The sequence below is a fragment of the Xenopus tropicalis genome, chromosome 8 (assembly GCF_000004195.4).
Source record: "Xenopus tropicalis strain Nigerian chromosome 8, UCB_Xtro_10.0, whole genome shotgun sequence".
NCBI classification, from domain to species: domain Eukaryota; kingdom Metazoa; phylum Chordata; class Amphibia; order Anura; family Pipidae; genus Xenopus; species Xenopus tropicalis.
In genome coordinates this window covers 43491772-43624171 of record NC_030684.2, presented here as the reverse complement: position 1 = coordinate 43624171, position 132400 = coordinate 43491772, and the positions used below count along the sequence as shown (strand labels likewise).

Sequence of the window (132400 nt, the reverse complement as noted above, 5' to 3'; positions counted from 1 at the left end):
CTGGACCTGTAGGTAGCATTGCCACCTGTTTTACTGGAAGGGCTGGTAAAATTAAAAAAATACATTTACACACAGAGCTTCTGGAAGCCCAATGTGCCCCCAAGTCGCCTTAATGCATCCCTTCTACAACATCAGTATAAATGCCCCCAGCGGCCCAGACCCGACACTTGCAGCGCTCCCTCTGCCCGACCGTTCCTCCCCTGACTCGTTAAATTTACGAGCTCGGGGCATACCTCCCAACATTTCATTAAGAGAAAGAGGGACAAAAATATGTGACGCGGGTAGTTGGTGAAATTTTTTTGGCCACGCCTGCTTTGTGACCACGCCCCCACATACCACACCCTCTTTACATGCCCCAGATGTGCCATTATAATCACTAAATAAAAAGAATAAAGGACATATTAACTTCAAAAGTGTCAGTATGACTACATTAAATTGATAAAGGGCATATTAACCCCAGACATCCCAGTAAAATTACTAAATGAAACTGATAAAGGGCATATCAACTTCAGACATGCCAACAGTTATGTGCATTTGCCAAAGTTATAAACAGGGCCAATTCCAGTGGTACATAAATCTATGTTATTTCCTTCTATTTTTTATCAGTTGAAAGCAAAACAATATTAATGTACCACTAGAAGTTCTAGCCGTATTAACAAGGCCTAAGGTTCCCAGACTTATAAGGGCCCCTTTTAAATGTCTGCTATATTTTACCTCTTCCCCTGCATGCTGTGCTCTGCCATACCTCCCAACATTTGAAAAATGAAAAGAGGACAATATTTTGACCACGCCCACTTTGTGGCCACGCCCCAATTGCCACACTCCATTTTTAAATTAGTTAAAATAGTGCCCACGATGGCCCAATAGACAGCACCCCCATACACAGTGCCCCCCCATACACAGTGCCCCCCCATACACAGAGCCCCCCATACACAGTAGCCCTCCTTACACAGAGCCCCCCATACACAGAGCCCCCCATACACAGAGCCCCCCATACACAGAGCCCCCCATACACAGTGCTCCCCCATACACAGTAGCCCTCCTTACAATAAGCCCCCCATACACAGTGCCCCCCCATACACAGTAGCCCTCCTTACACAGTGTCCCCCCATACAATGCCCCCCATACACAGTACCCCCCCATACACAGAGCCCCCCAATTGCCCCCATAGTGAGTACCTCCAATAGAAAATGCCCCCATACATAGCGGCCCCCATAGACTTCTTGCGGCTCCTGCTCCTTATTCGGCTCCTCGTACGGCGGCGACAGGACCTTTTATAACGTTGCGCCCGTGCGTATGTGTGACGTCACACGTACGCACGGGCACAACCTTATAAAAGGACCTGTCGCTGGCGTATGAAGAGCCAAATAAGGAGCAGGAGCCCAAGAAGAGACGGAGCCGGAGCGCTGCGCTACAGCCAGCGTGTCCCGCTGGCCTGGATAGTTTAATGAATGTTCTGCATTTCCGTAATGCGGGACATTCATTGAACAATCTGGGACAGCTGGACGCGCTGTAAAAACCGGGACTGTCCCGCGAAAAGCGGGACAGTTGAGGGGTATGCTCTGCCAGAGATTCCCAGAGAGATATATGTTACGGGGGGGAAAGGTGAAACTGCCCAGCACACAAATAAAGGCAGCAGCCTCTTCTGCCTGATAAAAGACAGAGCCCCCTCAGCCCCTGAAGGTGAGCATGAGAGGGATGCCGCCAATGCTAATAGTTAACCCTTGCCTGTCACAAATGCTCCACCCAGGACAATTAAACATCAAGCTTGAGGTAGCAGGGGAGATTCAAGAGTTAAGGGGGCAGGGCTTTAATCCCCAGAGCAGAGCAGGCACGGCAATCAATTAAATGGCAATGCTGAGAAGCGGGACATCTAACAGTGAATCCGGGACAGCGGGCAGTGCTATAAATATCGGGACTGTCCCGCTAAAAGCAGGACAGTTGGGAGGTATGCTCGGGGTAGGACCTCGGGCGCGCGGGGGGGGGGGGGGCCCTGCAAGGGGGGTTGGGGGGGGGTGGGGGGGGGGTTAGGGGACACCTGCAGGGCCCTTGGGGTGGGAGCCCCGGTGGGCCCTTCACCCCCCGGTCAGACCCTGAATGCAAGGTGTCCATACATGTTCTGTTGGTGAATGGTGCTAAACCCTGGTACCCAGTTAAGATTGCATTTCACTTCACAATACCTTAGTTTACAGCTAGTATTCTAGTATAATAATAAAAAAGAGTTAAAAAAAAATACATGTTATTTCTCCAGCAGAATCCTGCATTGAAATACGTTTTGTAAAAGAGATTTTTTTTTATATTTAATTTTGAAATATCACATGGGGCTATCCATAATCTTCATTTCCCAGGGTGCCATACCCATGTGACCTGTGCTCTGATAAACTTCAGTCGCTCTTTACTGCTGAGCTGCAAGTTGTAATAATATCACCCCCTCCCAGTAGCCAATCAGCAGAACAATGGGAAAGGAGCAAGATAGCAGCTCCCTGACACCTATATTGCTAAAAGTGGTAGGTGTCAGAATAGCACTCAGTAGTAAGAACTATAAGCCCGGCTTGGGACTCCTCCAGTTACATGGGAGTAGGAGAACAATAGGTTACCCTTAAAGCAGATCTGTTTAAGAATTGGTTCAAGAATAAAATTTTAAATGGTAGAGGGAATTATTTGCACAGTAAACTATGTAATTTTAGAAATGAAAAGTACACCATAAAAATCATGACAGAATCACTATAAGGTGGCCATACATGGACAGATTTCAGTTGTCCTCTAAACCTATCAGCAGCTTATTTGCCTGTATATGGGGACCCCCCCGACAGGCCTACCCAACTAATATCTGCTGAAAATTGTCCAGGTGTCAATCAGGCAGGTTTGATATAGTTGGATGACTTATTGATGCAGTCCTTGCTCTGACTTTTTGTATCCCGTACATTATAAAGGGATTGTTTGGCCCTAGGGCCAAACAATCACATTAGCACAAAATTGCCCACCCAAAGTGGGAATATCAGGGAAAAGATTTGCTTGTTTGGCCAAACATCTTACTGTGTATGGCCATCTTTAGTCTGTCTGACACAGTGATTCAATTACTGCAAATATTGTTTGAATGCTGTGTGCTGTCACTGCTAAAACAAATATTTGCAGTAACTGAATAACTACTAACTCCTTTTTCCTATGCTGGATATTGTTGTATAAGGGTGCCGCACACACATACTAGTGATTGGTCATCGATTCACCACCAACCAGGTCAACATTCAGTTCGGTCTAAAACCAGTTATGAACTCAATTTTAATTACTATTTTCTATTCTACTAGCCATTGCCATGGGGGTGGGGGAAATGGAGACTGAGATTTTTAGTGTGACCCACAGGATACTGCATGTTATGTAAAAACTTGTCTGATATTTATTAAGTGCAAAAAACCTGAAAAGTTGAATGTTAAACTTTGCCATCTAAAAGCTTGCAAATTTATATAAGGCTCTCCCCTGTTCCCCTAGCAGCATTGTCATTCTCCTGATTTTGGCGGTCTTACAAAGTCCTGTGGTGAATTTCGGGCACGTATGCACAGTAATCCATTTGGTGATGCCATTTGTGCAAGTGCAGGAAATATTTTTGGGTTTCTGAGGCGATTTTGCTCATGCACATGATGTCACTTCCAGAAGCACGTGCAAAAGTCTGTGACATCACTTCCAGGTATGTGGGGAAATTTTAGACAGAACGCGCACTTCAGTTCCCCAGGCGAGCTTAGCTGTGAGATTGACAGCTCTAAGAATGGGAGTTTTACTAGGCAACGTCAAACCATATTTTCGATTTGAGATTTTCCAGTTTTTTAAGTTTTATTCGAGTTTTTAAACTCACAAATTTGAGATATTTTAGTTTTTTTATTCAAACAAGTTTTCCATAACAATAAGCGAGCATTCACATTTTTTATTCAAATTAGAAAAACAATCTTGAACTGAACAAACTCAAAAACTGATAAATAAGCCCACAAATGTATAGATGATTTCTTCTCCATGGAATTTTATTCCTGTTATATCACTAGAAGGATACTGACCCTACATATCACAGATGGTGCACGTGTCCTTTATTTCATTTGTCATCCCTAGTTGTTTACTGAATGTTGGACATTTCCTTCCCAGTCAGAAATTCCTATTACAAATTTGGCATAAATTTCCTCTAAACCAGGGTTTACTTTAGTAGATTCACTCATTGTAGTGGGAATGTAATGGTACGTATTGTAATTGTTGTTCTGTACAAAACATCTTGGCTGGGGCAAGACTGTTCTTTTCTGTCTCCCTATGGAAAACATACATAGCCAAGATATTTGTCTTCATATATTTGTTACAAACACCCTAAAGTATTCACGGCTCTTATTATACAGTCATGTGCTTACAGTCTGAAAATAAAGCACAGAAAACACTGACCATATGTAATGTTAGAGTCCTACTAATATATATCTATATATTATACATGCTCTGGCCCTGGGGGATAAGGGTTTTATTTCCGTAATTTGGATCCCCATATATTGTCTTTTAAAAATAATTTAAAAATCAAACAAACCCACTAGGATGGTTTGCCTCAAATTATGGTTAATTATATTATAGTTAGGATCAAGTAACATGTACTGTTTTATTATTACAGAGGAAAAAGGAAATCATTTTTTAAAAAGTGATTTATTTGATTAAAATGGAGTGTATGGGAAATAGCCTTCCTGTAATTTGGAGCTTTCTGGATAATGGATTTCCGGATATCTATCTATCTATCTATCTATCTATCTATCTATCTATCTATCTATCTATCTATCATCTATACACACACGTGATTTCATTCATATATATATTTATATATATAAAACAACAGAAGGGACAAGCACTCTAATCTTGATCCACATTGTACTTTATTTTTTTATACTGTGAGAACCAACTTTAAACCCACAGAATATCCCAAAAACATTTGTAAAATTGTTTACACAGAAAACTTGGAATATTCACAATCAATCAGCATCATATAATTTGTTCTACCACTGTTTTTCTAATCCCACTTGAAAAAAAAATCACTTGTTCCTCATCCCTGACATCTACATCAACTCTTCGTGAAGCCTCCTTTGCCTTCAACACCTTCCACCATTTTTCATTAGTCTAAAATCATGAGTGGTCTCCTACATTTTATAGAGAAGATTCCTATAATGCATCGCTTCTTCCCAGACTTGGTGACTTGTTACTGCATGCACACATGTCCCTCTTTTGCACAAACAGGTGCGCTCCCGCTTCCAACAGAACCGGCAAGCGTCCGGTTGCTATGGCAAAGTTCTATATAAATAGCGCATGCAGCGGCGAGCCGGACCAGAGCAGAGTGGAGCTGGGAGCGGGAGTCTGGGATGTTTCTACACTGGTGTGTGCTGGCAGACGGGGGGTGCGATCGCTTGTGCTTTTGTGTGGGGATTGGAGAGCGGAGGGGGGGGGTGGGGGGATGTTTCTGCACTGGTGTGTGCCGGCAGGTGTGGGGAGCAGATAGGGGGGTGCGATTGCTTGTGCTTTTGTGTGGGGATTGGAGAGCGGGGCGGGGGAGGGCGGGGGCATGTTTCTGCAGTGATGTGTGCCGGCAGGTGCGGGGAGCAGATGGGGGGGTGCGATAGTTTGTGCTGTTGTGCGGGGATTGGAGAGTGGAGCGGGGGAGATGTTTCTGCACTGGTGGGTGTGTGCTGGCAGGTGCGGGGGGCGGGCTGTTGGTTTGTCAGCTGGTTTGGGGACGCATGTGCAGTAGAGATGGTGAGGGAAAGGGTATGGGCATCCCTTTTTAAAGATGGCAGCGCCGTTCACTTAAACAAGTATGTAGTTTGTAGTAAGTGTATCTCTGTAAATCTTTCAATAGGCAAGCCAGAAATAGAGTGTTTTTACACAGCAATAGTAGTACTATTTAATAGTGTGCTTAATAGACTTTGACTTTCCTTGTCCTTTAAGGGCCGTGGCAGAAGGGGTGCCGCGTATGCCACCCCACCGGCGATTTATATTTAAGCCAGTGGGATGGCATATCTGGGAGATTAGTCGCCCGCAACAAGGGAGATTTGTCGCGGGCGACTGATCTCCCTGTCTGCCATGGCCCTAAGGGCTCTGGCACACGGGGAGATTAGTCGCCCGCGACAAAACTCCCTGTTCGCGGGCAACTAATCTCCCCGAGTTGCCTTCACCTGCCATCCCACAGGCGAAAATGTAAGTCGCCGGTGGGATGGCACACGCGGCGGCGCGATTTCGTGCAAACCGCCGAAGTTGCCTCGCGAGGCTTTTTCTGCGATTTTATGGAGGCAACTCACTAACAGTACAGTTGATGTTTATGTATATTGGACATATGCAAGTAACCTGAACCAGTAGAAAGAAGGAGAGGATCCTAAAGCAATGTGAAACTCAGTGAATGTAGGCCTAAGGTTCTGAATGAATAGAATTACATTTCTGTGTTTCTAAATGGGCCCTATTGTGTGCTTAGTTATTTTTATACTTGTCCCCTTTTTCATACTGACAGTATGCAAACAACTTACGGGCTTAGTATAGAGACAGAAATGGGAACTGTGAGGTATATATGGCATAATGTGGTCATTGTGTGTTCTGTTCATACATCCCACGTGGCTGTTATGTCATTATCCAAACCTGCAATATTGGAGGAGGATTTTTTTTTTCCAAAGCATAAATGAGTTGATTTATTTATTTTTTATGCTTTAACCTGTTTTTTGTCATATAGAGCACTGGGATTGGGGGTGATTATCCCTTGTATCTTGCTCATTTTGTACCTTTGAAATCCTTTTTTTATTTAGAGCATTTGTCTAAGATGCCTATTTGAATTGGATAACATTTCCTATGGTAACAACGGAACAAGGTTTGCTTTTATTGGCCTTGTGTCAAGTTCTCAGCTGACTGATGTAATAGCACTTCCAAGAACAGCTGTTGGCATTATGCAGTTTGCTATGCATTGTATGCAATTCATTTCAAGTGTTTGACCTACTAACAATATGTGATGACATGCAAGTAAGGACATTACTACCATAAAAGAATGAGGCCAGTTTTTCCTTGAATTCACATGTCACAGAGATGCACTGTGCATGGGTGTGTATTGACTCTGTGTCAGATATGAAAACTTCCTAGATAGGTACCTTATAGAAAAAAACTACACACAATATATATTTAAAGCATTATAGCTACATTCATTTATTATACAGCTCAGTTTTGTAACTTCATATAAGCAGGCCCCATAATGAGATGGGGGTGTGGGTTGTGGAGGTGATTGTTACTTGGTAAGGACCCTTAATTGCCCACTACCCCTACCTCCTCCCTGCATCAGCACCATCCTATCTAATCAGGGGTGGAATGGGAGAGGGAAGTAATGGTGGTCCTTGGAGGGAAGACGTATCCCACTGTTACAGATATGGCATATCTGTAAATCTGGAATGCTTGGGACCTTGGGTTTCATGGATAAGGGGGTCTTTCCATAATTTATACAGAGAAAATGCAAAGCAGTGCAAAATGAGAAATTGCTCCTTTAAATAAGAAAATATGAAAACTGGTATGAAAAAGAGACATGACTGATTCCCTGGTCACCACTTTTATATGTCATTTAATATCAATGAACCATGGAAAGTGGTATTGCCATATTTCAGAGCTTTTTAGACTTTTTCTGTTAAAGTCCACCATGGAATGTCAGCCTTTGCTGAGGGCCCCCTTTTGCTCATAACAAGGTTACAGATAAAGGACTGCATTAGTGCATCAGTCATTTAATGCCAAACATTAGGGCTCATTTGCAAACTCAGATGCAGCATGGAAAGTGCAAAAAGACTGCAATCGGGCATTTTTTATTTGCACTTTTGCACTAGCTGCAGGCCTATGTGCAGGCCTATGTTTTGGAGTGCAGAGACCTTTGGCACCTTTCGCTAATACAGTGCTGACAATCAGCAATGCATTAGTAAGGGGCAGGTGGGGAGAGGCACGAGGGTGTCCTCCCCCACCGTCCCTATCTTGCGCTTCATTCTGAGGCTCAATGTAGGAGTGGAAGGAGTAGCAGCCCCATCACCATCCCTCTCTCCTGCTCCGCTCCTGGTAACTGGTCGCTCCATCTACCATGCCTTAAGACATAACACAAACCATAGATTTTTCATGGTGAACAAGAGGGTAAACTGCCTTTTTAATATACTTAATGAAATATTTACTTCCTTATTATGTAGAATGTATAAATATTTGGTGCTCAGCTGATTCAGGTATTGTAACCATAATACATAAAATAACAGTTAAAATTAGCTACATGATGGCATATATTTTAAATTACATTAATGCATTCTCTTTTTGTTTGTTTATGGATAAAGCTTTAGTGCAAACACCACCAGTTATATGAATCAAAGCCTATTTCTTAAACATATTTACATTTTAAAAGCAAAAAATGACTGCAGGGATAATAATGGGAAAGCATGGCTAAAATGCATTACTCTAATTAACCAGAGCAAGGGTTTATACAGACTCATATATCATAGGTAAACAAATGCTTAGAGTATATTGCTTAGAGTATATTTGCATTTTTATGCAGGTGTCATTATTAGAATGCATAGCTGCATAATCCTACACTGGAGACTTTTCATTTCTATCAGTTGTATCAGATCTTAGTTTGGGACTGGTCATAGCTGTTTCCACCCAAACACTCACCCCCCTCATATAACTATTTTCCAAATCCAACCTCATCATCCCCAAATCTACTATGTGGTGCATTACACTAGTGAAAAGTGGGGGTTTTCCATTTTGAGGGCAGTGCTCACCACATGGTGCAAGGTGCTCTACTCAACCCCTGGCAAGATTACCACTTAAGCACCGACTCACAGGAACAGGACGGGGAAAGAAAGCAGTGGGGATCGGTAATGGCTGGGAAATCGGACCCTTGCTTCCCATCCTTGTTGCCTAAAAACAAATCTCTTCTGTCAATGTTAACATGGTATTTCTAAAATGCCAACATATTCTGCAGTGCTGTACAATAAATAGGGGCATACATTGAACCTACAGGTTACATACAAAAATAAAGCGGATCGATACAAAGAGGGCCCTGTTCAAAGAGCTTACAGTCTAAAAAGACAAATGGGTATGTGACACGGGTGACTAATTATTAACATTGGAGACAAACATCACTGGTGGAGTTGCCAATAGTAACCAAGTCATTAGTTAGATGCTTATATGCTTGAACACCTGCATAAGGACTTGTGTGTTGATCCCTTCAAGCTGTAGGTTATTTATTGCATACTGTAGAGAATGATAAGGTCAGTGGCATAACTCCCCACAAATTTTGAGGTCAGTGTGTGCAAAGAATTTTGTGTGACAATACATAATTTTGTAATGATTCTAATCCACTCCACACTTTTTTTAAAAGTGAGCACATTAGAAAAATAATGGTTGCCCACACAGCAAAGATATGTGAATCTGATGAGCAGTTAGCACCTGTATCACTCCCTGAGCCAGACTTAAAGACCTGCCTTCAGAAGGAAGTTAAGAAATAATATATAGACCACTAAAGGGAAAACAGTAACACATTTAGGGCTAAGCCAAATAATATGTTGTTAGCCTGTGTGCAATTTAGCCTGAATCTAGTCAATGCTAACCTCACACGCAACCCCTAGAACCTAAATCTGAGACAGCAAACTTAAGTGACTGTGACAAAATAGCCCTTTCTAGAAGTCAATTGGCTACAAATTTCAGGTAATTTAAACCAGACTGTTCTGTATTAAAACAGAGTATGCAACCCAAGCATCGAGTGTGCTATATTGATATGGTCAAAAAATATTTGACCGTTATAAAACCATAGATGTCATGTGAGCAAATGGGAGACTTTGGTAGGAAAGAAATCACACACGTTCATCTAAAGTTATCAGCAACATCTTTAATATAAAGGTAAAAAACATAGAAGTGCATTAATGGATCTATATTAACATCTGACTGGCCAGTCACAAAACATCACATGACAAATATCATAGGCAGCATACAAAGATGTGAGAATGATATCCCAAAACACGAGTAGAATGGCCCTGTCTTTAATGAGATACCTAAATCTGATAATATTATTTTTTCCTTGCTTGATCTACAGGTAGCAGTTGTTTCTTATATAACTGAAATCACACAGACAGACATTTACAGTAAATATTTCTTAGAATAAGTAAAAAATTAGAATAAAAAAAACAGAACATACTAGAAAATCTATATTAACATATGCCGGAGGACCCTTAAAAGAGTCACATAATAAACTTGACTAAATTAAACCCATCAAAGCCATCAGCCTACTTGAACTGGGATGCTTATTCAATGTATTACTGTCCACAAAATATAATCAACAGTAATTGATTGAGTAACAGACTTTTGGGACAATTTATTATGTACGGCAAGGTACAAAAAACAGGTGCAAGGTGTTTTTTACACTTTGCCCCTGGCTTAAAGGTGATGTCCTTACGCACCACTATGCGCCAGGACTTGTGCTTCACTGATGAATACAGCACTGCCTGTGTTTGGCAGTGATGTATTCATGAGGGGTGGACATTGACAGCCATCATTTAGACACCTAAGGTAGGGAGTAGGCAGTATGCACAGGCTGTAAGGAAGCCTTGTACTTAGCAGCTCCCCTATGGCAGGCAGTAACAAGAAGGCTTGTATCAGCTTTGCCTTGTAAGGTTGCACCTTACACCAGATTTTCATATATTGCTAAAGGCGCAGTGTTGCAAAGTTTCTGGAAACAAATTCTTGGAGAATGAATACTAAGGAGCATAATAATTTGCCCCTTATTGCTCCAGGTCTTTGGTAAATTACCCCTTTTGTGTTTCTCCATTATGGTCATGGAACCATCAAGAAAACCAACAGAGCTGAAACAAACTAGAGCCCAAAGGGCAAAAGAGGTTATATGGCTTGGAAAGCCATCTCTTCAGCACTATCTCATCCATCAAATGTCTGAAGCCACCAAAAATACCCTTTTTAAAAATTTTAAATTTCTAAAAAGAAAAAGAAAAAAATCACAGCATTTCCTCCGAACATTGGCAAACAGACAAAACCCTTTCATTAAAAAAAAAGTCATCAAAAATGAAAAAAAGTAAGATATTCTGAGCGATCAGACTTTTCCTTTGCTGGATTATATCACAGAAGTTCTTGGTCACCAAAACTCAATTCTTCTTAAAAAGTTATGGATTTGGATTTTTGTCCAAGGATTATTCTTGTATTGCTTGATAGTTTTGTAGTGGTTGTATTGTCAATTGTATTTATGTATATATTCTATATGTTCCCTGTATACACCCATTAATTGTACATAGCCGTGGAATATGTTGTTGTTGTTCATTAATTTGTCGTTATATAATGAAATTGTAATAATAATACGTGAGGAAACGTGACTACAATGGGACCAAGACACATATACATACCAATAATTTTCTTGATCAAATAACCAACTGAAGCAAATAAAACTAATAATTATGCATAAAACATCAGTAAAGCATAGACCAGTCAACAAGTTCAATGCAGAGACATATCGTTACATATTCCAGTCAATACTGAAAGTGAGTCTGAGGTTCTGATGGTCAGATGGTGAGTCCTGCCTGTTTGTATTTGTGTCCCACCCCAGGCTCATCCAGTTAAAACTGTGAGACTATTACAACCTAAAAACAATCACAATAAGTTGGTGATTTTGCCACAATAAAATGCACCTCGACCATTTTCAGAGCACAAAAGTGGAAATGAAATGCATTTGAGCATTAAAATTGTAAGTTATTAAACATTTTTATTGTCTGTGTATCCAAGGTGCCCATCAAGATATTTCTTGTCTGGAGAAATAAACCTCTTACTGAACCTGACAATGCACAAAGCTTCAGCCCCTTCTCTCCATAATTTCATTATGATGCTGTTTTTTATCACATTTTTACCTAATAAACCTTTCTATGAGAAACCTCATGGTAAAACAAAAGTTTGAGCTTCTTGTCATCAGTTACTGATTAGTGATGAGCGAATCTGTCCTATTTTGCTTTGCCGGAAAATTTGCAAATCTTTCAAAACATTCGCAAAACGGCGAAAATGTCACGTGTCAAAAAAAAAAATGTTATCCGCAACATTTTGACGCACGACTATTCTTTTGATGTCCGCAACTATTTATTTTGACGCGCAACTATTCTTTTGACCCCCGCACCAATTTTTGGACATGCAGCAAATTTTTCAGCGGCAAATTTTTTCATCCATTTCGCGAAACAATCCGCCAATGGCAAAACGCGGAAATTCGCCGCTAATCCATTGCTGGCGAAACATTTCACCATCGCTACTACTGATCTCCCCACAAACGGAATAAAAGCAAAACGCATAGGAAGCAAGGGAAGGTCTGTATAACAGTAATAGGATATGTGCATCTGTCATATTCACTTTACATTTGCCAAGGCTAAAGCATTTTTTAATGTGAATTGCAGAAATACCCTTTTAACACTCAACATTACATTTGCATTTTCATCATTCAATGAAACAAGTGTTGGCATTTTCAACCTATATCAAAACCAGTGGCAAACCTAAATGATATCATGGGGCTCCAAGTCTGAAGGTGAATTATATGCTATTGTGACCTAGCACGGTAGCCTCAAGAAGAACGGGCAATTATGAATGAAGAATAGATGGAATAGGTATCTGTGTGTATAATATTATAAACAAATAATAACTAAGTATTACAGTTTTAAGTCAGGAGAGTTTCTATATTGTATTTTCTTGTACAGGTATGGGATCTGTTATTCAGAAACCTATTATCCAAGTTCCAAATTACAGAAAGGCCATCTCCAATAGATTATATTTTAATCAAATAATTCACATTTTTAATTTTTTCCCTTTTTCTTTGTAATAATACTGTAGGTCAGGGCTGTCCTACTGGCGGGCTGCATCTGGCAGAGTATGGCACACACAGGCATCATAGGGCAGGCAGAGTATGGCACACACAGGCAGAATAGAGCAGCCAGAGTATGGCACACACAGGCAGGGTAGGGCAGGCAGAGTATGGCACACACAGACAGGGTAGGGCAGGGAGAGTATGGCACACAAAGGCAGGGTAGGGCGGGCAGATTATGGCAGACACAGGCGGCATAGGGCAGGCAGAGTATGGCACACACAGGCAGCTTAGGGCATGCAGAGTATGGCATACACAGGCAGCATAGGGCAGGCAAAGTATGGCACACACAGGCAGCATAGGGCAAGCAGAGTATGGCACACACAGGCAGCATAGGGCAGGCAGAGTAAGGCACACACACAGGCAGTTTAGGGCAAGCAGAGTATGGCCCACAAAGGCAGCATAGGGCAGGCAGAGTATGGCACGCACAGGCAGCATAGGGCAAGCAGAGTATGGCACACACAGGCAGCATAGGGCAGGCAGAGTATGGCACACACAGGCAGCATAGGGCAGGCAGAGTATGGCACACACAGGCAGCATAGGGCAAGCAGAGTATGGCACACACAGATGGCATAGAGCAGGCAGAGTATGGCACACACAGACAGCTTAGGGCAAGCAGAGTATGGCACACACACTGCCTGCCCTATGCTGCTTGTGTGCCATACTCTGCTTGCCCTATGCTGCCTGTGTGTGCCATACTCTGCCTGCCCTATGCTGCCTGTGTGTGCGGCATACTTTGCTTGCCCTATTCTGTCTGTGTGTGCCATACTCTGCTTGCCCTATGCTGCCCGTGAGAGGTGAACCTGGCAGGGGTTTGGTTAGCATTTGGAATAGTCATTATACGGTCCCTAAGATGTGTAATTATATGCTGGTGGTTGCTGTGCTATCCACAGGGGAGGATATAGCATTTGGATTTAAGGGTGTGTCTTAATATAACACAATATAATTCTTTTGCATATGAATGAACGGTGATATCCCTACACCAACCATTTGGCTTTTTGCTGTGCTACCACTATTAATGTGGGTATGGTCTTTAAAGTTCTTGTAATAACATGGGTGTGGTTTGAAGTGGATACGGTTTAAAAAAGGGGAGTGGTCAAAACTGGCTTCCATTATCGGCCCTGCACCATGTAGACCAGAAAAATTCAGTCCACAGAAGTTGGACAGCACTGCTGTATATCAATACCTTGTACTGATTTTATGGCAAGGCATTCCTATTGGGTTTATTTAATGTTTAAATGATGTTTTAGTAGACTAAAGGTATGAAAAACCAAAATAAGGAAAGATGCCTTATCCAGAAACCCCCAGGTCCCAAGCAATCTCAATAACAGGTCCTAGACCTGTACTAAAAGTGAGGGTTTAGCAGTGAAAAAGGTTTAGGGAGGGAAGGAGAAGATGGGCAATTACAAACGTATTGGTAAATATATTGTTGTTAAATTTGTTATACTGGCCCTGGTTCTAGCTGGTGATTTACCAGCTAGGCTGGTCAAATACTGGCCAGATAGCAACCCTGGCAAAGAAAGGCACCGTTACTTACTACAGAGAATCCTTTTCACACCTCATTCACATTGTATGTCTTAGAGGGCAGTTTTGGACCAGTCACTTTTATTTTTTTGGCTTTAGTCTTACATATTTTGTGGGGCCCTTGAGGTCTAATTTATCTGGTGGGCCCCTGGTATCCCATTCTGACATTGCCCATGCCTGACAGTTTCTATGGCTACTCTTATGTTTAATGCATGTGGAGGCAGTGTAGCAACTGTACTAATGTATTAACTGTACTAATGGTAGAACAAAAAAAATAAGCAGACCATTAACATGGACAAAAATATATTTGATATGTTTAGTTATTTAAAGGGGACCTGTCACCCTAAGAAATAGCTCCAACTTATTTTCTATATTCTTAGTTAAGCAAAATAAACTTTACTTACTCTATATAGATAATATAAATCTTGTTTCCTTCCTCTATGCCTGAGGCATAGAGGCGGGGCAAGCAATATATGATTGACAGCTGGGATTTTTAAATGCTTTTATAATGGGTTTGGATGTGTTAATATAAAAATTAATTTGGGTTTCATGTTTAATTTGAAAAGGACTTTTATTATACAGCTTTTTATGCCTGGGTTACAGGTCCACTTTAAACAAATAAGAGTTAGGTACTCAGTTCAACCTACACCCAGATAAACTTGATGGCAAGGTAAATAATGCAAGGTAGTATCACCTCAAAAAAGACCCACAAATAAACTGGAGTAATTTAATCATTAAATGAACAGATTACCTAACATTGTGGATTGTGTCCCACAGATCCTGTCAATTTAAAGACAATATCACCTGTATAAAATAATTATACTCTAGAAGGTGGCCATACACGGGCAGATTTAAGCTGCTGATTCAAGTCCTTGAGACCAATTCAGCATCTTTTCTGCCCATGTTTAGGGACGCCTGATAGGCCTACGCAAACGAAATCTGTCCGAAAATTGTCCAGGTGTCAATCGGGCAGGGACTGCATCAGCTTATTGATGTCGGATCAGGGACCACATCAGGTTATTGATGTCGGATCAGGGACCACATCAGGTTATTGATGTCGGGCCAAATAATTAGATTACTTTGATATTGCCCATCTTAGGTGGGCATATCATGGAGAAAGATCTGCTCAATGGGCAACCTCGCCAAACGAGCAGATCTTTACTCTGCAGCACTGACAGTAGATGTATTGTAAGTCATTTGTGTGATACTTTTCTCTGTGTAGAATACAGCAGAATATACCTGAGCATTATTCATCTGCTGTGTGGTTGGAGTTGTAGTTTTTAGATATAGATGGAACTTCAAGTCTAAAATGTAGCTTATCCTTGCAGGGTATATCAAGACTGAATTGCTTTAAAATGACTCTGGCATGTGTTTTGGATATAATGGTTCCCATGTGTGACCATGAAAGAGACAATGGCAGATTAAATATGTGTAGTGAAACAATGGAACAGAAACATGCTCTATATGAAAAGCACATAGAAATTTGCTTTCTTTACAGACAAAAAGGTTCCATCACTGTTTAGCAATCATTCAGGCAACTGATTAAATGCAAAATACTAAAATAAAGGAATCACATACTGAGGGGCATATTTAATAGTTGCTCATCATTTTCAGAGGGGTCACCAAACAATTAGTGCCAAAAAAGGCCCTCAAATAATGGCAAAAATTCCAATTCAAATAATGGCAAAAATTCAAGGTATAAATGAGCCCTTTATTAAATATGCCCCTGTAAAGTTTCAGGTGACTTTGTAAATGATGCTCCTCCACAGACTTGCCATCATTATCTTTAGTGATGAGCGAATCATTTAAAAGATTTGCGAAGTGGCGAAAGATTTGCAAAACAGCAAAAATGTTGCACGTTAAAAAAAAATTGCGTGCAACATTTTTCTTGATGCTCATCATTTTTTTACCCTCACAACAATTTTTTGACGCACGGCAAATTTTTCTGCAGTGAATTTTGTCACCCGTGTTGCGAAAAAATCTGCAAATGACTAAACACAGAAATTCACTGCAAACCCATGCCTGCCGAATTATTTTGCACAGCACTAATTGTCTTAGTAACTCTTCCTTATAAGGCTAATGTCCCACAGAGTGGTTTAGTCACCCGAGATAGATCTCTGCTATCCCGGGTGACTAACCGCTCCAAAATGCCTTTTCACCTGCAACAATAGGAGTCACTGGTGGAAAGCTCTTCACAATGCTTCGGTTTTCCCAAGTCATGCAAAGTTGCCTGCAGGAGGAAACTTCACAGGACTTTGGAATACCGAAGCGATGCAATGGCCTTTCCACCGGCGACTCCTATTGTTACCGGTGGAAAGGCATATAGGAGCGGTTAGTTGCCCGCAATAGTAGAGATCTATTGCGTGCGCTTAAACCACTTTGTGGGACATCAGCCTTAAAGTCAGTAGTCACCACCATATTCCTCTATGGCTATGATAGCTTATTTATTAATTATTTAATCGCACTAGGATGTACTGTTTCTTCTGGTCGTGGCAAGTGTGTTCTCAGGCTGCTGGAGCTCTTGCCTTGAGACCTTGTATCTATCAGTACCTCAGTTGGAGTGTCTGTTTTTACCTGCGGCAGACACTGTTCTTCAACAGCCTGTGAATGTAGAAATAGGGCAGAACCCAGTGAGCAGTTTACAAATCCAACTCAGAAGGCATAAATCATAGTCAAGCACAGTCCCAAATATAAAACACAAGAAAAGACAAGAGAGCTCAGTGTTCCAGACAATGGACCTGTATTGATGATCACTTTGCAATGTGCAACACATACCTACACGTATCTACAATGCAAAAAGTTATTTTATTTGGAAAGCCAGGTGAAAAATCAGTGGAACATGAAATAGACAAGTAAATGATTTTCTCTGGGGCCCAAGGAGAGACATTTACACCTCCAGTCAAACCTCATTTGCTGCATCTGCTCACTTGTTGCCCGAGGCTTTTTAAAAGATGCCAAAATGCCCAGATTAAGTGCTAGGTTCTCATGGTCCTCTCCAGTGAGCACAGCATCTGTTACCTGCTATTGTTAGTGACTTTTTGTTCCCGTTCTGTTCAGGATTTGGCTTTCACTTCTGATTCTGTGTTGCTCAGGGCTATTTTTAGGTCCAGTCTTGCCTTATGAACCTGACCTCAAACCCCTCCCTTCTCTCAGTGGCTATCCTGATAATGGGTACCTGGCCCATCCCCCTCAGATCTACTGACAGATGTAGCCACGAGTATCAGCAGGCTAGGGTTTATTTTTTATTTACAATACAGGCTTTATACATTTTTATACATTACATATATATAAATTTTTATTTACCATACAGGTACCTGAAGACGCCTCCTTAGGTAAAGGCCCTTGGGTGACTATATGGTAACATTAGTGCCATCTTCCTTAACCTGGATGTTGTTTACTATGCTCCTGTTTCTCCCTCTGGCTACTATCCACTGCACTTCACCTAGTTATAAGCCTCGGGTAGGGTTGCCACTTCATTCCTTTAATACAACCCAGACTAATTTAATTGCCTTTTATGCTGGAGGTGAACAGGGGCCTCGATGCTGGTATGGGAGTGGATATCATCTACTTGACTTTGCTAAAGCATTTGATACAGTACAGCACAGAAAGTTAATGATACAATTTAGAAATATTGACCTATCACATAATATTTGTAATTGGATAGAAAACTGGCTGAAGGATAGAATACAAAGAGTGGTGGTAAATGGAACATTTTCTAATTGGACCAGTGTTGTTAGTGGAGTACCGCAGGGGTCAGTCCTTGGTCCTTTGCTTTTTAACTTGTTTATTAATGACCTGGAGGTGGGCATGCAAAGTACAAGTATAGGATCCCTTATACGGAAACCTGTTATCCAGAAAGCTCCGAATTACGGAAAGCATGTCTCCCATAGACTCCATTTTAATCAAATCAGTTTTTAAAATTGATTTCCTTTTTCTCTGTAATAATACAACAGTACCTTGTGCTTGATCCCAACTAAGATATAATTGATCCTTATTGGAGGCAAAACAATCCTATTGGGTTGAATTAATGTTTTATTGATTTTTTAGTAGACGGAAAGACCCCTTATCCGGAAAACCCTTGGTCCCGAGCATTCTGGATAATGGGACCTATACCTGTACTGTTTCTATTTTTGCTGAGAATACTAAATTGTGCAAAACTATAATTTCCATGCAGAGTGATTTGACAAAATTGCAAAACTGGGCAGCAAAATGGAAAATGAGGTTCAGTGTTGACAAGTGAAAAGTTATGCCCTTTGGTAGGTTTAATATACTGTAAATGCAAGGTATACACTAAATGGTAGTGTGTTGGGGGGGAGCCTTAATGGAGAAGGATCTGGGGATTTTTGTAGATAACAAGTTGTCTAATTCCAGGCAGTGTCATTCAGTGGCTACTAAAGCAAATAAAGTTCCGTCTTGCATTAAAAAGGGCATTGACTCAAGGGATGAAAACATAATTTTGCCTCTTTATAGGTCTCTGGTAAGGCCTCACCTTGAGTATGCAGTGCAGGTTTGGTAAACTATGAGGTTAGACTGTCAGGGTTGGGGTTGTTTTCTCTGGAGAAAAGGCACTTGCGAGGGGACATGATTACTCTGTACAAGTACATTAGAGGGGATTATTGGCAGATAGGGAATGATTAGCGCACCGAAGGCCACTCCTTTAGATTAGAGAAATTTAAGAAATGATTCCATAAATATCATTCATAAAATCAAATGTGTACATGATGTTCATTGATTCTCTGGTTCCAGTAAGCAGCAGATTTTGCCTTGCTAGCAGTGCAGCCAAACAAAACACTTGCGCACGACAGATCTCTAACTGCACATGTATAAAATTCCCTGTTGAACACCACATTTTGCTTTGTGCTTATCCAATTGCCCGGTCTTTTTCAGCATTTTTCTCTAATTGGTTTTTGCAGGTGTCCAACGTTAGCATCTGCTTTCTGCATACAAAGCGCAGCTCCGTGAAATCTGCCTTGTTCCACATGGAGCACCCAGATGTATTGTTAGCATTTCATTATTAGGGCAGTTTAATGGCTAATTAAAGAAAATGAATAACAATATAAGTATTTCTTATGTTTCTCTCTTTTCCCCCACACACAAACTCATACCTACACTCACACTTTTATATACACTGCACTGTTAAACAACAACAGAAAAAATGTAATTACAGCTAAAGCAGCGCTGAAAGTGATGCAACTGGTTCTGTGTTTAGGATTATTCCCTACAGGCCCTGTCTGGCACTTTGGATTCTGGCAAATGCCAGAGGGGCTGCTTTAAGAAGCCATAGACATTAAATATATATTGGGCTTGTGGGCTGCTGTTTGGGCCTCTGTGCACTTGAAATGCCAGGGCCTATTTTGAACCACAGTCCTGACCTACTTCCTTATTACCAATATTCCATAAAGGCTATAACCAATATTGGGCCACTGGGTTCACTGAAGGACCTGACCTCAAGGACCCCACTTCTACAGACCACCCCATCCCATCATGCACCACCTCACCTACCAAATCCAATGCCTCCTGCCAAACTGCCACAAACCCTGCCTTCTACGCCCACACTTGCCACACAGACCTGGAGCAGTGGGGCCCCAGGGATTTATCCCAGAATTCAAGTCTAACACCTTCTTAAATTATCATGGTTAATATGCTTCCCTTGCAAGTAAAATCACTGTTCAATAACTGCCTAACCCACAATTGCCTCAGGGTCAGCATAATTACAGTAATAGTCTATGATTGTGTATTACCCCAGGACTTTGCCACCTGCTAGAAATGGTGTGGTTGCCCCAATATTCCATACATTTCCTTTAAAGTTTAATGTATTTTACAGTTTAGCATTTTGTAAAGCAACACCACTACATTAGCAAAAAAAAGCCACATATTGCACTGTGTTGGTTAAAAGATAATTTCCTGCTGAAAATGGTTATTTTATTGTGCTTGCACGGAACAGTGCATTTTTAGGTACTTGCGTGACTTTCCCTGCTTATTTCTGGCAATAAAATAACATTCGTCTTGATTCATTTTAGGGAGACACTTAGAGCTCTTGTCTCACAAGACACACAGCCGGATCAGTTACCCTTTATATGATCTATTTCTTGTGTATTAGATATATATCCTTGAAGCCTCCCACTGCATCCCTCATTGCCTCCTCCTCCCAAGAAACCCATCCTGTGCTGACAGCAAAACCTCCTGTTAAAGTCTCTTGGCTTGAGTTGCATTTTTCGCTGCCAGCTTTTATTATTTGTACAAAGTAGCAGACAGGAATTATAGAACGATTTAAAACACCTGTCTGGCTATAATGTGTATTGACTAGTAAGGCAGTCACACAGACATTCTCTTACTGGATCAGCTAAACTTTGCATGTGCTCTGAGTAGTCAAAAGGCCAAAATGAATCTGTAGTTCCACTGATATTACCAAGGGAGGCCCATAGTTCCTGCTATTACTATTGCACCGGGGCTGCTTGCTGTGCACCTGGATAATGTAATGCTCTGCATTTTAATAGGTCCTGCCTGAAATACTCTATGATTCCATGATAGATTGAGCTGATCCTGAGAACTGGGGCTGTAAATTTTTACTTGGCTGTGAAAATTTTAAGGCTGGAGAAATCATCATTTTTAAAGAATGCAATGAATAAAGCCCATAATGTCGAAACATGTATCAGCGTCATTTCTTTTTTTGTCCCTTTTATAGATTTTTTCCTTTATATTGATGAGTCGATTTGTTTCTTACTGGAAATGAACGCATAAACCTATAAATGTAGAACTGTATAGCTCATTTTTGGCAAAATATAGCTTTTATTAAGAATCATTTACAGGTTGCTAACCCTATAAAATCTGCAGAACATTGCGTTATTTTCATTCTTTCTGTTGACATGGACATACAGCAGCCCTAGATCAGCAATAAAACTGGATTTATTTGTTCCTTTTCCTGGAACATCTGTATTTATCTCAGTTCATATTAACCTCAATGGGAAGCATTAAAAAATGCCAGTGTAATTGTCACTTAGAAGGTACCTACAGTAAATCTAAGGTTCATTTAAAGCAAGGATAACCACCCTGGCACTTTCAGATTTTCTTGGCTAACAGATTTGTTGTAAAATTCGAGTATTTGCAAATCTGCACTAGGATTTTGCCATGGATTTTGTTTCCCTAGGATATTCTCTCAATATAATGAATAATGAAGGTGTCTGAGTACCCCAGTGAGTTGCATTGGTGTATAATATGAAAGTTAAGCAAGAATCTATTTTGACTGCTATGTGTTGTTAGACTTTGCACAAGATATTACATAAGCCAACCCTTATTTCATTTAAATGTTTTTATACAAGTTTGGGATACAGCAATGGATTTTTATTATTTAATAACTAGATTAATTGCCTTATATCTTTTAAAGAAAATACAAACCCTCAAAGCAAATTAATGTTAAATTGCTCCTCTGAGCACTTTCAGGCTTTAAATTAACCCTTTTCCCCCTAGTTTTTAGGCTGTTAAAATAATGAATGTGAAACAACCAGTGGCGTGGTTGCGCGGAGCCTGGAGCGCAGGATCTACTTCCTCCATTACTGCATATAAATCTCTGCACTGTGCCAGCTCTCAGGTAGGAGTGGGGACAGGATCAGGCATTTTTATGTGAGCAGGTGTGAGGCCAAGTCAGGGCAGGGGGGTGGTAGGTGTCCCTCTTAAGATTTTTTGCAGGGGAGCCCGATGTGAAGTACCCTACTGGAAACGTCAGCACCACCCTCTGTGCATATTAGCTGACTGGATATACAGTAGTTGTTAGAAAAGGGCTAGTGTCTTTAGCTTATTAATCTCCTTCTTGACGACTGAACCCCAAAACTGCACAGCATACTCAAGGTGAGGCCTTACCAGAGACCTATAAAGAGGCAAAATTATAAGTAAGATTCACATTTCCATTCCAGTCTTGTGATATTACATTGCAAAGAACTGACCAGAGAAACCTCAAGTTCTTATCTGCTTACTACCTCATCTTCTAAGCAGACAACATTACAAGACTGGAATAGAAACATAAATCTAACTCAAGAGATGAAAACAAAATTTTGCCTCTTTATAGGTCTCTGGTAAGGCCTCACCTTGAGTATGCAGTGCAGTTTTGGGATTCAGTTGTCAAGGAGATTAATGAGCTGGAGAGAGTGCAGAGACACTAAATTCACCACGAGACATGGGGGACCAGGGGAGAGCCACCAAATTTAGGTAATGCCAGAAAAAATAGAGGATGATAGCTCTGAGTTTTGGGCTCCAGCCCTGAAAAACGATATTAATTAGCTGGAAAGAGTACACTGACTCCAACGAAACTAAAGGGGATAAAAGATTTAAACTATGAGGTTAGACTATCAAGGTTGGGGTTGTTTTCTCTGGAATGCAAGGGGATATGATTACTCTTTGCAGGAACATTAGGAGGACTTTATAGACAGATAATGGGGGATCTTTTTTCCCCATCAAAAGAAACCACCAGAGGCCCCACCCCTTTAGACTTGAGGACTGTTCTTCATTCTGCAGGAAGAAATTAAGATTTGCGTTAATGTGGCTAAAGGACATCAGTGCAAATAATACAATACTCCTATGGTCAAGTTCATCAAGAGGTGCAACCATTCACTGTGAAATTCTGTGCAATGCACCATAATCACTTGGATTGAGAGTGGCATGCACCCAAACATTAATACATTTCTATTTTAGTAAAATAGAAAGGCAGCAATGCAAGGAAACTTTTAATTTTTTATGGGAAGCAAAACATACAAAGCCAGTGAAGCATCTGTTACCTCTTAGCCCTTTTCTTGCTGAAAATGTGCTTACTATTAATAGAAAGAATTTACACAATATCAGTTTAGTAACCATCCCAGAACCCACAATTAATTCAAATGTATCTGGACCTGGTTCTTCTAGAGCAACTGCACTTCTTGCAGAAACAAATTTCCATCCATATCTGTTACTACTAATCTGCACCACTTAAAAAAAGGCATTCAGAACCTAGGTATTGTGCTTCATGATCTCTAAAGATGGGTGACCATTTGTCATTCTTTGGGAAGAAGGCAGCTTAGGTCATGGGCTGGTGGGAATATAAATGAGCTGCACAAAACTGCTTTGTCTAAAAGACAGGTAATTATAACCTACTTTCAGAGGTCAGGCCTCCTGCCTGTAAGTGATCACCCATTGAACAGAGAGCAAAGTTTGAAAAACACGGTGGATGGTGCCTATTTTTTGCAATTTGTACCCTGTCCCATGCATGATAAATTATACCTACTATCTTCAATATGTCAAGTACAAATTGCTAGTACAGAAAGTGAAAGTGTAAGAGGGGTAACCTTGCATTTAGTAACCCAGAGGTACTTTACATGCCTAATAGAGCCTTCAGCCTGTCTGCAGATCAAGTTTGAGGAGGATATATGACAGTGAATGATCAATAAGGTATATTAGTGAAAAAAGTTGTTCATTGGAAGAGGGGAACTACAAATAACTAAATTGTTTTGATAAGATCATCATCTAATGGGATTTAACTAGGCTACATATATATATGTGATATTCACATTAAAGCTCGGCTGCTTACACCTGTATTTCTTGTTCCAATGGGTGGGACAGTTCAATAACAATTTGGGGCTATTATGCTAACTGAAATGATATTAACTTTCTATCCTCTATAGGATATGTTGGCAGCACAGCAATGTATTTTTTGTTTCTGAAATCCCTGCTCTGTTAAATCCATATAATGATATTCATATATGAGAAAGGAGACATTGTTAGCAGCTTTTCCAGTTATTTGTTTTCCCAGCTGCTACCCATGGGGTAGTACCTCATAGCTGATGGGACAGAAGGGAACCTTCCTCATATCAGGTAATATCCCAGCCTGTCACTTCTCTTAAGTATTTGTTGACATCTAAAATGATTTGACTATGCTGATCAAAATACCTGTGAAGAAGCATGCATGGCATTGTAGGAATTGGAGTCTTGGCTGGAGGAGAGCTGGCTAAGAATAGACAGTTGAAACTTGTATTATGGAAATTTCAGAGTACTGAAAGTCATTTGAGGTAAATTGATAAGATTTATTTGACACGTACATGGGTTCTGAACAAAGCCAACACTCAGAACTGCACAGCAAAGACAGCACAGGGTTTATATAGACTTTGTGACATTACTATGTCACAAAGTCTATATAAACCCTGTGCTGTCTTTGCTCTGCAGTTCTGAAATGGCATAAGAAACATGTATATTTGTGGTTCCAATGCTTTTCTATGTCACCAAGACCAACATGCACTCCCACACACCATGCCACTCACCACCCACTGCTATTAGGAGGAAGTGGGTAATTCTCTCCCTATGAATAGAGTACACGTTTGTGCGACATAGACTCACAGAGTGACTGTCGTAAGTAAGAAGTGCAAGCAGTCACTCTGACCATAGGTCTTACTGGCCAGTGCTTGCTTGTTTGTGAACCTATAAGCAAGATCGCCTGCCTGTACCTTGAAGGTCCTAGCAAAGCCTGAACCTGAAGTAATCCCTTAGGGTGAATTCTCCACAATCTGCATGTGTGTTTGACATATTTTGAAGCTCCATTCAAGCTTTATTTATTGCTAAATATTTTACCAGAAAAATTCTAAATTAGACTCATTCAATTCTTTTTAGGGGATAGGGTGTGGGGTCAGGTTAGTGCAGAGTTAGGGGGCCCATCAATTTGATCTTTGCATAGGGCCCACCAAAGTATTAAAGCAACCTTGAGGCAGAGAACAACAATAGTCAATAAACCCGATATTGTGCTTATTTATTAAGCAATTGCCATGGACAATAAAAATGTAGACGTCTGCAAAGATTATCAATTGGTAACATTTTATTTCTTTACTGGGTTAAACAGGGAGCAGAGTGTGTCTGCCCAAAGTACAACAGAACAGAAAGCATTACAGGTACAGATAAGGACTATTGAAACACAGACAGTATTAGTATTATATTCTTTTTTTTTTTTAAATACAACTCAATTATAGCATTTTTTTTAAACCATCTCAGAAAATAAAAAGAGGATCTAGTGCAAAAAGGTTCTAGAACATTAAGCACAGTGTATAAAATGACATAAGAAGGAGGTCCTCCGATAGAGTAAACAGCAACCTCATCCTTATGGCAGACTTTGAAATCATAAGGAAACGAAGGAGGGGTATAAGAGGGAGATACTGGTCAGGACCGACACAGAGAAAAGGGGTCGAAGGTCAAAAAAGTAGAAAGAATATATTAGCCCCTCCCCAGCTGAATGGAGCAGCTCCACTGCATTAATATGCAGTGTATTTCCCTCCAACAGGCAATAGGGTTAAAGGCTAAATTCCGCATTGCGTTTTTTTTTTTCAAATGTTTTTCTTTTTATATTTTTTAAACTTCTCACTTTGTGAAAAGACATTTTTCCCCAAGTAGGATTTTTGATAGACAGCTAAAATCCTCACAACATCTTGAGAAGGGTTCAGGCACAAACAGCCTTTATAGACAGCGCCAGTGATGTGCATTATACCATGCCTGGGTGTGCTAACTGCACAGCTCAACTTTTATTCCCCACCCTCCTATCACATGATTCAACTGTTTCTGCTTCCATTCATTTTTGAGCGGAAACACGGCATTGGGACTCTGTACGCCCAATAAGATAGCCATGCTTTTTAACCAAGGATGTCAAATTTAAGGTCATATTGTAAACTGCAACTCCCATGATTCTCAGTCATGCTTTGAGAATTATAGCTCGGCAGAAGGCAGTTAACATCCGTTTGAACTCCCTTCATTTACTTATTATGATACTGAGTATTCCTGCACACTTGTAACCTCCCTCTCTTCCTGGTCAAGGGACCAACCATATATACAAAATATGGAACCTGTCTATAGCTATAGTAGGTTAAACATACCTCAGAGAACATTGCCATGATTATGGATTGTCAGTGCTTCTTTCAAGATCTTTTACCAGTTGGAAAACCACCTTTGGGTCAAATGGGTCTCAGTACTTAAGGTCAAGGTTGGCAATGATCTGAATCTCATGAAGCAGTTGCGTGTGCAGTCATACTCAGTTACACTCAGCAGGGCTCAAGGATGAAGGGAGTTCCTTGTTATAATGCACTTTACATATTTATACCTTCTGACCTCCCCCTGGCATGGCAAGGGGCTACGGATACACATGTGCAAAGCCACATTTACACCAAAATGACTTTGGTTTTCTTTAATATACTTTGTGCACTCTGGTGGCTCTAGCGGCCTTATTTTTTGCATACATAAAATATTTACATTGTAATGTTATCTGACAATACACAATGAATTTTCTCTTCATTAACCTCCTATAAGAGAGATAGACAACCATTCCATACAAGCATGACTACCATATCCCCTTTTGGTGCTTAGCTGGAGGGACATTGTTCCACATCTGGATCTCCAACGCTTTCCTATTCCTATTCCCAATTAACACGAGATGCTTGAGATCTCATAAGTCCTATTCGCAGCTTTGATGTAATTGGAAAACAAATACTACATCACATATAGGCCTCTCATTTACTTTCTTTGTTTTAGGAACTACAATTAACAGCAACTACGGCTGTAGGATATTGAATATTATAGTCCCACAACAACTGGAATACCACATATTCCTGACCCAGTATTTCTTGTCCATGAACTATTTTGGTCAAGTCTTTGTATTCTGCTCATTAATACATATGTAATTTAAAGTTAGAATGCTTGAAGAGGAGAAAATTTCCAAAAAAGCTGATTGTTTTAACTTTTCTTTAATGCTTTGTTTCAAGCCATAATTTATACAATGTTGATGAATGAACCTTAATACATTATAGAAAGCCTATTTTAGTGGTTTTATTCAATCGTTTTAGAATACGTTTTCTGGCAGCACATAAAATGGAGAACCTGAACACAAAAATGATCCTTTTGTAATGCAACTTGCTGCAAAACTCAACCTGTAATTTTTATTTTCCTTAAATAATTAATATCTCTACAAACAATAAAATGTGAGAGCCAAGTATATTGCGTGCCAAAGAACATTCCTGACCTGCAGATTTGCATTTGTATATATGATATGACTGGCCATGACTAAGGTTAGAGAATAGTGATGTAGCGAACATCGCCGAAAATGTTCGCGAACCCGTTCGCGGACTTTCGCCAAAACTCGCAAATATTTGCGAACTTTGCGAACCCCATAGACTTCAATGGGAAGGCGAACTTTAAAACCTAGAAAAGCCATTTCTGGCCAGAAAACTGATTTTAAAGTTGTTTAAAGGGTGCCACGACCTGGACAGTGGCATGCAGGAGGGGGATCAAGGGCAAAAACTTCTCTGAAAAATACTTTGTAAAAAAAACGCCAAAAAAACACGCCAATAAAAACCCGCAAGCTATTCCTATGTATTTGCATAGGTGATAAAACGAAGCGAAAAAACGCGGCGGAAAAACCAAGGCGAAAAAACGAGGCACCAAAAAAAAAACGCGGCGAACCCAAAGTGGCGAACATCGGCAAAAGTCCGCGTATTTGAGCAAACGCGAACACCCGATGTTCGCGCGAATTAGTTCGCCGGCGAACAGTTCGCTACATCTCTATTAGAGAAGAAAAGGCTGAAGGGGGTCCCAGAATCCTATGCCTGGCTGTTAGTGAGATGCTGTGTGTTGCAACACAGAAAGTCTCTTTGTATGTTTCCCACAAGGGACCCAATAGATGCTGGGGCCCAAATCAAATATATTTTCTGTCTTACCAGCCCTCTTGAGTAATTTTGCCACTGATAATTTCCGTTTTAAACTCTGGTAGTATATCTGCCCCAAACAATATGTATAAATGCCAGTACAGGAAGGAATGTCCTGAGCACACAATAAGTTATACATAACTACACTGAATAGACAGTGATAAAGATAAAGAGAACAAAGCTTATAAAAAGAATACATTTTCCATTTTGCTTTCATAGTTTATTTTTTTAAAAATGTTGAGACCTAGAACATAATAACTTGCATACCCCTTATCATCTTGGTTATTATCCAAATGCTTCGTATTTACCAAGGCAGAACCGCAGCAGTTTTGGGTGAATTGTCCCTTAGAAACTCCATAGAACAATCTTGATTGCCACTTGGTCCAAGAATTGTTGTAGCCTTGTCTATAAAATAGTAATTTTTTTTTTTTTTGGATGACAATGTTCTAACTACAAATTCTGGCCAATCAGCTTTGTGTTTAAATAAACATCAGCAGTCGAAACCCTGCATTGCAATAGAGGAGCAACAGTGTTTCGCGCGTGGACATATTTTTGTTAAACATTAATAAAAATTGCAAGCAGTGTGTAAAATAACGTTTTTGTGAATCCTTATGTAATGTAATACTGTTCACTAAACATTCATTCCCCCATTAATTACTTGGGAAAGGAGACATGGCCAAGGGAATTTTATTTTTTGCTAAGAAACACACTGGGCAAGATTCCTTTCCATGGGGAAAATAGCTAAACGTAATATCCCAAGACACGTGTGGAATTTTGAACAGTTCTGATACCTTTTTTTGGCTAACAATTATCATTTTCAATGAATGTATCACAACTACAACACCCTGTGGTTTAAAATTAAAAAGCCGGATGAACAGACCCTGCAAAAATTGAGTAGGCCAGAGGGAGAGTGAAAAGGATAACAGGCCAGTACTTTGGCTACCATAAATATATATTTTTTTTTTGCAGTATGGCCCAGGTGCTAGTTAAGCCCTTGTAACTGGCCAAATAAACCTGGAGGAGAGAGCGTTTTGGAATGTCCCTATTAAAGCAGTTCTTTCCAAACCTATACTCTATACCAACCAAAAGCAATCATTTCAAGAACTGCCCCCAAGAAGCATTTAGTTTTAGTTTACTGCCCAAGAAAAAATGGTATATGATATAAATAACCTTTCTGAACATTTATACATACGATCTCCCCACTGCTAAGCAGGATAGTCCAACCAGAGGCACCCAGGTTGCATTTAGGTATCTTTTAGTGTCCCTAAGTACAAGTTTGGAAAACACTGCTAAAGAGTGGAAGTGAAATACAGTTGCAACCTCCACTTAGCCCTTTTTGTAGGGAACTAATCCAGTGCCCATTTCCCAGATTTATTAAATGCATTTTCAAGCATATTATTTAGTGGTTTCTAGAATTTGTTGCTTGGCCAATGAGGAGCAATGACAATTTGAACATGATTGTGTGATCCAGGCTGGTTTGTATATAAAAACATCTTGCATGAAGTTCTAAGGTCCTAGCATAGAAGCCCACCGATAATCTTCATTCCTCTATTTTTTCTTCACATATTTGCTATACATACGAACACAAATACAACCACAAAAGTGACACATATTCCCCTTTCATTATTTTGTATTTAGTGAAGCCAAAATATTTTTTCTCGCTGTTACCTTTTAAGGGCAATACTATTTATCTAATTCTATCCAGACGACCAGTATCCAATATTCTAAGTATACAAGCACAGCAGTGCGTGATCGTTAGAAACAGGAGACGGCCTTTAATAAGCAGAAGCTTAACGGAATGCCAAGTCACTATTATTAGGTCTTTTAACGTATAGGAAACTCATGGAATTAGAAAATGCCAGTAAAATCAGAGATAATGGCAATATTTATATGCGTTTTACAAATATTCCTATTAAATAGCCCATGAAATGAGCCATATAATTAAAGTGTCTCCGTTTTACAGTAATAACTGTCTTCACCCTGAGATGCAGTTGGGTAAAAAGATATATACATGGAACTTTACCCTGTCAGCAACTAAAACTGGTAAAACCCAATGTACAAAATAAAAGGTATTTATTTCTATTAGTACTATTTTTTTTTTTCTTTAAACTGCCAGCAGGCATCTCCTACAATATGACCAAGTATGAAATAAAACCTAAATAGAATGTAAATTTCCTAATTATTGCTCATGTTAGTGTATTGTATGTTAGTATATTGAACTCCACCACCATTAAATATATTTCAACAGACTAAACAATCTATTTGTATCTAAAATCTCATGTACTGGAAAATACACCTAAGAAATCCTTTTATTTACTTCTCTCTCTCTCTCTCTATATATATATATATATATATATATTTGCAGTAAAAATATATACCAATTTATATAATTAGATACAGATATTAGACGTCACAGAGGAATCCCATTACCATATAAAGGCATATAAAGGACCACTGAAAAGGTTTCTAATATGCTTGTGTTCTGGGGAAGGGGTTGAATTATATCTTATAATAGATAGATTTCTATTATAGGGATGTACAGTACTGGGTGAAGGTGCAGGGCAAGGACTAGGAATTTAGGAATACAGGGTATTGCATGGCTGCTGATGCCATGCAGTGTTGCTCTGGGCAGTCAGTAGCATGTATAATATAAGTGCAAACAGCACACACATCAGCCATTGGACTGGAGAAGGTGGACAGAGTTTCTGGTACTGTTTTCAATATACAGAATAGAACATAGGCCAAACCAACCCTAAGCAGATAACATCATTTTTCAGAGGAACCTGTAGATGGAAGAAATGGACATTAGTTGCAGCAAGACTAGGTGGAGGGAGGCTGTATCAACAATTAAAGATATATTCATTATATGCCAATATTCAACAATTGTTGTAAGTTAAAGCTCTTGCTAAAAAGATATTAACATTATGTTAATACTCTCTGCAGGAATGAAGCCATTCCTGTGATGCTAGTCTGGAGTTATGCCCTTGGCACTAACTATCTTCTATGCAGGAGGGACTGATGGGAATTATGAACATTCTCTGTATAAAAGTGCAGCATCAGCATGCCAGCATTATATAAACAGAGGATGATAATAATACCTTATAGCTTTTATTATTAACAGTTACTTTTGTCGACCTACTACAATAAAATTCGGTGGATGTGTCTATTATGCAGGAAAGTTATATATGGCACATTGCAATAAAGAAAGGAGAATTAATGCTAACTATATATATATATATATATTTTTTTTTTTACCAAAAATAAAAGAATCTTTGGAATAAGGGTAAGAATCAATGGTTTCAGTTTTTTTTTAAATAACCTTCCTTGTGAAAGTTATTTTGGTATAATGGATGTGTTTGTTTTATGGGTTGGGCCTATAATTATTCCATGTTCAACAGGAAGAAACACTAACTCTAAGCAAACCCCTGGTGACAGGACCCTAGTTGGTTAATTGCTCAATAGGTTTTGTCTGCAAGGGAGGCCATAATTAGCAAAAAACGAGACAAGCCATTTAGGAATAATTAGATCCCTATTTTAGCAATTGCAATAGTCATTAATCTAAAGAAGGCTTAGAAAGGCTTCAGATATGGTAATAATGATTAAAGAAGCACCCAACAGTTTGTGTCGATGTTTCTATGATTGCTGAACACACAGTGAACAACTGTTCCACCACGCAATATTTCTTCTTGGGTCTGGTTCAATTCCAGGAGGCATTTTATTGAACAATAATAATGAATTCTCTGAACTGCCACCACATAAAAGGCCGCTAAGTCAAATACCAGTGGAATGCGCGTTGTGTGATGGTAACGCGAGGAAAATATTTTGCCGTTACTGTAAATTTAGGTTGCATTAATGGAAGCAATAGTGGAATTCCAGACTTAAACTTTACAAAAGTATTTAAAAATCTAAATCATTTTAAGTTCTTTAAAGCCTGGCCGCATATGAAGGAGTAATGGGATAAAGTCTTAATAAATGGTTGTATTTAATATCAGTGTATTACCCACTGTGTGTATATATATATATATATATATATATATATATATATATATATACAGCATCCACCCACTGTGATTTTGTATTTATAATTTGAGGTCACAAAGGGACCCTAGCTGCAGTTCTAATAAAAATGTGGTGAATAAACTCCAAACTGGGAATCAAAATAGGCCCTAGCATCTAAGTACACAGAGGCCCAAACAGCCCCCATAGGCCCAATAAATAGTGAGTGTCTATGGCATCTTACAGCAGCCCCTCTGGCGTTTGCCACAATTCACATGTTGCTTGTGGTGAATGAATAATTCCAGGGTGACCAAACCTAACCAATACAAGGCCATTTTGCTAAAGAACTCCCAATTACCCTGCAACCTCAATAGTAGATAGTGAGCTTTACTTTATTATTTCCTTCTATTCTCTCTGTTTTCTGCTATTTTGTCTCTAGTTTATATCAAGATACTCCATCGATCAGCTTGGATTTATCCAATCCAATATTGGTATAACCAATCCAAGAATAATTTAAGAATAAAATTTAAATGGTAGAGGAAATTATTTGCGATGTAAACCGTGTAATTTAGAAATAAAAAGTATATCATAAAAATCATTACAGAATCCCTTTAAAACCTTGGGAAGCAATCGTTTTAGAACTACACTTTTCAGTCTCTCAAAGTATCTATCCGATTTTTTTTCCTTGTTAAATGTAGATTTTGCTTTTAGAATCAATGACAACAATGATGATGTATAAACTTTGTTGCCAATTCTGTTTCAAAAACATACAGATTAGGATTCTGAAAATTTTCTTTCGATTCTTTAAGTAGTAATGTAAAGTAATGAATTTAATGCAAATATAACTGAAGTAAGTTTGGCTTATATGAGAAGCTTGTACTGGCTTATTTTCTTCGGAGCCTCTTATCTGTTGTTTCTGCAGCAAGCCCCAAGGCTTGGGAAGCTGTTTGCTAAACCCACACCCTGCCCTGACCCTAAAACCTTCTGGAAATATTGGAAGGGGACAATTTCACGCTCCAAGCATTTTGCTGTTTTTGGAGATGCGGCCAATAAATCATACTGGATATGTTTATATAAATGTGCACATCTTTGCCTTACCTAAAATGTCTGAAAAGCCTGGACTCAAAACACCCTTGTATCCGGGATATCCAAACTCAAATCTGCCAGATTTCCCCAGCGTTCTCTATAATTCATGTAGTTTGGTCAGTATTTTTGTAAGATTTACAATTGATGAAGGGTTAAGGGGATGGAGTAACAACCTAGTGAGCTGCTGAGAACTTGCTTCCAAAGAATAAACATCCATGGTAGCCATTGGTAGCCACCAAATAAACATCCCTAGGGTATCACTATTTGGCTTGCACGGTGTACTCAGCTCATTGCTATACATTAGGGGTGTCAATCATGTGTCCCTCCTGCTGTTGCTATAGCTCCCACAATGCTCAGCCAGCTGCCAGAGTTTAACACTCCTCGTCTAAATTGGCTGCATTTAGTCCTTTTTGCATGGTGCTGTTCAAAGTGCATAGACTGCAGAATAAAACCCTGCTTTGATTATTTGTTCTACAGTAACAGGAATTCCTTATAGACTCATTTTAGGAGATAATGTTTATTTTCTGCAATGTACTATATCTTGTTTAAGTAGGAACTTTATTTTACGTACATTATGTGGCTTTTAAACAGAAGGTGTGTTGGTGCTGTTAGGACCTTAAATGGAAGTTGCAAGTATCCCCGCCTGAGCACAGAAGAATCCATTCAGCCATTTTGATTGGCTCAACTATCCTTTAAATCTAATTCATGTACCTGCCCTTTTCCTTTGAAGCCTTGAACATAGAAATAAAGTTCATCAGAAACTGGAGAGTCTCATTCTGGAAATTGATGGTATAAATGAAGGTTTTGTAAAGAAAAGACCATTTATCATGTATTTTACCAGTAATTTTATCCAGGCTGCTTACTAAAGAAACACTTACTTGTTAAACATTAATGGGCTCCACTGTGCTCGACATAGACTATAAGTCTCACCTCTGTATTTAAGCTTGCTAATTGCTACCCATGAATGTGCAAGGGCTGATGGACTGCCAAAGTGACTAAGCAAACAAGCAACCTAAGCAAAAATGAACAATCCTGTATTGATCAAAAGAGATAAAACAGACATTGCAGTTCATTTCTATTCACAATAGTTATACTTCCAGATATTCAGATATGGTTATCTTGTCACTTAGACTTGTTCTTTGGGCTAGCAAGGTCCAATAGAAAGACATTGAATATGTGGACAAGGAAGAGATGTGATAGTCAACCCATGAAAGCATCATCATACTATATCACTATTATTTGTAACTGTACCGGTTTATAATAAAACTATACTCTCAACACAACAGCGAATTGCCTTTAAAATGATAGCATATGAACTTAGTCTGATACCAATGTATAGAGTAAATGTAAGGCACATGCAGTTGTCGTCACACTTAAAAGCCACTTTCACTATCAACACAAACTAAAAAAAGAACGTGTAATTCAAAACATCATCAAATGACATCTGAAGACCAAAGGCATTCCAGGAAAGATTTCCCTGCAAAATATTATGGATTATAACTAATTCTAATAATGAATAAATAATTCCTATTTTTCTTCAGGTGGCGAAAGAGCACAAATGATGCTAAACAAACAATGACAATCGGACATTCTCTGTTTTTTGGTGGAGCAGCAATTAAAAATCACAAAATCTTTCAAAGTATTTTGCCAAAGCCTTGAATGACCTACTGTAATTACCCAACCTTTTTTAGCTGTTTGTCCTTCTATAAACAGGTCCTGCTACTTCTATAAAATAATTCTATTGCACGTGACACATGATGTTATCTCTATAAGTGCTCCATTGCTTCCTATCTTGGACTACAAAACTGTAGTATTTGCCTAATAAAAAGCAAAGGAACCTATTTTATCAAGTATCTCAACACCAAGCTATTCATCTTATGAAATGGTTATTTAACATTTTCAGTTCAAGTCCGCCTTGTAGCTCATAACAAGGTTACATACAGATATAGGAAAACATTGGGGTTTCAGTCATTCTGCCACAGTTCCAAGAATATCTAGGAGAGCAAGAATTCACTGCAAATCTAACCCTAAATGTTCTTCAAGCTGGGCCTTCAGGGGTATCTAGCATAGGACATTCTCAACAAATCCCACCCTAACTCATCCCCCCTGCCATTGATCCAAGCCCACCCAGGAAACCACTGATCTAAAGACTCAATAGCAAATCCCAGTTCCTTTTGTGAGTAATAACCAACAACACATTGACACTAAATTGATTCTCTCCTCTTAGTCTGCAACGTATCTAATATTTGCATATCTAAATGATGGGATATTAAACTCAAACAGCTGTAAAGTACAACTCCCAGTATCCTCACTTTGACAACTGTTGTATTAAAGGGGTTGTTTATTTAACTTTTAGTATGATCAGCTCTACAGTTTAGTATTTCAGCAGCTATATGGTTGCAAGGGTCTTATTTACCCTAGTAACCGGGCAGTTGTTAGAACTAGAGATGGAAATATGAATAGGAGAGGCCTTAATAGAAATATAAGACATAAAAAGTAACAATAACTAAGTTGTAGCCTCACAGAGCAATAGCTTCGGCTTCTGGGGTCAGTGACCCCCCTTTGAAAGCTGTAAAGAGTTAGAAGAGGAAAGCAAATAACTCAAAGGCTATAAAAAATAAATAATGAAAACCAGTTGCAAAGTTGCAAGGAATAGGCAACTCCACTTAAAGGCGAACCACCCATTTAAAAGGGATAAATCAACCCTACTAAAATTACATTATAATACCCCCTAAAACAGATATGTTGTAGAGCTTTTTACAATCCAATACTGAGATTTTGTTTCAGATTAAGCATGATATTTTAAAGCAAAGGTTTTTGTTTGTATTACTTAGAAAGCTGATGCTTCCTCAGTATACAGATACATTTAGCAGTATACAACTTAAAATGCATAGTCACTTTAGGTGAGGCTGTTTTATATGTACATGCACATGTTGGTCATGGAATGTGTTATGGTCAGGCATGAGAAGAAATGTAATATATGCCTTTGCACAAGAACTCAATTGCCTTTTTTTAATAAGTAGTAGTTAGTATATAGGAGTGTATAGTATAGAGTGTGTCCCACCTGTTAGATCTCTCTGAAACCCCATCCTCCAAATTTTGTTTTTTGCCAGTGTCAGACTGGCCCACCAGGATACCAGGAAAACTCCCGGTGGGCCCTCCTGCTCCTAATCATTTGGCCTGCTTCATGGTCAGTCCCTATTTCTTCTATACAAAGAGGAGAAATAGATGGAAGAATAGATGCTAGCATGTAAATAAAAGAGACTAGAGATTGGGTGAGAAAAGGAGGAAAAATAGTTTGGAGGGTCTAAGGTTTTCTGGTGGGCCCCTGGGGTCCCAGGCTGACACTGGGCTTTACTATTTAAGGGCAATGGCACATGGGACTACAATTCGTTGCACCAATATATAGCACCAATGTGCTTGAAGCAGCACCTTATAGATTTCTAAAAAGCTAACTTGTCAGCCCTGGTCAGGCAATAGTAGTAGCCCTTAAAAGCATCCACGAGTGTTTCCAGGCTACTGACACCCAACAAGTGGTGACATGAGTACCTAATACTTGAGTACTCAGGCATTTTATTAAAGTCTAAGGGGGGGGGCTGCTTCAGGCTCTTTGGCACAGTATGTGCAGCAATGCAGCTAGTGAGTGATAGGGGGCATGTAACTACAACATATTAAATCAGGGATCCCCAACCTTTATTACTCGTGAGCCACAGTCAAATGTAAAAAGACTTGGAGAGCAACACAAGCACCATAAAAGTTAAAAGTTAATGGAAGTGCTAAATAAGGGGTAAGATTGGCTATTAGGCAGCCTCTATGCACACTATCAGTTTACAGGGGGCTTTATTTGGTAGTAAGTCTTGTTTTTATTCAATTGCTCACGAACCATTGGTTGGGGATCACTGTATTAAATAAAGGTGATCAGGAGGAATCATTTTAATAAATGTTCATACACTGCCCTTGTATTTACACTGAGAGGCTTGGATGAAAGAGACTTTTGATGATAACATTATATACAGTTGTTCCTCATTATTCCCATGTATAACATGCTAGAATATGCACAAAAGCAGGTTTCTTCTGATAATAAGAGAGAGTCTAATGTGTTTTTATACTATTGGAAAGCTCTCCCATTTTTTTTGTGCTTCCTCTTCATACAGGTATCGGACCCCTTATCTGGAAACCCATTATCCAGAAAGTTCCTAATTATGGAAAGGCCAGCTCCTATAGACTCAGTTTTAATCAAATAATTCACATTTTTAAAAACTATTTAATTTTTCTCTCTAATAATAAAACAGTACCTTGTATTTTATCCCAACTAAGATATAATGAATCCTTATTGGAGCCAGAACAACCATATTGGGTTTAATTACTGTTTAAATAATTTTATTAACAGACTTAAGGTAGGAGATCCGAATTACCCCCCTTATCCGGAAAACCCTAGGTTTAGAAGTTTAGTTTTGGGGGGGCACATTATCATGGTTGTACACCATGCACAGAGACACTTATGTGAATATGGTAAGTTGAATGAAAACAAGAAATGATAACTTATACAAAAAAACCTCCATCATAAAAACAATTAAGAAGAATATTTTATCAGCCTGCATTTTGTTGAATATTTAACAAAAATAAACGCTAATAACATACTTTAAAATATTGTGGAACCTTCCTTTTATTACAGCTCTCTTATGGGAAATTAGACACTTTTCAGACATGCAATAAATGGAAAAGGACCAACCTATTTTTAATACAGCAAAAGTCTAACCTAAGATTGCCAGATCAGAACATTTCTAATAAATATGGGTTGGAGGGGGGCACTGATTGCAGGCTGATTACATTTAAATAAGAAGCCCCCAGTTTTTCACACAATCTGGTAAAGTTAAAGGGGTTGTTCACCTTGACGTTGTAGAGAGTGCTATCTTGAAAAAACTTGCAAATGGTCTTCATTTTTTATTTTTGAACTATTTTGCTTTTTATTCAGCAACTCTCCAGAAATGTTAGCAGTTATATTGTTGCTAGGGTCCAAATTACCCTAGCAACCAAGCAGTAACTTAAATGAGAAACTAGAATATGAATAAGTCCGATAAGTAATAAAAATGCGAACAAAAGAATAAAATTGTCAAGAGCAATAGTTTTTTGGCTGCTGGGGTCACTGACCCCCATTTCAAAAACAGTAAAAAAATTAAAAATGAAGATCAATTGAAAACCTGCTAAGAAACTGGCCATTCTATTGCATAATAAAAGATAACCTAAATGTGAACCACCCCTCTTCACTGGTATTCAGACCTATTCTGTTCAAGCCCCACTTTGAGGTCTAACACTTGGCCAGGGCCCCCTTTAGCCTATAACCAGGTTCCAAATATAGGAAAACATTGCTGTATCTGCCAAAATTAGCAATAATCTTTATTATATCAGGACATCAAATAAGTGGAATTTTTTTTCTCTAATTGAACCCTAAGATGGAGTATCTAGGACGCAAAATGGTGTTCTACCCAAATATAATATCTCTGTGTAGCCTTCAAGCTGGGCCCATAACCAAGTTTCCACATAGAGGAACCTCATGGTTTTGGAAGCACTGTCTTAACTTGACCTCTTCTGTGGCATTTTTCTTCTGGGTATGTATTTAATTTTTACACAGTTTTTATTATGGCAGACTTGTCATATCGATACTTCTTTAAATATGCAGATAGGTGTTTCTGTCCTGAACATATAGATTAAAAATCACGGAAAAGGCTCTAGGTAATAAGTGGACAATTTGAAGCAAGGTTCAGAAGTGTTGAGAACCATTTATTGAGACCTTGCTCAGATGAGTATATTTACTTTTTCAGTAGATTGGATATCCCCTGGCAAACACTGGTACAGAGTAATTGCTAAAGATTATTCAGCTACCAGGGAAGGCTTGGCAAGCCTACAGTCTTCCAAATGTTGCTGAAATACAATTCCTAGCATTCCACTGATGCTAGTAGATGTAGTTCATAATATCTAGGTGGCACATCCCTGCACAAAAGCAATCTTGCCTAAAATCTAGAGTTAGAAATTCTGCATGTTGGTCACCTATGTGTCTGACTGTCATATGGAATGAATTAGGAAACCTTTGTGGCATTACATTTGGTGTAACTCAATTGATGCAAGCAGTTCCTGGCAGAAGCGAGTAAGAAACCATAAACTGACACCTGTTGCTTCTCCCACTCATTATAAGGCAAACAATAACCCAGTACCCAGATTGTGAGTGCAGGTATTCCTTCTACATGTATAATTAAATAAAGTGAGTATGGAAAACAAGCTGCTATTTTACTGTAGATGAGATGCCAAATAGGACATTAACACCACAAAATGCAAGTGATCTGTATGGATTTGTACTATACATTAACTAGACAAGAGAATTTATTAAATAAAGCAAACACACAAAAGGCAAATGCTATACAGGTATTGCATATCTTCATGTCTGTACTATGTGAGAAATATATCACGGATGTTTAATAGCAGCTGCTCAATTAATTCTTTTGCATTAGGGGCTTTAACTTCCTCCCCTTCATAAATCTTTATATCTGAAAATTGTCATTATCATGATCACATCTAGAAAGAGGGATTTTTTTTTTCTATGAAACCATTGTTCCTTGCGCCCCATAGTGCTGCACAGCGCAGTTTGGCCCAAGTTAAGGATATGCATGATCTAAAAACTCGGTTGGAAACAAAAGCTCGGAGACTAGATGGTTGGTAGTTTGTTTATACAACAGATCACAGATATCTGAAATTAGAGATGACATGAGCAAACACACTAAAACAAAACATTATACAAGTACTGGATAGGAATAACTGGAATGTCATTGCGCATTTAGCATTTTAATGTTATTAACTGGTGTTCACTGTAGCCCTGCAGTATAAGCTGCACTTGGATGTAGGCCTCTGGGCTCTGTGGCTGCACTGAAGACATCCTTTTCTACTCTTATTTTAGGCTTATGGTTGTGTCTTTACTACAGCCTTTTCCTATTGTGATGAAGCAATTAGACACACGCTCCAGACCACTCCTGCCACCAATACCTCTGTAGTAGTCGTATCATTCTTTTTTCTGTATTTCTTATACTTCTACATTCTGCTAGAAGTGTTTTTTTTTCTACTTAGCAATGTGTGGTACCTCAACGGGTTTTCTTTAGATTGCGTTTTTTGCACATTTTTAGGCTTTGACATTGCTGCTTCTTCTACCTTCCAATTTCTAGCCAGCATTACTTTAACACATCATGTTTACTATATCAATTGTTATAACACTTTTTAGGGGTATTTTAATACATTTTTTTTTATAATTTTTTCCCCTTGAAAATACTTCAGGATATAATTTCTCTTTCTCTTTTTCATTATTACTGGGAACATTGCTGGCTACTTGGCCAAGCACAAAATGACCAAAGATACATTCATGGCAGCACAAAATCACTTCGCTACCAGTAATAAGGCTCACCAGTCGTTAACGGTAGGCTCAACCAGGTGTTGATTTAACTAACCACAGGGTGCCATGTATTATTTTGCCAGGCATTCACACAACACAGTGATACTTGACCACCCCAATCTCACTCTGCCTCATATCGCCTTTGCTTAGTACAAGCATCATTTCAAGGCCACTGACACAGAACCCTTCTCAAAGTTGTGTCTCACGGGCCCTCTAACCCATAGAACTGATATATTTTCACCAGGCTGCACCATGGTTGACTGCATTTGAGGTTCCCCTCTCCGTGCCTCCAGGTCAAAGAAAACAGTGGACCCATCGGAGGAACTGATTCCAACTTTCTGGATTTTTAGAAAGCACTTCCATAAGTTCACTCTTCATGTGACGATGAATCATCCAGGCCGGGCAAGGGCTCCAATGTAACCCCATTCTGCACAACCGAGAAGGAGGCCATGGTGTGGAGGAGCATGAGCACCAACACACATAGCCTTAGTCTGGTGTTTCCGAGGCGGGATCCCGCTGAGACCGGCAGCAGAGACTGGTGGTGCTGATGATGGTAGGGATGCAAGTGATGGTCTCGATGGTGCTGGTGGTGTGGATAATATTTGAACCGGGAGTCTGTAGATTTGGTTGATGTGTTGTGGTTGCCGCTCCCTTGGGTTTTGCAGGAATGCCATCGGACGTCACAGCACTCTGCCTCTGTGTTGGACATATGGTTTTCTAGCATATCTGTTGAAAGTGGTAAAGAAGATTAGAATGGATTCCTAGATCAATAAACACAAAGTATAGCAGACAGAAGCCAAGCGGTTGCGTCTATTATTATTATTTATTTATAAAGTGCCAACATATTCCGCAGCGCTGTACAATAAGTGGGTTTCATACACTGGACATACAGAGTAACATATAAAGCAATCAATAACCGATACAAGAGGTGAAGAGAGCCCTGCCCAAAAGAGCTTACATTCTACAAATTCTATTGACACAGGGGAACATTGGAGCTACTGCTACCCCCAAAACCAGGTCTTTGCTGTAGGTTAGCCAAAAAGGCCTGCATCAGTCTCCACATGAATAGGATGCACGTGTCAATTTTGCTGCAATTACTTCAGTCTCATTTCAAACTGGTGGCTGCAATTACACTGGAATTCTGGGAAAATACTGCATTGTAGATATAGGAGATTGCACTCACAATTGCACTTAGCCCACAACTCTTAGGGTCAGAAAGAACCCCTATTATTTTGTATAAGCAGATTATTTTCTTTTAACCTATTCATAACCACCAGGAGGTATAACCTAACCCTGCATGAAAGTATATTTAATGTTTAACTCCCTATCAATAATGCTATATACACATTATTCTGGTACAAGCTCTGTTCCAATGTGACCTGCTGTACAGTATGTCTGCTACCAAGCTTTATGTGTCTGAATTAAAATAAATATGAGAAAGAACAATACAACGCCATGCATAGGGAATATATCAGGTATATAATAAGTACAGAGAGTTACATCAAGCAGACAGGGGATTGATGGGAATCCTCAATAAAGCAGGCTCCCATGCCCTGGGAGAGAACCACTCGGCCTGACCGAACTCTCTGTACAATCCCCTAATGTGCATAAAGTCTTCAATGTGACGCTGCGCAATCCCTCCAGCAGTGAAAGGGTCAAACAGATGTCTGACCTAGGAAATATGATAATTTGACTTGCAAGGAAATGTAAATATATTTTTAACACCAGAGTTATCCTTTTAATGGCCACAGAGGAGAAGCACCGGAAAGAAAAGCATCCCTATGAGGACACCAAGGGCTTATAGTGAATGCACAGAATGCTTAGAGACAATGTCAGACATGTTCTGTGTTATTGCATCAACATTAAATGAGTCTCTGGGGTATCAGTAACTGACAAACAGGCTTGCAGCTTTGTGACTGGGGGGCAAGTTAATAGCACTTTTCCCTGATATTATCTCATCTGAGTCCAAACACCTTTTGTGCAATACTGATTCAGCTGAATTGCCCCAGTCTAAATCCCTACTGCCCAATCCAAACCCCACGTGCCTTTAAATCAATTAAAGATGAAGCAGCTTTTGGAGCAAATTAGCTTATGTTGTAGTATCTCAAAGTAGTTACTAACTGGGTAATGTTCACAGGTCTTTTGTTTGAATGGAAATATCTGATTGGTTGCTAAGGTTTACTAGACCTGGACCAACCATTGTGCCTGCTATTAAATCAACCTCTCCCCCCCAAGGGAGCATGGATTAAAGGGGTTGTAAACCCAACCATGATGCTGTCCCCTAGTTCATCATCTATCTATCTATCTATCTATCTATCTATCTATCTATCTATCTATCTATCATCTATCTCTATCTATCTATCTATCTATCTATCTATATCTATCTATCTATCTATCTATCTATCATCTATCTATCTATCTATCTATCTATCTATCTATCTATCTATCTATCTATCTATCATCTCTATCTATCTTTCATCTATCTATCTATCTATCTATCTATCTATCTATCTATCTATCTATCTATCTATCTATCTATCTTGTATATGTTTACAAACTTTACACCCTGCACTTTACACCCTGTGAATTGCCACAGACACAGGTCTTTACACCTGAGAATAAAACTCAAGGACTTTGGCCTCCTCAGTGAATACATCAGTCACTGTCAGTGCTGTATTCATTAGGAACAGGATGGAAAGTTGTGTAGGTTAAAAGTACAAGTTAGAGAGGAACTGTCCTTACTATTAGTACAGGGCTGCATTGTTCCCTGGGCTCAGTGCAAGGAGCAGACTACGCACAAATCCTCTGCTGCAAGTTCTATGTAGCTGAGCAATTTGCCCCTTGCAGTAGGGCCTTTTTTTTAAAGGGGAACTATAGTGAAAATGAAAATGTATTGTAAATGTTATCATATAGAAGTAAGAAATTTTCTAAATATAATCATTTAAAAATTCTGTAATCAAGTTACTCTTCATCATCCCCCTCTCTCTGCAACTGTCTCTTTTCTTTCTCTCTTCATGCAGGTGTCAGGAATCTGATTTGATTGACAGTTAGGTCTTACATAGCCCTGGGGGTGGGGGGTGCCCCTTTTATATTCACTCTTTCAAAATCACCAGCAATCAAGTCTCTCTACATTCAGGATTTGTGCCAAAGACTGTGATTTTGTTAGAGTTTGTTTGTTCCGGAATCAGTTATTTGAATTAGCTCTAATGGATCTGCTAGGAAAGTGAACCCCCCCAAAAGATATAGTCGACCTGTCAAGGAAAATCTGACACCCAAGTCCTGCATGAAGAGAGAATAAAAGGGACAGATTGCTAGGAGGGAGATAGTGAAGGGTAACTTTCAGAAACAGTACAGATTTTTAACTTATTTCTAGAAAGCTTTTTATTTTGTTATGATTCAGCTTATATTAAATTCTAATTTTTGCTATAGTTGCTCCTCTGGTGTAATACAGAACTGAACTTGAGCCCTAATTAGTATATTCACATTAAGCACAATCCTTACCCCCAAAAAACACTAAGGATGTGGCCAAATCTAAATCACTATCACTCTCTAGATACAATACAGTACCTGGAGGTAATTTCTTATGTCTGAATTTATTTATACTGGAATAGGGATGTAGCGAACCTAAAAAAGCCAAAAAGCGTGAATATTCGCGAACTTTGCGAACCCCATAGACTTCAATGGGAAGGCGAACTTTAAAACCTAGAAAAGCCATTTCTGGCCAGAAAACTGATTTTAAATTTGTTTAAAGGGTGCCACGACCTGGACAGTGGCATGCAGGAGGGGGATCAAGGGCAAAAATTTCTCTAAAAAATACTTTGTTGAAAAAGCGTTGCGTAAAAACGGGCAGACCTAGCGGATATACGCGGCGTTTTTTGCTATTTCGCGCTATTGGCACCATGGAAACGGGATTTGCTTACACCAGTACTAGGCTGAAAAACGCCATGTGTGGTTGTGCAGCGTTTTTTAGGCTGAGAAAAAACGCAGAGAAAAAACGCAGCGAAAAAAACCCGCGGCGAACCCAAATTGCGAACATACGCGGAAAGTTTGTGAACTTGCGCGTTCGCGAACACCCGATGTTCACGGGAATTAGTTCGCCGGCGAACAGTTCGCTACATCTCTATACTGGAATAGTGGAATAGGGACCAAATGTCTCTGCCTGACTTATCAAGACACTTAGAAAGTCCTGGTGGAATGCAGGCAGAGACCTTGTTTTAATAATATACCCCAATGCCCATTGAACACTGCAATTGCTTCTAATTTCCAATCAAGCTTCCAATCAAGCCTGTGCTAGGGTATGTAGGGTTACATCTGCTAGTTCTTTTAAAAGGCAAGTATTAGAATTATTCAGAGGCTTTTCTTGCACTACAAAAATCTAGAGTTTAGCTATTAGACCACCAAAAGGCAGGGCCGTTTAAATAAATAAATGGCCATTGCCCAGGGCCCATCAGGACTGGGGATCCACCATCAAGACCTTTTAATTCCTATAAACTTTGAGTGATAAAAATAACAGATCCTCTATTTAATGTTAAAGCCCTCAACATCAATCATATTTACTTTATATTTGTAGAAATTTTTTTTTTTTTTAATAAAAGCCTGGTACAGTGTATTTGTAAAAATTATTTATCTGCTCACATGTTGGTCCAGAACGGTGAGACTGAACCTCATGTCTACATCATTAAGTCCATACTATTACTTTATTTTTTGCCTTAATATATTCAAGTTCTTCTTCTTAAAGGTTGTCCTTTTACAAACATTTTTTGGGATAGCTGTGGGGGCCCACCAATGAGATCTTTCCCCTGGGCCCACTGATACCTTAAAGCAGTGCTCCCCAACCCTTTGGTGTTGCTTCCAGTCGCCTTAAAGCAGGTGCTTATTTTTAATTTCTGGCTTGGAGTCAAGTTTTGGTTGCATAAAACCAGATTTACCTCCTGTAGGCTGCCAGTCCATACAGGGACTACTAATAGCCAATGACAGCCCATATTACACACCCCCAAGAACGTTTTGCATGTCTGTGTTGCTCTCTAGCTTTTTTTGCAGGAAAAGGTGATGTGCCGTGTTAGCCAGTCAAAAATGTTTACAGGGTAACTATTTTGAAATAAAAAATAACAAAAGTGGTATAAAGGTGATACCTTTATTGGCTAACTAAGATAACCATAGCAAGCTTTCAGAACATTTTAGTAATCAGCTTGAAAAAGGAACTAAAATGTTCTGAAAGCTTGCTATGGTTATCTTAGTTAGCCAATAAAGGTATCACCTTTATACCACTTTTGTTATTTTTTATTTCAAAAGGGTTACCCTGTAGCTTTTTTTTGAAAGATGCTCATGGGTAAAAAAGGTTGGGGACCTCTGCCTTAAAGCATCACTGATCAAAAGTTTAATGAATTTGTCCCAATTCAGGGACATATTTAAGATAGGGCAGACACAGTATCTCCTGATGCACAGGTACCTACCTGCCCAGCACCCCACCACCACTGCACCCTAGGAATGTACCTCTTCTGCCTACCCCTAGTTCAGGCCCTGCTTTCAATGAATTTCCTTCTATGAGAAATAGTTATATTTATTTATGTATAAATATATTTATTATGTATATTTATGTATACAAATGTAATATTATATTGTGTAATATTATATTTATGTATAAATATAGTCAGAATGTTTCCTTATGGCTGGAGCAATAGGCTGCATGATACAGCCAGGGTTCCCTCTATGCCGTACACACCTTCTTCTGCTTAAAGGTCTGAACATATAACTGTGTATCCATCTAATTTCCCTTCAAAGAGATCAACAATCCAAACTGTAATAAACTCCTACCGTTGTACATTGTGTACAGAATCCTTGCACTGTTTGTTCCCAAGCCCAACAAAGGGACAGATATATTTACAAATGTTATTAATGTGCAACCCAGATTTATTCACTGCCAGCTGCTGATTGCCATCTCAGCCTGATCCATAGCGTTGCAGTCACAATGCCTGTCAAGATCTACTGCCCTGATTACTGGGTTACGGCAATGTCTGCTGTCCGGAGAGACCTTCCAAATGTGACTTTGTGCTCATGTGACCTCTTTCTAATAACAGACCTAGGGGACTCATCCAGTTTAACCCCTACAAATCCCATCAGATCATGACATCACTTTTTGCCAATGACCACATGACATGACGAAGGCAAATGCTTTTAAGGTGACCAAGCAACAGAACATTACTGGAGGACAAAGGGAAGCAGTGGGTAACTACTGGGGGCAGCAGGAGATTGCACCAGGCCCGCCCAAGACCACATCTCAGAATCCCAGCAGATTTTTTCCAGTGTGGGCACTTCTGGTAAGAATATGCATGTTTGAAGGATGAAGAAGAGGATAGTTATGTTACTTAAGGGCTGCGACACATTGGGAGATTAGTCGCTGCACGACAAATCTTCCTTGTCGCAGGCGACTAATCTCCCCAAAATGCCATCTCACTGGCTATGTCATAGACAGTCACTGTTTATTGAGCTGGTTGGGGGCTGTTTGGGCCTCTGGTACAGGTATGGGACCTGTTATCCAGAATGCTCGGGACCTGGGGTTTTCCAGATGAGTGATCTTTCCGTAATTTGGATCTCCATAACTTAAGTCTGCTAAAAATAATTTAAATATTGAATAAACCCAATCACCGGTGGGATGGCACATGCGATGCTGGGATTTGCCGAAGTTGCATGAAAGGAGACTTCGGCAACTTCGGCAAATCGCTGCGCCGCATATGCCATCCCACAGGAAGATTTGTCGCACAGCGACTAATCTCCCAGTGTGTCACAGCCCTAAAGAAACAGTAACACAAAAAAATGAAAGTGTATCAAAGTATATTTAATAAAGTATGTGTAAAGCTGTGTGTGTTTACATCAGAAACCCTACTATAGTTTATATAAACTAAGCTGCTGTGTAGCCACGGGGGCAGCCATTCAAGCTGGTAAAAACAGAAAAGACACAGGTTACATAGCAGATAACAGATGTCGCATAGATTCCCTTTGTATTCTACAGAGCTTATCTGTTATCTGCTATGTAACCTGTGCCTTTTCTGGTTTTTTCCATTTTAAATGGCTGCCCCCTGGCTACACAGCAGCTTTATATATAAATAATATATATAAACACAGAACTATATAAACACACAACTTGTACCAGTGCAGGGCAACAGTACATAATATATTGACTATTTTGATACACATTTATATTTTTGTTTTACTGTTCCTTTAAGGGAAGGAAGCAGATTTCTGGATGAAGCCAGTCAGAGAACCATCTCTAGATTCAATGGGAAAAGTAATGAGATGGAATGAATTTCCATTACTGGTGCAATTATTCTTCGATGACAAGCGTCCTCTGTCTTCATGTAGACTGCCATGTTTGTAAAGATGGTTACACTAGAACCATATGATTGATGGATCCAGTGTAACATTACTTTTCCTACTGTGCCGGGGACCCTTGAAGACTTTTTCAGGCCTCCACTATGCCCTTGAGGGGTCAGCGCCCTCCATACTTACACCACTGTATACTGGAAGTGTTGGAGAGACAGACAATAATAAGAGCAGTGCAGGCAGAGGGAATGCTGGCGTGAGATTCTTCTAAAGTATAACAGCTTGACCCAAAAGGGAACCAGCAGGGTCTGGGTTATTACCATTTAGGTTAACAGCAGGCGCGGACCAATCTGACCAGGCACCCTAGGCAACACGGTGTGCATACATGCGTGTACGCCATAACGCAATAACGCATGTGCAATAACACTGTGGGGAGTGGTGGAGCACATCATGTGAGGCGTCGGGGAGCAAGAGACTACAAAGTAGGGGTAGGCAGAAGAGGTACCTGCTTTGTGCCCCCATCATTGTGCCCTAGGCAGCTGCCCCTTCTGCCTACCCCTAGTTCTGGCCCTGGTCAACAGACGGGCATTGTAAGTGATTGTAACTGATTTATTCAAATAAAAATAAGTGACTTATGATTTTTTTTTAACAGGGGTACATGTTCCAGAAAGTCATGTGACACAAAGGACCTTTAATCAGCCTACTATGTAGGCATGTAGGCTATAAATGCATTATATATTGTTACCCTATACTGGTATTAAGTGCAGAAGTGCTTATGATCATTTCTATAAATATGCTAAATTGTAGATCCTTTGTTTTACAACTTTGAGATTTGAGATTTATACAGAGCTGGTTATTTTTCGTTGCACTGGAGGGGAGAGTGGGATTAACCCATGCTCTCTCTCATTGATGTGGCTTTATGAAAAAGGAGGAACTGTGAACTTTTTTTTAGCCTTTCTGATGCTACTACATACAAAGTGCCTTTTGAAAAGCAGATGTAGAAATTGTTTCATTTGGGAGGATAATATACCCTGTAAAGGGTTCCTTTTTTATTTTTACAACTACTGTATCCACCATTTCCCATAAGTGAGAATAAACCATTTCCCATCCACTAACACAAGTTTTTCAGCCATTGCTTTGTGAGAGGATTATTTGGATTATGCTATAATAGCTATAGGGGGGCACAGGGGTCACAACTGTCCCATGGCCTGGTATAGGAAGTGGTCACAAACAATAAGAAGAAATAAACAGACAGGCAGACAGGTTGCCATGGGGTTCTGCCCTAGTGTAAATTTGCCAATTGTCCTTCATTTTAAATTCCAATTATGGTTTTATCCAGTATAGCTAAACACATCATAGCTTACCTGTACAGATGAAGCCAGGTAACCCTCCGTAAATAAGGTCGTCATTGTCAGGTAGCATGAAAGGACAGCGGGTTTGAACCTCTAGGCAGTACTGCTTGCAGGGAATGCGATGGCGGCACTGCCGCTGGGTCACGTTAAAATACTCCGAGCAAAGCCATGCTTTGTAGACAGCCTGAAAATGGAAAAAAAATTATTAGTACAAAATTATTGGTACAGTAACTAATCATTAATGTTTTCCAGAAATGTTGCTTTAGTACGTAATCCAAAGTGACCAATCACAGTTCTGCTTTTATTATTGTGTGAGCACAGAGCAAACTGACTGCTGCTGGATATCATGGGATTGGGGCATATTTCTGCATAAACTGCTTAATGTTCCATTTCTTGTATGTACTTTGTCCAAATAAGGTGCAAAATAGGCCCTGGCATTCCAAGTACACAGAGACCCAAACAGCCCCCCAGCAGCCCAATAAATAGTGACTGTCTGTGGCATCTTACAGCAGCCCCTCTGGCATTTGCCAGAATCCACAGATTGCCAGCCCGGGCCTGGTGCAATTCCATTTCATATGGCTAGAACTGATAAACGTGTTGCCATTCTGTAATTACTATTTAATTAAAATATATTGTGTGTTTTTATTTCTTGCTACATTGATTGTATTTGCTCCCATACTATCTATACACGTAGCTCCCTTATCTATTAAATTTTACATTTTCATCCATGAGAGTAATTTTATCATAGTTCTGCAGTCTGTCTCCATTAGCAAACTAACCCAGTTCAGATTACAGATGCCTAGCACACAGACTCCTATGCTTAGACCAGGAATCACCCTAACATTCCTCTCTTTCTCTTAACAGAAGAGTAAATCAAGTGCATTGCCACCTTTAAACTTCTTGGCAGTTCCAGGGCAAGTGAGACTGGGGCTGAGATTCAAAATAGGTCCTTTTCATTTCAGTTACAGGTTTGGGATCCCTTATCTGGAAACCAGCCAATTTATTATCCAGAAAGTGACGAATTACGGAAAGGCCATCTCCCATAGACTCCGTTATAAGCAAATAATTCTAATTTTTAAAAGTGATTTCCTTTTTCTCTGTAATAATAAAACAGTACCTTGTACTTGATCCCAACTAAGATAGAATTAATGCTTTTTGGAGGCAAAACATTCCTATTGGGTTTATTCAATATTTAAATTATTTTTAGCAGACTTAAGTTATGGAGATCCAAATTACAGAAAGATCCCTTATCCGGAAAACCCCAGGTCCTGAGCATTCTGGATAACAGGTCCCATACCTGTACCAGAGGCCCAAACAATCCCCAAACAGCTTAATAAATAGTGACTATCTATGACATCGCCCCATGTTACGCCACTGCTTTTTTGCTTCTAGTTACATCCCTTATACATTCCCACATATTTTCACATCCAGCCTGAGACTTAAACGCACACAAATTCATCATATTTACTTATATATTCACTATACAATGGTATAACTTTCTAGCATTTCTAGCAAGTCATTCTTAAAAGCAGACTTTAACCCCTTCGCTAGCCGATTTGTCCCAAAGCCAGTTACAAACTACCAAGCAATTTATTGACATATTTTGCTTTTATGAACATCAATAAAAAGAATGGATTGGACGGTATGATTAATAGTCAAAATGCCTGATCACTAGCCATGCTGTGCAATAAACAGGTTTCATTGCAAAAGGAAATAACACAAGTTTGTCATTAATTTGTGTGTGTAAATATATGTTCTTGTGAGTGTGTTACCTCTAAGGCAGCAGGAGGGCCACTGGCACAGGCAGGGGGGCTTCCATGCAGTCTATGCAGCAGGAAGTATGGGGCTGTGGCCAAATGGTTTGTTATCACTTTTGAAGCAATAAGGCCCCAGGAGAGATTGCCAGCAATTGTAGATTTGTTCCTGGTAAGGTTTCCTGCCAGCTTGTGGAATCTATTTGCTTGACAGTAAAATTATCCATATGATCTACAGATCCATTTAACCATTTAACACAGTAGACCTGGTTAGTTTTTGTATAGAATAGGTAAAAGATGAGGGGACAGCAGAGCTCTCAACATGTTGCAATAATTACTTCTGTTTCTGGAATGTACAGGATAGAAACAAACAGTGCATCAGATTAACGTTTCGGCTGCAACACCAGCCTTTGTCAAAGTTGATATATATATTATACATGTTATTTGTGCAATAGAACAAAGGCAATCTGATGATGATATCTGAAAATTCCCATGAAATGTTCTTTTTGTCATAGTGACAGAGGGAGGAATCAGCTATTTACACATTTCTGTACTAAATATGTTGGCTGAGCCTACTGTGGAGAATAACTGCCATCTAGTGGGCATGTTTGTTTGTGCACTGGTGGACGCACTGCCAAAATATCATATTTAGTCGATGATAAGGGTGCAATAATACCCCTGCAATATACAACACAGAATTGCAGGGATTCTGAGTTTTTTCTAACCCACACACCTACCATCATAAAGCAGTAACTTGGTGACTTTCTGCCAGTAATGCTTTACTTTGGCAAAGAGTAGACTGCACTGAACTCCCTGGACCCTGCTTGGTAACTGAGAACTATGGGATGCGATTTTGATGCTGATAAACACTGCAAAAACACTGGAAATGTCTCGCTGTGCTTCATGATGCAGAATGTGCAATGACTCTACTCTGCTGACAGGGTCAGATTCTAAAACCCTGCAGCAGGAACAGACACCAACTGGTGCAGACAGAAACACATTTCCTCACATAGTCCACACAAGAGGATATAAGTAGCCTCTGCCTTTAGAATGTGAGTATATACTCCAAGTGACATGCCTACCTTTCAGGCTGAGACCAGCTCCAACACTTTTTTAACCTGTTCCAACACAGAACTCTCTAGCTACCAAAACATTTCTACGAGGAAAGATCCATCTTTCTACACAAAAATGTATTTAAAAAAAAGAGAAATTGAAGTAATTTAAAACTATACTATTTTTTGCAATACTGAACACCTGAATTGTGAATTTAAAGCACTAACAAGCTAGAGGTGACAAAGGATCCATGGTCCTAAGATAGTATTCCTGATATTTATCACTTACTTTCCATAACCAGAAGGTACTGGCACACAATAGCATTAGCTCCAGTAGGGATACTCTTTCTACTGCAAAGAGAATTAAAACCTATTATTTCAGCTTGAACATTGGAGATTTTACTTGTTCATTGTTTGGGGATCAAACTGTTCCCATAGCAGAACTTGTTGATTATTTCCTGCAGCCTCTAGTGACCCTATAAGTACATGTAAAGTAATTATCCATGTGTTATTTTCTCTTTATTCCAGATAATTTAAGGAAAGTGTAGGCATTTTAAAATCTATTTGTCAATTCTAGGATTTTAAATGTACCTATCATATGTTGATTTATTTTTACATGTTAATAAAATAAAATTGCAGTTTTTCCTCCTCTTCCTTTTAGTTTAGCCCCTGTACAGAGATTATTAAATCATTCACTGCTCCAGTGGAGCTTACAATCTAAGAACCCTATCACAGTCACACACAGTAGGGTCAATATTATCAGGAGCCAATTACTGTTTGTATATTCTTGGAGTGTGGAGTGGAAATTATTCCTCAATCACAAGTATGCAAGGTGCAAGACTCAGATCTAATTTTATTAAGGGCTTATTCATGCTCATCAGTCTCATCTGTACCTTTTCTTAGACCTGAAGGAGAACTCAAAGGTAGGGCCATGGCATGGGCAGAGATTTGGTGAGTAGGAAGGGTTACTTTGGTTGTGTAAATCATTCGGGAGAAGCAGAACTATAAAGGTGGCCATATGTGGGCCGATTGCAGCTGCCGATATTGGTCCCTTGGACTGATTCGGCAGCTAATCGGGCCGTGTAGGGGCAGCAACGACGGGCATGCCTGACCAATATCTGGCCTGAAATTGGGAAGATATCAGTCGGGCAGGTTAAAAGATTTAGTCGGATCGGGGACCGCATTGGGTCGTTGATGCGGTCCCCGAAACAACTGCTCCCTTAACAGTCGTTCTAATTTGATCACTTGGCCCCAGGACCAAACAACCAAATTAGCCTAAATTCCCCTGATATCGCCCACCCATAGGTGGGGATATCGGGAGAAGATCCGCTCGCTTGGTGACCTTACCAGGTGAGCGGATCGTTACGTGTATGGCCAACTTTAGTTTGGTCGAACTTCAATGGCATTTGACTGATTGGTCTTTGGGCCAAATTGACTGTTACCCCACCTGTGCATAGTAATTGGGCTTGACATGGATCCTGATCCCTGCTTCAGTCTAGTAGAGTCATGTCCAGTTTTGCTAATTTAAAAAATGATCCCAAAGGATGTTCTACCAACCCACCCCCAACCAAACTATCAATCCAAATGTGGGCATGAATGTCCATCTTAAGGCTCGTGGGATATAAGGCATACATTCTGCTGAGGTTTTTCAGTCAATAGAGTGCCAAGAATTAGTAACCAAATCCTGCCAAGGAACCTGTCATTTGTTAGTAACAAACAATTTCTATTGATGCTAATGACAGACATCTTGGCTTGTTTAGGGCACTTCTGGAAAAAGCTGGCACAGAATATACCCAGTATGCCATGAGCCTAATATGCACTGATTTTGCATTTGAAAACCAAACACAGGTATGAGATCCCCTATCTAATTAATAAAAATGATTCCACTTTTCTCTGTAACTGTACCTTGTACTTGATGGTAACTAAAGGTGGCCATACATGGGCAGATTTGGTAGCTTATCTGCCTGTGTATTGGGACCCCCGACGGGCCTCCACGATCGATATCTGGCCGAAAATTGTCCAGGTGTTGATCGGGCAGGTTTGATTTTCCCGTTGGATCGGGGACCACGTTGGCTCATTGTCAACGTCAATAGGCAGCTATGCCCGTTGCCGATATTCAATAGTTAATTGAATGTGGGCATATTGGGGAAAGTGACCGGTGACCCGTAGCAGGGCGTAGGGAGGCAGGGGCATGACAGCGTCGGGGGGGTTGCAAGCCACTCCCACCGAGTTTGGGGATTGGTGGGTTTGAATGGCTGTGGGTAAGGATTATAAAAGAGGGGTCCGTGCTTTCCCGCTCTCTGTTCCATTTTAGGCAGTACAGGAGAACGCCCACCCTCCCTCCCCAAAAAAGCAGGTGAGTTGGTTCTATAGTTGGCTGGCGGGGTAGTTGAGTCCGGGAACCAGTGGTGGTATGGTTATTGGTGGTTGGCACGCCTGGCACCTCAGGGGTAAGGAGGTGTCAGGAAGTGAGTTTGTTGAGGAGTAGGTGGTCCCGGGCTAGGATGGCAGCTGGCAGCGCTAGTGGCGTTGTGCAGTTATTGTTTTGTTGCGGTTGTTTGTTATACAAACGTTTAAGTTATCATATGTTCATGATATGTTTATTATATCTTCATATTATGTTTGATATGTTTATATATGTTTATGTTATGCTATTTGTTTATCGTATGTTTTAAATTAAACTTCTGTTGTTTAATAAATGTTCTGCGGCCCCTTTTCATCCAAAATTTGGTGTCCGTGTATTTCTTCTGGGAGTGGAGGGAGAGAAGGGACGGTGTTAGTTTAGCAAGGGGTGGAGCAAGTCCCAACGTTGCAGCTGTCAAGATTTGCTCATTTGGGAACCTCGACCAAACAAGCAAATCTTAGTATGAATGGCCAGCTTCAGCTGCATTAATCCATATTGGTGGCAAAATAGGATACAGATGGGCTGGGGAGGTCAGACACAGAAACAGACAAAGTCAATTTCACATAGTGCTTCTGACTGACAGATTTAGGCATCTTTATGTACGTAACTACGTATCTACCATCACCCCCTCTCAACTCAGAAGGCAGGGAATGCTGGGAACTTTAGTTATGCAACAGTTGGAGTGCTGAAGACTGCCAATCCTCGGCTTATAAAGTAAACATGAAGAAGATTAGGTAAATGGCTTGCTGCTAATTTAAGTATTCAGGAAACATTACCAGAAAAGCTGCAATTTTTTATATTTAAGAGAATGACAGAACGGAGAAAGCTTTTCCTGTAATGTTTCAGCTAATGGTCTTCAGCATATTGACTGCAAAGTACATATGGTTTTCTTCACCAGAAGAAGTGACAGTGAAACGCATGTCATCGGCAGGTTCCTTCCATTTGATACATGCCTTGTACATTAAGGTGGAATGGAATGAGATGTGACCACGCTTGGGGGATGGTGCAGGAAAGGGTAGAATGAAGAGCAGAGTAGGGGGATTATTCCCAAATGTAAAGAGAAAGGGAATGAGTTACAGACACCACCAAGGAGCCAGAGAGAGCCCCTAAATTATGGGGAACAGTAGCATTCTAGTGAACCAAGCGCTCAAACCAGGCATTAAGCTCTTGGGGTTACAATAGGCATAAATAAATTCACGTTGTTACATTTACTTGCTACTGTTCACTACACAATTCTCAAATGTCATAAGGCAATAAAACACAGTAGGCATTCAATCATATAATTGGTAAAAATAGAACCATTATATTAAAGGAGAATATGAGCGTGGGACAAAATTGAACTGTGCAATTTATTTCATTAAAACCTGCAAAGTTTTGCTCACATATGTATTTATTATGCTACCCCCCATTCTCCTTTGACTGCTGGAATCCCACTAGCAGCCCTTCAGGTTATCTGCTGGCAGAGCAGTGACTGATGGATCAGACAGAGCCAGCACCTACTCCTGCAGAGCCAATTAGAGGCAGGTTCACAGTGGAGGAGACAATGTAGAATATGCATCTTTCCCTTTATTTTATCTCCTGAAGGCTCCAAGCTTCCTCCCACAAACTGCATGTCATTCTCTTACCTGCAGCTTTGCTGTGTAATACAGGATTTATATTGGGGCTATATTTTCACGTATAGCATGTATGGTTGGTGAGGCTTCCAACCAAAACATGAATAGTATATATGAGCCACAAAGGACCCCTGCCTTTGTGGCACATATATACTATTCATGTTTTGGTACCCGCAGATCACCACAAGACCTAAGACAGAGCCTTGGGACTATTTTGTGCATCCTCCTGATAATTTGTATTAGGAAGTAATGATGAGTAAACGTTTCTTTTTGCTTCATGGAAAGTTTAGCCATTGGTGAAGCCATGCATTTCACAGGAAAACTGTAAGTTCCTTAATCCCTATGTGGAAGGCATTTTGGACATCAATGAATAGGGTGACACTGTGTCCTTGAGCTGTATTGAAAGAGGCATAGATTCAGGAGGGATGAGGGGATCATTCTTCCCTTTTACAAAGTACTGGTAAGGCCCCATCTAGAATATGCTCTGCAGTTTTGGTCTCCAGTGCTCAAACGGGGCATTATTGAGTCGAAAAAAGGACAACTAAGCTGGTAAAGGGCATAGAACGTCTCCATGGTCCGATTGCCAACTTAGAGGTTTGTTTTCCTCCTCTGAGGCAAATTAAAGAGTCTTAAGAAGGGTTTTTTTGCCTTCCTGTGGATCAACTAGCAGTTAGGCAGGTTATATATAGGCATTAAGTTCAACCTAACTTATTATGTTATGTTACCGTAACTTAAGTCTGCTAAACATCCTTTAAACGTTAAACAGATCCAATAGGATTGTTTTGCCACCAATTTGGAATCATGCAGCTTTGTTACCATCAAGTACAAGGTACTGTTTTATTATTACAGAGAAAAAGGAAATCATTTTTAAAAATTAGAATTATTTTATATAATGGAGTCTATGGGAGATGGTTATTCCGTAATTTTAGGATAAGGGATCCCATACCTGTACTTGGCACTACTATGCTAAAACATTTCTATATTAACGTTTCAAACTCAGCCATTTACATTGTACCATTTGTCACAAAAAAAAGCTTGGGAATATTTACACACTAGACAACCCAAACCCAGTCATGTTAGTTTAACTGATTAAGGGCCTTCTGCAAAAAATGGATCAAGTCACATTTGGGGTTTCTATTCTTGTGGCAAAGGTAAAATTAACATTTTATTAAACTGACTGCACCCTTGCTAGGACAGCACAGGACACAGGAATATTATCAAGCTGCTCAGGCTGAGCGAGGAATCTTAGGAACTCCCTAAAATGTTTAGCTCTGGAAGATTAGGCAGCGCAACCCCAGGTACTAATTATACTGCAGAGTAAAATTCAATACGAAGTCTAATGTCCAAACACACAAGTGCTTCTTGAATTGTGATTATGGCTCAAGTCTCTCTTCCTTGCTAACCAACTATTCCCACTCAGTGGGTTTCCCAGCCACATAGAATAAAGATTTCTTTCTCCACACACATATTTTAATGTTCCATCAAGACTATGGAAAACAAAATGTATAGCACATATAGAAAATAATAACAATCGTGCCGCTCTCTTGCTGGAAGGGCAGAAAATCATGGGGTTTCAAGATATGTGCCAGCAACCTACTGTACATACTCTAGCACGGATCTGCAAAATGCAAAATTGACTGTGTGCAAAGGTACAAGGTACAGGGTGGGGAACAAGTGGGAATACAAAAGAAGCCCTGCACAAAAGAGCTTACAATCTACAAAATCTACATGCATGATTTTTTCAGGGGGTGGGTTATCCATTTTTATGTATCCATCCTTGACAGCCCATTTATCCTGCAGCTCTGTGCTTCACCTTTCCCCAGTCATTTATAAAATGCAAATTCTCCTAAGGGGTAATTTACAAATGCAAGTGCAGTGCAATTTTGGATGCAAATCGCCATGATTTTTTTACACATACTGCATGATTCTTTCCCAAAAATGTAGCATAACTGCAGACACATTGTGAGCTGTGTCTGCCACAACTTAATGCAATAACACTAAACTTGGTGTTTACATCTGCTCCAATGGCTGCACAACTGGTACACCGGTTCATACAACCTGCTTTGGAAACCCCGGAGCTAGTGCCAGGCCCAGGTAGGTCCTGAGTACCCCAGAGCCAATAGGCACTGTTGCATTCTGTTCATCAGAAGAGGCAGGGTGGATACATTGGCAACCACGTGGAAGTGCAGGAGTGCATATAGATGCAAGTAGCTTAATAAATTACATCAATATGTGCTCTTCATTGGAACAAATGTGGATACATCCATACACTGAAGGCTCAATGCATGTAAGAGGTTGTTCAAAGCATATGACTTGTCTCTTGGCTGTTGGCTAAGTGACTGGAGCGCTTGTGGGCCCTGGCAGGCTAACGGCTACATACCCAGGCCAACATGTTTCCCAGCATGTCCGAGTTTAATCCCACACAGGCCCTAATGTAATGCTAATTTTGTGGAAAATGCATGAGACCTCCTGCACATCCATGATTTATATGTCACTCTTCACATATAAAATTGGAAGTGATGGCTCCCAGAGGCACTCAGAAGTCATATCACTTGAAGTTGCAATGCATTCTGCCTCATCTCCAGTACTGAAATTTGACACATTAGTTATATATTTGACACATTAGTATATAAATGTACAAGCTGCTTTGGAACTTTAAAGCTTCACGTCAGGAAGCAAGCTCAGTAGGGGCTGATAGTGCTGCTGAGGAGCAACTAATGAATTAAAGTGTAAAAGGCTTGCTGACCAGCTACTTATTCATTTTTTAACATGTAAACTAAAGAATAGCAAAGAAATAAAAAGCAAATGGAAAAAAGTAATAATTTAAAAAAAAACAAAGAAATCAAAGGTGGTTGAGGTTAAAAAGCAGTGTTGGACTCTGGGGCCCTATAGTGCGAGCTGCATAGAACAAGTATACTCTTGAGCATGACTGTTACATGCCAGCGCTGCAGGGTTCCGAGAACAACGGAATGACAGTCACATCATGGAACGTCAAAGAACAACGGCATTCACATATTCCCTCTATTTCATAAAACTGTTAGGGTTCCGATTTATTTACAATGACACCTACAATATGGCTGCAAGGATGCACACTTTCACTGATAAATAACTGTTTTTATCAAAATTGTGCTTCCATGTAACCAGACCGTGGCAGGTATAAAGGGCTGTCGTTTGTGAGAATATTTCACACAGGCAGAACCATGAATAGAAATCTTTTAACCCCTGCAGGTTTGATCTGAACACTGGGTGGCCCAGTTTGACTTTATTGCAGGGGAGTTGGACCAATTACAACATATAAGAAAGCCTCCCATTCTTGTGATTTCCTTGTGTAGGTAGAGCTGCCTTCAGTGGTGCATTCAACAAGGTGCAACATAACAATGCCTTTATTCCATTGTAGGGAATAGGCTCCCTTGAGTTGCACTGTACTGAAGTATAATGCAGCATTAAAGTCTTTGCCATCTGAAGCTAAACAATAACAAAAAAGATAAATTAGATGTAGGGTTCAACAAATCGGGATTGTGAATGAAGACTGCTTTTATTATTAATGACGATCCACTGTCACATTGTAATGCTATAAATCATAAAACGGTGCATTCAGGTGCAATATGTAATCTTGCATGTGCTGTATCACTTTTTTAAAAAACAAAATGACCATCATAGAGACCCCTCTGTGTGCTCAGTGATTTCCAGACATGCCAGAAGATGTATGTTCCTGAATAGCCCTGGTGCCTAAGCTCCTTTAAAAAGGCACATTTTACATCCTTTGGTGCCCCAGATGGCACCTGCTTTGCTTCCCTGCTGAAATCTTGTGTTCTCTTTGCCCAACTGCCTACTCTGACTCTTTGCCTCAGTTCTAGGTTACAGAAGTATGCTGCCTGCCCTGACCTCAACCTGATTATTGGCTTTTGCCTCCTGACACCCACACTGCCATTTGTCACAGACTTTCATTTGTCTTTCTACCTGTCTCACAGCCCTGTGTCCTGTAGTAGGGAAGGGTCCCTGTAGGTGAAGTTGCATATAAAGCAGAGACACAATTACAGTATGTTATGAATGGTAGTACCTGCAGGGCTCTTAACAAAGTTAGCAGTCTTAGCACTAGAGCTTTAAAAATGTACACTGGCCAAAGTATTAATATTATTTACGATAATGGGCATCAATAAATTGTTTTCTTTGCATAGTTCGCCATTTTCCTAACCCTCTGAAACAGAGGCCTATTCCTGGTAATACTCCTATTCCAATAATATACTGCCTCCCCCCCCCCCCGCGCCAGTAATAACTGGGAAAGATCAATATGTTAGTATATAATTAATACGCAAGGATTTAAAGTGGACTGTACATTAACTTAATAAAGTACACTGCTTGCTCCATGCTAACTCAGCAACAAAGAAAAACAGGATGGCAAGAAGTCTCATTTCAAAAAATTGGCAAACAATTTTTACTCCAAATGTCCAGTAATGCATCTCTCAGCTGACAAACAGAATATAAAAGATAGGGATTAAAGAAATGTTTCCAGCAGTTTATTTGACAAATATAACATATTTTAATAGCTTTATTTGGGAAGTTACGGAGTTAATCATAGGAGATGAACATCAAAGGCTGCAGACCCAGTGGCTCAGTATATAATTGTAGGTGTTAACCAGGTTCCTCAATAATCTGCTAAATGTAGGAAAACATATGTAGCTATGGGGCAACATACACAGATAGGAAACTATGAAGTTCTTGTAAATGCATTTAAGAAAAAATAAGCTTTGCTTTGTTCAACCAACACAGAAAAAAATGCATGAAAAATAGTAAGAGGTAATGTCGCCCCATTATTTCATTTCCAGATGCAAAGGGCGACCTACTAAACTGAATATGGATGATACCAGACTAGCTCCATATAGTTTAGCTGCTGGGTGTCAGACATTGCCTACACAGTTAGTTTCAACCTTCCTTTTTTCCCAAAGAATTGTTCACGCTCTGTGCCCTGTTTGCAGGCCAGATACACCGCACACGGTTACATCATCGCTGCTGATGCCAGTGAAAAAGAAACAAAACATTTTTCACTTTGCACACTAGGGGGCACACTTCAACAAAGCACTCCTTGCCAGCCCTTACAGAACACAGCAAAAATAATCCAGGAATCAGGAGCCCTTTAGCTCAGGTTTCATTGATGATTTTGAGCCATTTCAACATATTTCCCTTTTGTGCAAATGCAATCGTTAAAATCATTAAACGTAATAGTGGCTGCACTGTTTCAAACTACCTCTTATGTACCAGAGTTTCTCAATTTTGCTAAATAATGAACCACTGGCGGATACGCCATGTTTAAGGACACGTGCCACCCTTTAGCTGCCTAAAAAGCTAATATGCAGTTGCTCAACTGAATGAATCAGTGGTCTCTTTTATATATCTGTTTTATATACCTATAGTTGAATACATAGTCAGAATGATAATTCAGTTCAGTACCACCCACCACCCTTTCTATGGGGCACATGTAAATAACACAGCAATAAGGGTAGCACAACATGTGCCACGTGTTACACTAGCTAGTTGTGCACAATTTATCATTGCATGCTAAATGGATGCAATGGGGTTTGGTTGCTCTGAATATGTATGGGCCCAATTACAGTACCTTTATAAAACAGCATTAGTGCATGTAATGCAGTTGCGTAGAGGAAAAGGACTCCCTATGGACATATCTGCACAATGATGCATAATAAGCCCTACCATTGATCCAAGTACATATTGACCCAACTACACATTGACCCAGATCTAGACAGGCCCAATATAAAGCAAAGGTCTATTGCAATTTACAACTGGCAGAGCTTCCAGATTGCTCAAGGGGGTCCTAAACAAAATGCTGACATGGGTCTCAATATTAAATAACCAGATGGGTTTGTACCCATATGTCTTAAGTTGCCATACACGTAGCAATTACAATCTTACCATTAGTCACATGAAAGATTGGCCATTCCACTGACATTCAGAGGTGAATAGTCAGATATTGAGGTAGAAACAATAGTGATTCTACCTCCACCTGTCGATTCAGCCCTAAACGCAGATTTTGCTTTAACCTTCCCAATCGACGAGACAACCAATATCCACAGGCTTTCCGATATTGGTCGATCCACCATACATGCACCGAATATCGTACGAAACATGGTTTCATACGATAATATCGGTTCTTGTATGGCCAGCTTTATTTGTAGGGATGGAGGACATAAGGGTGATTTTTTTTACCATGCTTTATCAATGATCAATCCTTACTATTTATCTAACCCTAATCCAACACCTTGTTTTCATGTGATATTTATGCAGAAGATTTAACACTTGGATCAATCTAACCGGGATGGATAAATTATGGCAGACAGGAAATATGTATCATTTTCCCAGTAGCCTAACCCCACGAAAATGTTATGGAAAGCCAAGTAATGTATTTATGCTGTCATGCACGTTAAAGAAGTTGTTCACGTTTGAGTTAACTTTTTGTATGATGTAGAGAGTAATATTCTCAGACTATCTGAAATTGGTCTTCATTTTTCATTATTTGTAGTTAAATTATTATTAGTTTCATTATTTCAATTTTTGTTCAGCAGCAACCAGGGAGAGGTTTGAATAAGAGATTAATATATTTATAGGAGAGGACCTGAATAGAAATATTTGTTATATGAAACAACAATAACAATAAAACAGTAGCCTCAAAAAGCAATAGTATTTGGCTGCCCTGTACTATAATCTCTTATATCATCCCCCTGCCACCAATAATATAAATGCTCACGGGGCAGTGGCCAAAGCTACATCCAATAAGCGCCCTACTTCCCAGTACAGATAGACTAAACTGTGTCCTATGCTACCAAATGTAGCCCAGTTTTAATGCAAGTATTTTCTTACCATTACTGCATATGAAAGGCAAACGCATGTTGAAATGACTGTATGGCAAACACATGCAAAGTGCTAGGCACAAAAAATAAATACACCATTGTTTTTACCTTCAATGCAGAGTTTTTCCCTAAAATTGTACTGGATTTGAGGTTGGTCACAAAATATCATCTGGTGCACTTTATGAACAGTTTATCAATGTAGAGGGTATATAGCATTTGTGTTGGTGAATCACATGGAAGTGGCTGGCTGTGCCATTTTTCTTAACCAATGTAAATGCAAAGGGGGCCATTTCTGGCACCACAATCCGCAAGGTTAAGGCTGATGCCACAAGTGGCGTTTTTACGCTGCGTTTTTTCTCAGCCTAAAAACGCCGCACAGGCCACACAGCCCCTGATTGTGGCGTTTTTCAGCCTAGTACTGGTGACGTAGCAAATCCCGTTTCCATGGTGCTAATAGTGCAAAATAGTAAAAAACTCTGCGTATTTCCGCTAGGTCTGGCAGCTGCCTTTGTGTATACATAGGAATAGCTTGCTGTGCAAATACTGGCGTATTTCAGCCAACGCTTGAAAAATCCCTGCTAAGGCGTTTTCTAGCGTATTTCCACATTGTGTGGTTTGCTTTGAGTCTTTTCAAGTTATTTCTATGGATGATGATATCAGGCGTTTTTCAGCCGCTGAGAGAATTAGAAAATACGCAGCGTAAAAACGCCACGTGTGGCATCAGCCTAAAGGAATAACTTTACGAGTAATAGGTGCTGCTAAGGGCAGGCTGTGAGACCAGTCATAATAGGCACCTACTGTATAGTCACTCACAGTCAGGGCTGGATCTAGGGGTAGAAAAGTTTGGTACCTGCCTAGGGCAAAGTCAAGGGGGCAGTGTTGGACTGGCCCACAGGGATACCAGGAAAATTCCCGGTGGGCCCAGGTGTCAGCGGGCCCTCCTGCTTCTAGCCTTTTGGCCTAATTCATGGTGATTACATTGTTTTTCTATGGGAATAAAGTAAATAAATATGTATAAGAATTGATTATAGTATGTAAAGATGAAAAAAAACTAGGAAAATATAGAGACTATATAGGAAGTGGATGAAAAATAGTTTGGAGACTGGGCCCATGGTATAAGGTTTTCTGGTGGGCCCCTGGGGTCCCAGTCCAACACTGCAAGGGGGGCACAGTTCTCAGCAGCCTGCCAACCCATACTATAGAAATATCTCAAGTTTCTCCCCACCTCCTCCCTGCTTAAAAATCACAAACTTTGGGTCACCTCCAAAACTATGACAATTGTGAGTATGCAGAAGGGATACATAAATGCATAACACCATACCTAAAAGGCGTAAAATGGGAACATCTGTATTCCAGCCATGCATAAAATCCTAATTTGGTCTAAGAGTTATTTGACCTTCTACTGTTGAATATCGAAAGAAGGCTATCCCAAGATAACACAGATAATTACATTATCTCCATATGTTGGTAGGGTTTTTGTTGAAGGCACTAATGAGATTACTTGAGCCAGCACACTGTGACGGTTGGTGCTGTTTAACTTTGGACCCATCTGCATCTGAATGGTAAATTTCCATATACCATTGTGGACATTGTGGAAATGCATTTAGCAAAGCTCTGGCAAGGTATATATTTGGAAACCATTCAGGCTTATGATTTGTATAGTTTTATCTGCTTTCTTTTGTACCCCTCAGAATGCCACAAATGTTCCCCTTCTAGGTGATTTTCCTATGATTACGAAAATATGAAATTATGAAAGTACAGTTTCAGCTAAGAATTGCATTAAAATCATCCTTATTGGAGCTGGATATGGGAAAATACACTACAGTCAAGAACCAGTATGTGTTCCATGGACCTATAGAGAAGAGAGTTTATCAAGCTGAATATAGGAAGAAAATCAATAGCCTATCAGGCCAATATCTGCCTAGTTATTGGCCATATATCTATTGGGCAGGCTTAAAAATCCCAGCTGGTCAGGACTGCATCGGCCTCCTCATATGCTTGCATAGGTCCCTATGGCAATGCTAGGGGCCAAACAGATTAGATCTTTAATATATAGCCGTTTACGTCTAATATCCCACCAAAAGATATGGCAGTGTTTTGTCACCTTGCAGCGGCAGTATAAAAGAGAACACAAATTTATTGTTGTACTGTCATTTGGTTGTGAGAGCAGAGAGTCACCTGGGAAAGTATTCAGCTTCTGATGTATCAGGAAACTTGTAGATATTTTTTTTTTCCGGAAACAGACAGAATTATTAGGAATATTTATGGAATAAATGTCATCGTTCCCGTACACTGCACTCTTTTTTCCAGCTCTGCAGAGACACTCATTATCATTTATATAATCAGCGGAGGAGGGAGACATTTTTGTTTGGGGAGGCTAACATGTTTTTTAGGGGCACTAAGCCCACCCTAAATCTTCATTATTCTCTGCCTATGAATATAGTATATCATATTTATGCTAGAATTCACTTACAGCATATTTGAAGTAAGCAGACCATCACTTTTTTATGCAAAACAGCAGGAACCTGGGAACTAAAGCAAATTGACTCCTTAACTTTCCATTTTCATTGATTACCCTATAGCCTGAAGCAAACTATCCAGGTTAAAGCACAGCCAGCCATGCTGATTACATGTCAAATACAGACCAGTTTTTCTCTTGTTGGGGCTTATCAGTGTAGTGCAGGGAAGTGGCTCCATGTGCACAACATATTTGGGATGAGGAGACCCTCTACTTATGTTAATCTAAAGCAGCAGGAATCTAAAGAAAGAAACCTAACAATATACTGATGAGCCCCAACAAGGGTGAAAAGGGTCAGCAGCTGCTATCTGATCATATGCAGGGCTGTGTTTTAATACCCAGTGGATTTAAACTCCCTAGGCCTTAGTCAGAAAGCTTATATTATAAACTCAGGCTCTAAATATGTAAAACAATAATTATAATTTCACCTATGCTTTGTTCTGGCCATCACAGATGTTGTGGCAACTAAACATGAAGATATAACAGACATCAACAGTATACAGCCTAGAAGGATACCATTGGTATAGCAAACATGTGGACTGGAGTTGCTTCCTAAAATACCCAAAATCGGGATTGTATATTAAATAAAGTTAATCTCTAGCATATTTCCCAGAATATTAGTGAAGGACTGAAATAGAAGACAAGAGAAAGGTAGAGGCAATGATAATAGAAGGTTGCAGTGGTTGAGTCAGTACAGAATGAGCGATTGGGTCAAAGTTTGAGCAGTGAATCGTGATAAAGGTATGAAAGCAGTGGAAATGTTTGTAAAAATGAAGTACTGGGTTTTGGTATCAGCATGGATATGGTGGAAAAAGAGGACAAAATCAACTACTACACCCCAAGTAATATACAATACTTCTGGGACAGAGGTTTTTTTGCGAAATTGTTAGCAGGCAAAGAAAAGACATTTGGCTGAAGTGTGGTCTTAGATATGCTGAGTTTCAAATGGCAAACTGACATTAAGTTACACACACACAATCATGTTGTGGCTGCTCATACAAGGTCTGGTACTGAGGAATGGATTTGTGAATTATTTTCATAAATGTGGCATTAAATCAATAATAAAAGTAACATAGATCCCAGTAATGAACCTTAGGGAACACCAAATTAAGCCATAAGATGAAATGTAGGCACTCAATAAAAAAGTCTAAATCACACTTCATATTCTTATGACATCTGGTTTTGTATCATTGAGCGCCTGCTTTCATCATACAGTTTGCTCTGCTATTTGAAGGCTCAGGGCAGTGCACCAGTACTGTCTAACCTCTACAGTGACATTCCTTTTGGACTTTTTTCTTTTTATTCACTGTCGACTATTTCAGTTAGATGCCTTGGTTATGGATAGGGAGTTCCCTAGATTGGCATGAATAGTTTATGTAGGAGTGTATTCTCAATCTAGAGAAGTCATTATGATTTACTGGTTTGCATTAACTGCTTCACCTCAGTGGGGTTATGGGTTCTAAAAATTTGTGGGTCTAAACAGTGATCCAGCTGAGGCCATACAAAGCTTGCAGACTGGGGTTTATATGCATCCATCAAGAAAGAGGCAGCACAGGACTGAAGGGGTTTATGGAGCCTGACTGCTATCACTGGAAAGTAAAGGTGTCATTCAGAAACATTTGCTGAATCCAAGGACAAACTTCGTAGTGCCTTGGCAACCAGTCCATTAATCATATTCTGTTCAATTCAGTGATTTATATTATACACCTCTTGACCTGAAAGATGCTTGTCGGTCTCCCATGACTGCACAGGGTGTCCGAATGTTACAAAATCCAAGCAACAGAGCAAAAAAAAAAAACAAACTATTAGCTACAAACTTATATTGGGCACCCTGATGTCTTGTAAAGTAGTTCCCAGGAAAGTGCCAATAGTGGCTGGCCAAAATAATTACTGCTATTGCATTGACATCCAGCCACAGCGGCTGAGTACATATAAAAAGGAATTTATGAGAGCACAGGATGAACACACTGTGTGCATTTATTGGGATGATGATTTCTAAACATACCCCTATGGAGTTGTGATAGTATTTGCCTAGATATTTTTAGCAGAGAAAAGGAATCTATGCCTATATTTTGTTAGTTAGCATGGCATGTAATTAAGCACATCCAGGGTTGGACAGGTCTAGCAGAATACCAGACGATTTTCTGGAGGGCCCAGGCCATTACGAGCACCAGACTAGAACAATTTCCAATAGCCATGCTACAGCAGACCCCCTGTTGCCTGAGCTTTATAAATAGTTATGCCACTGTTTTTTTAGTAACAAATTACAGAAAGGCCCCTTTTCTTGAAAATCCCAGGTCCCCTTATTGTGCATATTTCTTCCATTTATATAGTTATAGAAAAAGCTCAGTGCAGGGCTATTATGAAGGTACTGCAGCCATAAATGTTGAATTACTTCCAACATTAATTCTAAATTCAAACTTGTATGAGAATATTTATCAGACGAAACCTCGACAAGTGTATAAAAAAAACAACATCAGCAAATTATACCTATACTGCTGCATTTACATCACAGTACAATACAAAAAAATGTATGCAGTCTGAATGAAACATATGCATAACCAATGATCTCCTGAGTTCAGATCATACCCTGTGTACCGCTGAGCAGAAATCTTTGCAGAAACCATTAGATGTATTCCTTCTGACATAATGCCATAGCAGTGACATAATTAGAGACCTTAGGTACCCACTGAATTTTTTAAGGGCCCCCTGCCTTGCTAGTTTCACATTCATGACCCCAATTACCATGTATCTTATTCCCACCTCATCAATACACACGCCTCAATCCCTTCACCTGGGATAGTGTGTAGCTCCATTCACCCCTTGGAAAAGTATTGTACCAGCCTATGCTGAAATCTGCAATTCCACGTTATAAAGATCTTTTACAAACATACTACAGGGTGCAAAAATCAATTTTTGGACGCAAACAACCATGTTTTAAATGCAATTTCACATGCGCCAATCCCACTGTAAGAATCTTGGAATTACTGCAACATTCAGGGTATCCCAAAATTTGCACACAATTTAGCAGAGGCAGGATGAATGCAATGCAACTAAAGTATAGAGAAGAAGTGCAATGAGTTTGGATGAATACTGTAATCAATGGTGTCAGTGTGTAACATTTGTGTCCATTTAGGCATACCCCCAACTGTCCTGCTTTGCGCGGGACAGTCCCGCTTTTTATAGCGCATCCCGCTGTCCCGGAACGTTCCATAAATGTCCCGCATTTCCGTAATAGATTTCGGAATTGCGGGACATTCATGGAACGATCCGTGATAGCGTGATGCGCCGGCTGAAGCTGGGCGCTCCTGCTCCTTGCGCAGCTTCTCTCCTTATGTGGCTTCTTCTCTGGCGGTGCCAGGCCCTTTTATAAGGTTGCGCCCCGTGCGTACTGACATCCCACGTACACACGGGGCGCAACCTTATAAAAGGGCCTGGCACATGGAGCATGTATTGGGGGGCTCTCTGTATGGGGGGTACTGTCTATGAAGGGTACTGTGTATGGGGGGCACTGTGTATTGGGGGATACTGTATGAAGGGTACTGTGTTTGAAGGGTACTGTGTATTGGGGGGCACTGTGTATAAAGGGAACTGTGTATGGGGGGCTCTTTGTATGGGGGGCACTGTGTATGAAGGGTACTGTGTATGGGGGGCACTGTGTATGAAGGGTACTGTGTATGGGGGGCACTGTGTATGGGGGGTACTGTCTATTGGGCCATTGGGGCACTGTGTATGGGGGGGGCAAAACTGGTACATATTTATAACTCATAACTGACTGCCTTCTCTCTATATTTATATTTTATATGTAGGAGTTGCTATATTGTTTTCCTGGTCAAAAAAATTACTGCTCTGCGCGCGCCAAATCTTTTTGTCCCTCTTTTCCTTTTTCAAATGTTGGGAGGTACGATTTAGGTGTATTCCTTCTAATAGTCTCTCTATACACTTATGGGATATGTACTGATATTTGTCCAGCCCACATGTGTTGTATTCTTTCCAACTTACTCCTTACTCCTACATTAAGGAACAACAGCCAGTGTGACGCTGCAGAGTTCAGCACAGCAGTAGCATCTTTATTTAAAAAAGAATTCTGTGTTTAGATGTTAATATCAAGGGGTATAAACAGAACAAAACTACATTATGGATAAAAGCAATATTTACTATAGTTGCACATATCATAATCATAGTCACACATTCAACACTGGTGCATCTTGGTTTCTCTGCTAATATATAGTTTTCTCGCTACTGGAGTCTGCATGCATTCTGGCAAGGATTTTAGTTTATGGACAGCAAGTTCCTAAAAAACACATTTGGGGGAATATAATATAGGTCGCTAATGGGAAAAATGGTCACAATCAAATAAATATTCACATTGAAATGCAATAACAGTCTTATTAAAAATATTACATTGCGAAATGTGAGTTTTTATTCTTAGTTGTGCACAAGTTTTATGAATTTTATTACATATCCCCCCATTTCACAATGTTATATTTTTCATTAGACTGTTATGAAATTACAAATTTTAACTGCACGTTGTGAATGTTTAAGAAGTTCTTGAAGATGGAGTAATTGTTAGCGCTAAAATAACAACTTTTTCATAAAGACGTTTTATTACATATCCTGTGCACTGGTGCAGGGTAAAAAAATTAGCAGTTACTATGCTACTGCCGCATGAGGGGCAAATATGTTTGCAAAAGGTAAAATACATTTGTGTAAAGGCAAAATTGTTTGCAATGTGTATATTTAATCACATTGCACCCACTCGTTAGTGACCTATATTACATCTCCCCAATACAAACTAACTCTTGGAGGTGACTAATGAGATTTCGGGCACCATGGAAAAGATCTGAAGCGTGCTCCCCAGGCTTATAAGGTTAATAATGCCCCCTGCATTACACAACTCCAACAAATTAGCATTCCCATCCATCACTTAAGCCCAAAATGACTAAGTTTTGGTAGCCCCTTGAAACATCATGTTTGCTTACAATAAATGCAAAGGGTAACCCCAGCTGCATCCAATTTGTATGGAGAGCTCCATTAATTTTCATATTGTATTAAGCCATCATTACATGATTGCACAACGGAAGTGAAGAGAAAACAAGTTCCTCGCTAGATCAACATCCTGCGTTATAACAAATGATTGTAAGAAGATAAAGTGTTTGAAAAAAATGATCTTATTTATTTTATATACGCCATGCTGTGTCAGCCATTGGAAGTATTTTGGGCAACAGATTTTTTGTGCTAAAAGTAAGAATCTCATTACTTGTTTTCAATAGCTCTTTCCATTAGACTCAATGGATGCCCTTGTGTCCTTTAGGCTCTCTACGGATAAATGGTTCCCCAGAGATTTGTTTGCATTGACCTTTCATATATATGTACAAATTAATCAGGGACCCTTGTTTTCTTTGTCAACAAGGGAAAATGCTTTTAATGTTTAAAAAACGTATTAAGTGTAGGCCTTTTATTATAAATGAAATGTATTATATTTGCCAAAATACACACTGATTCCACAGGTATAATGTATATATCAGTGGCCAAAAGTTTAACACAATTGTTAAAGAAAAACTTAGGCCCGGACTGGGTTTAAAAATAGGCCCTGTAATTTCAAGAACACATTGGCCCAAGCAGCCTTCTATTATCCTAATAAATAGTGATTGTCCAGATCTTTTTTATTGTGGGCAACTAATTGTGCCAAAATGCGAAGTCATGCATAGGGCTTTCCACCGGTGACTTATTGTTGCCAGTGAAAAGCCCTTCATTTGCGCAAAGTTGCCTTCAGGAGGATTACCGAATAAATAAACGAGGAATCAGAGAGTTTAGGGTGAGGAGCCCTACCCCTATGAGGAAAATGCAATGAAAGCTTCTTACTAGAGTAACGGAAAGTATTCACATGCTCCATGTTACACACATCAAAAATGAAGGGTTTTAACACTCACCTAAGGAATCATGAGAAGACATGCACACTGAGTCTATCACTGAGTGAAAGTAAACCAGTGGTTCTATATGCACAGTTGGCAAAAGACACATAAATAACTCATCTGCTTATCTCCTAATATTAGTTAAAAATGAAAGCAAAGTTCTGTTTGGTTGCTATGGGTACCTGCCCTAGAGCAATATAGCACAATAAATGCTAGTAAGCCCACTCCTCACCTCACTGCAGTCAGGCTTACATTTCCAAAATTGAAGTTTTCGGTGCAGTGGGATCCATCCTTAGTATCAGCAACTCACTGCAGTTTGACCTCCATTCCAAAAACCTATATATATCACTGCAGTCTGACCTCCATTCCTTGTATTTATGCATTTACTGCAGTGGGACCTTAAATGTTAACATCTATATCTCACTGCAGTTGGCCCTCCTTTCCTACTATCTACACAGTCACTACAATGGGTCCTGCATTTCTGTTATTTATAATTCAATGGAGTATGAACCCAATACTTATTCTTTAGAACTCCACGCATGGATCATACGTCCATAACTTAAGGAATTGCTTCATATAAAAATTACTGTGTTCAAGCTTTATATTGCAAATAGTAATAAACAGTCATGCATGAAAAACCTGCACTATTCAGTGAGAATAAAAGCAGGCTGTATGAGCAGGCATGTTATTGTACAGGGATCCCCAAACTTTTGGGGATGAAAAAGATTTTTGAGGATACCAAATAAAGGCTGTGATTGGCTATTACGTAGCCCCATGTGGATTGCTAGCCTGCAGGTGGCTCTGTTTGGAGTAAAACTGTGTCTCTGTGATTCCAAAACTTGTCTCCAAGCCAGAAATCACTGGGATCACTGGGAGCAACATCCTTGGGGTTGGTGAGCAACATGTTTCCCATGAGCCACTGGTTGGGGATCACTGTTATAGTAGATACAGTAGCTCCAGTGGCTTTTGGGGGGAGGGGAGTTTAAACTAATGTAAAGTTCCAGTGTATGTACATAAAAAACGTTAGACCTAAAAGGACTTTTCCATCAAGCCAAATAATGTTGCATCTCTGTCTTTATTCCCATTTCTAAAACTATGAGTAGGTAAATTCCAGAATAGTTTTGGGGTTCCAAGCACTAAAGAATTTGAATGCTGAGTTAAATTTCCTCAGCTCCAAGTATCAAAAGGTCTCTGCAGCGATATCCCAGCATGACACTAGGCTGCTGGCATTATGGCATTCCTTGGCAACGCTATGTTGGGCACTAATTACCTTGGTAGCAGGATGCCACAGGAGGATGTAGGGCTGGTATGCTCCTTGGGGAGTAGCAGATCGCTGACTAATGAAAGAAAGGGAGTGCAGACCAAAGCTAACAAACCTTGTTATATTAATTAAAGGCAGCGTTAGCCAGTAATGGTCGCTATGGCAACTATAGACCAGTTCAACCAGAGAAAAAAAAGGAATACCACAGTGGTAAGAGAAAGAATTATTTGGGTGATGATGGGAGACGATTGGAAGGGAAGGGTACATGTGAATGACAGAATCTCCCTGTCCCAAGGGGTAAGACCTGGCTACCTGGCAGATTGAATCTGATAAACCCATTTTGCAAACGTAATTAGAACTTGTTAAATAAATTGACATAAGTTATGTAGAAGAGGTCATGCAATGTAAAAGTTTGCACCAGGTCTAGTAACTCATAGCAACCAGTCAACAGGTAGCATTTTGAAAGCTAAAATCTAAGGCATAGGCAATTATAGTAGTGATGAGCAAATGTGTCCCATTTCACTTTGCCAAAAAATTTGAAAATCTTTTAAAAGATTTGCGATACGGTGATAAATCGGCATAACTCTAAAAATTGTTGTGCGCGTCATTGCCGTGTGTCATTTTTTTGCCTCATGCGCCAATGTTTTGTTGCAAATTTTTGCGCCTGTTTTGCAAATAAATCTGCCAATGGCGAAATACGGAAATTCACCGCAAATCCATGTCTGCCGAATAATTTCACTCATCACTAGCAATTAGATATAGGCGGTACCAAATGGTATAGGTCTTTATATTGCCCCATGCTTAGAATATGTAAATATATAAGCAAAATATTAATAGGAAGGGGTATAGAGGAAAGCAAAGGTTACGCAAAAAATGTGAAGGTTAAGCAGAAATGGAGAGAGGGGACATTAGGGGAAATGGAGAGAATAAGAAAAAAAGGAAGAGGAGTATAAAATAGAAAGTGAAATGAGAAAAATGGAAAGCAGAAGACAGAAATAATGGTAAAAAAAAACAGAACAGAAATGAGATGAGGCGGTAAAAGGAAGGCCAGAAAAGAAAGCTGAAAAAATAAGGGAGAAAGCTGAAGAAAATGGAAAGGCAACAGCAGAAGGAGCAGGAATAAGAGAAGGTAAGGCGATGAGGCCAAACAGTGTCTACAAATTCATATTTATTTCTCATTGAAGAACTGCTGATCTATGTGCATAGCCACCATGGGCCAGTGCTGAATGTAGCAGCCAATGGTAGAGGTCAGCAGTAACGTCACGGCATAATTTAGGTTGAACTATGCAGCAGTTTTTCCTGGAGCCCTTGGATTGACTCATCACATCCTACCAGTTTCATTTAGCCTCGGAGATCACATGGCAATTTTTCCATCTGACAGGGTATGACTTTTGGGATTAAAATGCATCTTGCAGGTTGGACAGAGATTTGTGTCACATAGATTTGCACAAAAACAAGAAAGCATCAGATTTTATCCAATCAGATTTACATTAGAGCAGAACCAGGCCTTTGAAGGCTAGTGTACATTTCAATAATTTGGGCCACCACTCCTCAACCTATTGGGAAGTGCAACAGACCATCCACCCAAATGCCTTGCGAGGCAACTTCGGCGATTTGCCGAAATCGCCTGCGCAGCGTTACTATCCCACCGGCGATTTACATGTTCGCCGGTGGGATGGTAGTTCGGGGAGATTAGTCGCCCGTGACAAGGGAGATTTGTCGCGGGCGACTAATCTCCCATTGTGCCAGAGCCCTTAGACTGATTTGGAAGCTTATCTGCTTGTGCATGGGAACCACCCCCATGGCCCTACCTAATTCTAGACAAAAATTGGGCAGGTGTTGACTGGGCAGCTTTGATTTTTTAGTTGAATTGGGGGCTGCATTGGCTCATCGATGCAGGCCTCACTCGCCAGATATCACCCAACTTATGTGGGCACAGGGAAAGATCGTCTCTTTTGGCGATCTTATAAAGTATGGCCACCTTTAGCCTTAAGCAATACTTCTGAAGTTTGTCTCATGGCCTTGGAAAATATTATCCAAAAATATGCCCCCATGAAGTGGCAAGATGTTGTAGGAAATCAGGTACACATAATTATACACAGTGACTGAGCCTTTATTCTTTCTGGGGATGCTGCTGAAGAACATTAGCATGCAGGAGCTGTATGAAGTAAAGTGTTTTCCAAATCAGTCGGCGGGTCCTCCATCAGTGCCTGTTTCCATGCCAGTCACACAGGAGCAGCGGTGGATTAATAAGCGCATGAGTCATTCTGACAGATCCACCTGTGCCGCTAACTGATCCACCTGGGCTCCTGCAAGGCAATCCCAACAAGGCACACAGCTATGGGCTTTGGCAGCAGCTGTTGATTTAAGATAACAGGACCAGAAACGATATGGATTAGGGACGCTAGGGGAGTGAATAGGTAAGGTACTGGTAGCCTTTAGCTGTGTGTAGAATTATGGGTATTAGAGTTTAACAATATCTGGTGCCCCATTGGCTACTGGGTACAGTGTAGTTTAGTAACACCTGGAAGGTAAAAAATCTAATATAGATAAAATCCATAAAGTTTGTTACAAATATAAAAAATATATGAACAACACAGGCTGAAATGGACTGCTTAATAATCTCCTTGTATGATATAACAGACACATAGTTACCAATTGCATTTTGGTATTCATATGTACAGTAGAATTTCACATAACTGAGGGCATTTACAAAACTGGTACAAGTATTATAGGAATGTTGCTTCCCATAGACTTGATTTTAATCAAATAATTCAGAAATGTTAAAATTGATTTCCTTTTTGTCTGTAATAATAAAAAGTACCTTGTACTTGATCCTAAGTAAGTTATAATTAATTCTTATTAATCCATATTTTTTAGTAGACTTAAGGTATGAAGATCAAAATTACGGAAAGACCCCTTATGCAAAAAACCCAGGTCCAGAGCATTCTGGATAACAGGTGTTATACCTGTATTCATGTTTTTGAGTGGTGGTACATAGCAATTTGTTTTTTATTAGTTTTTTGACACATCGATGATCAGAGTGAACCTCCGATTGGTCACAGTGGGTTACAACTGTAATATTAAATTGTACTGATTTGGGCTAGAAATTCCTCCCATATGGGTTACGAGGAAAGTGTGTTGGGTAGGTTGGAATATGCGGTTTTGTGTTTTCCACCAGTATGGTAAGCATTATAAACCTAACTGCAGAAGGTATAGATGACTTCCTAAGGACCCTATCAGAGGGCTCTAAGGGGAGCAACACCTAGTTAGGTGCCAGTTACATAGAATGTGGAAGCAAGTTTAATAATAGAGAACATACATCTTTGTAGCTGTCCTACTGCTGGCTTTGCTCAGTAGATAACCTATACTCTACATGGAACACAATTACTTTATTGCTGAGGTAGTGAGATTTGGCAACAAAACACAAATCGAAGCATTGCTGTGTACATGTCACATGAAACAGGACTTTTTTTTTTTTTTTTAAACAACTACTGTCTGGCAGTAAATAATCTATAATATCCCGTTTCATTGTTTAATGCCAGTAGGCCTTTAGGTGAAGTGTAACGTGTACTTAAGTGGATTACAACTATTACAGCTAAATGGCAGAAGGACAGCAGGGCTCAGAGTCAGTGTTCCCTGGTTATGACACCAGCGTGTACGGCAATTTGTGGAACACAGAATATTGCTTAGAGTGCTAACCCAATTTAGTTAGAGACATGCTTTGTGTATCTACTGAAGGGGCTATGCCCAAGCTTCTTGCAAAATACAGTGCAGGGACCAGTGCATATTGCCCCCAAACTTTACAGCCTTTAACCTCTACACTGTGGTTCTCTACTATGGAGCCAAGATCCTTAGGGCCCAGGTACATGTGCAGCCCCTGCAACCACTGTAGCTTTGGTCATGCTAATTTAGCACTGATTTTACTGCATTTAATTTATAGACTTTTCCTTAAGAATTTATGGTCGCCTGTGTACAAAGACATATCATTCCTTTTGGCACAAATCTAGTGGTGCTGGTATGTTAAATAGACAGGTGGGTTAGTCAGTAGCACAGGTGGTTCAGTCAGTAGCACATGGGTTAGTCAATAACATAGATGAAAGCAGAAGAGTGCAATAGTAACATATACCTCTTCTGTCTGTCTGTCTGTCTGTCTACCCTTAGTTCCAGCCCCTTGTTTCTCCTATGGCAGTATGGAGAAGGAAGCTAGGTCATGGTGTGGGGGGGAAGGGGTCTAGCAATTGGCTTGCTTCAAACATGCAATGTCTCCTTCAGAAGTTGTAGTGTGCTGCCTGGCAAATGTTGTAGTTGTAGTTTACAGATTAGATTTTAAGTCTAGTTATATTATTTTAAGATACGTGCAACTACATCGAACTTGTAGGAGATCAGTTGCCATTCTCATAATTCTCACCAAAAACTTTCCGCTGCTATGTTATTTTCCCAATCCCTACAGTGTCTTCCATTATCATCTAGGAATAATTTAAGCTACTGAACCTGAAGTTCAATCGTTTCGCAACTATATAATCAACTATATGGGGCCCCTTTATTATTTAAGGTTCACTTTATATCTCTACCAGCTCCACCAAATATTCCCCAAACTGCTCATTACCCTCTTCTAATGATCTGCTCTTCACATACATTCAATACTTTGCTACAGCTGCACCCCTTTACTGGATATCTCTTCTACATGTTATCAGACTTTCTCAACCTTTAAATAAGGGGTAAACTTCCCCTTAACCCCCTTCTCTTACCTTAGCATTCCTTCATGATATACTATAAACCACTGCCACCCATTAAATGCAACAGCTGACGCTTTCCAGACTCCTGATCTTATACATCCCCAAACTTTGTGCTTCATGCACCTTCTCCTTTTAGATTGTATGTTCCAATAAGCATGGCAATTATATGCCATCTGATTTTAGCTTCATGTATATGCTCCTTTTATTGTACAGCAATTCAGAGTTGGCGCTTTATAAATATGCTGGATGACAGGGCATCCAACAAATGTCTCATAATAAAATATTTAAAATCTGTCCAGTATATACCAAGAGGATAAAGAACTGCACGGTCGTTTAACTAGTCGTTTGAAGTTTGCAGATCATTTAAAGTAACCCTACAGCCTGCTGACTACACACCATATTTCTATCCAAAATGGATTGAAGATGACTTCAATAACATGCAGAGATGTTGTAACTACCGTAACAATGTACATTCTAATTTTCTTTTGTAGGAATAGGTGGAAGAATATCTTTATAAACTATAATAATTTTTTTGCCTTACCACTTAGGGATACTTGGAAAGCATTGTGTATAGTAATGTTTAACTGTACATATGAACGAGTTACAGTCACTTTTTATGCTTGCAGGAAGAAGTCCATTATTACCTATCAAGTTGGTTTTTACTTTATGGTAGTATTTTAAAGTAAACACTCTTAAATCAGAGTCAGTGACCCATAAGATATTTACCCTTTGGGGTCTTCCTAACATTTACTATAATACAGCTTGCTGAGCTCTAAAGTTGATTTAAAGGGCCCCAATACCCTTTCTACCTACCACTGCTTGCCTGCAGTGCATCATTTAAACACAGGGCTGAGGGTTACATGATCCCCCATAACGAAAGCTCTGTTATTATTCTGACCTTGCTTAAGATTTAGTATGAGCTGTAAGAAAGATGATGGCGTAGGACAACCCTGTTTTCCCATCCCCACTCAGAATATCAGAAAGGCGTTGCAAGGCCTATATATAGAGCGAGCAGGATAAAGCCATGCATCATTGTGCTAGCAGCACTGAAAAAATATGCACTAGTTGCCAGTACTGAGAATTATACTGTAAGGTGTCATATTTTAGCCACAGTAAACATGTAAGTATAAAGAGTGATTCACTGATAAACACAGGCCCTCAGGAGAAAAAAAAATATGATGAGCTGAGATTTTATTATAAAAAACAAGATGACATTGTGCTTTCTATGATAATGTAGCCAGAAAATAGAGTAGCTTTATTCTGATACAGCAGCTCCAAGTATTGCCAGGTAAATTGCTCAGCATGAGACCTGGGGTACCGAAATTCTGTTCTAAGTCGTATTTAACATATAAAGGTTATTTTCTGGCCCCAAGATCAGTTAAATACTTCTTTGCAAAGGTGCAAAATAACAAATACTGCTGTGACATGATCAGTCTGACACTGCCTTCTATGTGACTCAAAACATTTTACTATAAATATATATAGTATACATATATAGGTATGGAATCCCTTATCTGATATTCAGTATCCAAATTATGGGAAGGCCATCTCCCATACAGTCAAAATATTCAAATAATTCACATTTTTTAAAATTGCTTCCTAGGTGATACATAGATAGATATACAGACAGATTTACAAAAAAACTGAACTCACGGGGCTCAAAGTTAAAAAGCAAAAGGTTTTTTATTGACAATCCAGTGTTTCAGGTACATAAAATGACCTTCTGTAAAGTGACTGAAAAGCTGGATTTCCACTTTTGTTTTTTGATACTAAAAGTGCCCATACACGTAGCGATGCTGAACTTCCGTTGGTCGCACGAAAGATCGTTCCCACCCTCCACTGACGTTCAGGGCTGAATCGTCAGATATGAAGGTAGAAACAATAGGAATTCTACCTCCACCTGGCTATTCAGCCCTGAAAGTAGATTTTGCTCGGGTGCCTTCAATGGCGCCCAACCAAAATCTTTTAACCTGCCTGATCGACAAATACTTCTGCGATATCGGTCGCCTCTTCGAGCAGCCATACACGTACCGAATATCGCATGAAACGAGGTTTTGTACGGTATTATTGGTGCGTGTATGGCCGGCTTAAGACCTGTGTGCTCTTCACTTATATACTGTACATACACATTATATACACTTATACATAATTCCAGGACCACGCACAACTGCCTGGTGCAAGTAAGCTAATGAAAATGGTTACAAAACTGCATTCATTTCATTGACCATTATTTCAGGAAGGGGTTACAGTGAGACATGAGACTACTTTGCCCTTTTGGTTTGACATAACAGCCCCACCTAGAACATGTCCATGACAATTCAGTTCTTGGGGGGGGCAGTTGTGCCACACATTGACATAAAGGTGCCTCTGCTGAGCAAAGACATCACTTTTATACATATCATTCTGACAGCCCCCACATGTATTATAGTTGGTTTGGGTGGAACAATCTATGTGCACAGTAATGAAATCCACCAAGTCATTCTCATTGCACTGATACACATGCACTGTCAGTAATATGATTATTGCTGCATTCAGCACAACTCTATAGATTGCCCTCCTACAAACCCACATTATTGGTACAACTTTGGGTGGCAATCAGCACTTCCTGTTCCGCGCCTTTGGGATTGGTGAGTCACCCTGAAGCCCAAACACATCTCAGCCTCCCTGTGTCACCGGTGTTTCCCTTGTCATTCTGAACCCTGCCCCCCCCCCCCACTACAACTAAATGCTCACAGACACAGGCCCCGTTGCCATGGAAACACCGGGATGTGGTGTCACAACTACCATGTCTGAGAAAAAACCAAGGGGGGGGCGAAAGAAATACTGATAGAAGTAACAAATAAGAAGGATAGAGACTAGAGAGGGGTGGGAGAATAACATTAGTTAATAAACAGGGTGACTGCATGGGGGGGGGGGGAGGAATAACGGATGAAGGAGGGATGTTGACTATAAGTTAAGAATATGCTGAAGTCACAGCTGAGCAAATCAGAGACAGAAATACTATATTATAAGGACAGTAGCCTTAATAGATGCACAATGCCTGAACAGCTGTAATTTGGGGGCCAGCGTAATTTTACCTCAGTTTATATTCAGTTATATAGCAGGACTATTATTATATATATAGTATAAAGTAAGCAATTACAATCACTGCCAAAATATTAGGCACCCCCTCCCACCGTGATTTAACCTTTCCTTCTCCTTTAAAGGGGTGGTTCACCTTTAAGCTAACTTTAGTATATTATAGAATGGCCTATTCTAAGTAACTTTTCAATTAATCTTCATTATTTATTTGTTATAGGTTTTGAATTGTTTGCCTTTTTCCTCCAACTCTTTTCAGTTTTTAAATGGGGGTCACTGACCCCAGCAGTCAAAACGCCATTGCTCTGTGTGGCTACAGTTTTATTGTTATTGTATTATTGTAACTTTCTTTTCTGTTCAGTCCCTCTCCTATTCATATAACGGTCCCTGGTTGCTAAGGTAACTTTGACCCTAGCAACCAAATAACTGCTGAAATTCCTGACTGAAGAGCTCCTGAACTGAAAACAAAATAACTAACTACAAATGTTAAAAAATGAAGACCAATAGCAAATTGTCTCAGAATATTACTCTCTACATCATACTAAAACTTAACTCAAAGATGAACAACCCCTTTCAGGCTGAAAGTGTTCATGAGTGGAGCCCCATAGTAGAGTGTGGTTCTAATATTAAAAAAAGGCCCAATTCTTGTTTTGGAAGAGCAGCTAGGCTAGCAGGGAGTGGGCAGGCCTTTGTTGATTATGGGTAGGGTTGTGGCATACCTGGGGCATGGTTGAGGTGGATCAGGCACATGGCCATGCACGCAGAGGTCTTTTTTTTCCATTAGGGCCCCATTTTACTTGTTGGCAGGGTTCACCCATGGTGACTGGTGCTGGGCTAATAGTAAGGGCTACTTGGCGGAGAGCCCTGCTAACTAGTATATGAGGTCCCACAATTATTGATTGTGGCCCTACATTATGTTTGTACAACCCTGTTTAACATACATCAGTTTCCAACCATTCTGTACATACTAGTTACAGTGTGTGGAACACTGCCAAGATATTTTGGTAAAATGCTGTTTATATTGTACCAGTCTTGTTTGTATACAAGAATACTGGCTAACACATGACCCAGTTCACTTTATACATGGTTTTGGTTGAATAAAAACAAGATTTACTACCAAATAAAGCCTCCTGTAAGCTGATAGTGTGCATAGAGGCTCCCTAATAGCCAATCTTAGCCCTTATTTGGCACCTCCATGAACTTTTATGATGCTTATGTTGCTCTCCAAATCTTTCTACATTTGACTGCGGCTCACGAGTAAGAAAGGTTGGGGACCCCTGCTGTAATGCATCCCCAGGAGCACTGGTCACACAGCCAATTATATTATGAAAGGCACGGTGCCTCAAATTCCACAACAAGTAGAAACTGCGATGTGTTTATTGTCCACTCCCTATGTATGCAAGTAAGTGTAAGAGCAGCTGTATATGACGCTCTATCTACAATCATCATCATCATTATTATTATTATCCAACAGATGGCTAAGGAATCTGGGAGCAGTTGCAGTCCAAAAAAAAAGCTAAAGTGCCTTATGTGTGATATCCGGAATGTAAAAGACTGCAAGTGAAAAAAGGTGACCATGGAAATGCATTGCAGTTACAAGTAGAGGACTGCTTGGACTTGGGGTCTAAAAGGCTTCCAAGTCAAGGCCAAACTGCTACTCAGTAGCAGCTACACACATAAAGTGGCATCTATAAACACAGAATATGTATAATTGCATCATATCTGCATTTCCACCGCATTATTTTCTATACATATTTTATATGGGTTTAATATAAACTCACATTCCCTAAGGAATCTGAACCCCCAGTGCATATATTCTAAGATGGATAAAGAGGAAAATTCCAGTTTTCTTTTATTCTCTCTCTCTTATATATACAATATGTGCATACAAGACCACATTGTTTTATACAGTCTTGCTCCCAAGACAACAGAGATGAGACCAGCGAAACCCAAGGACAGCACTAGTGTCATTTCCCAGTATCCCATCAAGGAAGCAGAGGGTGTATGAAATGTTTAAAGAAGACCACTGAGCAGTGGAATAGATTTACCTTCACAATGAAATATACAAATCATACAGGTTAGGTTAGGATTAGGATTATTTTCATTTTCTTACTACATTCATCATACTGTGCAGTGCTGTATCGTTAGCGGAAATGTGACCATACTGCCCCATCTCAATTCAATCCATTCTATTGTATTGTATAATAAGTTCAACTAGGATGGTGCTTTAGACATAAAGGAGAATGGAAAAATATCCAAATGTATTAGGAAAAAAATACATTTTAGCTATTTTATCAGACTAAAACACTTGTGCCATTAGGGGGCTTTACTGGAGCTAAGAAATGAACCTGAAACAATGCCCATACTGTACTGTGCTACATTATCTGATGGAGCTGATGTCAGCAATTTCATTAAGTGCTCATTTGTACCACATGACGTTGGATGGATAGGAGAACACTTCTAAACCAAAGATGACTTATCACCAGGACCTATAGAAACACATTAACGTAACTGGGCTGATGTGCAAGGTGGTTTCACGGTGCAAAGTTCAAACCACTAATACAAATCTTTTTTTTTTTTTACGTCCACAATTCACCTTACCCCCACCTCTGTAGTGCTGCCAGGCCCTCTGTTTTTCAGTGATGAAGCACAAAAAGTTGTACCTAACTGTGAACTGCGTACTGGAAAATGCAACTTACACTTTTCATATAAGGTTTGTCCATGTGAGCTGCCCATGGGTTTCAACTTGCATGCCCCTTACTCAGGCACCATTCACCAGCACCTACAGGTGCAACATGTATTCATAACCCCAAACCCCAGCGCTCCTTGGCAACACCGAATCCTGAGCTCTGTGTCTTGCTATTTGTAGGGTTGAAACTGTTTTGTGTCCTTTAGAGGGGGCAATGACACATGATGAAATTTGTATGCCACGGTAAAAATGTGCTATGACAGGCAACAAATCTCCCTACATATGGCATCCCCTTTTCTAACATTGGAATCTCCACAAATAAATTACATTACTCCCAGGGATTTGACTTAATTGCAGGAAAATGCAAAAGAAGGCTTGATTTCAGACTAATCACTGCAAATAATGTAAATTACTTGCAGTGATTCCAGAGTAAGCAAAGGGGGTGGAATTTTCAAGAGATTTGTTGCCTATGGAAGTGCATTTTTACAGTGGGCGACAAACCTCCCCATGTGTCTTAATGTTCCAGTAGTTGTGGCTACTAATAAGTAGAAGTAATCCAAACCACTTGTTCGATGCCATTCAGTGGTGATTCTTTGGAAAAGTGCCCAAATCCTTCCAATGAGACGACCACTGCATTCATTGCAAACTGCTGGTGAAAAGGAATTTTCGAACTGAGAGTGTTCAAATGCATGTTTTTTGGCTCAAATCAACCTGACACCACTTGTAACAGCCAGTTTGGACTCGTCTCCACAGGCTGAACAACACAAAAAAATAAACCCTGTTTTCCATGAGGGTAGGGGCACACAAAGCAAATAGTATGCTCTCCTCCGCCTATTGTTTGTGCACAGGAGGAGAAAAGTGGATCCGTTGTCATGCACTCTTTCCTGAAGCTGCATGGAGCTACATGAAAAGTAAATGCAAACTCTTGTGTTCCTGCGCCGATATGCTTGATATGATATCTACTCCATGTAGCTCCACACAAGAAGAAGTCATGCCTGTCAATGGAGCTATGGGTAAAAAACATACACAGACCCCCAGATTACCTTGGCAGGAGGTAACTGATCCTGTCATGAGCAAGGTTGCGATCCCCTCCATTAATGCCCACTACTCCATGCCCCCAATACACATACTCAGCCCCTCCCCATAACTGTCCAAACTCTGCTAAAACATTTTCCTGGTAGGAATGTATTAACAAATTGATGCATTTATCAAAACTGATACTTTTTATTTGTCAGAATGCATTCCAATACTTTTAGCAATCAAACGCGTAAAAATCCGGTGTGTCTGTGCCCAGGCTAACACACTGTGACTGCACACACACAGCACAGGGGCAAACGGAGGCCAGGGGATTGGTTAATTTAGCAGCCTGCAATTTCAGCCCTGTGCGGCAGTAGCCTTGAAAGCCAAAAGTAGATAAAGACCTCACAACTTCCTAGAGTCCCAGATATTACAATGCTTGGTAAGAATACGTTCTCCTCCCCTCCTTGATAGGGTTTTTTTAGAGAGTGGTGAAGTTGTGGAATTCTCTCCCTGCCAGTTGTACTGGCAGATACATATGAAGATAGCTTCAAGATGGGGTTCAATGGCTTTTTACAGGGTTACTTACTCTCAGTGCAAATTCATCCAGGGACTGGTCCAAATGCCATTTTGGAGTTAGAAAGAATTAGAGACATAAAAGGTTGAACTTGATGGACGTGTGTCTTTTGTCTTTACTGTGTTATGTTACCATAACTTAAGTCTCCTAAAAATCATTTAAACGTGAAATAAACCCAGTATGAATGTTTTGCCACTAAAACTGATTCATGCAGCTTAGTAATTTGTGGCAAGTCCACAAAGCCCCGGACCTAGGCCGGCAAAATTTTAGGGGAGGCATGCCGCCCCGCCGCAACAAAATTTTAACATTTAGTGGCTATATGGAGCAATGGGGACTTCTCCCCACTGCTCCGTATGGGAGTTTAAATGGGCGTGCATACACACTGCAATGGCCTCGGGGCCCGTGGATTTGAAATCCGGCACTGGATCTACCCTGGGAGTCCCTGCGTCAGTGTGCAGTGCTACCACACTACAGTACTGTATATCTACCCTGGGAGTTCCTCCGTTAGTGTGCAGCGGTACCACACTACAGTACTGTGTATCTACCCTGGGAGTTCCTGCGTCAGCGTGCAGTGGTACCACACTACAGTACTGTGTATCTACCCTGGGAGTTCCTGCGTCAGTGTGCAGTGGTACCACACTACAGTACTGTGTATCTACCCTAGGAGTTCCTCCGTCACTGTGCAGTGGTACCACACTACAGTACTGTGTATCTACCCTGGGAGTTCCTGCGTCAGCGTGCAGTGGTACCACACTACAGTACTGTGTATCTACCCTGGGAGTTCCTGCGTCAGTGTGCAGTGGTACCACACTACAGTACTGTGTATCTACCCTAGGAGTTCCTCCGTCACTGTGCAGTGGTACCACACTACAGTATTGTATATCTACCCTGGGAGTTCCTGCGTCAGTGTGCAGTGGTACCACACTGCAGTACTGTATATCTACCCTGGGTGTTCCTGCGTCAGTGTGCAGTGGTACCACACTGCAGTACTGTATATCTACCCTGGGAGTTCCTCCGTTAGTGTGCAGCGGTACCACACTACAGTACTGTGTATCTACCCTGGGAGTTCCTGCGTCAGTGTGCAGTGGTACCACACTACAGTACTGTGTATCTACCCTGGGAGTTCCTGCGTCAGCGTGCAGTGGTACCACACTACAGTACTGTGTATCTACCCTGGGAGTTCCTGCGTCAGTGTGCAGTGGTACCACACTACAGTACTGTGTATCTACCCTGGGAGTTCCTCCGTCACTGTGCAGTGGTACCACACTACAGTATTGTATATCTACCCTGGGAGTTCCTCCGTCACTGTGCAGTGGTACCACACTACAGTATTGTATATCTACCCTGGGAGTTCCTGCGTCAGTGTGCAGTGGTACCACACTACAGTACTGTATATCTACCCTGGGAGTTCCTGCGTCAGTGTGCAGTGGTACCACACTGCAGTACTGTATATCTACCCTGGGAGTTCCTCCGTTAGTGTGCAGCGGTACCACACTACAGTACTGTGTATCTACCCTGGGAGTTCCTGCGTCAGCGTGCAGTGGTACCACACTACAGTACTGTGTATCTACCCTGGGAGTTCCTGCGTCAGTGTGCAGTGGTACCACACTACAGTATTGTATATCTACCCTGGGAGTTCCTGCATCAGTGTGCAGTGGTACCACACTACAGTACTGTATATCTACCCTAGGAGTTCCTGCGTCAGCGTGCAGTGGTACTACACTACAGTACTGTATATCTACCCTGGGAGTTTCTGCGTCAGCGTGCAGTGGTACCACACTACAGTACTGTATATCTACCCTGGGAGTTCCTGCGTCAGCGTGCAGTGGTACCACACTACAGTACTGTATATCTAGGTATATAGCACTGTATCCTTTCTGTGCATGCTACTGGGTCCCCATACAGGGACAGAGCAATGATTCAGGCCCCTGACCCTGTTAAATGACACATATACAAAGCTGTGGGAGGGTACAAGGCTCAGTGCAACAGGATGTGCTGCTAGTGCAACAAATACAGATGAGAAAGCTATCACGTCCTGTGGCCTTGCACACTAGTAGCATCTTTATATTGTCATGCAGTAGTAGCAGAGATATGGCTTTGCTGTGCTGCGGGATGATGACAGGTCTGTTGTGTTTGTCACTTTGGAGAAGAGGGATTATATGTCTCTGTTGTTTATGCCTCTGTTGCTGTCATGCAGGGACTGAGCACACTGTGCCGTATTCCACTTTCTGCAGAGCACAACGAGCACTCAGCCTCCCACCAGCCCATCCTTCTCCAAAGGATAATTCCTAATTCCTGATATACGAGTGCTGTTTTAAAGCAGTTATTAATCTGAGTAATGATGTTTCTGAGCACTGCTCGCAGTTTAAGCACTCACCCTAGAGGCTCAGAGCACTAATGTCATGTCCCTGGATTACAGCTCATCTCATAATGTCCGGAGAGCGGAGCCTGTGACAGCGCACCTGGGAGTTCACGCTCTGCTCTATAGAAACACGCAGAATCTTCCCGCAGCCCCAATGGCACCCAAATTAACCAAGTATAGCAGTGGTCCCCAACTTTTCTTACTTGTGAGCCACAGTCAAATGTAAAAAGACTGGGAGAGCAACACAAGCATCATAACAGTTCATGGAGGAGCCAAATAAGGGCTAAGATTGGCTAGTAGGCAGCCTCTATGCACACTATCAGCTTACAGTGGGCTTTATTTGGGAGTAAATCTTGTTTTTGTTCAATCAAAACTTGCCACCAAGTAAGGAATTCAAAATTAACTACCTGGTTTGGGGGCACTGAGAGCAACATCCAAGGGGTTGGTGAACAATACTGTATGTTGTTCACAAGCCACTGGTTGGGGATCACTGAAGTACTGCATAATAAACCAGAGCTTTGCAACTGTAATGTTAGGATGAGTGAGCTAACAGAAACCAAAATACCCTCCCATGGATTCTTTTAACCATATCACTTGGCTGATGCTAGGCACTCCGAAAATAAGAGATTAACCCTTACTTATGGAGTTTTGGGTGGAGGCATGCAAATTGCAGATACAGCCACTAATTCAGTTTTTCATGGCAAGTTTTTTTTCCCCAAAATACATTGGGGTCTATAGGCATTCTGTCACTGGTAAGAGTCTGCAGCAACTGTGGGACTGTGTGTATAGTCAGGCAAGAAAGACTTATCAGAGCCACCCTGCATCTTTATGATTTTGCTGTAACTCTCCATCAGTTGGTAGTTCTTGGAGAGTCTGGTTGTGGAGAGCTGGGGGGATCTTTTTCTTATTTACCATATAGGTACCTTGTAAAGGAGTCTATATGGTAAATTCAGCCCTGGGGTGGAGGTTAGGGGTGATGGGTGGCATGGGAACACAGTGGCAAATGTATGTATGTATGTATGTATAACTTTATTTATAAAGCGCCACAAGGGTACGCAGCACTGTACAGTCTTACAGAATACAAAATTATACACAGGGAGGACAAGTGATATAATAAATAAATACAATAAATACATATATGTATATATATATATATATAAGTGCCATGTGGTATGAGACACAGTAGGAAGGAGGTCCCTGCCCCGTAGAGCTTACAATCTGAGTGGTTGGGTAACATACAGGCACAAATTGGAAGGTAAGAGTGCACCAGGTATGGGCATTTGCCCTTAAGCGCAGGACTGGGCAAAATAATGTTTTAGTGCTCCAGAAGGTAACAGCTGAGCTTTTTCTTAAAGAGAGTGGGTGAGTTTTCCCTACGGAGGGATTCAGGGATAGAGTTCCAGAGGTAAGGAGCAGCGAAATAAAAAGGTTTAAGACGAGAGAGCGCAGTGGGTGTGGATGGTGTAAAAAGACGGAGGCTCTGAGAGGAGCGGAGGAGACGACCAGGAACATGTAGGGAGACCAGTGAAGAAATGTAGTGAGGAGCAGAGGAGTGAAGGGCTTTGAATGTCAGCAGAAGGATTTTGTAAGCTATCCTTTGCTTGACAGGCAGCCATGCCAGAGAGCTTAAATGAGGCTGAGCAGGTTCCCTCTTAGGAGAGAGCAGGAGGATCTGGGCAGCAGAGTTTAAAATTGATTGCAGGGGAGAGAGGTGGGAGTCTGGGAGGCCGGTTAGTGGGAGATTGCAGTAATCTAAGCGGGAAAGGATAAGGGCATAGATTAGTGTTTTAGCTGTTGCTTGTGAAAGAAAGGGGCGTATCTTGGCAATATTGCGGAGGAAAAAACGGCAGTTTTTGGCAGTGTTATTAATATGGTTAGAGAAGGAGAGGGACTGGTCAAAGATAACCCCAAGGCAGCGTGCAAATAATTTCCTTGGGCACCCTTACCTTTAGCTAATGTCACTACATACTTTTGTATTTTAATGCCTAATGTACATTGACCGGTTGGGAGGGGGCAACTTCTTGTCTGTATACAGATTCTGCCCTCCAGAGCTCTAATGTACACATGATCTGACCCCATCTTACCTTTCTATACACAGAGGTCCCTGCTGCATAAACTGCTGCCCAGTGGGTAAAAAAAAGGTTAGCATCTGTTTATACCCCATAAATACAACTGCATGTTATATAATTGCCCTGGAAATGGAGCCACAAAAAGCAGTGTGTGTATAAAAGGTGAGTACAACAGGGGTCTATAGAACAGAAAGGCATCTGGCAGGCTGTGCCAACATGGCTGAATGTCTGATGCCTTGTCTCTCTGTCTGCAGCGCCCCTTCTATCTCTCTGCATTATGAGAATGTTCTCCACTGCAGTCTATCCTCACAACAGGAAATCTGCCTGTGTGCTTTGGGCGGGAGGATGCCCAGGTACTTTCTACCAGCTGCGCTACATCGCATCCAATAATGGGGGAGTACCAAGTGGGGGAAGGAGAGGGAGCGCTGGCACTCGGCTGCGTGGGCATCCCAGACATGAGCTATTAGAAGATGAACAGCCTGCAGCGAAAGGAGCAGGAAACACGGGTAGCTCAGGAGGGAAACCCAAATCTAAGAATGGCAGTAAGCAGGGTGCCCAGAGCTCCATGGCAGTATATCTTTCTCTCTTGCCTCTTAATGCTAAGGGATAACGCCAGGGGGCTCCTCTCTAAAGAGCAGAGGAATGTACTAAATTAAAATGCCTTTTTGATTACTAGGAATCCCTCTCCGAGTATTTTCACAGTGGAAGCAGCCAAAGTCTATGCAGGGAATAGGGAATTCTGCAGCAGAAGGCAGGAAACTGAAAGATCAATGCCAAAGACAGGAAGGCAAAAAAAATAAATTAATAAAAAAAAGACAAAATAGGGAAAAATCAGAAAGAGAATATCAAAGGCTGCTACAAAAGAACATACATTTTATAAACGATTCATACAGTCCTCTGTGATTCGTCCAAAGGGGGTTTCTCTTCTGGGCTGTGTTTGGGGCCATACAATACAGAGTTTGCAGCAATCCTAACACCCCATGCAGAGATGCAGTTCAAATCTCAAGGCTTGAAGATTTGAAAACGCTGATTTGAAGTATGCCATGGCAACCTACTTTACCTGTCCTATAGCCATAACCCCCCCCCAGAGGCTATTATCCCACTGCTACTATAGGCACCATCTCTCCCTACTATACCTGCTATTCCACAGCCCCAGTCCCTTCCCAGAGGCTATTATCCCCCCACTGCTACTATAGGAACCATCTCTCCCTACTATACCTGCTATCCCACAGCCACAGTCCCTTCCCAGAGGCTATTATCCCCCCACTGCTACTATAGGCACCATCTCTCCCTACTATACCTGCTATCCCACAGCCCCAGTCCCTTCCCAGAGGCTATTATCCCCCACTGCTACTATAGGCACCATCTCTCCCTACTATACCTGCTATCCCACAGCCACAGTCCCTTCCCAGAGGCTATTATCCTCCCACTGCTACTATAGGCACCATCTCTCCCTACTATACCTGCTATCTCACAGCCACAGTCCCTTCCCAGAGGCTATTATCCCACTGCTACTATAGGCACCATCTCTCCCTACTATACCTGCTATCCCACAGCCACAGTCCCTTCCCAGAGGCTATTATCCCACTGCTACTATAGGCATCATTTGTCCCTACTATACCTGCTATCCCACAGCCACAGTCCCTTCCCAGAGGCTATTATCCCACTGCTACTATAGGCACCATCTCTCCCTACTATACCTGCTATCCCACAGCCACAGTCCCTTCCCAGAGGCTATTATCCCCCCACTGCTACTATAGGCACCATCTCTCCCTACTATACCTGCTGTCCCACAGCCACAGTCCCTTCCCAGAGGCTATTATCCCCCCACTGCTACTATAGGCACCATCTCACCCTACTATACCTGCTATCCCACAGCCACAGTTCCTTCCCAGAGGCTATTATCCCCACTGCTACTATAGGCACCATCTCTCCCTACTATACCTGCTATCCCACAGCCACAGTCCCTTCCCAGAGGCTATTATCCCCACTGCTACTATAGGCACCATCTCTCCCTACTATACCTACTGTCCCACAGCCACAGTCCCTTCCCAGAGGCTATTATCCCACTGCTACTATAAGCACCATCTCTCCCTACTATACCTACTATCCCACAGCCACAGTTCCTTCCCAGAGGCTATTATCCCACTGCTACTATAAGCACCATCTCTCCCTACTATACCTGCTATCCCACAGCCACAGTCTCTTCCCAGAGGCTATTATCCCCACTGCTACTATAGGCACCATCTCTCCCTACTATACCTGCTATCCCACAGCCACAGTCCCTTCCCAGAGGCTATTATCCCCACTGCTACTATAGGCACCATCTCTCCCTACTATACCTGCTATCCCACAGCCACAGTTCCTTCCCAGAGGCTATTATCCCCACTGCTACTATAAGCACCATCTCTCCCTACTATACCTACTATCCCACAGCCACAGTTCCTTCCCAGAGGCTATTATCCCACTGCTACTATAGGCACCATCTCTCCCTACTATACCTGCTATCCCACAGCCACAGTCCCTTCCCAGAGGCTATTATCCCCACTGCTACTATAGGCACCATCTCTCCCTACTATACCTGCTATCCCACAGCCACAGTCCCTTCCCAGAGGCTATTATCCCACTGCTACTATAGGCACCATCTCTCCCTACTATACCTACTATCCCACAGCCACAGTCCCTTCCCAGAGGCTATTATCCTAAGACCAATGAGGCCAGAACTGCATCAGTGTGGCTGCTACCTTGCTTTACCACCATTGTTTGCCCCACCATTGTTGCACCCTAGACACTACCTACCCCTTGTTCCTGTTCTCATTTAACACCAATGCATACAAACTTCCTACTTCAACAACCTATGCATTTCCATTAAAAACAATGTCAGAGAACCCAGTTAAAATCCTGGAGCCTACAGACACATTCACAGCATAGGATATCATAAAAAGCAGACTGTAATTCCCTGACTGTTATAAATTGTAATGAGCAGGGATCTCTTTACCTCCTGTATTGATTGGTATTGTGGGACATTTGTATATTTGATGTATATATCATTTTATTGTACAGTGCTGCAAAACATGTTGGGGCTTGTAAATATGTTGTAATAAAAATAATTATACGGCCATGTCAGAAGCCAACACCTAAAGGGTAAAGGCACATTTCTCCTACAGAAAGCACCATCATTCTCATTTAAAGAGAATGGGAATGTTCGCTATGTGCCAAGTGCCGTCTAGTGACAGGCATGCATCGCTCGAAAATGCAGCATCAGATATAAGTAAACCAGTTTGTGCAACATGCACTATGCATGCGAATGCCATTTTGGGTTAATGAGCCGTATCATATACCATTACCTACTCCTAGGATTATAAATGGAATTTACAATATCACTTTAGGACACAAGATGATGCATGTTAGTTCCTTCTGTAATTTGTGTAGCCCCTGCCTAGACAATTCTGGGAACTGAAGTTCAGCAACATCTACACATCCACAGTTTACCTACCTTCTCTTAAAAGATATTTTGCAGCAGCAAACCCAAATTTGCACCTCCAGATGTTTTAAAACTATTAGCAAAAATATGAATATAATAATGTATTTTGTACAAACAGCACCACCTGCTGGTGAGTTTTCTGACTGTGTTTCAGACGGGAGAACTTATCAGAAGGAAGAAAGAGAACTGTTCCGATGTTGCGCTGTTTAGGAAAGAGATCAGAAATCTCTGATGCCTTTTTTAAGGTCTTTCCTAATCAGAACAACATCAGAACAGTTCCCTTTCTTCTGACAAAGTCTCCTGACTGGATCACGGTCAGAAAACTGACCAGCAGGTGGTGCTGTTACTAACAAGATTCACGGCATTAGCAGTGAATGTAAATTCGGAAGTGCTTAGAACAGCTCTCTGAGCAATTACATACATTTTACGATTTACATTTCCTATAAATGTGCCAAGCTTTGAAGGAGTGGTGGTGATAACCCAATCTGCAAGCCATCAGCAATCATTCCTTGTACAATGACATTCCCTAGCATGGTTTTGCCTCAGCTTAGAACACAGTAAATAACTCTGGGTTTTGTCATATCGCACACATTCTGCCAGATTGCCATGTGAAACAGATCGTAAGCCATCTGCTCAGCTCTCTGTGCCTGCTGTGGGTCACCATTTAGTAACATTCACATCCCATTTTGTCACTTTTATTCTGCTTGAGACATAGAGCCATTCCACTAGAGAAATGAGTCCATTGTGTGTGGGGTCAGGGACACTTTTATAGCAGATCAGAGAGGGCCCTTGGGGGGAAAATGCTGATAAAAGGACAAAAGATACAGACTGTTAAAACACTGTTAATATATTATGAATGTGTATATATATGGGGGATGAATAATGAATGGCATAATTGGGTTATTAATATATTACTCCATCAGCAGTGCAGAATCTTGGGTGCTGAAAGTGTTAATAATGAAATGGCAAGAAGGAGAGGCTGTGAAGGTCTGCAGAGCCATCCTGTTGGGGGCTTCTCTCTGTGCTGCTCCCCCCCCCCATCTCTTCATGTTCAGGGCTCTCCTGGGATGTCTGTTAGTGAATTAATAATAACAGAGCGCCTGGTTCTAGAACTCAGTTACACTATCACCCCCTCCCCCTGCAGAGAGAGAGCAGCAGCCGGAAAAGGTTCCCTCATCATTTCCATGGGAACAGGCAGGAACTGAGACGCTAAGAGACATCTTGATGGGACTGAATGAGGCCATCAGGCGCTTTCTTTAACCCCTCCGTGCCACATAAGCTAGCATTTACCCTTCCAAAATTACCTCTTACAGTAATAAAGACTGAGGCATAAACTAACGCATGTAATTAGGGTGATAATGATCCACTCCGAGCATTAAAAAACCTTATATCATGTTTCCATTTAGAGTGAAGATGAATTAGCTTTTTAAAAAAAATCCAAGACTGGATCAATATTACCATAATGACATGTGGTTAACTGACAACTGTGTTCAGAAGCAATGAATTTTTTCAGATAATTCTGGTAGATTTTCTATGTAGCCACTATAGAGCAGGTTCATTTTCCCCTCATCTTGCAGCAAAACAACGATCCAATCACATTGTTAAATAGTGGGCTTTAAGATTGGCATGATCCGCTATCCCCATGTCATCTATAACATGGGAATCCAGTCCATGCTCTCACCACACTGTTTGGCATTTTACATAAGGACAAAAAGGTCTGTAAAATCACAAGTTTAGCTCAATATGCCGCTGATGACACAGAATGAATGTCTCTTTGTAGAGACTGAGCAGAAATGGAGGATTCTGGGATAGATTTCACTGTAATGCCCATACTCACATCACAACATCAATATTCTGGGCTGGAACATGCAGGGCAGCTTCAATTCCATAGCGCAGAACTGAAACAAAAACTACGGGGTGGATGGCTGGTGAACAGATGCTACCTGGCAATAGCCCAGACTCCCTCACATAACTACAGTACATAAGAGGAGGAAATGGCCACAGATGCCCATTTGTAGGACCATTGAGTGGTAATTAATCACTGCAGAACTCGCCGATCCATTATAGATGACCAATTTTATTTTTTCTTATTCCCCACAAGGGCTGAGCATCATCATTTAAGTCAAACAGCAACAAATCACCAGTAAGGCATTTGATTTATCATAGGTTCATTAGGATTGCACTGAATGTGGGACTGCGGAGACTTACTCTGTGCATTTTCTACAACTCTAACGATCTAAGGGGGAACGTTGGAAGAAATCCATCTAATGTGGAACTGCAGAGATCCAAACACAGCCAACACCCGTACCCATGTTGGAAGGAATATACCTTACGTGGGACCGCAGATATTTGAGCATACAATATAATTTATACACCTATTACTGTAGGGTTGAGCTCAGTTCTCTGCGGTTATATAAGGGGATCATATTATATATAGGTAATTTTCCCTTATATCAGGACACTTATAGTAAATATATTGTGTAGGGTTGTGCTCAGATCTCAATTTCACATTCTGTCCTATATTTAAACAAATTTCATCATTCCCACATTAGGTGTATCCCTTCCAACATTCCACTGTAAATCGATACTTGCAATGGACCAAGTAGGGCTGAGCTCAAACCCCTGTAGTCCTATCCTATAGTAAGATTAATCAAAATGTGGGTTTAGAGCTTAATACATAAAAATGTACCCAAGTTCTCTTCATTCCTATGGGATTGTTAGAAGCTTATTTATCAATGGGTAAAAGTGCACAATTCGATAAATAGGCTTCTATAAATTCCATAGGATTGAATAGAGCAAGTTTTTATGTATTAAAAATGACATGTTGTGTGAAAAACAATATTGTACCAATGAATTGTATCCATATAAATATAGAAGGAATGTGCTTTAAAAAGTGGTGTTTCTGACTGATTTATTTATTAAATGTTTCCAAAAATCCACTGGTCTGGCCCATTTGTTCCACCTCCTGCTGCCTCCTTTCCTGCAGGGGGGCCGGCAGCATTCATCCCATGCAACTGTAGGATAGGAACCAATCAGCAGCTAGGCTGACCAGATAGGGAACTGAAGTCTGTCTTTGTGCGTGTGATTGCAGGGCTGTTATTGGCTATCCCTCTTAGTGATGTAGCGAACATCGCCGAAAATGTTCGTGAACCCGTTCGCGGACTTTCGCCAAAACTCTCGAATATTCGCAAACTTTGCGAACCCCATAGACTTCAATGGGAAGGCGAACTTTAAAACCTAGAAAAGCCATTTCTGGCCAGAAAACTGATTTTAAAGTTGTTTAAAGGGTGCCACGACCTGGACAGTGGCATGCAGGAGGGGGATCAAGGGCAAAAACTTCTCTGAAAAATACTTTGTAAAAAAAACGCCAAAAAAAACCGCCAAAAAATAACACCAAAAAAAAACCGCAAGCTATTCCTATGTATATGCATAGGCGATAAAACGAAGCGAAAAAACGCGGCGGAAAAACCAAGGCGAAAAAACGCGGCGCCAAAAAAAAACGCGGCGAACCCAAAGTGGCGAACAGTTCGCTACATCTCTAATCCCTCTCCTACTGTGCTTCTGGCAGGGGCCATTAGGACACACCCACCCCTCATTTGAAACTGGGACAGGGACCAGAGAGGATCTATAGGGAGCTCCAAAAAAGGGGCCATTTTTACAGATAGTATTAATTTTTAGAGCAAAGTGAAACCAGCCCTATAATTTATTTATAATTGCCTGAGAGATTAGAGGTGTTTTAGTTTATCCTATATGTCTTCTTTAAGCTCTAAACAAACATTTTAATAAATTTTCCCCCTAGGTGTACTCAATTCAATATTTCTTTTTATATACTGTAGGTCCAGTTGTGGTAAATGTATTGTATGAAATATACTTTGTATTTATCTATTATTATCTTAATAACCCCCTGTTTGTATTAATGTATTCTACTGTACAGCGCTGCGTACATAAGTAGGGCTTTATAAATAAAGATATACATACATACTGTACATACTGCACAGTGCTGTACTAAATTCCTCCTTTATAAATGAACCCTTATTGGGATTTTATTGCACAGAATTGTGCTACATTTTTGCAGCCTGAATATTGTGTTTTCCTTCCCACATTCTCATTTATATAGGTATGATATATGTATCGTAGTATAGGGACATGGAGGGGTACAGTGAAATTCTTCCCATTCCCCTTTATATAGGGATACTTATGGAACTACACTGTGCACAGCTCATATAGATGTAGTGTACTCCTCTCAACATTCCCCTTTTTATATGGCATTTTTAAAGTATGCTATGCACATACAGTTCTAACTGTTCATAACAAACATTTTTATTGAATTTGGCTGGGCGTGAGCAGTTAACCAGTGGAATCAATATCTGTATGTATAGAATAAGAGATCATGGCAGGTGTGCACGCATTGTGTGTAGCAGGTGCTGCCGTACATCAGACAGAACTGGCCGAGTGCATGGACAGCAACGCAATTGATTTCAGTGCTCATCTTTTAGCTTTGCCCCAATTAAGTCTTGATGTGGATGGTCAACTCCCCGAGCGCATTGCCATTAAAATGTTCTCATTGTACAGGCTGAAGCGATTGGATCTATATGTGTATTACTAGAGTAAGGCCAATGGCTCAGTACATTAGTCTGGGGGACCAGAAGGAACCCTATAATTACAATCAGGCCAGTGAACCATGGCAATAGTATTTGATCTTGCTACACATACACCAAGATGGATGTTTTGCAAACCTCCAATATCCCCTTGTCTGCCCCTGCTTTTGCCTCTGCTGTTAAATGATGGATAACCAGCCCTTGGCTGAGGGTGCTGAGAAGTATAGCTCACAACATTGTGTGGTGGGTTTTTACATGGCTGCAGTAAATGATTAAACAGCAGATAATTCTGCAATAATAGCTCACCCTTTCAGTGAATGCCAACAAGGAGGCCAGTATTAAGTTACAGTGCTGCTCTGCACACCTAGGGGCAGCGTCTCTCCGGAGATATCCGGTAATCAATACAAGAGGATGCTTTAGTTAACTGTTTGATTGTGTATGAGGATTCCTACCCAAGCAATCTCACTGCTGTCCTCCCTGCGAAACATATCAATTATGGCACAGTTCTGCACCACTTGCACCCCATGCATCTAAATCAAGGGACATGGGAGAAATGTGTATCATACATGCTATACCCTAGTGAGCCATGAAAGAACCAACAACGCTGCGTAAGGGAAAGGGCGGAAGGCAAATGATCCATGTCTGATGTAAGAGGAATTGGAAGGCTGAGTTGAACAGACAGGGATAATGCACCCCCACCAGGACAAATATCCTGTACTACAGGGCAGAGACTAAAATTTGTCAGAAACATTAAATTAGAACAGAATTATGGCCCAGCCATTGATGTCTGGCCTATAACCTGCTTTATCTGCTCTGGACTGTATGAGCTTGGAATCCATCATACTGGAACCATGATTCCTCTTCCATGCATTAATGGCTTCATGATGGAACCAGTGTTAGATATTTACTGGCTGCTGCTACTGATATGAGTAAAATGGGGGGATTGAAAAGGCAAAGACAGGGCCCTGACAATGCAAAAAGACTGTGGTCCCATCTGAGGGTAAGCTCAAATTACTAAAATTAGGAATGTCCCACTAATGATACACCTGCTGCTATTGAACTAATGTAGTTCCATTGTAATGTAGTTTAATGCTCTGTAAGGCTACAATTTTATTGTTATTAGTACTTTTTCTATTCAGTCCCTCACTAGGTGGCAACCCCCACTACTACTAAAATTACTTGTGCAGTGATTTTTTCTTTAGCTTTTGCTTTTTGTCGTTGTTTATTTTGTTGGACATCCACTATGCCCCTGTTCAACAAACAGCAGGGATTATTGATCCTTATTGGCCCATATAAGTGTAAGTACAAGCACCATCATTCATGTCAAAAGGTAATCCCTTTTGACCCTGTAGCAGCAGTAGCGGGCAAACACTAGCGATCATACATGAGTCCATCCATGTGCAGACAGCCATAAATCTGCACTGCTGCAGTCGTCTAATATTCGGAAGCAAAATTCTAGGCGCAAAGCAAAAGTGAGCACTTTGGCAGTAACGTATATTTTTGCAAGCTACGAATTCCTACTACCGCAATGGTGAGACAAACCCCTACTTCAAAGATCAAGAAAATGTCACCTACTTGGCATCAAACCATACAGAACCTCTCTCTCTCCAGTCATTCAGCCCTTTCGAAGAAACTGACTCACAAAAACCCGACGTGATTTAACTTGGCAGAAGCAACAACACTGTGAATTACATCTGTGGGCAATGTTGACATTTTAATGGTAGCCTTTAGAAATCTACTTAACCACTACCACCAGAGACTGACTTATAGAATAGAGGGAGCTGGCACTGCTAGCTAGTACTCCCATTTGAGGTGGTTGCATTACATAACTCTGAGATATCCAAAACTGTCACCCCTATTTTTAATAAAAGGCACCTATAATCTATATTTCCAAATATCCAGACTCCTATTCCAGATGCATATAGAACAGTGGTTGTTGTAGTTTTTCAGCTCAAGTCCCCCTTGGAAGTTCAAACTTTGATCATATATGGACTGTTATTACACATGGACTTTATTGGGTGATATAAATATACAGGTATATAATTGTTTGCAATGTTTTTGCAAGGAAAGGGTGGTCCACACAACTTCCTGTCACTTACCTGTAAAAGGTTGGTTTGTATATCTGTAACATTAGACTTTATGATAAAGAGGCCTGACATGTTACCCTTCTTGTATGTTTTGGGACTGAATAAAAAATATTTTTGCAGCACTTCAGTTTCTACATTGTGTTGCTGGTAATTCTTTTTATTTCTTATTTCACCAAGGCATCATACATTTGATGTACTACCAACTGCAATTTGGGTAAGAGGTGTCTAGAAACACCACAACATTATAACATTGGTCTATAGGCAGTAGCTATAACAATGTTGTGTTCAATCTTAGAAACACAAAAGAAAATGGACCTGTCTTTGGCAACACAGTTTTCCCCAAATATTATTATGAAAGATGCCTACAAAAATGTCTGAATCCTGTGTGCTATATCTAGTGAGAAATGGCACCCTACTGATGTTCTAGAGAGACAGCTGGATATGTTGAATCTATGGTTGTTTATCTTTATACGCAGGTATTTTTCTTTGGTTTGCCCAATATATATCACATTTAGGCATTTTTGTCACCATATTCTTGGGTTTCGTATTGTGAAGAGAACATTTACACATATTTCACAAATAAAAAAACACATTATTTTCTTCAACACAAATGTTAAATGTTTAACTCCAGGAATACTGTCCCTTTTTACAAATAATATACATTCTCTTAATAGATACGCAATGCAGCGTGATGATTTAATGTGTCTCTTTGATTACCCTTTGAATAAATGTTGAGATGAATCAATAAGTTAAAGTCTGTTAGCCTCTATTATTGATCCCATCTATATGCGCAGGACCAGCACATACACAAACCAAGATCTTATTCTGCTCATGCTGCCCCCACCCTTGGATTTGCCATGTGATGTTAACTTTTTTTGTGCTGTTGCCAGTGGCTTTGTTCCCTTTATAAAGAGACATAATGATGCTGGAGGTGTCATTCTATGCACAAGGGGTAAATGTTCTGTGGATCTCATCAAGCTCTAGCTACTGAAGTGCCATCTCTGAGAGTGGAAGCCTCAGTCTGTCTGAGCTGCACCTGCCCCTTTATCAGATACACCCACCGTGCTAAGTGGAACAGATCACACAAAGCATCACTTGGCTCAGATCAACTCTGCTCAGTGCTCAAAATGTGCTTAACCAGCTCCTTCAACTAAATAAGTTACAACCCATAGCTATCACAGTAGAAGCATAGGATTAGGTATATTATACAGTATCAAATACAGTCTCAAATATACTGTTATACTGATACTGATTCATTTAGTAGCAGACAATGATAAGTGCAGGGGCATTAGATTGTTCCTTCAGTGGGAATGTACCCATTCTGGGCAGTATCTTGACTTGACTGGTAGTGGCAAAATCACTCTACAAAACTTTGGAGGAAGATAGTATTTTGCACTCATGCATTGCAAACGTATGTCATTTGCATGTATGTCAGGACCCATACCAGGCCACTTGTGCATGTTTCTACTGCTATGCCCCCTACTTTGGTCTTAAGCAACAGCATCACCTTGCATCTGTCCCCGCCACTGTAAACTACATCTCCCAGCATCCCATAACATCTAGTGGTTATGAATATTTAAAAGCATATTTAAAAAGTTCCCTATATAGATAAGTCAGTTTGCCTATGCAGTGTTGTAGACTGGATACAGCCGAATTCTGATATGCAGTGACTGTGGGTGATACTGCGCATATCCTTTCTCTCTCTCTCTACCCCCCCCACCCCGGCTTTCACTCACACAATCAGAGCTCATCCTCCCGACTCACTGCCCTTGAGATGACAACAGAGCTGCCTGAGAAGCCAAGCACATTGCAGGTCAATCCACCATGACAACCATTCAGTATCTGAACAGTAAATATGTAAAAGACCTGCAAGTACTGCACAGAAATAATCAGCTATCTGCATCATGCCCATGTGACTGCTTATATTCATGACACACGTGTGATGTCTCTTCTCCTCCTCATGACTTCACGGAAATCAGTGGTCCTCCTCATCAGTCTGCTCACTGCTTTGTAAACTGGTCAGCCTCACATGGGCTACATATTAGCCAATCCTGTGCAGTGGTCAAATATAGGTGAAAGTGGATGAATTTCTGACCGGTTGCACTAAAGTGACATTCCTATGTTTCATTTGAGTATTGCAAGGGCTGCAAAGGATGATCCTACCCATGGAAGAATCATTTCCGAATTTTAACTTTGGAAATGTGAAACAACATCAAACAGTTTGCAACAGAATAAGTGACAAAATACATCAATTATTCTCTGTCCTAAATTAAAACTGGCTAGTATAGATTAAATTGCAATTGGACAATGGTACTAATGACAAGGATCATTTTGACCATGTCCATAACCCACTAAGCCCCTGTTTCCAAATCGACACAGACATGCAATTAACATACCTGGCCTAGAAAAATGCAACATCTACAGATCTATATGGCATATATCCATCCATAGCAACCACTTTGTGGTTATAATCAGTCTGCTGCTGTTAGAATAATGAAAGCATATTGCTGATTGCTTCATATTGATTGCTGGTATGTGCAGATTTGCCCATATATATCAAGCTGGTCACATCTGGGGTGAAACAGTCAGGCAGATATTGGCCAAATTGCCCTACTACTGCTCATTGTGTTGGTTCATCATTAGGTCCCACAGAGAGATTAGTCGCCTGCGATAATTCTCTTCAACCGTGGGCAACTGATGTCTCTGAAATGCCTTTCCATCAGCTATTCCCTTTGTTGTTGGTGGAAAGGCATTTCAGCCTGCAGGAGGAAACTTTGCGCGGCTTCGGAAAGTGATGCATATGCCTTTCCACCAGTGATTCCCTTTGTTAGTCGCACTCTGTACCAGAGATTAGAGACTAATCTGTCCGTGGGACATTAGCCTAATAGTCCCCATGCACGGGCCAATAGTAGCTGCAGATATCGGTCCCTTGGACTGATACGGCAGCTAATTGGCCCTTGTATGGGCACTTCCTACGGGAAAACGGACAGATATTGGTCGGGCAGGTTAGAAAATCTAGTCGGATCGGGGATCGCATCAGCTCGTTGATGCGGTCCCCGGACCAACTTTGTCTATACCCGTCATTGACCCGGGGGCCAAATGATCGAATTACCCTGGATTCTCCCGATATCACCCACACGTAGGTGGGGGATATCGGGAGAATCGGGAGAAGATCCGCTTGCTTGGCGACATCGTCAACCCGCCCTTGTATGGGGACCTTTAGAGTGACCACTGTTTTAACCCATCATATCACAGTTAATGACTGAAAGTCTGAAAGTCCAGTGAAACAATGCCTTTAGTTAGAACAAATGGCCAACCTTCAGCCATTTGTTGATCAGATCAGTTCTGTTTTGCTATCTGTTCTCAAAAGAGAATGGACCTTGGACCAAAATACAGGACTATACAAGGTTTGTCTCATGTGTGGGGCCAGTTAACAAATAAGTCTCCGAACAGTAGTAGAATACTGTCAGGCTGTTCCACATATAGGGCATAGTAAATGCACAGGTTTATGCCATTTTGTGTGACATGTCTATATAATTCATCACATATTGTAACCATGAACTAAACAGCTTTACAATGGCGCAGAAACTTATGATGGATACTTTAGCTGGGGCAAGCTATTATGGAGCTCCATGTTCCTCTGTATGTACTTATAAGTGTATTTACTTACTCATTTACTACTGGTACAGGTGCAAGTGACAGTGCGCTATGGGGTGCAACCTATACCCCTTAAGCTGGCCATACACGCACCGATAATATCGTATGAAAACTCGTTTCGTATGATATTCGGAGCGTGTATGGCAACTCGGCGAGGTGACTGATATCGCAGGAGGCTGCTGATATCGGGCGCCATTGAAGGCGCCCGAGCAAAATCTATGTTCAGGGCTAAATCGGCAGAAGGAGTTAGAAATTCTATTGTTTCTACCTCCATATCTGACGATTTAGCCCTGAACGTTAGTGGAGGGTTGGAAAGATCGTAAATCGCCACGTGTGTCCCCAGTCCTGGTAACCACTGACACTCCTGCTTTTCACATGCTAAATGATGCGTAAAGAGATGGAGATCCCAGGCCCGGATTTGCGGAGAGGCCGCAAAGGCCTGGGCCTAGGGCGGCACAAATTTAGGGACGGCATGCCACCCCGCCGCAACAAAATTTTGAAATTTTGCTCCGATACAGCAGGGGGCGCAAATGGAGGACGGCCTAGGGGCGCCTATGTAACACCCAAGCACTTTGGCACTTTGCATCTGTTTTTGTGCTGTAAATGAGCCCTTATATAAATATTTTATTTAGGACGCATGATTCATTGGTCACCCTATGAGGTGAGCGGACTGGTGGTTGTGTGTACATGCAAGGATCTTTGTGTGCATGGGGACTAAAAGGTGTATGTGTGCATGACGAGCACCGTAGAGGACAACTGCATCCATCCCAACCATTCTCTGTACATGGCAGAAAGACCAATCCAATGAGGGACATGAATTGAACTTAACAAATGACATAAAATGCTAAGTAGAGTTGAAATTCATGAATCTTAAGTAAGCTCATTGCAATGCCCCCAATTAAATTCCTTATTCTTCCCAGCTTCACAGAGAAGAGGTTGATTCACATGAATAAATCCCTTTTATGCTGGGAGATCACCTTATCTACAGGAGGATTTTATGGTTTGGGTATCTGTATCTTGGGGGACATTTGGTATTGAAGGCTTTCCTCCCTAGATTAGATCAGTTCATTTCAGCTCATGAGAGTCAATACTATCTTATTATAGCGAATCAAAGGTTTAACAGATAGTTTAATTTAATGCCTGCCCTGAAAAGTACTCCCAAAGCATTAACATAGTGCATATTGGATATCTGCTAATGTACAGGGCTTTGGCAAACTCCCAGCAGCTCTGTCTACAGTAAATGTCTAGAGCAGAGGTGTAATTATAGAGGAAGCAGACACTGAGGCTGCAAGGGGTGTAGAGTGTAGAGGCTCCATACTAATTAATGAGCATTTAAACTCTACATATTGATAAAATAGGCCAACTTCACTGTTTTGAGGGTCCAAAAATCAATTTGCTGTTGGACCCAGCAACATTAAGTTATGCCACTGGTTCCTGAAAGAGGAGTTCTTTAGAACATGATTATGATTTGGACAAGTGGATGAAGACTGGGTGGATCCTGCTCACCTCCTCATAAAAGGCGACTAAATTAGTCTGGCAAGATCTGTTGTGCATAAAAACCATGCTGGAACAAACTAATAGTATTGTGAACTGCAATGTATTCAAGTACCCTATCCCTTATTACCCCTTCCAAAAGATTTCTTACTACTGATGTCAGACTAACAGGCCTATAGTTTTTAGGCTGAGAACGGGATCCCTTTTTAAATAATGGCACCACATTACCAATTTGCCAGTCTCTCGGCACCATGCCAGACCTCAATGAATCTTGGAAAAATTAAGTGAAGCGGCTTGGCAATCACAGCGCTCAGCTCATTTAATACCCTGGGATGAATCCCATCTGGTCCTGGACACCTGTTTACCTTTACATGTTCAAGTCTCTTTTGCATTTACTCCTGAGTGACCCATGTGTCAGTAGTTATATTACTAGAATTGCGTCTATTAAAAAGGGAAGCCTTTATTATCTGGCTCCTCAGATGTATAGACAGATGAAAAATAAGAGTTAAAAATTTCAACAGCGTGCTTTTATTACAATTTAGTCTATAGTTTCTGTTTCCATTGTGTTCTGAACACACACTGAAACACACCACTGTCCAAAGAAACCACAGCTCCAACAGACCAAGAAATCTTCTAGCATCCTATGAGGAGAGCAGGACAGAATATAAAGACAAAATGTGCGGAATGGGGTGATAATCTTTAAACAGAAAACAGAGGAAAGAGTGAAAAAAGACAGAATAGGAAAGCATAGTAAGGAACAGGGGACAAATAAAGTGGGTGTGGAAACGGAAAGTATACTGGGCAAAGGGGAAGCTGAGTGAAGAGAGCAGATTTGTGGGGAGATAAGATAGAGACATGAGCTTGCAATGATAAATAAGGAGACAGGTGAAGAAAATCTAAGAGAGCAGAAAGGAAGAAGAAAAAGGAAAGCAATGTCGCCAAGCGAGCGAATCTTCTTCCAATATCCCCCATGTACGGGTGGGCGATATTGGTAGAATCCAGGCTAATTCGATCGTTTGGACCTGGGGCCAAATTAATGATGGGCATAGGCAAAGTTGGTCCGGGGACCGCATCAACGAGCTGATGCGGTCCCCGATCCGACTACATTTTCTAACCTGCCGATCGAGATCTGGACAATGGTCACATAAACTATTTTTTCTAGAAAGCCAGGAAATCAGCTACAAGCATTTATGAGCCCTCCACAAACCAACTAACGGAGATGACACCAGCTGTCCACCATAAGCATCACTGATCATGTTTACAACTTTTCCAGGGTTAATTAGCCCAATAATCAGAAGAAGGTCATCTCTCCAGGGCGCAAGATTGACGTCACTCAGCCTTGTACCTGAGACCCCCATTGTGTTTTTAGCAAGTGATCGTGTTGTCCTCCCAACCCCCCCCAAGCGAGATAAGATAAAAGTAATAAAGATCAGACTGAGCCAGATGGAATAGGGGCGTATGATTTATCTTCTTGTTTACAATGCACAAACTTTATGAAATATGTGGCTTGCTGTATTTGAATGGGAAGAACTGGAGAGACTTGAGTATTTATCACAATTTCTAGTCAGTCAGTGCAGTATTTACAGCTGGTCCCTTGGCTACTAACACTTGTTTACATTTCGTAATTTTTATTTAATAATCCTTGAAATTAACATCCAGTCTACAATCTGCACAAATGGTAGATACTGTATTGAATGAACTGCTGGTGTAGGGGGCATGATGCTGATAGAAACGACTAGAGAAACATATAGCCTTGTATCCAATGACTGCCCCCATCTTGCCCCTTGTGGAAGAGTGGGCACTTGTCCTCGATTCCCAGCACTAGAGACAAAAACTGTGCCATGATTAGATAGAACATATATACAACCTCCTTTGTATATGTCCTATCATACAGAAACTTGTACTGGGGGCAGCTTGATACTTTTGTCAGAAAGGGTTACCTGCTTTATTAACACAAGTATCATTTCAGTGGCCCACAAACAACTTTACAACTAAGGGCCTGGGGCCACCATCAGATCCAAATACAAATGTGACCTCAAATTCATGGTGGCAGCTGCTACCTCCCCATACAGTTTAAATGAAGAGCCAAAATCTTGCATTACAGCTGCTCCTTCTATGGAGGTAATGTAAAGACAGCTCTAGACACCTTATATCTGAATTGTAATGTCTGCATTGACGTTTCAGATGAGTGAGGCCAGGGTGGTGGCAATGATAAGTGTGTGTAGGGACTGCTGAAAGAAGCCATCAGCGATACCAGTCCTCGTATATTAAATAACTTCTCTATGGACATGCAGAGACTACACAATGCCTTTTCATGAGCACTACTTTCTAAAGGGAAGGTCTTGGAAAACGACTTTAGAATTTCTTTTTTATACGCACATAGAGTGATAATGTTATTTGTACAGCTCAATATGAATGCGCCTGCATCCGAGCACAGTTTAAAATAGACTCTCTGGCTGGTTGCCACAATGACCTGGTCTGGCAATGGTACTTCATCTGGATCATAGAGAAAGTCGGCTTCCTGATGTAAACAACAGCCTGAAAGTAACAGCGGTGGAGAATCAGCCACTAGGATGAACTCATTGGTCAGGGAACAGTTTTTCCAAGATAATGTGAGATGCCAACCAGTGGAATAAGGCTGCACCCCTGTCCTCTCCCTGCACTATGGGATGCAGGGGGCTGCAGGCATATATATAGGTAGATAGTTTGGATCACCAAAATAGGGTTTACACCGAAGGGGTTATGGCCTAGCAAGATATGATCGGTTATTTGTAGCTACACCCCCTTTAATGAAAATATATTTATTTCTGCATGAATTAATTTCCAGTAGAACATTGGTGGTGCAGGTAACATAGAGCTTGGTAAGCTCCTTCTTGCTGTGTTACTTCTGTAGGAAATCTTATTCTACCTATACAGCTACACAGCTACACTGCCTCCTTCCACGAGGCAACCTTCAGTTATACCAAGGGGGGGCAAGAGTACCCAAGGTAGGTGTAATGTCACTAGTAATGTCCCACTAGACTCATTTTAATTGGTTGCTAGCTGTATTATGTATAGTTTATGAATAGTTTATAAGTTTATTAATAAGTAAATATGCTACCTAACTATAGCAATTAAATGTATTTCAGGTACCAGAAAAGTTTCAGGCTAAGATTTGGATGAGAAACCTCTCTTCTTTTTCATACGATAAAGGGAAGAATTATTAACTACTGCTGACTAATTCTGGAACCGGTGTGCTACAACCAACTAATCCTACATTCATAGGCGGAGGGTGTCTTCTTTGTTTGGGGAGGCTAAAGATGGCCCATACACAGACTGACCTACAGCTAATGTGACACTTAGTGGATTCGCTGCTGGTGTAAAAAATTAACCTACCAACTCCCTCTTGCCATTCCCACTGACTCCCAGGGATACTGTGCAAAAGTGCGTGGGGGGGGGGGTGCTTTTTTTTTTTAACCCTAAAATGCTTAGGATGTAAAAGTATTCATACCTGCACTTCTGTGAGGGGATCTGCAAACCTTTGTGTTTGTGATCAGTTAGCTTAAAGGGGTAGTTCACCTTTAAATTCACTTTTAATATAATGTAGACTGATATTCTAAGACAATTTACAATTGGTACGCTTTTATTTTTAATGGTTTTTCAGTTATTTAGCTTTTTGTTCAGCAGCTCTCCATTTGGTATTTCAGCAGCTATCTGGTTGCTAGGGTCTTATTTACCCTAGCAACCAGGTAGTGGTTTGAACATGAGATGGGAATATGAATAGTTAAGGGGCCTACATGGAAAAATAAGTAATAAAAAATTATAATAATAATAATAAAATTGTAGCCTCACAGAGCAATATTTTTTGGCCCCCATTTGAAATCTGGAAAGAGGCAGAAGAGAAAGGCAAATTTTAAAAAAAATAATTAACTAGCAAGACCAATTGCAAAGTTGCTAGGAATAGGCCATTTTATAACATACTAAAAGTTAACTTAAAAGTGAACCACCCCTTTAGATGTGTTTACGTTAGTTTTATAGCAAGAAAGGCAATGGGTACTGACACCCCACACACATTATATACAGTGAGACGCAGTCCTTATTTACAAAACCAGCACATTATATGCCATGAGGAGCAGTGGGTACAGATGGCAGATATTCAGGCCCTGGCACTATAACACTGGCACGGATACACAACATTGGCCCCACTGTAACTAACTAGTAATGGACAAAACAATGACAAAAAAAAAAAAAAAAAATAGTAAGTGCAAAAAACAACAACAAATATATAAACACACAATGAGCTTTTTCAGGGGGAAAGAGTTAACCTACCCTCCATCTGTTAGGGTAGGTGATAGATTATAAATTATTTTAGATGTCAGGTCAGGAAAAAAAACAATTTAATGTCAGCTAGTGATTCTTTAGAACTGTATAGTGCCTGTGGGAGTGGGATGAAATCTGCAGCAAAAGTTGAGAGTTGGTTCTTAGGTAAAGTTTACAGCCTGCAGATTCTTCTTTTCAGTCTTCATTTCTGAACTGCCTTCAGTTTGCAATATCTCCCGAGCCCTGACTGCATCTGTGCTCTGATTGGTCAATTTTATTGTCTGTCAAGAAAGCTGTGCTCTGATTGGAGAATCCACAAGAAGAAAGATCCAATCAGAGCACAGCAAAATGGGCTTGCAGGAACAGATTTCCAGGACAGTGCAGAAATGGAGTGAGGTTTTTTTTTGTTTTGTTTTTTTTAATGTGCCAAGCAGGTTTGGGGAGGCTTAGCCTTCCCTAGCCTCATTGAAAATCCGCCTATGCCTACATTAGTCACACGCTAGACAGATAAGCAAGTTTACAACATCTTAATTAGATTTATGGAGCTGATCAATAACACAGGAAATATTTCTAAAACTATAGGAGATAATATATAAAGACAAACATCGGTGGCCACTCTTGACCAAGTCTGCAGCCTGCTGGTGTATATAGTACAACCAGATAATGAAATTGGTAAGTGATTGGGCCTTCTTTAGAAACTTTACATTGAGCAGCAGAGCCACATTAAGGCCATGGTAAGCCCTGGGCAAGGATCAAATTGATGGGCCACCCTCACCATCCTGAAGATCTAAACACTAAAGGTCCCCATACACGGTAAGATCCGCTCGCTTGCCAAGCGAGCGGATCTTCCCCCGATATCCCCACCTACGGGTGGGTGATATCGGGGAGCTTGAAGTTAAAAAAAAAAATAATCCGATCATTTGGCCCTGGGGCCAAACGACCGGATTATGTAGGCGGCAATGGGGCAGTCGGTTCGGGGGCCGCATCAACGAGCCGATGCGGTCCCCGATCCGACTGAATCTTTTAACCTGGCCGATCGATATCTGGCCAATTTCAGGCCAGATATCGGTCGGCCAGTCGGCTCGTTTCTGCCCCTACACGGGCAGATAAGCTGCCGAATCGGTCCAAGGGTATGGGGACCTTAACAGATGAGCAGAATTGGAGCGCAGCAGAGTGGAGGGGGGATGGACCTGTAGTTGGTGACATGGAAAGAATCACATTATGGCCTAACAGGTGAGAGACTGGTGCATGAAATGCATGAACAGTTACAGTGGGCCCTGGGCAAATGCCCCTTTTGCCCTTTCATAAAGACAGTCCTGTTAATAAGAAAAAAGCTTCAAGTCTAACAGACTGAGAGTTGCGAGTGTGGCTGAATCTCCCTTGGGCGACCAGAGACAGGAATACAGACATTTCTGGCAGAAAAGGAAATAAATTTGTTAGTAGGGTGGACGGCTGAGTAAGTGTTATACGCAGACTTAGCATGTCTATTTACAAGCCTAAATTCATATTTCAAACCTGTCACGATGGGTTCGGAGCCAAGAAATTGTTTGCTGAGTATGTACCTACAGTGCCTTTAGCCTTTATGAGTGTCTTTTGTAGTAAAAAGAAATCCCTGCAAGTTGCACAAGTTGTTTCAGGAACCCAGTTAATCTTCCAGCAAAAACTGCTGTGTGTGTGAATTCCATAATGTATCTTCTGTCAAACACTTTACAGAGCAACATATTGTTCACAGCGCAGGAACGGTCACAAATCACGGTCCACTCATGCGTAGAAATAGTATGGAATTTTTCAAAAAACAGTGCTATCCTGTAGGAGGGTGGCCAGTTGTTTTTTAGCAACCCAAAACTGACCTCTTCTTATGCAAGTTGGCCCCTAAATTTATGGAATATTGGATATCTGTCCCCGACTATGTGCAGACCAATGCTTTAGACCAGTGCTGTCCAACTTCTACGGTGCCGAGGGCCGGAATTTCTCTAGCATACATGGTGGAGGGCCGCTAATGGAAGCCAGTTTTGACCACTCCCCTTTTTTAAACCACACCCACTTCAAACCACACCTATTTTATCACAATGGTGGTAGCACAGCAAAATCCCAAATGCTTGGTCCTTACAGTGGGGATATCAACCATCATTCATATGTGAAAGAATTATGTCATATTAAGATATACCCTTAAATTCCATATGCCTCCTCCTCCCCTGTGGATAGCAGAGCAACCCCCAGTACATAATTACACACCTTAGGGACCATTTAATGGCTATTTCCAACTGCTAACAAACTCCCACAACAAACCCCTGCCAGGTTCACCTCCCACAAGCAGCATAGGGCAAGCAGAGTATGGCACACAGAGGCAGCATAGGGAAGGCAGAGTATGGCACACACAGGCAGAGTGTCATACTCTGCCTGCCCTACCCTGACTGTGTGTGCCATACTCTGCCTGCCCTACCCTTCCTGTGTGCCATACCCTCCTTGACCTATGCTGCCTGTGTGTGCCATACTCTACCTGCCCTCTGCTGGTTGTATGTGCCATACTCTGCCTGCCCTATGCTGCCTCTGTGTGCCATACTCTGCCTGCCCTATTCTGCCTCTGTGTGCCATACTCTGCCTGCCCTACCCTGACTGTGTGTGCCATACTCTGCCTGCCCTACCCTTCCTGTGTGTGCCATACCCTCCCTGACCTATGTGCCTGTGTGTGCCATACTCTACCTGCCCTATGCTGGCTGTATGTGCCATACTCTACCTGCCCTATGCTGGGTGTATGTTCCATACTCTACCTGCCCTATGCTGGCTGTATGTGCCATACTCTGCCTGAGGTGTTTAGAAGTGAACAATGGGAGTGATTACAGTCTGAGCCTGAGGTGTGAACACTGCAGGGGGTAGAACAATGCAGAGATTAAAAGGTGTGAAAAACACAGGGGATTACATGTTAAAACAATACAGGGGGATTACAGCCTGAATCTGAGGTGAGAACCATGCAGGGGGCCAGTTAATCTCAGTACTGATACCATTTAATGCTTACTCAAAGGTAAGCCATCAAAGCAGCCAGACAGGTGCGGCCCGCGGGCCGCCAGTTGGACAGCACTGCTTTAGACTGTGCTATTCCAGCTACACGTATACTACAAATCCCAGCTTCCCATAGATGGTCATTAGATCTCATTGGGTAGTCTGAAGTATGTTCAATAATCCTATCCAATGCTAACCTCAACCCTGTAAAAGTACAGCACAGATGGCTCAGTAACAGAATAGATAAGTTAGAATGAGCTGAGTGTATATCACAATATCCATACTATTGCTGAGGCCTGGCAACTGCAGAGAGAATCTAAGATGTATCAGAATAACATATTTAATTATAATTTAAAAGTCACCAGCTGTATAGAGAGCATTGTCTGAGGTTGGGCCATTCCGAGGTGCATTTGGCTGCACTGTGGTCATGAATATGGTATCTGTCTAATGCACAAATGTACACAGCAATTTGCTGAGGCTACAGCAACAATATATTCCCCTTATGAGCCATAATGATGATTTCACAATGCATTCAAAGTACCTTTGGACACACAGACCCCAAATACAGGCAGGAATGCCCAATGGTACATGTCTAAGTCATGTAGTGAGCCCAGTATTCAATACTTGGCATATACAAGGCATGATGCATACAGAAAGCAAATTATGTAGCCCTTGGGTAGGATGGGACCTTAGAAAGACCTTATTGGAGTATGGCACAGGCTTCTAGCTGGACAGCTGGACAGCCATGGTTTAAGCCTGTGCTGGTCACAAAGACTTTATTCTTTTTCAACTAGAAAAAAAAATGTAGCGCTAAGATAATTGGGCATGGGTTTAAGAAACTGTGGATTAAGGAGTTTGGGGCAATATTGCAGAACCAGGCCCACATTTTCCTTCAGGGACCATGGACCACCAGTCACTCCAAACCTCAGAATTACTGCTTTACTTATTCAGTCTACAGATCAGTTCTGGTTCAAGCACCAATATATTTCTTCACATATATGTGAATTAAGCCTGAGCCCTTAATAGTCTTTACCAATAGAACACCCCGTATCATGAAATAATCCAATTAAAATAAACTAGGCTGAACTCTGATGTAGCTGTTTGGTTATCCCACTTATACTCCCACTATATTATCTAAAGAGCCTAGGCCACTGGCATTCTGTAATGCTTGCCCTGGGGCAGTGAAACCCAAACAATTCTTAGATGTGTGTAAGCATTTTATGGAAATATATATATACAGGTATAGGACCCATTATCCAGAATGCTCGGGACCAAGGGTATTCCGGATAAGGGGTCTTTCCGTAATTTGGATCTCAATACCTTAAGTCTACTAAAAAATCAATAAAACATTAATTAAACCCAATAGGATTGTTTTGCATCCAATAAGGATTAATTATATCTTAGTTGGAATCAATTACAAGGTTCTGTTTTATTTCTACATAGAAAAAGGAAATCAGTTTTAAAATTCTGAATTATTTGATTAAAATGGAGTCTATGGGAGACGGGCATTCCGTAATTCGGAGCTTTCTGGATAACGGGTTTCCGGATAAGGGGTCCGATACCTGTATATATATGTAGAAACAGAAACTGCATCACTGCATTGCTTTACTGCCCACAATAAGTACTATAAATGCTGCTATATTGCTTGCCTCAGCAAGGGATTTCACCTAGACTCCAATTATACCACTGTCATGTATTTCTATATATGTGGGGCACAAAAACTCATTTCAAATTATTTTTTTCTGCTGGCCAGACCCTCAGCAGTGGCCAATACTGGGTAATTACAAATTGCAACATTGAGTAATGGAAGGCACCGCACATAAACATGCTACTGCCACTTTAACCTGTCCTTGTCATTTTAACATTAAAGACTGATACAACAACTGAGTTGAACTTACAGGCCAATTTGCATGTAATATTCTATTAGAATTTCCATTTAAATGTGTTACAGTGCTTTAAAGGGAACATTTGCATACAATAAAATGCTTCTTTCACATGCAGATTTTCCAGTTCAGTTATTCTTAAATCTTAGCCCCAAACACTAGCAGATCACTTGTTGCCAATTCATCTGCATTATGGCTGCTCTGAATATACCAGGGATCCAAGCGTCACATCTTCTCTGTTATATTGTACACTTCTGAATGCAAAGTAAGCAGGTCCGGATTAAGATTCAAAATAGGACCTGGCATTTCAAACAGCCCCCCCACCAGCCCAATAAATAGTGACTCTATGGCTTCTTACAGCGGCCCCTCTGGCATTATTGCCAGTCCGGGCCTGATAAGAAGGAACAAAATGAAACTAATTAATGCCTAATACTAAAAAAGTCATTATTTCTGAAACACTATTTGAAATTTTCATGTTTTGTAAAGGTAAAATAGACTAGAGCAGGCCTGGCAATCTGTGGATTCTGGCAAATGCCAGAGGGGCTGCTGTAAGATACCATAGACAGTCACTATTTATTGGGCTGGTGGGCTGTTTGGGCCACTGTGTATTTAGAATCCCAGGGCTTATTTTTAATCGCATCTTTGGCTAGAGGTACCCATACATAGGTAGACACTGACTGCCATTCCCAATTCCTCTCGACTGTCAGCAGCCTGTAGGCTCATATAAGAATCCAGTACGTAATGTAAGAGCAGCAGCTAGCACATAAATACCTGGCTGAAGCAACCATTTTATTTTGAATAATGTACCCCCTATTGTAAAATATAATAGATATTACAACCAAGGAGTTCCATGACTATACAAAGGCACAAGGCCGAAGGCCTTTTTTTTATACAGGTCAAGGAACTTCAAGGTGACTTTTAATATCTTCATATTTTTCAACAGGGGGAATAGTATCTATTATAATATAATTGTAGCCATGTGAGCCATGTGTCAGAAATGACATCACTAAGCACTGATTATAGCTGATGACATCAACAAGCACAGTTTATAAGGATATCATTTACAGGATATTAATGACTTGTGTTTTATAAGTATATATAGTATATACCTTGATTGATAAATTATCAACATATTAAAAAAAAAATATATATATAGAGAAAGAGAGAGAAATGATATGCAAGCTGCACTCCCTTAAAAAATGGGTTTTCCAGAACCAAAAAATATAATACATACAATGAAAGTGGTCCGTACTCCAAATATCCATGTTTCTCAAAGTGCGTTATTTCATAAACTTTCTCAAGGTCCCCATACATATAGTGCCCAGCAAAACTATTCAGTTCATTACCACTAAAAGGAACATTTTCTCAAGATTCAGGTACAAAGACTACCATGTTATCAAGTTTTGGAGACATGAAGACCATGTTTACAGAGCCTCCTATGGTCTATCAGTCCACATGGGGCTATCAAATAACCAATCACAGCCCTTACTGTATCGGGCACACCCTGGGAACTCTTTCATGCTTGAGTTGTGCCTCAGCTTATTTATATTTAAATAATGCTCATGGGTCAAAAAGGTTGGGGAACTTAAATTTAGGTCAGAAAAGTTTTGTGTTTGCCTAATCTGGCCACCGGATCAGACAGGCCCATCAGGATTCCAGCTCTGGAGTGTGCAGTATATATATATTGAAAATACCTGCTGAACCCCTCAAGCCCTGACACCGTGCATCTGGAACCAAAAGACTGGTCATTAGTATGATGACTTTGTACTGGGGGTTTAGGTATGTGGTGCAGGCGGCCCTGCTCTGTAGTGAGAGACATCACACCTAATCATAATGTGAGTACACTGGGAGCACATGTGGTGTTGGACTAAGGCACATTTTTTTAACCTGTGATCTTGCATATTTGGTGGGAGCGCCCCCAAAGGTCACACTTTTCAGGTGGTCCTGACACTAACAGGCAGAACTCTTTGTGGTCAGCAAGAAGAAACAGTTGTACCCATCTGTGTATGCGCCACTGCATTCAAGAGAGGTGGTACATAGTCACAAAGCAGGCATGCCCTTCCATTTTTTTCTTTTGGAACATGCAAAGAAGGAGAATGAAGGAAAGGAAAGTTCTTTAGACCGCTCTACTCAAAACTCTTTGTCCTGTTTGTGGTGGTAAAGGGACAATCACCATAAGGGTGAAGTGTACAGCTGCTCTGTCTCACCACCAGGCACAGGGCTTTCCTTCTTCCTTTGCTAAAATAGAATTCAGAATAGAATAAAACAGACTTCTACATAGGAGTGCTCTTGCACTTCTGCCTCTAGTCTTGTCAAACACCCCCAGTATCTAACTGTCTGTCTGGGGCTGGCGGAGAGCTGACACATGGCACTTATAGTCAGTGTCTTAACTACAGAAAATCAGGCCCCCCCCCTTCAAAAAAATTAAATCTTAAGGGCGCCTGGCTTAGCCACACACCCACCATTTACTTGCTTACTTGTGGAACGCCACAAACTTTATTGCAGTGCTGCGCAGGGACTAGAATACCGCAGAACTGCATTGTAGTTGTAGTTACGCCACTGCATGTAGCCAGGAACAGCAATGCAGTAAATGATAATGGACAGACAGATCAGTCTGATCAGTGCAAGTTTGCACTAAAATCTGAACAATTATTTTATTTGGGTAACAACCCATTTAAGATGCTTCTTGCACATATTTGAACTTAACTATGCACCTATGTGCTAGTGGCCTGTACTTCTGTGCATGGTACAACATACTCTGGCAGGTGGTAGCCCTGTACCTAACGTTTGCCTCCCTTTGTGTGTTGCATGTGTTTTTTCTGTTTGTCGTGTGCTTGGTGTTGTGCCAGTTGAATTGCACTAAGTTGAAGTGCACCCCCACATCCCATCCATGTGCCCCCCTTTACCTTACAGCTGCAAGTTGAGCCCCAGCAATTGTTTTTATGTTTTTATCTTACAAATGTTTTCATTGCGTGGGGTGCAATTGCACAGGAAATATTGTGGGTAAAAGCATAAACTATTGTACTATCTTTTGCACCCCTTTAGTAAATTTGCCCTTCCCGGTCCTATTTTGTCATTTGATATTCATTTAAAACTTTCACTTGCTTTATATTGTCATTGTCTTGTTCCTTTTGTCTTTTGTTGTGTCCTGCAAAAATCCTTTCATGTAAATATGTTCTGCTTGGCACCTCCAATTCTCCTCTTTCTCTGCAATTTCTCTCTTTTTCCTGTCTCTCTCCATCCCCCCCACCCCCTTCCTTTTGGTACAGAGAGAAGGCTCTGCTGATTGCGATGCAGGAGTTGGCGTCTGCATTTTCTGGCAGGCGGTTTTAGTTGCCATGGTTTCTGTTAGTTTCTGTTGTAGTAGGCAGCAGCCCGGGTGGCCCATTACTGAGAGAGACTGGTAAGAGGGGCCAGAGGTCAACCTATCTAAGCGTTTATCACATACCACGTCTGCCTGGCACAAGAACTACAGATTGTGCAAATGTCAATTGAGGAATTAAAGTTTTATTAGCTGAGCTGGGGCTCTAGCAAGTCATTATAAAGTAACGGGTCTTTGGCTGCCGAGTGAAATTACACAACATCTAGAAAGTAGATATTCATTTCCTTAAGCCAGTGATCCCCAACCAGTGGCTCAGGAGCACCATGTTGCTCACCAACCCCTTGGGTGTTGCTCCCTGTGGCCACAATGTAGGTGCTTACTTTTGATTTCCTGGCTTGGAGGCACGTTTTGATTGCATAAAAACCAGGTTGGAAAAATGTTGAGGAGCTCTGCCGGTTGAGAAAGGGTAATATAACATGTTCCCATCCAGACATTGTTAAATTACCATTCCATTGCATCTACAAGCTGTCAGGGGGTTCAGAGAGTTGCAATTCAGAGAGCCTCGGGCTGTCTTCGATCACTAATCTACTGTAAGATGATTGGCAACAGGCAAACGCATGGGTTCACTTCCATTCAGGCAACATCCGAGACATAATTACAGGGATTAAAACTAGGGTTATGGGTGTTTGCAAACATTTCTGTTACATGCATTTCTAAATCATCTCTGCATAACAAGTCACTACTACAATAATTAGAATGCAATGTTTTGACAGGATCTGTGCAGAAGCTGCTGCTACCATGTAAGGGGAGCAAGGAGTCAACGGAGCCTCACCAAATTTACTCATAGGCTCACGGGTGAAATTCACTTCACTTTGCCTTGAGCAGCCAAAAAGTCTGCAAATGATAAGGGTCAAAAATGCCAGGTCCACCAGGATGCCTAAAAGCATCTCAATGTTCTTGTGCCCCCATTTTGACATGGTAAGTATTTGACTATGTTATAACATTGGTACAGTATATGGTCCCATGGTCTTCAAAAATAATGGCAGATCACCAAACCATAAGCAGCTCTTAGAAAGCCAAGAGGCAGCCAATATTCTCACTTGTAAATTTAGCTACTAGTGACATCTCCCTGACATTTCCTTACTGCTGGGAAGATGACAATATCTACCTGAATTTGGATGGTGGCCCAAGGGCATCTAAAGGCTAAAAAGGCCACTTACAAGTGGCTTCAAAACAGCTGAGGAACCTAGCTGCAACGTGGGCACGGCCTTGACACATTCATTTGATGAGTATCAGTGTGCAAACGCTTTTGAAAACCAATAGTCTACCAGAAGAAGAGATTACCTCCCAAAAGCTTGCACCTCTGGACACATAGCAAATAAATGTGATAGGACACTTTGCAACTATGTCCCCTACGGTCTCATCTTTAATTTCTAGGAAAGAAGATTTGGTACATTGATGAGCACCAGATATGTGTAGATAAGTTTATGAGGAGTATATTCACTGATTCTAGACCAGCCAGTCATTGGAAGCCATAATAGTATGGCATCAGTCAAATCCTGGTGGTCTGTCTGCGGGCAAGAGAATGTTATATTAAAAGCCCACCCTATGAAGGGGAAAAGCTAGCCTTTAGGTCACTACTGTCTGCAGCAACTGTCAAACTGTCTGCAGCAACAAATGGTTCAATGTTTTTGCATGCAGGGTGAAACTTTTGTTGTGGGAGGTTATCAATAGAAGGCTTTCTATTGGAGAATGTATAGTTATATAAGAATATATAGAAGTTATTCTCTTTGGTGGGGCTAAGTCTTCGTAAACCTTAATTATTCTCTATGGTTGCATGAAGTAAATCACACGAAGGAACCAAAAAGACTTCAGTTGTAGTAGAAGCAGAAGACATTGTATCTGTGACATGTCAGACTTGCCTACAACTTCCAGAGCACGCTCACAGTAGATTTTGTATAGGTGTCAATCAACGTCATGGAGATTCACTTGCATCTGTACAATTTCCATTTAAAAGTCTAAAGGGTTAATTGTAGGCACACAGCAAGGTTTGCAAACACGGGTACTGGTCCATCTTGTTATTAAAGGGTTAAACTCAGCGAATCATGGTTTAGGATGGCCCCTGTTTGAGTCTCTAAAAGGCAGCTCTTGATGTCAGCAACTGTGCAGCCCTTACAGTATGACCTGCAGTGTTTCTATTACAAGGTGCAATGCAGTGTGCAAACTCCAGCACAAAGGGTCTGCATGACTGCTCTTCTACATCATCTATTATTTACAGACCAATGGGCAACTGAGCCAATGAGAAGGCAAGCATACTTTCCTGACCACCCCCTTGGTTGCACAATAAAGGAATGTGTCCGAGGAGCCAGTGCAGAACTTACACATACCATGTGTCCCTCCCCTTGTCATATCATAGGGAATGGTGTGCTAGCAGAGTCACCATGTGCATGCTAAGGCCAAGCGGAGAAGGAAACTGCAGTAGCACAGACTGATAAGCCATTGTGTGTATGTAGCATGTCAATGTTTATCTCAAATCAGGCTTCATCCTGTTTACTGCACTTGTGGGTCATTTATAGTCCCAAACAAAATATTTGCAGCTGAATTAGTCTTTATGGGAATGAGGCCTTCCTTTTGGGCTTACAATGTAACAGCCTTGCTAAGGATATATGATCTATACCTTTCCTCTCTCCCCCAAGCCGTGGCTATACTACTCTTCTAGAAATACCTACAAATTGGCAGCAATGCAAACTGTAGTTCAGCAAAAACTAAAGGTCCAGAGTTGGTAAAAATGGTCTAACTACTCAGTGTTTAGCCCAGCAATCAGAGAGATGCACAACACTGACCCTAAATGCTTTGATCCCACCAGGAGGTGATTATTGGTCAGGGAGAAAACAGTTTGGCAGGCATTCTTGTGTCATTTACAAATGTTGCATATAAAGGAATATGTAGGAAAGGATAAATTGTGAGTAAAGAGATCATATTCTAATAGGTATCCAGCAAAACAACTATCCACTATTTATTCTACTAACAGCCCTCCAACTACAGCTCTCATTTCTCCTTGGCAATCCACTGGGAGGTTTAGTTCAAAAGCAACATGATGGCAACAGGTTGGGCATTTTTAGCCTAATGCAGTGCTGGACACGTTTTTAAATACATTGTATCAGTGATCCACAGTATCACATGCTCAGGATCCAGAGTGTAATGAAATAATGATGTCATGTAAAGAATGACTGTGGAGCTCATACACAGGCTGAGGGCCATACAAATCTCTAAGAGGGCAAGATCAGGGCCCTGGGTCTCCAATTGTTCAGCCCTGGAATAAAGGTTCTATAACAGGACTGGAAATCATTGGTGTGGAAAGTGTTCAATAAAAATAATAAGAGATATATTCTCCCATGTTTGATACTGTAAGTGCTACAGTAGCTGATAGACAACAAACCTGTATCAGAAGTCCCCCCCTCAGACATGTTAGAGCTGCCCCCTTACACTTGCTATTTATCTCTCTATATATCTGCAGAAGGTGCTATATGAAATATGAAATGAAAAACAGCCACTAATTAATACCAGAAAATAAAAATAATGAATTAACAGATGTTATTCCAGATATCCTGAGCTAGGCTTATGAGTTAGTAACAAACAGGCCACTGCCTGCAGCAGGGAAATGGTTAATCCAGTAGTCTGCTCAGGCAAACTTCTATTGGAGTGAGTGCCAGACTAAATGACTGGAAGTTGCACCCAGTTCCAATCCCCCACCCCTATACTGGCCACTTCTATTGGAACTAAATGTCATTCACTCGATCCAAAGCCACCAGAATGATTGTGCCAAGGGGCCACACAATTGCCAGAAATCATATTGCTAGGTGCTGCAAAACAGTAGGATTACTGGAGCCTACCTCTCCAGCAGCTGTTGCTGGCTACCCCTTACCTTGCAATCACCCACGCAGGATCTCACAGAGTATTCCCCAGATTGCAGATATTTCTCCAACACAAAGTCAAACTCCTCGTATTTTTCCTGAGCATGTTGATCCAGTCTCTGGTAAGCTTGGATGCAGCTGCTGCACACCTCACCCTCAATGAGGGCAGGAGAGGCTGCAGCTGCCCCCACAAAGTCCTCCATCAGGCTCTCCAGGCTGCAGTCCAGGCTGTCGGGGTTAGACATACCTAGCAGCAGGTCCAGGATGGTGTAGGTATCACAAAAGGACAGGGTGTAGTTGCGAAAATAAGCCTTCAAAAAGTTCCTCTTGGAGGAAAAAGAGGAAGGGGGGTAGGACCAGTAAGAGGAGGACCAGGAGGAAGGTTGGGGGTAGGATGGAGAGAAAGACCCCCGGTGTCTTTGCAAATAATGCAGTTTGGCGCAGGCTGTGTCCAGGTGAGTGGACCTGACCCCAGTGCAATGAGGAGGTTGAGCAGCAGATTTGGTCAGATTGCTTAGGAAAGTGTCCCAGCAGCCCCTGCCCTCTCCTGGGAAGCTCTGGGGGGGCAGCAGGCTGGAGTTGGCTGGCTGGAGACTGAAGGTGAAGCTGCCCCTTGCTTTGGCCCCTGCAGACACCAACCACAGGTGATTAGACAGCAGGACGGTGAAGAACAAGAGAGACGCCAGGGACATTCGCCATCTCTGAGCCCTCTCGGAGTCGGCGCACGGTTTGTCGCTGTGTCGGGGTTCCCAGCAGATCTTTAAGACGGCCTCATCTTCCCTTGGATACATCCAAGCCCCCCTGATCATATTTTAGGGGGTGGGAGAATGCGGGGAGCGGCGGCCGTGTGCTCTCAGTCTCTCCCCACCCCCCCCTTTATGTTTGTGGTGGGTTCCCTACACCCCCAACACAATGTCACCTGCCTCTAGTGAGGGGGCCTGCGGAGAGGGGCATCATCGGGAGGGCTGGGGGGGATGGGTAGAGAGAAGATGGGAATAAAGGGTGAGGGGTGATGATGATTGAGAGATTGGTGATAAGGAATACTGGATGGAGATTGTGATTTTGGATGGAGGGGGGTAAAGGATGGAGGAATGGGAGCTCCCCTCCCCTACCCGCCCCTGCCCGGGTCACTCAGTAACCTGCCATTGCAGTTAATACTTGAAAAGCCAACCAGGAAAAAATACCCCCCCTCCCTCTGCAAGGATTCACCCCAATGTACATCAAGGAGAAGTCCAAAGGGGGGACAATGGATAACCCATGTAGATCCCCCCACCCTTCCCCCCTATGATCCCCAAGCAAATCCAGGTAATAGCATCCCCCTGTGGCTGCTGGGCCAGCTCGGAGCACCCTTGGGCTCAGTCCCTACTCCCCATCCTGTTGCCTGGTCCTGAGCAGCTTGTGGTCCCTCTTCTCCTCTCTCTTCCTCTCACACTGGAAGGTGGCTGTGCCCTGCTTATTGTTTTCTCTTTCTCTTCTGGTGGGCACTGTTCTTCTGCTCCCTGGGCATCCTGCTGCTAGGGCTGAATATTCCCATGCCTCCTCTTCCTCCCCCTCTCTTCCAGGCCGAGCTCTCCCCTTCTGGGTTTCCTATTATTTCTATTTAATCTGTCGCCATCTTCAGCCGTGGAGAGAACACCTTGAGAAATTGATCAGGGGAGAGCGCGGGCACGTACATGCGCGGCCCCGACACAAGAGCGAGCCTGCCCTCCCCTTCCCTTATGCAACTGGGCCTTTTTTATTATTATAAAAGCCAACCCACTTCTCCTTCTCACCGACCCCCCTCCCTTCCCCTTGCCTCCTCTTCATTCACTCCATCCTGCCTTTCATTCATCTTCCCTTCCATTCAGCTTGTTGTCTTCCATCAGCCCTTCTCCCCCCATCACCCCCCACCTCCCACTAAATACTGACTCAGGTTCTCTGATTACTCACTACTACTTACATTCTTATATTGCACTGTCACCCTGGGCTTCCCACTTCAGAGACTGGAGCTTTTATTTTTATGAGCAGTACTTAGTGGGTAATAATATACTGGAAGCAGGGGGGCTGTCACTGCCAATGGATCCAGGGAGGGAAGCAGTTAAACCTGGTTGCTGCATATGGACCATAACATCAGAACGATGAGACCTGTTGGCTGTGTATGAGCGAACTACAATTCCCAGCTTCCACCACAGTTTAACAATAGCTGCTCAGGGACAGTGTCACAGGCATAAATGAACGTTGTTTATGGCTGCCTGAAAATCTAAGACCATCTTTATTATCCACTTATAAGTCTGACATGGTTTGACGTGTGCAGCAGTGACATGCATCTATCGCAAGCGACTAAATCACTAAACGCAAGGCTGGTGGTGCCCTATACTGAGAGCCTGGCTGCGCTGTCCGTCCCTGGTGGTGCTGAATATAATCCCTCCGTACGGTAATGGGCTATTGACTCTTCTTTATCTGCCATCCATCAGCCCCCGGCGTCCTGCCTTTCCCTATCCCCCTGCAAAGCACCAAATGGAAGCCCCCTGGGGTCACAGCTCCTAGTGACAGAGGGATCTGCATGGCCTGTGCTTCCCCAACGTATTGCTGCCTTCGCAAATCATATTCTCCTTTCATGCACTGCTGGATATTTCAGTATAACAGGTTTATAGGGCAATGGCTATTCTCTCTGCCACACACACCTCATTTCCATATTCTATAAATGCTCTGTGATTTATACTGTTAAATGGAATGTAATCCCAAAACCAGTTATTTCTATATACTATATATATATATATATATATATATATATATATATATATATATATATATATAAAACATATATTTTATCTTTTCCTTGCTGCACTGCTGGTCCTGCCTCTTGAAACAATGTAGCAACAGTCAGCCATAATATATTGCTTCAGATCTCAAAACCCCCAGGGCAAAGAACAGACAGATTCAGCTTTAAATAGCAATTCTATTTACAAATAACAACTGAACATTTTTTAATTCATGTATCTTGCATAAGGCAAACATTTTTAAAAAAATGGGCCGCTCCACACAGGACTTATCACGAAATTCAATAATTTATTGGAAGATAAATTATCTTCCAATAAATTATTGAATTTTGTGATAAGTCCTGTGTGGAGCGGCCCATTTTTTGATCAATTATATATATATATATATATATATATATGTATATAAATATATATATATATATATTTGCTATTTTTATTCTTGGAGAAGGCTTGATTCATTAGCTTTACAATGGGTTGAAAGAACACCCTACGCTTGTCAGGGATACTTGCAATTTAAGGACGCCTTATGCCATATTTATAGGAATATACGATGCACACACATCACTCAAATGTACATTTATATTGAGGGGAAGGAAGAAAACTAGATAAAAAGTGTGTGTGTAAATATATATCTCTACAACAAAGGAGAATCTTATTTGCATGAACCACACTGGGGGTGGAGATTCACATTTAGTGCTTTCCCTGTTATAAATGATTTATGCGTAAAGACACATAGTAAATGCGTTTCAGATGTTGAGTACAATTCACACGTCTTCCATGCAGACAGGAAGGATCAAAAGGCAATCTCTGTTTGGAATCTGACTCAGCGACTGCCCAGGATAGCCTCAAGCCCTTTGGGGGTTAATATTGACTCAAAGGGTATCCATGAAAATGGATATTAAAAAGCTAAAAGTGAAACACAGGATCTTATTAAGTGGAAATAAGGTGCCATGTAGATTTATAGAAGCCCAACACACACACACACACACACACACACACACACACCAGGTTATGAAGATCTGTATATGTGTGTATGCATGTGTCTGTCTAAATTCAATTTGTCTTTTTAAACTATTTATTGGCAAAAATGTCCTATTTTAAATGAGAAATGTTTTGAACCAATGGTTGGAAGCTTTTTATGCAGGGCCCTTTGTACCTCTTGTATTAAATAGTAGCTGGTTTGTCTGTAAATCTGTATGTTCAATGTATACATTCATTTATTGTAATTTATTGTACAGAGCTGCAGAATATGTCTCCAAGGGTTAAACCTAAACCCATTGTATGCTACGGAGCTTATCTGTTATCTGTTATGTAAATGTGGGTTCTCTAGCCCTAAATAAGCTTGCATTGCTGTCCCTATGGCTACACACCTCCTTATTCATATAAACTGTAGTAGTATTTCTATAGTAAAACTATTATTGATTGAACTGGGGTATCCAGGAACAGTTTGAATAATTATTTTTCTGAACTGAACTGCAATGAATCCTGATCAATTCTGGGCATGCATGGCCAACTTTTACTAAGTGGGGGGGGGGGGGGGGGGGGGGGGACTGACCAAAGGGGCTTTAACAGCATTGCTTATTCCTTCAAACCAAAAGGGAATGACCTCTGGATCATAATGGAGGGTCCCCTGATGGACCTAGGACTTATCCTGCCTGTTGATGGAACCCTAATTACCAAGCTATAGGAAAATACTTGTTGGTGAATTAAGCAACACTGACCTTATCAAACAGTGGTGTAACTATGGAGGAAGCAAACTCAGCAACTGCAGGGGGGCAGGGAACAGGGGGGCCAGATCACTGGTTCCACTTCCTAAGTAGCTAAAAAGAAGTGCCCCCTCCCCAGCCAGAGATTTCTAGGTGAGTGTTTGCTGTGTGCCGGGCCTCCCTGCAAAAAAAAAAAATGTTTGGAGGGGCCCAGAGCATGCCGCTGCTTTCAAGCCAATGTATAGACCAGTGAACACGCACACACCTAGAATTCTCTGGCATGCTGGAAAGTATAAATCCAGAGGTTAGCCACCTAGCCCTGTCCTTCCCTAATACAAAATCAGCAAACACAGAGGGTTTCTAAGGTTATCTCAGCAAAGAACAGCAGCACACAGTCAAAATTGCCTCTGAGCGTATTGCAAATTAACCAGAAATCAAGAAGGATCCGTTAAAAGCAACGGAGTACGAAGCACTTACCTTGGAGCTGAACTTCTGTTTAACTTTGTTTATAACAATGCTGATTCACCATCATGTGCCCGAAGAACTGGATTGCAGTACGGCTACTATTCAGCTCTATTGATCCCTAGAGGGAAGAATGCTCTGAACCTTTGTCTCACTCTGTGCTGTCCAAGGACACAGAAAGGGAAGCAGAAAATATAACAAACACGTTGTCTTGGTATCTGTGCAATTACATGTTCTAGTCCTTACATTTAGTAACAAAAATGAGGGCAATATATTGGCTGAATATTTTGCACACAACAAATTTCCCCGATAATTTATCCACTGCGGATATTGGTCTGTTGCAGTCCATAGGTTTGTATATTTTCCCATTGGTATTGCCGCATTTTTAGAATTCTGAATGTAATAAGAAAATGATATACATATACAATAGATGTATCTCATCAAGGCTGAAGGACTGAAACATATATCCACAACTCTCAGAGGGGTAGTATATCTGAATAATAAATTAGGCCCAGCCACACTGATTTCTGACTTATAATTATCAGAAAATCACTACAAGAAAGACAAACTGGAAGCCGAGTTCTGTCTACAAAATACTCAAATGTTTTTTTCAGTTTAACTTCCCCTTTAGTCTGCCAGGTGCTGGTCCCTTAAAGCACATTATTTTCACAAACCATCGTAATTTTACATGTAGGGATAACTAGGAATGTAACCTGACTTCCCTGAGATCCTCTGCAAAAACTATTTCTGGGCCCCCCTAGTTTCCAACCTGTGATCCCCAAGTCTTTCAGCACCAGCACAAATCTGGGGGAGTTATACATAGTAATACATATTAACTTAGGTTCAAAAAAGACAGCTGCTCATAGATTTTAACCTTATATGAAGCCCAAATGAAGCCTACCTAATTGCTAGTGGATCCATAAAAAGGCAAAAACACCAATAATAAGTAATAATAATAATAAGTAATAATTGTTTTTATGAAGACCTTACTAGGCTCCTATTCTCCTCTGTGCTCCCGCAGCCCTAGGTTCTGCTTCCCTTGTAGCTGCAGGAACAAAGTACATGAATGCATTGAACTAAAAAAATAAAATCTAAAAAAACCTGTACCTCTAATGCTCTAGGCAAAAGGGATTTAACAGGTCATTTACTTCCCCCACTAGATGAACACTTAGGTACATGGCACACTTCCTACCAAACAAATGGGTATGCTGTGCCCCTTGTGGTGGATAATTAAATCTAGTGCAGGGCGGATGGGGCAGTCTCAGAGGGTACAGGCCAGTTATATCTTCAATTGCCCCTCATGAATACTGTGCTGCCGATCTCAGGAAGGGGGAAGCCATGGGTCTCTGCTTTTTTAAATGAATCACAGACCAGTGGCAGCTCCTAATTTAACAAAGGCAGTGTGCAACAGTGTTTACACACTGGCTTTCTAATAGTAAATGACCCCTGTATTCTCTGACAGCTGGTCATTTCTGTTCAAAATCTGTCCATTGTTGTTGACAGGTGGTTTCCAGTAACATTAATGACAGGCTCCTCCTCCCAGTTTGGGCACTTGTACCTTGAGCCCAATGTGACTAGTGATGAGCGAATATGTCCTGTTTCGCTTCACTGAAAAATTTGCGAAACAACAGGAAAAATCGCAAAATGGCGGAAAATCCGAGAAACGCGTTTGTTGCAAGAATTTTTTGACATGCAACAAATTTTCCCACGGCGGATTTTCGCTGAAGTGTCGCAATACAATTCAAAATGCAGAAATTCGCTGCGAATCCATGCCTAAATGTGACAGAAAATAGCAGGGCACTTTAAATGCTTGTGTTAAAATGAAATGGTATTATAATGTAAAGGGGTTATCATGTGAAAACAAAGTCCCTTTATTATGTTATGGAGCTAAGTTGGAGAATAAAGCAGGTTTGCCTACTTCATGCCCAGGAGATGTGCTGTTAGCAGGTGCAGCATGGCTCTCTCTGCATGATTCATTAGCCTTTTCAGATTAACCACTGTACTGTGGGACTTGGAATCGGATCAGTACATAGGCCCTACCTGTGTTGTTTGCACACGTTCTAACATTTAGTCGAGGTGCATCTTTCAGAAGCGGAAAGGCTGCGGATAGCATTAGTGCATTTTTGTGCTATTTGTGGTTTTATGCATTAGCAAGAAGCATGAAATAATGTGAAAGGCAGATGAATGTCTATATTCCACTAATGGTTTCTTTAAACGTTTGCTCAGTTCTTAAAGCAAAACGCACCCTAGTTGTAAGCGAGGCATAGCTTTCTATTTTTTTTAAAACAGTAAGGGGTTTTGTCCTTCCCCCCTTTATGTTAAGTAACTGTTGGGATGGGTCTGTGATGGTACGGGTTGGGGATGGTGTTCCCTGTTCTGGTTAGGCATGTCCTGTTGAAAGAGAAGTTTTACATACTATAAAAAGTAGGGAATCAGCCATATAAGATTCAAAATAGGACAAAGGCAGCAATTTATTTAATAGGCTGCTAAGCACACAAGGCCTAACGCATTTCAACATGCTGCCCTTTATTATAATCCTATAGCGGCTTTTCCTCTACGACTGATCAGCCATGTTAGGTCACTTTGGACTTCTGCTCATGGTGGATGATGGTGGATGATGGCGGATGGTGCTGAGAGCCTGAAATAGAGGGGCCTCAGTAAGGACCCTGAGATAAGAAAGATAGAAAGGAGAGACCCTCCTGTTGTAGCTCACTTTGGTATTAAGACAAAGGATTAAGGTAGCTAATTGAGCAGTCGGAAGCTCCAGTGAGGAGAGTAATAGGGTTACTACACTAAGTATGAAGTCCAAGCTTGGAGACTCAAGTGGAGTCCCTTGGAGCACTGCAGTGATCTGGAACTGGACACCTTTTGAGTGAATACAATTTCCTCCCAGCCTGCCCTTAGGCCCTATGGTTACTGTGTAATTCAGGTGGAACATATTTTAAAACATATTGGATACCCTGTAGGTAAATAACCATATTCTGGCTTTATTCAGACATGACAATGCTCTGCTAGCGAGCCAACAATATCTGTCCCTGCAGATGCCAGTCACATGTCCTCTCCACTCCTTTAGGGCTCTGGTACACGGGGAGATTAGTCGCCCGCGAGCAGGGAGTTTTGCCGCGGGCGACTAATCTCCCCGTGTACCAGAGCCCTTATGTGTGAAACTTAAGACCAAAATCCATACATGGTAGTAAAGGACTTTATCCTCACACTTTAGCCTCTTTCATCTTCCATTAAGAAAATATATGGTTACTTTGGTAAGCGGTTTAAAATCTGACCTCTGTAGGCCAATTAGTGCGCAATGGCTTAACACGGAGGCAAGATGGTGGGACATCAAGTCTAATAGCCTTGCAGGCTGGTATAATGCTGGTATTAGCACAGTAATCTTATAATCAGCAGTAATACCACTTTAAAGCTGGCGCCCCATGGGGCAAGGATGACATTGCTTAGTCTTGTGTACCAGTGACAATATACTTTAACAGTCTGTGCAGGGGCATAATGTTAGAGATTGCAGACTCAACAGAGCTGGGAGCCAAGACGTAAAGTTTCCTGATGAGCAGTTTGTTATATATGCGCACAAACAGTTTAGCTTCCAAGATTTTTAGGATGGGAAGCCTAAAAAGATTACAGATGCCCTATCAATGCGACTGGGCACTTGCATCTGATTTACTTGGTTAAGAATAATGTCCAGTATAATAATAATATCTAGTCCCTTGAGCCTTACTGAGCCCAACAAAGGTTCCAGCCCTAGACCTTTATTAAGAAGGTTTGCATTTTATGTTCACATTCTATTGGTCCTTAGTTCAGCAGTGCACTTAGGTAATTTATAGGAGGGAGTATTTAATTTAGGGACTGGGAGCCAAACTTGGGACAACATGCAGTTTAGGATGAGTTACTACTGGGCCCCTTAACAATACAGGGCAAACATGCAGCTGAGCAGTAACCCGTGCCAGCCAATCAGATGCTTGCTTTCATTGTTCTACCTGCAACTGGCTGAAAACCTATTCACTAATTGGTTGCCATGGGTTCTGCTAGGGTTGCCACCTTTTCCCAAAGGGTGCATCAGGGGTGGGGATGGTACAGTAATTCAGAGGGTGGACATGATGACATCAGAGATGGGCACAATGATATCACACAGTGGGGTTCTTGCAACAATAAGACCCAGGATTTCTGTGAAGTTTTCTCAATGTTTAAAACCAGACAGAAAATATTATACCGGACAACCCTTTTAAGACTGGGATGTCTGGTTCAAACACACGGGTGGCAACCCTATATCCAGTCTTTTAATTAAAGGTATGGGATCTATTATACAAAAACAAGGCATCCAGAAAGTTCTGCAATACAGCAATGCTAATTTAGAAAAAGAATCCCCTATTTTTGACTAATTTGCTTTTTCTTTCTGTAATAATATGAAATGAACTGTACGTAATGATAACTAAGCCATGTTGATAGGAAAAAATTATATTTAAATGTTTTTCATTTATTGGCCACATTATTGTTTGAGTTTCTAAGGCTGAAAAACGAACAGGCAGTTGAGACCCGTGGCAACCCTAATTTCTGTCCAGATCAGTGTGTGCAAGAATAGGTTTTATTTTTCTCTTAAAGCTTATATAATGGAGTGCTGGGGTAATGTGTATAGTAAAGTATATAAATATATACAGTATATATTCACAATATATACCCAGCACTGTGCTGAGGAGTGGAGCAGCCGACCCCGGCTCTGTTGATAAACGGCAACCGTGCCCCAGACTGTGATATCAAGTTGATTTGATACTCAGCAAGATAAATACGGTGACAAGATAAATATGGTAACACAATCTACTAATGTATCTCACTCAGAATATTGGGTCAGTCTTATTGATTTCATTGATTGCTTCCACCCATATTTCTAAATCAGCTACAGACGTCTCCAGGGAACGGCGTTGTTAATGTAACCTTTTAGGTTGACGGTAATTGATCCTTCCATATGTCCTGGGAGCCTCCTGTGAGTCAATGCCATAAAGCAATATGGTACCCCTGTTCATTTACAGACAGGAAGTAGTGAGTCACATGACTTCTAGGAAGTAAATCTCACCTTTCAAGCAGGAAAAATGGAAGTTATTCACTGGTTTCCAGAGCTGTGCTGCTTGACACAACATTGTTTCTGGGTATAAGTAAAGAATGTTTATTCCAGTATCCCTTTAAACAAAGCTTCTCCTCTGTGCTGCTTCCTGCTCTGCGCACTGCAACAGCCCACAGCTTCTTGTTGCGCAGCAAACACACGCAGAGCTTGCAAGTCCCCTGAGTTTCGTTATTTAAGAGAAATTTACAAGAGCTGACAGGCCTGGAAAAGATGTGAGCTGGGCTTGATTATGTCTGTAATGTGATCTGCAAAGACCTAGAGAAGAGACATGATTAACATAATAGCCAAGCAGGCTTCTTTTTATAGACTTTCAGTTGCATGGCTGATTTTTCATCCCCTTACTGTAGGGGAGCTCCCTTTTAAGCACACCTCACAGTCGGAGACAGGAATCTGAGGATACAGAGAGGAAACCACCATTCCCCTGCTAATGAGACAGTCCTGGGAGGGTACGGCTAAGCCTTGATGCTCAGGCAAGAAAGGAGACCTCCTAATGTCAAGAAAAGAGAAATTAGACATGAAATGAGGGATGTGCGTACTGAAGAACAGAAAGGAATATGAAGGACCAACCAAAGGGAAAACTTCTTAACGCACACAAATACATGCCAAAGGCAAGGGGGGGGCTGTGCTAATTTAAAGGAAAACTGGCACAAATAGACACGGTGACTGTTAGCGAGGAATTAAAGGAGAAATAAATCTAGACTAGACATGAACATACAAAGCACAGGTTTATCAAACTCATATATGGTTCAGTGCAAAGTTATAGGCTAAAGTGACCAGATCATGTAAACTACTAACGACCAGCTCAGCAACTTGGATCTGTTTCAAGTGAGCTCCTGCTTTAACTGCCTTCCCTGACCAAGGGCCAAGCTGGTATCCTCTCTATGGTCAGGAAGGCAGCAGCCAACTAGATTAAATACAATAAATGACTACACTACATATGGCCACTAAGTACTAAGGCAACCAGAGGTGGGCCAAGTTGGCCTGGAGCCCTAGGTGACCCGGCCGGCCACCTCACCCCCAGCAAGTGCAAGTGTGCTTCCGCTAAAATGAATGCAAATGTTGTCACTAAAGGGTCTTGGGTTTATTTGTACTAAGTATCATTGTGTCCATCCACTCTGCTTTGATAAATCACACGCAAGTGCCCCTATTCATACCGGGGAATCCTGGAGCTAGTGCCACAATGAACATGGCAGTAATTCCCAAGTTGCCCACAGTATGTGTCGTTAATAACCAATAACAGGCTTGTGCCAAAAGGGATCACATGCTATTGCTTCTTTAATGCAGTGAGCCAGACGTGATGCAATGTAATCCAAAACTTGCACCGGATTCACTAAAACGTGCTCTTGCAATTACATCGCTTCTGATGCACTGGAAGGTTTGCCAACTTTTTTGTAATG

At 41.1% G+C, this 132400-nt stretch overlaps 1 protein-coding gene across 1 annotated transcript; it reads right to left on the bottom strand.

The window, feature by feature from the left end:
• Positions 1 to 38955: 38955 nt before the first annotated feature.
• fam155b (family with sequence similarity 155 member B) lies at positions 38956 to 121817 on the bottom strand. Its single transcript, NM_001102863.1, is given in 3 exon segments — positions 38956 to 41356; positions 49315 to 49486; positions 120963 to 121817. Coding segments are annotated over 3 exon segments (1329 nt in total). The 5' UTR covers positions 121761 to 121817; the 3' UTR covers positions 38956 to 40997.
• Positions 121818 to 132400: the final 10583 nt, after the last annotated feature.